General features: G+C 40.4%; 7 protein-coding genes across 15 annotated transcripts in view; 2 read left to right on the top strand and 5 right to left on the bottom strand.

Annotated features, from left to right (window-relative positions):
- LOC111947424 (sarcoplasmic reticulum histidine-rich calcium-binding protein-like) overlaps positions 1–6612 on the bottom strand; it is a 7329-nt gene extending 717 nt beyond the window's left edge. Inside the window, exons 1-9 of the mRNA XM_023954663.1 lie at positions 6307–6612; positions 3782–3851; positions 3225–3311; positions 2878–2976; positions 2700–2807; positions 2525–2629; positions 2350–2454; positions 1982–2095; positions 1662–1727 (exon numbers count right to left, since the gene is read on the bottom strand). Coding sequence (XP_023810431.1) covers positions 1662–1727; positions 1982–2095; positions 2350–2454; positions 2525–2629; positions 2700–2807; positions 2878–2976; positions 3225–3311; positions 3782–3851; positions 6307–6384 — 832 coding nt within the window. The 5' untranslated portion in view covers positions 6385–6612. The remainder of the gene's footprint in view (positions 1–1661; positions 1728–1981; positions 2096–2349; positions 2455–2524; positions 2630–2699; positions 2808–2877; positions 2977–3224; positions 3312–3781; positions 3852–6306) is intronic.
- Positions 6613–15514: 8902 nt separating this feature from the next.
- LOC101174084 (cyclic AMP-dependent transcription factor ATF-1) lies at positions 15515–25963 on the top strand. 2 transcript variants are annotated; one of them, XM_020701471.2, is made up of 7 exons: positions 15515–15622; positions 17035–17157; positions 19384–19481; positions 19552–19685; positions 20982–21164; positions 24631–24784; positions 25153–25963. In XM_020701471.2, exons 2-7 carry the CDS (start codon positions 17035–17037, stop codon positions 25295–25297), a joined length of 837 nt encoding a protein of 278 aa, XP_020557130.1. In that variant the 5' UTR covers positions 15515–15622; the 3' UTR covers positions 25298–25963. The 2 variants fall into 2 exon arrangements, with proteins under 2 accessions (XP_020557130.1, XP_004086159.1); XM_004086111.4 differs by having other exon boundaries at positions 15524–15691.
- On the bottom strand, positions 25579–28002 carry LOC101162432 (methyltransferase-like protein 7A). The gene is made up of 2 exons (XM_004086149.4): positions 27004–28002; positions 25579–26328 (listed from the first exon to the last, which is right to left on the bottom strand). The coding sequence occupies exons 1-2, from the start codon at positions 27502–27504 to the stop codon at positions 26092–26094; spliced, it is 738 nt and encodes a 245-aa protein (XP_004086197.1). The 5' UTR covers positions 27505–28002; the 3' UTR covers positions 25579–26091.
- A 2316-nt stretch (positions 28003–30318) lies between these two features.
- LOC101174328 (methyltransferase-like protein 7A) lies at positions 30319–31873 on the bottom strand. The gene is made up of 2 exons (XM_011494580.3): positions 31230–31873; positions 30319–30572 (listed from the first exon to the last, which is right to left on the bottom strand). Exons 1-2 carry the CDS (start codon positions 31614–31616, stop codon positions 30339–30341), a joined length of 621 nt encoding a protein of 206 aa, XP_011492882.3. The 5' UTR covers positions 31617–31873; the 3' UTR covers positions 30319–30338.
- Positions 31874–36451: 4578 nt separating this feature from the next.
- LOC101174569 (methyltransferase-like protein 7A) lies at positions 36452–38941 on the bottom strand. Its single transcript, XM_011494581.3, has 2 exons — positions 38376–38941; positions 36452–36780 (listed from the first exon to the last, which is right to left on the bottom strand). The coding sequence occupies exons 1-2, from the start codon at positions 38868–38870 to the stop codon at positions 36547–36549; spliced, it is 729 nt and encodes a 242-aa protein (XP_011492883.1). The 5' UTR covers positions 38871–38941; the 3' UTR covers positions 36452–36546.
- A 10449-nt stretch (positions 38942–49390) lies between these two features.
- On the top strand, positions 49391–103003 carry LOC101174811 (sodium channel protein type 8 subunit alpha). 7 transcript variants are annotated; one of them, XM_023954701.1, is made up of 28 exons: positions 49391–49537; positions 51612–51949; positions 64702–64820; positions 65894–65983; positions 66064–66192; positions 68670–68761; positions 72557–72778; positions 72904–72967; positions 75793–75934; positions 76933–77139; positions 77213–77494; positions 78624–78980; positions 79892–80024; positions 80147–80385; positions 81797–81970; positions 82074–82430; positions 82521–82694; positions 82827–83120; positions 85243–85360; positions 85534–85688; positions 86123–86296; positions 90385–90507; positions 96276–96560; positions 96653–96706; positions 96793–96930; positions 97233–97337; positions 97433–97703; positions 99215–103003. In XM_023954701.1, the coding sequence occupies exons 2-28, from the start codon at positions 51668–51670 to the stop codon at positions 100378–100380; spliced, it is 5946 nt and encodes a 1981-aa protein (XP_023810469.1). In that variant the 5' UTR covers positions 49391–49537; positions 51612–51667; the 3' UTR covers positions 100381–103003. The 7 variants fall into 7 exon arrangements, with proteins under 7 accessions (XP_023810469.1, XP_023810471.1, XP_023810470.1 ...); XM_023954703.1 differs by lacking the exon at positions 68670–68761 and adding an exon at positions 68315–68406 and having other exon boundaries at positions 78624–78947; XM_023954702.1 differs by having other exon boundaries at positions 49392–49537; positions 78624–78947.
- Positions 103004–109674: 6671 nt separating this feature from the next.
- On the bottom strand, positions 109675–126653 carry LOC101162664 (fidgetin). 2 transcript variants are annotated; one of them, XM_011494583.3, is made up of 3 exons: positions 126454–126653; positions 125792–125999; positions 109675–113231 (listed from the first exon to the last, which is right to left on the bottom strand). In XM_011494583.3, the coding sequence occupies exons 2-3, from the start codon at positions 125814–125816 to the stop codon at positions 112090–112092; spliced, it is 1167 nt and encodes a 388-aa protein (XP_011492885.1). In that variant the 5' UTR covers positions 125817–125999; positions 126454–126653; the 3' UTR covers positions 109675–112089. The 2 variants fall into 2 exon arrangements, with proteins under 2 accessions (XP_011492885.1, XP_004086198.1); XM_004086150.4 differs by having other exon boundaries at positions 125792–125917.
- Positions 126654–130928: the final 4275 nt, after the last annotated feature.

The following is a 130928-nucleotide window of genomic DNA, read 5'->3' as shown; positions in this document are numbered from 1 at the left end:
CGTCACTCAACTGACCGTCGTTGACAATTACCTATGCCTGAATTGTTATACCCGACGTTTGATCTTGGAAATTCCAATCCTTGTGTTTGACTTCTGCCTGCCTGACGCTGACTTAGCTTCATGGATTTATAGCTGTGCTTGACTGTTGTAAAAACTTCCAGGTAATAATCCATTTGGATTCAGCGGACTGCCTGCCTGTTTGTAACACTGTCTACGGTGGTAGTTATGCTCCTGGACTTCTCGCATTAGGTGAAAAATCTGTAAAGTAGTGACATTATATAGAAAACATTTTTTAAAAATACTCTTAAAATACCTTCACCACATGCTTTGAGCACATTTAAACACACATTTAGAATAAGGTGTGATCGCAGCCTGGCTAAGCAGCTCTCCCTTTCTTCAGAAATAGAAGCTTTTCGGGCAGGCAGCACACCACAATGCATTGTTCCACCGCATATTTGCGTTTCAGTGTTCGCAGTTTCACGTATTAGCAAGTTCACAAAAAATATCAGACCATTTAAGACGCTTGTGTGAGACTGTTGTGTCCAAGGAAGGTACCGAGGGAATTTCTGTGGAATGGGGACGGAGATGAGGAGCACTCCGGCCCTTCGGCTTCCCCTCTGACTGCTAAAAAATACTTAATAGCGAGCACCAACTAGTTCCAATGGTTCCTAAGTCACTATAGCCGAAGTTTGTGACCCTGCATGGTGAAATGGCATCAGCTGACTCAGAAGCGGCCAGAAAATATTCTGATAGCTGAGGAAGAAAATCATGGAGAATAATTATCATCTGGATGAATAAATGGTGGATGAACCCGGCCTCTTCTGGAGGAAGCCACGCTCAGAAACACGCTGCTGTCAGACTGACGCGCCATGGCCAACGCTTAAATCTGCAGGACCTCTCGCACTTAACTGATGAAAGAGGAAACATGGTTCCTGGTTTTAAGGCACAGAATGACAGAGAGACAGTCCTAATGTGTGTTATAAATTACACTACGGTCTATTTCTGTGAATAAAATAAAAAACTCTTTATGTTCAGCAATATTCCAATGTTCTTTAATGAATGTTTCACAAAGCATTAAACATGTTTCAGAAGGTTTCTTGATGTGGAAGGATCGGTGACGGGCATTCTTCGGCCGCAGCAGGGGGTGGGGTTGGGGGGTGGTTCTCCGTATTCACGGGTGTGTCTGGTCCCTATGGTCCCTAACCCCAGCGAATATGGGGGGAATACTGGAAATAATTAAAGATCAGTACAGTATTCCCTCCATATTCATGGGAGTAAGGGACTGGAGACACCCAAGAATCCACAGAATCTGCAAATACAGGAAACCACCCCAACCCACTGCGGAAGATTGTCCGTCACCGATCCTTACTCATCAAAAATAGACTGTACCGTACTGTACTTTATAACGCACATTAGGAGAGTCAATCTGTCTCTCTGTGCCTTAATACCAGGAGTATGTTCTTCCTCCTTCATTAGTTAAGTGAGAGCTCTGCATCTCTTCGCCGCGAGGGTGTTCCACGTCCCGCTGTGCCACGGAGGAGAAGTGCTTTACTTCACGTGGGTGTGATCTGATGCACAGAAGTTTACATTCAAATGTATATAATGAATTTTTGTTCTCTCCTCCGAAGATCTTTTTTAAAAGTTAAGATCTCCAATCTTACCTCTTTTCTTTGAAATCAACTTTTTTTTCTTTTGTCCACCATAGCTTGAGACCTGCCCGCCTCCATCTGAGAGAGATGTAATTAATACAGGTCTTAAACTACAGTTAATAACTGAGGTTTTCAAAGCTTAACACACCATCATCATCATCATCGTCATCATCGTCATCGCCACCACGATGTTTCGGTGCATTCCTTTTGGTGTGTCCTTTTTTCTTTCGTCCACCATAGCTTGAGGCCTGCCCGTCTCCATCTAAGAGAAATGTAATTAATACAGGTCTTACTCTACAGTTAATAACTGAGGTTTTCAAAGCTTAACGCACCATCATCGTCATCAACGTCGTCATCATCATCGCCACCACGATATTTCGGTGCTTCCATTATGGTGTCTCCTTTCTTCTTTCGTCCACCAGAGCTTGAGGCCTGCCCGTCTCCATCTAAGAGAGATGTAATTAATACAGGTCTTACACTACAGTTAATAACTGAGGTTTTCAAAGCTTAACGCACCATCATCGTCATCAACGTCGTCATCATCATCGCCACCACGATGTTTCGGTGCTTCCATTATGGTGTCTCCTTTCTTCTTTCGTCCCCCAGAGCTTAAGGCCTGCCAGTCTCCATCTAAGAGAGATGTAATTAATACAGGTCTTAAACTACAGTTAATAACTGAGGTTTTCAAAGCTTAACGCACCATCATCGTCATCATCGTCATCGCCACCATGATGTTTCGGTGCTTCCATTTTGGTGTCTCCTTTTTTCTTTTGTCCACCAGAGCTTGAGACCTGCCCGTCTCCATCTAAGAGAGATGTAATTAATACAGGTCTTAAACTACAGTTAATAACTGAGGTTTTCAAAGCTTAACGCACCATCATCGTCATCATCGTCATCGCCACCATGATGTTTCGGTGCTTCCATTTTGGTGTCTCCTTTTTTCTTTTGTCCACCAGAGCTTGAGACCTGCCCGTCTCCATCTAAGAGAGATGTAATTAATACAGGTCTTAAACTACAGTTAATAACTGAGGTTTTCAAAGCTTAACGCACCATCATCGTCAACGTTATCATCATCGCCTCCACTCTGTTTCGGTGTGTCCCTTTTGGTGTCTCCTTTTTTCTTTCTTCCACCAGAGCTTGAGGCCTGCTCGTCTCCATCTAAGAGAGATGTAATTAATACAGGTCTTACACTACAGTTAATAACTGAGGTTTTACAAGCTTAATGCACCATCATCGCCATCATCATCGCCATCATCATCGCCACCATGATGTTTGAGTGCATCCTTTTTCTTTTTTTCAGCAGAGCTTGAGGCTTGCCTGTTTCCATCTAAGAGAGATGTAATTAATACAGGTCTTAAACTACAGTTAATAACTGAGGTTTTCAAAGCTTAACGCACCATCATCGTCAACGTTATCATCATCGCCTCCACTCTGTTTCGGTGTGTCCCTTTTGGTGTCTCCTTTTTTCTTTCTTCCACCAGAGCTTGAGGCCTGCTCGTCTCCATCTAAGAGAGATGTAATTAATACAGGTCTTACACTACAGTTGATAACTGAGGTTTTACAAGCTTAATGCACCATCATCGCCATAATCATCGCCACCATGATGTTTGAGTTCATCCTTTTTCTTTTTTTCACCAGAGCTTGAGGCTTGCCTGTTTCCATCTGAGAGAGATGTAATTAATACGTTAATACATTATGACCTGATGAGATATAAATCTTGTTTTAGTTCAAATCTTTGTAATATTTTAAAGGCCTAAACCATGCAAAATCTATTTTTAGAGCATTTGTGTTTTAAAATGTTAATTCCTCACTATAAAAAAAACCCAAAATGGTATTTTGATCCATTCACACATTTCCGAGTATTCCTCTAAAAACCTGAACTCTGACAATCAGCCCCTCCTAACCCACGTAAATAAGCGCGTTCTAGCGAACTGACATAGACCAGTGAGAACAGCCCCTTCTAGGCAGAATCTTCGCTGCCAGCACCCCCCTTTGTAGTCTAACACAGACCCACTTTTAGGCCCTTTAATGCTGCTGTATCATTACATGATGACCAGTGGTTATCTGCATCAAATCTACAGAAGGAAGTAAATGTAAAAAGCAAACAAAAAAAATCCAAACATCAGTCTTACCTGATGACATGCATTCTTCAGCTGCTGTATGGCATTCAGTTCGATCAAGATCTGCCATAGCAGCCTCCAACTGCAGGACAGAGAAAAAAAAGGCTAAATCAAATTGTTATTGGCAGCCTGAATTAATATAGGCTGCAAATAAAAAAATACACTTAAACCATGAACTTAATGAAGTGATGAACTTCTTTCAGTTCACCACTCTACTCCCCTCCTGAGGTTTATATTTGGTATATTTAACACATGAAAACAAAGTCAATAGCAGTACATAAAGGTGGACCTGTGGGCCATATGAATTCAGAGGATATCAAAGCTTCATTAGGTTGACAACTAAACAAATAACATAAAAATGTACATACACAAAAAATATTTTTCATCTGCTAAAAAACTGCTGCAAATTCAGTAAAACTAATATAAAATAAAGTGACATCAGGTAAAATTAAAGCCATAAGCGGCGTTGTATGGCCCGCAGATGCAACCCGCCTTCCGCGCCCAACTCTTCGCACCACTGCTGCCCTCACCGCCCTCACTTGCCACATTTGATCAAGTCTAGTCAAAACTGCTTACTCTAATTATTCTAACTATGCTATCTATGCTAATGTAGCTAAAAGTGCTAGCGTAGCTAAAAGTGCTAGCGTAGCAATCAGCGTCATCAACTCTCAGAAAAACACATTGCTCAAAATGCTAATGATGCTAAGTATGCTAGCTATGCTATTTTGGCTAAAGTGCTAGCATTATGATCAGCATCATCAACTCTCTCAGAAAAATATATTACCTAAAATGCTAATTATGCTAACAAGTCTAATGTGGCTACAAGTGCTAGCATAGCGATCGCCATACGTCATAAGATGGTAAAAAACCCACTTTTTTCAAAATGACTGCTTATCTGTTGATTTTATCTCCATAGCAACCATTTTGTGTTTTGGTCGCCTCGGGATGATGAACAGATCGACGTTAGTTTCAGACGAATCGGTAAAAGTAAACTTTTTGTTGTCCTTAGCAACAGTGGTTTTGTGCTAGACACGCCCAGATTCCTTATATGTCCATACCCAGTGTTTTTCAATGTATTCAGTTTCAGGCATGAATGCATGCATTCAAATTTTCACAGTATTCCATTGAGCAACATAAGAGTTATAACAGTGCGCCACTTTGCTAGCTCACCACGTGCACGCCGTTCAAAAACTACAACTTCTAATTCCAACAGCATGCCATTGAAAAGGTTTCAAGATGATCGATGAAAATTCCAACGACAAGTTTATGTTTGAATCCGGTGGTAAAGGTGTTTTTTATGGAAAATTCAAGATGGCGACCTTTTCCAGGGGTCAAAGGTTGAGGAAACTCCAGAGGTGATTGTAGACTTACGCTAGGGAGTTGCGAGTCAAATTTCCTAAAAAAAACAATCGCTTGAAAATAAGTTAATTTTTCCATATTGTGTAAAACGCAAAAATCTCAAAATGGCAGATTTTGGCACAAAATGGCCGCCAAATCATAGGTCATGTCGCCATCAAATAATTAGGCCTATTTGAAATAAAGATATAAATTATCATTCATTGTACATAAATTATGGGAGTCAAATCTACAACAGCTAAACCATGGGTCTGAAAAATCTAAAAAAAATTATTAAATATATAAAAATGAATGAATTTTCAATGTTCACAGTAATTAAACTATCAGAATATAATATTTTTCAATAGAATATATATCAATTTTGATATATTTTAATCTGACAGGAGCACATTCAAGTTCCTTTAAAAATAAAATTGTGTCAAAAAATATCCTACAGCAGTCCATTTATTGGCAGTTGTTATAATGCATTTCTCCCAATTAAGAACTTTTCTTCTAAACAGAAACTGCTGGTTCAACATACGATAAGAGTGTGTTCTTTAAACCTAATCTAAATATAAACAGTTTTGATAATAGATTTAATCATCGTTAATCATCTGACCTGTGCATTTTGGAAAATTGATAAAACCCATAAGGCCTCTTAATTTAGTGTCATGTCAGGTGTGGTTAAAAACAGATTTATTAAACTATTAAGAGATAACCAAAATAACTCTAATATGGTAACAACATGTAACTTACAAACCTATTATTTATGCTCAATAAGAAAAATATTAGGCTACTTAGAAGCTCCATGTAAAAGCTCCTGCTGAAATAAATCAAATAGAACAACTTAAATTCATGACTAAAACTCAAGAAAGATGATTGAGCACCCCCCCCCCCCTTCTCCCATGCACCTGGCTCTTAGCTGTTGCCGTGCAGACTTACTTCTCCTCCCCCACTGGATGAGCTTGTTTGAGCATTTTTGTGAGTTATAAAACTCTCAGTGGGAGAATAAAAAACAAAATAAAGATTCTCAGCTTAAAGAGTCAAATTTTTAACATAAATGAGCTGTTTAAAAGATTTAATAATCTGCATGCCCTGGTTTTCAATCATAGCTTGTTGGGTTTCACTTAAAAATAAAATATAAATTGACAAAAACAAACTATTTAAAAATACAAAAAACATTAAATAAATTGTTTTCTTACCTGTGCCTTTTCATGCCTTATTTCACACTCTCCATGCTGAGTCTGCAACTTCTTGATCCCCTTTTGAAAACGCTCCATCTTGTCACTAAGCAGCTCCCTGCAGGTGTGGACTTTTGCCCTCACTGCTCTCTGGCAAAGCGCTGTGATTGGCTGATTCTGATGGGCCCATTAATTGAGCGGTGGAGGAGGGGTGACACCCTGCTACTTCATGAAGCCTAAAACTCCTCACTGAGTTTCCAGATATTGTTGGCCGTTTTTTCTTTTCAAATTAAATAGATAGATCAGAGGTGCTCACACTTTTTTGGCGTGTGAGCTAATATATATATATATATAAATATATATATATATAAATATATATATATATATATATATATATATATATATATATATATATATATATATATATATATATATATATATATATATATATATATATATATATATATATATTTATTTTCAGAATAAAATACTGTTTAATTAATTAATTAATACTGTTTGCGGGGGTTATGTTTCAAAAAGAACCCATCATGGACAAAATCTGTGAAGTAGAAACCTTTTTTTTAACAATTATTATACAATTGAATACTCTATTATACATTGAAAAGAAAGAAAAAAACATTTTACAGGCTCAAGCATTTGTATCACAAATAAAAGTACTTTAGAAACTTTTTTCAACAAATAACTTCTGTACTGTACTGTCAAATAATAATTTTAATCATCGATGTGAACAGAAGGGTTCAAATTGCAGAGATTAGCACTGCCCACCGCGACCCGAGTAATTGGATTAAATGGGAGAAAATTTAAAATGATTTTGAAAAAAATACAAAGTACAGTGGGACAAAATAGTGACTCAGGTGTATTTCACTGCTCTTCAGACTGAGCCGCTACATCCTGACTCCGCTCTGTAGTGTTTTCTTCTTTTGCAGCCCGCGGTGCTGCAGGTGCTTTTGCTGGTCCACAGAGTTTTTTCGACATTATGGGTTCTGGAGAAACTCCAAATTGCAACAGTATTTGCACGTACGTAATGTAAATTTGGCAAGCTGTTTTACGTACATGTACATATTATACTGCAATTTTATTGACGCACAGATAGAGAAGAAGCGGAGTGACTTTTGAGCCAATCAGAATGCAGAACACCATGCGCAATGCAAATCCGTGAAATAGCAAAACCATGAAAAGTAAACCGCATGATAGCGAGGGATCACTGTATGTATATGTATATATGTATATATGTATATATATATATATATATATATATATATATATATATATATATATATATATATATATATATAGGCCTGGGAGCTTGAGGGTTCTGCGCAGTATTCTAGCTGTTCCTAGCACTGCACTTTTCTAGACTGAGAGGTCTGAGGTGTTTCCAGGTGTCTGTTGTAGCCACTCCTCCAGCTTGGGGGTTACTGTCCCCAGTGCTCCAATTACCACAGGCACCACTGTCACCTTCACTTTCCGTGCTTTCTCCAGTTCTTCTCTGAGTCCCTGGTATTTCTCCAGTTTTTCATGCTCCTTCTTCCTGATGTTCCCATTGCTTGGCACTGCCACATCCACCACAACGGTTTTCCTCTGTTCTTTATCCACCACTACAATGTCTGGTTGGTTCGCCATTACCATTCTATCAGTCTGGATCTGGAAGTCCCACTGGATCTTTGCCCTCTCATTCTCTACCACCTTCGGGGCTGTTTCCCATTTTGACCTTGGGGTTTCCAGTTCATATTCTGCACACATGTTCCTGTATATTATTCCAGCCACTAGATTGTGGCGCTCCATGTATGCTTTACCTGCCAGCATCTTACACCCTGCAGTTATGTGCTGGATTGTTTCAGGCGCCTCTTTGCACAGCCTACACCTTGGGTCTGGTCTGGTGTGGTAGATCTGAACCTCTATAGGTCTTACTTAGAAGCCAGCACAATGGCAAAAATAAGACCCAGGCAATAAACAGCTACGCACTGCCATTTATCAGATACCCTGCAGGAATAATAAGATGGCCAAAGGAAGAGATACAGACCACGGATGTTAAAACATGAAAGCTCCTCACCATGCATGGAGGGTTCCATCCCAAATCCAGCACCCTGAGACTGTATGCTAGCTGCAAGGAAGAAGACCGAAGACTAGTGAGCGTAGAAGCCACTATCCAGGATGAAACATCCAAGATGCATGAGTACATCAAGCTCAAGGCCCCAACTGACAGTGTGCTCAGTGAATGTCTCAGGCAATGGAGAGCATAGGATACAGTGCTGGAGGACAGATCCTCATGGGAGGACAAACCCCTGCATGGGATGTACCACCGGACAATAACTGAAGTAGCTGACATCAAGAAGTCCTCCCAATGGCAAGAAAGGGCTGGCCTACAGGACAGCACTGAAGCACTCATCCTGGCAGCTCAGGAAAAAGCTCTGAGCAGCAGAGCCATAGAGGCTCAGATCTACCACACCAGACAAGACCCAAGGTGTAGATCTACCACACCAGACCAGACCCACGGTGTAGGCTGTGCAAAGAGGCGCCTGAAGCAATCCAGCACATAACTTCAGGGTGTAAGATGTTGACTGGGAAAGCATACATGGAGCGCCACAATCAAGTGGCTGGAATAATATACAGGAACATGTGTGCAGAATATGGACTGGAAACCCCAAGGTCAAAATGGGAGAAACCTCCAAAGGTGATAGAGAATTAGAGGGCAAAGATCCAGTGGGACTTCCAGATCCAGACTGATAGGATGGTAATGGCGAACCAACCAGACATTGTAGTGGTGGATAAAGAACGGATGAAAGCCGTTGTGGTGGATGTGGCAGTGCCAAGCGATGGAAATATCAGGAAGAAGGAACATGAACATGCTGTAAACCGTGTTTTGGGGGGAGCATGGCATTTCTAAAGGACTGCTGGCACCGTTGGAAGCGTGTGCCGCGGAAAAAACTGCTTCCTCTGTGAGCTCAGGTCCATCAGGGGGGAACTGTGGAGCAGGCAGCAGGAGGAGACGTATGTGCAGTGACATATGTATCAGAGGTTGTTCGATTGGCTGTTCTGCATGTCAATCAAGTCCCATACTTCTTGGAGGATTTTGATTTTCTGACTGATTATTTAGAAATATATTTTTTATTTATCTTTGGTGGTCTGCGAGCTACCCTCATGTCCTTGAAGATAGACCCGTCGATCGCAATCGACGTAATGAGCAACCCTGAGATAGAGATAGACATACAGATATATGGTCAGATAGATAGATATATAGTCAGACAGACAGATAAATAGAGAGACAGACAGACAGACAGACATTAAAAAATGTAGGCCTAAGTAAGTAATAAATATATATAAAGAGTAAGGGTAAAGGGGCTGCTTCTGAGTCACTCTCAGTCCAATACTAGCTTGGGTTACACGTGCAAAATGTCTTTGATTGGATCTAAAATCGTATTACATATGAACATGAGCCTATGTACATGTAATGTACATGGGACCAGAAAAACTTTATCTGATAATAACAATCGTTTACCTATGCCACATTTTTGATCGGAATAAATCATTTTGACATGAGCAGAACTGTCAAATACCGTAATAATGTAAACGACTGTAGAAGAAGAAATTGGAGTTCCGTTGTAAACAAACAAAACTGCAGCATAGAGCAAGATGATCTTCTAAACATTCTTTTATTATTGTTGTGATTTTAATTAAGGGCCATTTTATTATGTGCAGCCAGTGCTTTATTCTTGGAAGCACAGACCCAGAAGAAGGGTTAGGATTAGGTTAGTACGTGCTAACAGCATTTAGCCTAGGATGTACTTAAAACCTATGCGGTCAATGCCACAATGTGCTTCTTGGCTGCACTTAAATATGTGGGAATAACATCAGCCATTATTTTGTCTGGACACGAATGGTAACACAAATCCACATGATTCTTTGCACGGTTTCTCAGGACTGTGCGTAGTGAAATTTCTTAATTCAAGTGCCACCTCCACCAGCTCACACACCATCTCAAAGCCGCTCCTCTGCTCTGAGACACAGTTCCCCTGGGAGACACAGTTTTCCTGAGTCCGGCAGCTCGATCATGCAGAGCATGACAGTGTGCAGTGCACACGGTAACAAAGCACTTTTCCCTGCTCACACATAAGAAGCTATGAGTCTGTCTGCTCTGCTCAGAGACATGGTTAGCAAACTCAGAGCAGCCAGTCGGTCCTCTTTGCGCTCCAAAGCCTCCTCTGGAGCGCCACACCGTCTTTGCACGACGTAAAAGCCAGTGCAGAAGTGAACCACAATAGTAATTAATTGTTTGTATGCAATTGGCATAACCCACCTATCTCAAGGAAATTTTTATCCGAATGAGTCTGATCGGGTCAGAGTATTTGGCGTGTTTACATGACGCATTTTTATTCTTATCAGGCGTTGATTCCAATTTCTTTTGTCCATGTAAACACAGCTACAGTTCCTTCATTCACTATCTAATGTGGGTTAATGGAATACAATTTTACTCTTTATTTTGTGCATGTTAAACAGCTATTGATAGGGAAAGAAGCTACTGTACGTAATTAAGTCACTTTTTTTACTGTAAAGTTTTAATGTGATGATCTTGGAAAATATCATGAGATTCATGAGATTTCAGCATTCTTGAATTAGCAGATCAACCTGCTGGGCCAAACCCCTCTCCACCATTCAATTAATTGCTATCTATTTATCGGTCGATAGATAGATGTGGTCCATCTTCTCTCTAAACGTTGTTCTCTCCAGTTTGTGGCAAACTACTTGAACTCCTGACCTCACTGTGTGCCGCAGCACTCTGATTGGCTGATTTTTGGTCGACCATTAATTGAATGGTGGGGGAGGGGGAGGCTCAGCAGGTATTTCTCAGAAGTCATCAAACCTAAAACTCCTTATCAAGTCTCCAGATATTTTCGAAGGGGATTTATAATTATTTTTCTGGCAAATTTAAACTCTATACAAAGGAACAATGAGTTGTTGTGCAAACTGTTAGACTAAAATATACATTTGTATCTCTAAGGCACTTGCTTTTTTGCGTTTTATAGGTTATTTACTATCTTAGACACAATTTAATAAAGGGTTGAAACAATTCAGGTCCTGCAGTTTTTGACTGGACCTGGTCGTAGATGGTCTGAGTGTGAAAAATGTGATAAATAAATAATGTTGAATAAAGGAGGCACTATATTCCTAGGACTGGGACATCCGCGTCAGGACTCTGATCAGAGAGCACAGGACAGATGAGCGGTTTAAACTTTTATCTTCAGTTTTCTTCAGTTTTTACAGAGCTCACAGCCTTGCCACATGTAGCCTGCCTGCTCCCCTCCCTCCCTCTGTTTTTTCCTTAGGACCTTGCTCGTCCAGATACACGCCTGAACAGAATGTACTAAACAGAGAGTAATTCACAGCAGTGCCTGAACAAATTATACTTAGCAGGTGGAAATTTACAACAACAACCCTATTTTACATTTTCACAAGTCAAATAAAAGGTTTCAGAAATCAGTTTGAAAATGTAGGGGGTGGGTTTAAAAAAAATAAACATTTGTTTTTGTACAACCTTACAAAGGGCAAATATGTTGATTATCTATTAAATTTGCTACCATATCAAACATGTTTTTGACAAGTTCAAGAAATACAACCACAATAAGTATAACAGGGTATTATGGTCTTGATCCTGTGGACAAGATCAGCTGCACCTTTAAGAAGCCTGCCATGGATCATCAAGGGGGCGGAGCTTAAAAGACCAGATGACCAGAAACAGGAAGCCTGGGCAAATTAAAAATGTTTGGCTGAGATTGTTAGCAGTGTTTTAGGATTATGCTTGACGTCCCAGGGCCATTCCAATACAAGCTTTACACCACTGGATTACGTTTTTGTAGTTCTCTCTGTGAATGGGTTATTGCATTTTTTTTCCTTCACTTTTTTCCTTCCCATTGGATACAAAATTCACAGACTTGGAAAGAAGATGGTGAGATCAAGTCTGTTTATTTTGTTTATTTATGAGCGGTATTTCCAAATTTACAAAGTGAATGGTGGTGTATATATGGAGGAGTATATTTTGCTTAATGAACTGCTTGAGGGGTGGAGGGTGGGGTTATTATTGTTGATACATTTGAGACAGCTGATTTGTTTTTGACCATTATGTTTACATTTTTTACTCGCACATTTAATCAACTTAGTATTTAATTGCTTATCTGTGTTTTTCTGCGGGAGTGCAGAGGGAATTGTTACAATTTCCATTTGCTTATATACTTTATTTTATTTACTTTTTAATAATCAAAAGTTGAAAACATTTTGACACATTTTGCACCACTATAATAGGGTGCCCCTTAAACATCTCCATATTCTTAACTATAGTTCAGTTGCAGATATTACTGACCTTGTTTGGGGAGACCCAGGTTCAAACCCCACCTCAGGGTATTTTACATGATGGCTCATGCCAGTCTTCATACACTTTATGAACTTATTTCGTACTACAATAATCACAACCTTAATCTTCTAAACATTAATGCCCCCCTTAAAACTAGAACTGTCTCTTTCAATGTAACTGCCCCCTGGTTTACTTCCACCCTCAGGAAACTAAAATCAAGTGGACGCCAACTGGAAAGACTCTAAAAGCGGCCTCTATACCCATAAAGACACGTACTCCTTCTCCTCTGCAAAGACTCAATTCCCAATGCCAAATCTACATATTACTCCAGCTTAATAAACTCAAGTGAAGGAAACTCCAAAACCCATGTCTCTATACTCTCAAAGATAACAGAACCTCCAAATTTACTTCCTCCTCACCTGTTCAGCTCGGATTTCTGCAACACCATCGCAACCTTTTTCACTTATTTTATTTATTTCAATAAAACCCTGGTTCACATCCAATTTCCCCAAACTAAACAGCAGTAAAAAGAACTTTTACTTGTAGGCACCAAGTCCAGTCTAAGTAAAATAAATAACATAATCCCTTTTGACAACTCCCTCATCTTCCCCTCCCCTTCAAGTTAAGTGCCTGAGTGTCATCATGGACAGTCCTCTTTGCTTCACTTTTCACATTAACGTCACTCAGACAGCTCAATTCTACTTCTGGAACACCGACTGTCGTCGCCCTACCCTCAGCCCTCATTCCACTGCTATACTGGCTCACAGCTTCATTACATTTCGTCTGGATTGTTGTAATTCACTTAGGTAAAGACTCCCGCAAAAAACTCCCCACAAACTTCAACTAGTTCAAAACTATGCTGCCTGCATCATCATACAGTGCTCCCCGATCCATCATATCACACCCATACTCAAGCAGCTTCACTGGCTACATGTCCCCCACTGGATCACCTACAAAATCCTCCTTCTAATCTACAAAACCATTCATACCCCCCCCCCCCCCAAACTCTCAGATCTCCCTCAAGTTTTAACTCCCACCCACTCCCTTGGGTCGTCATCCTCCCCTCAACTTGTTATCCAAAGTGCTCACCTTGTGGAGAAATGGGCATTTAGTTGCTCTGCCCCACAACTCTGGAACCCCTCCTCCCCGACCTCCGGATTATGGACTCACTCCCTCTCTTCATCTCCAGCCTCAAAACTCACCTTTTCAGACTAGTCTACTCTTCCTGACTGGACTGCATATTCTTTTTAAACTTTAAACTTAACGTCTTTTAAATCTGTGCTTTTATCCCTTTTCGGCGACCTTGAGTTCGAAAAAAGGCACCTGATTAATAAAATGAATTATTATTATTAAAAAATTATGCATTTATCATGCATTTATTAATACTTCATACTTATAATTGTTAAAAGTGTCCAGAGTTATTGGTCAGTGGTCAATTCAGATTAAAAAAAATGGAAAAATTATTTTTAATTCCTAATAGAAAATGATTTGCTTCAGTAATTTGATATATTCTAACAGTTTATTGCTCTGAACAGAAAGGATCTCTTGTAGACTTGTGGAGACTCTTCTGGTCGGGTCTGAAGGAAACACTGATCCCCATCGCAGGAAATCTGTTGAAGCTTCTGACTGATGACACTGTTTCTAAACCACTAATTTGTAAAGATAATGCTCTGTTAAGGATTATCTCCCTATTATGGTGTATCTATCCTCTTTCCCACAATGAGCTCTAATAATGAAAATAGTTGTAAACGTTAATCAGTTCACATCAACCAATTTATGAATCAATGCTATGTATTTACTGAGGAACTAAATCAAAATATGTGAAATGGTTTTGATATGATCAAAAAGCACTCTTGAAGAATATGACAACAGATATTTACAACAAATGACCTGTTTTAGAAGTCTCAACCAATTTGACCACTGGCTTCTTTTAGCACTGGCTGGGCCACTAAGTCTTTTTTGTCAATAGTGCAAAATGCAGTCCTGTACCTCCTCTTCTAATATACAATGTCTAAAAGATTCTTACAAAATTTCTTAAATTTTACAGTATAAATACCAATAATAATAATAATAATAATAATGTATGTGAAACCCCATGCAAGAAGTGTAAAGAGGATACATTACATTAGCGATTTAATTAAAAAATTAGCGATATTTAATAAATCTTTAGATTTTAATTTTAAAACTGAGTCACATTAGGTATATTTTTAAAAAATATATATTTTTATATATATATATATATTATATATATATTATTTTTAAACTATTAAATATTAAGCAAAGCATGCTTTTCTAGAGATGCCATTTTCGGTTAATGGACCATCTTGATGTAATTCCCGATTAGACCTGTAGTTGGCCCCAAAGTACGCTTTTACAACAGCAGTGCCTAAAAAAACTGTAGGGGGAGATCATGAGCAAAGTCTGTGTGAAAATTCAGGTGAAAAAAATGCACTTTTGGCCAAAAGTGGGGACTTCTGGGAAAATGAGAGGGAAGCATCTATGGGCAAAGTAGAGCAGTTTTCAATCAAAAAAAAAGTGAGAACCGGCAAATGTCCTCACTTCCAGAAATTGACCTCACTTTGTTGGTTAAAAACTCTCGCTGGTCCTCAGTAAGCAGTAAGTGCAAGAACACACACACACACCCACACACACACACACACACACACACACACACACCCACACACACACTTGGGGGGGGGGGGTCTAAAAAGGTAGGCCTAACTAGACTTGGCTTGGTTTAAATAGTAGTTTTTATCCTGGAAGTGGTCTGAAAGAGCATTTCTTGCTTTTTCAACGCACTAGTTAGTTGCGCCAAGTCGTCAGCCAATCAGAACAGCCACAGAAAGTATTACGTAATGCCGTCTTTGCTCAACAGCCCCGCCCGTTTCCTTTCAGGGGAAAGTCAGCTATTTTTTTAGATGACATCCATGTGTTTTTAGCTGTTAGCCGTTGCTGCTTTGTAACTTTCAGGTAACTTTTTCGTGTGAAAGTGTGTGAACTTCAGGCGGCGGACAGGAACAATTATCGCGCCGTTGAAAGGTAAATTTGGACTGGCTGAGCAGCGGCGGCTCCGCTGTCGTCGTAATGGCGGCCGTCGCGTCGTCAGCTCCTCGCCGTTTTACGAAAAGGGAAGGTGTCGTTAGCTTAATGGCTCTTCGTATCGCTGACGTCTTTTGACGCGATAACTTGCGTGTCAGTGACAGAGTTTCATATATTTGCCCACGGAGACTTTAGCTTGTCCATCCGCTGAATCACAAAGAAAGTAGTGAAGCTTGTTACTTTTGAAGAAATGGTTTTAAAGCTTTAAAATGAACAACATCCGCTTCTTCACTGGTTAGCTACCGTTAACTTAGCTGCAGTCTTAGTAAGCTGGAAGCTTCCAGAATAGCGGCTCTCTCTCCCAACTGTTGCCGTTACTTTAGGGAAAAATCAAAAAGTTAGTCGGTGAAAATAACTGATTAAACGGCATTTACGTTACCGTTTTAGAATCTTGTAAAAGTCGCCCGCTAAAAGATTTAATAGTTTGTAGTAGTCATAAAAGTTCACTTTAGTTATTTTTCCCTCTGGATGACGCACCATCATCATCAAATCGGTTGAATACATTATATCTTGAGACAACTTTCAATAGTTTTGGAGAGTTTGGAATCGAAGTGACGACCAAAAGCTTGAACCATCACAACACTGACTGAGGCAGCGAGGCTGCAGTTCGCTGTTATGCAACACAGAACGACCAGAAAACGACAGTGTGGATTCACGTCTTCTCAGTTATTATGGAAGAAGTGCAGCAGCACTGACTGTCTGACATGTTGCAGCCATGCCCGCTTCCATCACAACAAGTCAGTTCCCACAGATACTAGCCACGACAAGCAAGCAGAGGATCTCAGGCTCCTCTGGAGGTCCGGGTCACAGTCGCCCTCAAATCGAAAATACAAAAGTCTTAGTATGACTCGGAGTTCTTACATGAGGTCTGAACATATATGGCAACCTGCAACAGATGTTGCGCAGCAGCATGTTATCATGGTGAATCCTGCAGCTCTCATGTGGGTCCAAACAAAGCGTGGCACTTTGTCAAGATACTATTGAAATAAAATTTATTTGGAAGTACATTTAGAAGCTAAGATATTAGGACATTTGTCATCGGAGAAATGTCTATTTTCCTCTGAAGCCGTTCAAGTGCATTATTATCCATTTGTAGCGAATAAGAGATTTCTATTTTAAAATTGTGTAGTAGTTGAGTCATGACATCTTGAATGAAATTCTTCAAATCTTGATTGTTTCTTTCAAATCTTAAAAGTCCAGATGCCATGACTCCACGTCAGGACATCAATTTGGATTAATGAGAACCTTCATCGACTTAAAATCCTATATATGTCATTTTCTAGATGTCACTGGGTGGTTCTTCTGTGGCTGTTGTGCAACTGCAAGGGGGTCAGTTACAGGTTCAAGGAGTAATCCAATCGGCACAGTCGTCAGTCATTCAGTCCCCACAGCAGCAAATTGTACAGGTGAGATCGGATGGAGTTGATGTTGATTCACAGGATCTTTGTGTTCGTTTGTGGTGCCCATCAGCTTCACTGCTAAAGCTGTTCCAGTGTTGATTCAGGGCTGTTGCTGGACGAGTTTTAAATTGGTTCTGAAACACCACCAGAAAAACCACAAACGGACACGTTTGGCCCGCTTAAAGTGAACCAAAGTTTGTTTTCCCTGATAATCCGGAACAAATTTTCCGCCTGAAAACACCCAAGCAGACCATGGTCCTGGACCCGAGACCATCTTTGGAGGTGGTCTCGGTTCGTTTCCAATTGGACTGAGCTTCGATTTGCTCTGAGATTCTTCAGTCTGAATGCAATCCGTCCTTGCAGCGAACCAGGGGAACCAAAACGGCCACCATAGTCGACGTCAACAGAGTAGGAATGAAGCAACACATGAGACACGGACAAATATAAAGCAACGATTGTCGTGTTATCAGACAGGAAAAAAAGAGTTTAACTGTTTTTTGTTAGAAAGTTTATTTTAACACCACTGAAAACGCCTCTTACATGCTTTTCTGTGTCTCGTTATACAGCACGTGCTGTTGTGACGTCATCCTAAAAGCTACATTATAGTTTCCATAACAGAATTCTCCTTAAACAATGTTATAACACCACAACGATAAGACACAGCAACTCATTGAAATGTGGTCGGATGAATTCAGGCTCATTAAAACAACATTTAACGTGACACACATTGGCTCTCTGTCTATATGTCATAGACACTTATCCGCGTATCGTCATACCCAATGTCTCCTCAGCACTGCAGCTGCTAGCATCCTTTGAGTTAAAGCATTGAACTATGCTTTTTTTTGTAATCTTTGTGTGTAAAATGAAATAGAAAATTCCTCTTTGGAGTGTAAGAAAGCTCATAAACACTTAATGAAAAATAATGTTCATGTTTATGCTTGGGGGGCCACTGTGCTATTGTGCTGCCAGATTACAGCCATTGTCGAATCTCCAGGTTTTCCTGCAGCGCAACAAACACAGAAAGTAGGTCTGACCTGAGATTGAAGCACATGTCTCCAGTTTTTTCTGGCTCACAGTAACCAGACGTTTGCACAGCTGCGGCAGCTGGCCTTCACCTTCTCCATGGGGGAAACCTTAACTGCTGATGCTGCAAAGAGTGATGCACAACAACGTTGTGTGTTTGTATTATTACGTAGGAACTAACAGCCAACATGAGCTGATGTCATTGCTGTAAACTGAGGATTTTCTACCTCTTGTTGTATGTTGCACTAAAGCTGAACACGTTTGTTGTCAGTGGGATATTTCTGACCCGGGGGGGGGGTTGCATGCATCAGCAACAACCATGGATAAGGGGTTTGAGTTAGCTTTTGTTGCGTAACAGTTTCATGAACCTAAAATAATAGTCAGTCAAGCAACATTCTTGGTGTGGAGTCCAGATTTTGACAGTATTGATATTGAAATATGGTTGCAATTTATATTTTACCTTAAACTTACGCAGGAAATAAAGGTTTATTTGATTACAGGTTAAATAAAAATCTGGCAAAAATAAATGTTTAGGATTCAGTTTAAAACAGGTGAATAAGCTAAGGTGCTAATCTGTTTTTGACATGTTCTTCAAAAGAAATATGTTATTGTGGGTTATGTAGCTATTTTTGATGTTTTTTAGATGCCACTATTGTAAAAAAAAAAGGAAAGGAAAGGTTTTGTTTTTTAACAGGGCTGAAAATGAATGAAATTCTAGCAATGAGGAAGTCAGATCTCTAAACTCTGACCTGTTTGATGCAAACCAGCATTTTCTCTGAACTACATCTGTCTAACAAATGGAAAGCAGCAGCGGTAGAAATGTCAATTTAGGCTGATAGATTTGCTGTTAAAAACGCTAAAAAATAGTTGTTCAGCAACAGAAAGCATCTTAAGAAGCCAGAGTGAGTGACTGACAGTTTGGTGAACTGCATAGCAGAATTTACTGGGATTGGGTATTATTATAAAATGATTATGTGGTGTATCTAAAAGTGTAAATGGTTTAGTGGAATCCCTAATACTGTCATTTGATACCCAGTTGAGAAGCAGATTCTTTGCAGTTATTTTTAAGTATGTATCAAACAACATTAAGTCCAGTTTTTACTTGTGTTAAGTGATATATTTTACAAATAAGTTGGAGATAAAGGCATCTATAGCTGTAGTATACAAACAAATTTTTCATTTGGCGTTATTTTACCGTCCACTGTTAAGGTCCAGGGTACAGATAGTGAAGACTCTCAGGACTCATCAGACAGCGGAGTAACAACCCAAAAGACCAGAGAAATACTTGCAAGAAGACCATCGTACAGGTAAATGAAAAAAAATGGATTGTTTTGTTTGATAGGTGATCCAGAACAGCTGATCCTTCTCACATTGCAGGAAAATCCTGAATGAGCTTTCCTCTGAGGAGGTTGCACACATCGAAGCAAAGGACAGCAGTCCCGCATCTACAGGAGGGACAGGTGTTACAGTACCAACCACACAAATCTATCAAACCAACAGCGGCCAATACAGTAAGAACTTCTTTTTCATCTACAGCTATCCCAAGTTTACAGTTTTTAGTAGTATGCCGGTCTGCTTTAAAGTTTCATTCCAATCATCCTTTGATCTGTTGTGAAAGTGATATCATATGATTAGGAAGATGCTGTTTTTAGGCAAAATCCAAAAACCGGAGTCATGTTCTAGAATGTAGTTTCTGCAGAGCAGCAGCAGTTTATCAGAAATTCACCTCTGAGTTGTGGGCAGGACTGCTGGCATGGAGTAAGCCTTCCCTTACTTCCCATGATCCCTTTGTTTACACTCTCTCCTGCTAGCTTACAGCCCCTCACAACCCCAACCTAACATTAGCAGTGCAACAAAAATGGTGAGCAGTATTGGAGCTATTCAGCCGTACAGCTTAGAAACAGATTCCAGCTCAGACGAGGTAAACAAAAACGAACATGGATCTATATGTCTGACAGTGAATGATCAGAATGGAGCAGAGCACTGTAGCAGCTGTGTCACATCTACAGGCTGTTTTTGTTGTTGTTGTTATTAAAATGTTCTCATGATGGAGGAGAAGAATTTAAGATTTAAACTGTATGTCTGAGTATTTCTATATTCAAATCATGTTGGATGAAAATAGATGAAAATCAGCGGTTTGACCAAATCAGGTTTGTGACGCATCAACCACCATGGGGGGGGTCAAAGTCTCCCTGCTCTGCTCCATTCTGATGCATCCACAGGAAAAACTGTACGCCTAGACAGCTCTGATGTTGCTCGCCTTTTTTTGCACTGCTAATGTTAGGTTGGGGTTGTGAGGGGCTGTAAGCTAGCAGGAGAGAGTGTAAACAAAGGGATCATGGGAAGTGAGGGAAGGCTTACTCCATGCCAGCAGTCCTGCCCACAACTCAGAGGTGAATTTCTGAAAAACTACTGCTGCTCTGCAGAAACTACATTCTAGAACATGACTCCGGTTTTTGGATTTTGCCTAAAAACTGCATCTTCCTAATCATATGTGTAATATGCTAGTGGGAGAGAGTGTAAACAAAGGGGTGATGGGAAATCAGCAAAATGCTAACTTCTGTGCGAACAGTTAACTCAGAGGTGAATTTTAAATGAATTCTTGCTGCTCTGCAGAAACTATGTCTTAATAAAACGATTTTGGCAAGAAAAAACGGCATTATCATAATTAAAAGGCCAATTTGAACACTTTAAAATAGAGAAAAATATAGCTGGAATGGGACTTAAACAATATAAAGAAAAGCTAAAAATCCACTGACAAAAAAAGCAGCTAGTGTGACTCTCTTGTCATCTGCTGTATCTTCTAGTTACCATCGCTCCAAATGGGGCAATCCAGCTGGCATCTCCAGGCTGTGAAGGCATTCAGGGACTGCAGACTGTCGCTATGGCCAACTCTGGAGGGGGACAGCAGGGCACCACCATCCTTCAGTATGCTCAGACGCCTGACGGCCAGCAAATACTTGTGCCTAGCAATCAAGTCGTTGTACAAGGTAAGCAATGAACTGGTAGTAGAATTTTAAAATCACTCATCAGGAAAAATGTTGTTTTGTAAATAGACTGGAGCCAGAGATGTACTGCTATATTCAAACCATGAATACTGTTTTAACCCTTGTGCTATTTTAGATGACCCCCCCCTTACTTTGACGTGTTCTCTCTACCATGACAAAGGTGGATAAAGTTGGAAAGATTTCATGTAATCCATGGACACCAGTGAAGATCACAAATCATTGAAGAAAAAAGGTTCAGAGCACTGTCTAGTGGGTCTAGATGACCCAACTCCCAATGTTAAAGTGCCTAGGATAGCACAAGGGTTACATACACACAGAAGTTCACAGATCAACAATCACCCTAATTATTGTGTACCAAGTGTGAAAATCTCCCATTCACCAATGAAATACCCAATAAATAAATAACCAAAGTGAAACATCAGTACAAAAAACACAGCAAGGACTAAACAAAAGTAAGACATTCAGTGTACACAGGTGTTGTAGTCAATTGCAGCTTGATGTTAATGTGCAGTTCACAGTTATGTCAAGGTGGATATGGTGACTGGAGAAGGTGTGGGGTGCAGTATATGCAGTCTGTTGAGATATGCAGCAATGCAATTCAGTTCACAATTTCCTCAGATGAGAAGGTTGGAGGGGGGTGGGCCGGTTGGTGGGTGGGGCTGTTCAGCAGCTGCACAGCCACAGTCTGGTTGTCCTGGCCTGGATGGACCTGTCCCTCCTTCCTGAGGGCAGCAGGTGGAAGAGGTGCTGCTCATGCTGGATGTTGTGGCCTCTCTTTGGACAGTGGGTGGTGTAGAGGCTACTCATCTCTGGGAGAGTTGTCCCGATGATTTTTGCTGCTGTTTTGAGCACCCGTTGGAGTCTCTGCTGATCAGCCTTTGTGCAGCTGTAGAACCACACGTCAGAACACTGCTGATGGCACTGTTGTAAAAGTTCACCATCAGCTGTCCGATGGTGAACTGATGATGATGGCATTTTTAATTATGATTATGCCTGATGTTTTTTTTACTACATCTACAATAATATTCTTGGTCTTTTTGATGTTTAATATCTAGTTATTGTGGCACCATGACACCAAGTGTTGCACTTCTTTCCTGTAGTTCCTTTCATTATTGTCATTGATAAGTCCAAGGACTGTAGTGTCATCTGTAAATTTAACAATGAGGTTAAACAGTCATGTGTGAACAGAGAGTAGAATGAAGGGCCCAGCACACACCCTTGGGGGGCCCCTGTATTGATTAAACGGTGGATGAAGTGCACTTTCCCACTCTAACACTCTGCAGTTGGTTAACAAAACTGCAATCCAATTGCATGGTGTGGTTTTAAGTCCAAGATGGTGTAGGCTTGAAGGGCTGAATAACGTTATAAGGCGGAACTGTAGTCAACAAGAATAAGCCGTGCATAGGTGTTCTAATGCTGTAGTAACCTATGGAGCACAATGGCATCCTCAGTTGACCTGAGGATGCATATGCATATTTTGGAATGCTGTTGGCTAGCATTCCAAAATAGTCCGAGCAAATTTAAAGAAAGAGTAGAATGTGAAAAATATAATATGAGAGAAAAGGTTAACAAACACAGGATGACCGCCAGATTTCAGCGGTCATTGATCCAGTGGTAACAGGTGTTTTGTGTCTTTAATCTTCTGTGTGAACCGAAGGTGCCAGTTCCTAATGCCATGCATAGGAGTTTACTAAGAAGAACTCTGGTCTGCTGAACATTTGAGTGAAACCACATGACTATCATTCTCCAAACAGTCCTCTCTGTGACATCATTTTCTGTTGGATAAGTGAGTTGGTTGTTGATGTTGACTCTTGTTTTTTCACTTTGTTTGGAAAGGGTATTTTGCGTCTTAGTGACCATCCCTCAATGACTAGTTAGCCCTTACAGCTGCTATGTTGTTCTGACCATAAGGAGCCATGTGGATGATTGGAGAAACACAGACATATTTTCAGACCAGGGCTGCACGATATGAAGAAAACTTGCGATATTACTGATCAATATTGCGATGACGATATAACTTGCGGTACATAAACAAATAGCAAAACTACCAAAAACATAAATTCCATTTCAGTGCAACAGCTTAAAAATTACACTCCAAATGACCCTCGTCTACATAAGAGGGAAACGTCTAACATAAAAGGGCTCCATCTGATTGCTCAAATGCATAAAGGGATTTATTTGATACGTTAAATACTTCAAGCTCCCATTAGATCGTTTTAGCACACTTAAGATAACCATTTATTGGCGTCTTTTGCGATATGCTTACTGCACAGATTGATATGGCGATAACGATACATTTGCGATTTATTGGGCAGGCCTATTTCTGACATGAGGCGGACCGCATTATAGGTCTCATTTAGTAAAAGAAAACAGTCACATGTGTGGTAAATCTACACTACCCACAATGTCTAGAGACCACGAGGCAGGAAATTGGTCTGAGTTGATGGGAAGTTTTGCTTTCATTTGTGCCGTTCTTCACGTTTGCCTCTGTTATCTGCAATAAACAGCTTTTATTGAGAGTCCACACAAAAAGTCCAACTTTATTTACAGTAACTTTCAACATTGTTCACTGTAAATCATAAAACACAAATAGCACTGACTTTTTCAAATGATGTCAAAGTATGTATTCGTCTGGGAGGCTCCTGACTACAGTACCCATAATGCTCCAACAATCCATCAAGCGCTGTGGCTTTGTGGTTTACCAAAGTCATACTAAAACATTTGGACAGATTTTTGAGCGCCGTGTACCACAGAACATCGGCTCACGTTCTGTAAGAACACAGGATGGGGCTGAAAACTGTGAGGAAGAAGAGAGAAAAATGCCAGTGAAATGATGCCAGTTGTCTTCCTTTTAATAAAGAGAATATGGAAACTGAAATTCACCACTCAACTTTTTAAAAAGTACCCCAGTCGGATTGAAGAGGTTTGGAAACCTGTAAAAGTGATGTTTGGTAACCAGGTTTTCCACAGTTTACCTGATTACAAGATTTCAGCTGTTTGTAGCTGGACTGACTGTGCCGTAGTGTTTTATTAGTCTACACACAAGTGACCTTCCATCCGCCTAGAACAGGTTGGCCTGTAGTCCAGGTCTGCTGCTATGATGATTCGAGGTCAGAACAGCCTTGGAGCAGTTTGTCGTCTAATTACTCCGCTAATGGTTTCTGCTGTTAACCCTTGTGCTATTTTAGATGACCCCCCCCCTACTTTGACGTGTTCTCCCTACCATGACAAAGGTGGATAAAGTTGGAAAGATTTCATGTAATCCATGGACACCAGTGAAGATCACACATCATTGAAGAAAAAAGGTTCAGAGCACTGTCTAGTGGGTCTAAATGACCCAACTCCCAACGTTAAAGTGCCTAGAATAGCACAAGGGTTACACTGCTGTGTTTCTCGCTTGGGGTTAATCCTGCTGAAAAAAAGAAAATCTTTTTTTCTTCTTTTTCAGGAGCGGGAGGAGAAGTCCAAACATATCAGATCCGCACAGCCCCCACATCTGCTTCTCTCTCTCAGACTGTTGTCATGACTTCTCCTGTTGGACTCTCCCAGACTAAAAGTGATGATCCAACACTCAAAAGAGAAATCAGGCTCGCTAAGAACAGGTAAACAGAAAGATTTTAGTTTTAGGGGCCAGAAAGCCCATCTAATCTTTTCCAGAGGAAAATGAGATTGACTTCTTATCATTTTCTTTAATGTTTTATTAGCAGGATGTTAATAATTGTATTTTAGCCACAAGGTCAAAGGATAAGGTGTGAATCTCAGATGAACCTGTCATGTAAATGAAGTTTTTATCAATGAAAGCTCTGACATTTTTCACCTGGTTTCAGTGTTTTACAATTCAAAAAAAGGAAATTTCGTATAGCAATCTCATAAAGAGAACCTTCTTATTTTGACTTTTCTACTTTGCAATGAGTCCCTTTTGTTTCCCCTTCATTGTAAAACTGTATTTTTTTCCCCGGATCTTTTGCAGAGAGGCAGCTCGAGAATGTCGGCGGAAGAAAAAGGAATATGTCAAATGCCTGGAAAACCGCGTAGCAGTGCTTGAGAACCAAAACAAGACTTTGATTGAAGAACTCAAAACCCTGAAGGATCTTTACTGTGTTAAAACAGGATAACGGGCTTCAGAAAGAGCCTTTTTGAGTGTGAACGTGGCACAGATCTACCATGTGGACGTGACAAGGTTTCTGGGAACACTTGGTTTCACTCAGATCATGTTTTTTTATCTACTCGGTTTGATATAAAAGTGACTTAAGGCAGTAAGAATTAAATGTGCAAATAAACCAATTGGCCATTTTTCCAACTGCTGTTTTATACAGAGAAATGCTAGTGCTATGTCTGATTTTTAGTTGTGTATATTGGGAGGTTTGAAATTGTGAGCTTTAACTTTTCAGTCCAAGTTTTCATTTGCATCCCTTGTCCTGTTTTATTTTTTTGTCCATATTGTTTCCATGTTGCTGTAGCCTCTGCAGAATTCTGACTGTATGATTCTCAATGACATCATTTCTCTTCTGTTATGTCAGCCAACAATTCCCCCAGTTTACCATTTCGATGTTACAGCTGCCATTCCTTAACTGTGTGCAATGGATCATTAAGGGGAAGGGGAAAGATGATGGGACGGGTGATTTGTTGGGGTTTTACTTGGCAGTTACTTAGACAATCAGGGAAAAAGCACAGTGTCCAGGTAATATTTATTCTGTTCATCTCGGGATGAGTGGAAAAGAAGAACAAAAGTGTATGAAAAGTTTCTGATTCTGTGAGTAAATAAATCTATTTTCGCTCAGTAGACTGTGGATGATGTCATGCTGTAGCTATTTAGTGACACAGCAGCTTTATTGATTTCATTTTGAGCTCATTAACGATTCAACACTTTTATAAAGTTGAACACTGTGATGGTCGTTCATTGAAATCCTTACTTTATCGAGTATCCCACGATGTGTGGTCTTATCATTTGAGATACCTCTAAAACATCAACATGTCTGATGTAAAGTTCAGAAAATCCAGCAGTCTCCAGGTCCTTCCACGTTGCCTTGGTAACCTTGCATCCATCTCCCAGGTAGTACCACAGAGGCTCAAAGATGTATTGACAGCCATAAATCCACCAGGACGAGTCTGATATTACGTGTTCCAGAAAATAAAATGCTCCTCCCTGCAAGTCAGATGTCAGAAATGTTCCGAATTTAGTCGTTATTTCATTTCTCATAGAAACTAACTGAAACGTCATCTGGTTGATCTGAATGGGGCAGAGTTAAAAAAAATGGAATCCCCATTTAAAAAAGCAGCATTGATTCATGTCATTTATGGCTGGATTTTATTGAAACCACATAAGTCTCTTAAAAAAACAAAAGTATCAATTTGTTTTTAATGTAAGTTTAGTAATTTATGAAAGTTTTAATTTTTTTCATAATTGCAAAGACAGCTTTTATGATCAAACAACATATTAGGGATTTAGAGACCATGTTTTAAAATGGAACTTAGATCAATGTATTCATGGTTAGTCAAATATTAAATGTGAAGTTGTAAATTGGGATTTAATACTTTTAGTGAAATTTACTTGGTTTTCCTAATAGAATTTCCTCTCTTTTTTTTTTTAAAGTAGGTACGTCAACAGTGTTAACTTTTAGGTCTGAGTTACTAGACTACACATACTTTAATACTACATACATCACAGTAATACTGCATAAAGTAAGTATGTATTATACATTTTCAGATGATTTTGTTTAGATGATCACTTCAATCGTCTCATAACCTTTTGTTTGAACGTTAACGACCAAAGCTGTTGGACAGCGACTGACATGCGCACTCGGGGCCTGAACTAACCCACCTTTCTGAGCACGCGCTGGGCCTCCTGCAGGACTTTCTGCACGTTCTTGACGGAACACAGAACCAGCGTGCAGACCACCACATCCACAGATTCGTCCTGGATGCCCCTCAGGTCCTCCCCAGAGACGACCAAGAAGCCCTCATAGGTCACGTGCTTGTTCGCGTCCATGTTCCTGCGCAGGTAGCGCTCGAAACCCGGATTGGGGTCAGTGCAGGTCACCGTGCATCCGTTGGGGTAAAACCTGAAGTTTGCCCCGCTCCCACAGCCGATCTCCAGCAAGCGAAGGGTCCCAAATGAATCCGCGAACCTGGCCATGTTCCGGAAGAGTTCCCGCTTCAGTCTATGGACTTTGTCGTTGTAAGAAAAGGTGATGGTGAAGGCGAGGAGCGGAAACAGACGTCGGTGGTACACGTCACAAAAACCCGCCATCTCCATCACACTCAATGGTAAAGTCATGACCACCACCAAGAGTCTGCACAGTCTGAGAAAACAAGCCCGCATTGTCCCACCTGCAGAACCACGACGGTTCTTCAGAAGATCAAGAGATTAAAGCGCTGGGGGGGGGGGGGTGCAGGGTCTGATTCAGACCGCAAGGCGGCGCCGCTGAGCAGCTGCGGGCTTTCTATGTGGACGGACCATGCTGATGCTGATATCCACTATTTTAAAATCACTGCTTTATGGCGTTTCCACAGAGAATGTTTTTATCCTGATGGCATATGTATGTTCTGTAAAACAACTCATTAGACAAAGATAATTATTTTATTTTGCTTTTTGAAACTGTTTTATGCTTTATTACACACTTTGGTGTGAGATTGTCAATTTTCTGATTTAAAAAAACCTGTTAGATATTCCATTGAAGTTTTAAGTGATCTTACAAATCCTAGCATGTTGGCCAACTACAGACCGATATCAAACCTGTCCTTTATTTCTAAAATCCTAGAAAGAGTTGTAGTTAAGCAGCTTTACTGCCACCTACAGGACAACAGCCACTTTGAAGACTTTCAGTCGGCGTTTAGACCTCACCACAGTATGGAAACTGCTCTAGTTAGAGTCTCTAATGACTTGTTATTGTCCTCAGAAAAGGGACTACTTTCTATTCTGGTCCTGTTGGACCTCAGTGCAGCCTTTGACACTATCGACCACAGTATTTTACTCCATAGATTAGAGCAGGACATAGGGATCAGAGGATCTGCTCTCCAGTGGTTTAAATCCTATCTGTCCGATAGGTATCAGTTTGTTAATGTAAATGGCCATTCCTCTCAGTGCACTCGAGTCAACTATGGAGTCCCACAGGGCTCAGTCTTAAGACCGATCCTGTTCACGCTTTATATGTTACCCCTAGGAAACATAATCAGGAAACACAGCATTAATTTTCATTGTTATGCCGATGATACGCAGTTGTATTTATCCATGAAACCTGACCAGAATGACGATATAGAGAAACTGAACGCCTGCATCAGAGACATCAAGACCTGGATGACAATTAATTACCTCCTCTTGAACCCAGAAAAAACTGAGGTCATTATATTTGGTCCTAAAAACCTCAGAGATACTCTGATTGATCGGATAGTCTTCCTGGATGGCATAAGTATAGCCTCAAATTCCACAGTTAGAAACCTTGGGGTTTTACTTGACCAGGATTTATCATTTAAGGCTCACATATCTCAGGCGTGTAGAACTGCCTTTTTTCACCTTCGGAATATTGCTAAGATCAGAAATCTACTTTCTAAGAGTGATGCTGAAAAACTCATCCATGCATTTGTTACGTCGAGGCTGGATTACTGTAACTCCTTGTTAGCAGCGTGTCCTAAGAGTTCCTTAAGAAGTCTCCAGCTTGTTCAGAACGTAGCAGCTAGATTGTTAGCTGGAACTAGCAGAAGAGATCACATCACTCCTGTGTTGGTTTCACTTCACTGGATCCCAGTTGATTCTAGAATCAAGTTAAAATTCTCCTGCTTACCTATAAGGCCTTACATGGAATGGCCCCATCCTACATTAAAGACCTCATAGTCCCTTACCATCCAAACAGAACACTTCGCTCGCAAAATGCAGGACTGCTTGTGGTTCCTAGAATTAGTAAAAGTACGGTTGGAGGTAGAGCGTTTAGCCACCAAGCCCCTGTCTTATGGAATAAACTCCCAGCTCATGGAAGAGAGGGCGACTCAGTTTCTACATTCAAAGCTAGACTGAAAACATTCCTCTTTGGACAGGCTTATTGTCAGACTAGTTAGTAATCAGAGATTATTTAACTTAATGTTAATGTGTTTAACCCTTATGCTATCTTAGGTGACCCCCCCCTTCCATTGACGTGTTCTCCCTACCATGACAAAGGTGGATAAAGGTGGAAAGATTTCATGTAATCCATGGACACCAGTGAAGATCACAAATCATTGAAGAAAAAAGGTTCAGAGCACTAGTGGGTCTAGATGACCCCACTCCCAATGTTAAAGTGCCTAGGATAGCACAATGTAAGTTTAATGTAACACAAGGGTTAAATTAAACTTAATAACAATAACAATTAGTTGTCAGTAGGCTGCTAGACGTTGAAGCTGGGGTAACTATGGTGCACTGGGGTTCTGTCCTCTAGTCTCATCTACTTCTACTCTCCGTCTCTTCTCTGTTATTGAACGTTTATTCATCATTTAGTTCTCCATGCCTCTGTTTGGTGCAGTGATTCATGTATTGTCCCTCTATCCCTCTCCTCTCCTGGGGAGTGGGAGTGCTTCCAGATTCCAGTTGGCTCATCCGTGCTCCTGTATTAGACCGTGTACCTCGTCTCTGGCTCGCTTCTGCTCCTGCTCCTACACCTGGCTCTGGATCCCGTCTACGGGTCGACTCGCCCCCCCCGACTGTCCCCCCAGCCCCGTTTGGATGAAGCTCGTCTGCTGGACTTTAAATATGTAGTTGTAGATTTAGATAAGTTAATTCTTCTCTAAGAGTTCTGGTAAATCGCCTGTCCATCCTGGGGGAGGATCCCTCCTTCATGTGGACACCCCTGAGGTTTCTTCGTTTTTTCCGGAATCCGTTTTTTTTAGGAGTTTTTCCTTACCGCGAAGGAGGGTCTAAGGGCAGGGATGCCAGTATAGCTTAGTCAGTTTGTTAGTTCTGTTTAGTATTTTCCTATTGAATTCTATGTATTGATGATCCTTTTGAGTTCATGTTTCACTTTTTCAATTAGCGATACGAAGCCCATCGAGACAACTGTTGTTGTGAATTTGGGCTAATAAAATTGAATTGAAAAACCATTCTGCAGCATGTCACTTTTTTCGTTATATGTCTGATATTCAAGTGAAAGCAGATCATAGAAGGAAGAAGTTTTTCTAAAATGTAAGAACCTATTTAATGCCGTAGCCCACAACATGCTGTTTGACGATTCGGGCGATTGGGGCCTCAATGTGTCTCAGTTTGAGGTCAGAGAATCCCGCTTCGTCCAGGTACTTCCAAGTTTCCCGCGTGACGGCACATCCATCCCCAAAGTAATACCACAGAGGCTGGATGACGTGCTGGAAGAAGTACGTCCAGGTGGAGGGATCTGCAACCACGTGCTCCAGGAAGAAGAAGGCCCCCCCCTGTCAGGCAGACACAAAGGCATGCACATTTAGTATTTAATACTGCATTAGATATAAAGGCTTAAACAAGACACACACACAAAGCTTCATTGTGAAAATGTTGTAAATGTGTTTGCCTCAGTGCTTCTACATTATTCTAGTGATTGTTTTGTTAATAATTAACTCTGTTATCTGCGTTAGTCTCTTATCTACTTCATCTGCACTGTAAAAATCCCCACAAATACATATTTTAATTACTGCTGGGTTATAGGGAGTAATGCTAATAGCATTTGGAGCTCCTGTAAAAGTTTTTATTAAACCCTCACTGATATGTCTGGATCAAATCAACCCAGAGAAATGCCTTACATTGGGAAAATTCAATAAATGATAAGGTTACTCAAAATAATAAAAATAACAAAGAAAAGAGAGAGAGGATCCAGACAAACTTTACATATTTTATTAGTCATAAATATTGCTTATTTGTCCAAACATTGAAAAAAGTAAACGATTAAACCACATCACACCCCTCCCCTTCAACATTTTAGTTTTTAGAGGATAATGATTGTTTTTTCAATAAGTGACAAAGACATGAAACTAAAAGTATCCTGGATCTTTGAAAAATCCACCTGAAGGAGCAGAAACAAGGCTGAACATGAAACTTTACGCAGGACAGCTTACCGGCCGCAGGACTCGGATGGCCTCCCGCAGAGTGGCTGTGACGTCACGGACGGAGCAGAGCACCAGCGTGCAGACCACCGCGTCCACGGACTCGTCCTCAAACGACCCCAGGTCCTCCCCAGAGGCCACCACGAACTGCTCGTAGGTCAGGTGGTCGTTCTTCTCGATGTTGGTCTTCAGGTACTTCTGGAAGTGGGGGTTTGGATCCGTGCACAGCACTCTGGAACCGGCTGGATAGAACTCAAAGTTTGCTCCAGTCCCGCAGCCCACCTCCAGGATAGTGAGCGGTCCGCGGGACGGAGCGAACTCCGACAGGCTGCGGAACAGCTCCTTCTTCTCCTCCTTCATGATCTTGTTGTACGCCTCCGTGAAGCGACTCAGCCACATAGGTCAGGAAAGATGACGCGTTTGTATCCTTCATACAGACCCAGCGCTTTGATCAGATGCAGAGGCAAACACAGCACATTGACCACGGCGGTCCAAAACTTCATCACACTCATCTTCAGCTCGTGGGTGGGCGCGCGTGCTCTCTCCTTCTCTCTGCGCGACTCATTCGTTCTTCCGTGTTATTTTTTTACGGTTGTTGAATGACCCTTGTCTCGTTACTGCCGCCAACAGGCTGTACCGACTGAAAGTGGGCGTGGATCCGCGTCGCCCCCCTTTGGTGGACTCCTGGATCCCGCTTCCAGCTGTGACTCACGCCTCCACCACCAGGGGGCGCAGCGGAGCGTGTTTGTCAGATCGCCTTGAATGTTGGAGACAACAGTAAACACAAACACCAGTTAAACCATGTAGTTATTCAACTTTATAAAAATAATCACCAATCTAACACAAACCAAACAACAAACACACAAAAACAACAGTATAACACCGATAACACACATTGCAAGTTAAAAAAACACCCCCCCCCCGAAATACAGCCTTAATTCATTGTAATTTACCAAAACACTATTGCTCATAAGTTTTGTTTTCTAAGGAACACAGACGTTTTTAATAAAACAGTTTTCAGACACTTTTTTTCTTTTTTCACAGTCAAGACAAAATGCTGTGTTTACACCTTGTTGTTAAATGTCATTGTAAAAAACTATTTAAAAAGGGAATAATTAGTTTAATCTTTAGCCAACACAATCCTGTTTACAAGATGAGAATCCTGTCAGGATTCCGGCTCTTCACTTGGCCCTTCAGGCTTTCCGTCCATTGATTATCCTCATGCAGATTTTGTTTGTTTGTTTTGAGAAATAACAAAGCTTACAAAAAATGTTGCAAAGGTATAAAATATTCAACAAATGAGACTCAGAACAGACAGGGAAATGTATACAACAATGGTAAAGGTTCATTACAGAGTTCATTATCATCATAGAGCACTGCCAAGGAGACCCACAGAGCTGTGCACATGGAGAACATAAAAGAATAAAACCAATTTAAAAGAGATTAGAATCTGCGTAATAACAGGGCTAGTCTAGCTCACAATAAGAAAAGTGAATGCATCACTTGTGCTCTTACTGTTCGCCTGCACGAGTCTACCTCTATTCCTCCTCCTTAAAGGGTCTTCTGCACACTTCTGACTTTGAGTTTTCACCCGTTTGACCACCGTTCTGCCGTGCACCAAGCCTTTACCTCCGTTGACAGGGCCGGCTGTGGGGCAGAGGTAGACCTCTGATCAAAAGGTCTCATGTTCGGTTTCTGAACGCTCTTGGATCTCTGTGGATTGTTCATCACAGATCCTTTCCTGCCTGCAAAACCAACAGGAACAGAAAGTCCCAAAGAAACTGTATTTTAAGCAACTTATTTTTTATTTTTATAAATTGAACAATTGACCCTGCTATCTTAAGGTTAAGCTATAGGTTGTTATGCTATTATATTTTGAGTCATTCCTTCCTGTAGTCTGATGACTTCAGTTAGAGTTGGTTTAAAATTGTATTGGATACACCGTGTGAAAAATAGAACAGTCCTCCCTTTCCAACCATTCTATATAAAACTCTCAGCGCCTGTTTGACTGCAGGTTCCTCTTGAACACTGCAGGCTCGCCACCTTCTGGACACAGGAAGTTCTCCAGACTTGCATACGTGTCAGTCCAAGTTTCTGTGCAGAAGGGCTCAGTAAAACACATTTCTCTCCAGATAATCTTCTTTGTTATCATTTTTCCTTTTTATCTCGGTTTGAGGTGCTTTTCTGTCCAGAGCTTACATTTATCAGCCCACAGCGTGGATCAAATTGTAGTCAACATTATCATTACAGGTACAGGGGTACCAATTTAAAAGTTGTGAAAGGTCACAAGTTTTTCAAAAATATTTACATTTTTAGCTACAAACATAAAACTTGGCACACATTCTGTCGGTTAGATGTGAGCAGTCAGTTTACCTGACCTTTGACCTTGAAAAGTGGTTCCATCTTGTAAAAATGCTGACAATTTAAAAGGCTCTTTGCCTGCAGCTCTGAGCCTCCATTAGCCTTTGTTGTTTTGTTAAAGTGTTCAGACTAAATTTCCCTCAAGCGCTGATTGGAGAAGAGTGAGACTGCAGTGAAGCCTCAGCTGGACTGAATGAAATGATGTCACAAGTCATGTGACCATTTCAGTAACGCCGGCACTTTCTTACAGGTCAGGTTGCCGTGGAAAGTCTTTGAAAGTCAACATTTCAATTTCAGGTTTTGAACATTTGTAATAGCATACCAATAAAGATAAGCTCGGGTGCAAATACAATTAAAACACCGAGTTAAGCTTTATCCATTTATTATTACAGACAGAGAAAAACAAACAGAAACAAGGTTAAAATAAACACTAACTAGAAAAGTATCTTTATAGTAATAATTTTTTCAAAACATAATATTTAGAGTTAAACTAGATTCTGTAATCTGCTTTTACTCCAAACGTGTATCAGTGATGTAAAAATGGAAAACAGGCCATCTGGTCATGTTTCAGTTCCAAACACCTGACCCGATAAACAGCGATCACACGGATGCTAAACTGCATCCAGGCACACAGACAACAGTAGCTTCTGTAAAAAACACCATCTAATTTAAAGGCTCTATATCATGCTTTTCTTGAGCCTTTTATAGTAAACTATATCCATATATATGAACATATTCGCTGGCACACTAAAGAGCAATGTTTTTATGAAATTAGTTATTTTCACAGTTCATTTTCCTACCAAAATACAGCTTTGGGTTAATAGTGAGGAATGAACATAAAAATACACTTTAGCCCTTGTGCTATCCTAGGTACTTTAACATTGGGAGTGGGGTCATCTAGATCAGTGTTTTTCAACCTTTTCTGAGCCACGGCACACTTTAACCTTAAAAAAAATCCCGCGGCACACCAGCATCCAAAAATTTAAAAAAAAAAAAAAAAAAAAACGGAGAAACTCATAGTCTGTATTGATCTACAGCCCCTCCACAATCTCACATGCATTTTTGAGATAATTGTTGCAGAAAAAGCTGGAAACTGCAGCTGTTTTTTTTCTAAAAGATGTAATAAAAGTTAAGTTAGAAGATGTAAAAACAGTTTGATGTGTGTTCGTTGATTTCAAGACGTTTAAAAACAGATCTCCTTGAGCGCTGTCACTCTCACAACCCAATGCATCATGGGAGATCTAGTGCATTAAACGGCCGGCGGAGATCGCGTCTCTGATCTTCCTTGTTTTGTTCACTTGTTCCACGGTCTGATACCGGATTCTGTGGGAAGCTACACCGCTAAAGACGAGCTTTAGCTGGTATTTTTGTTAGAACTGAGAGACTTTACGAGCTAAATCGGGACAAGGAAGTGAAGACTTTAACCAGTTCTGATTGGTCAGACTGATGACATGTGATTAAGCTCCCCAAGAATGATTGGTGGAGACAGTTAAAGGGGCGGGACTTTTCCAAAATACAGCCGGAGTTGCAGCTGAATCGCGGTACGTCATTCTTATCAAAATGTCTTTAATAGAATCAAATAAACGCAAAGAAAAAGTATTTTACGATCTTTTATATTCCTAACTCCTCAGTGTTTTATCAGGACCTGTTTGGATGAACACAGAGCTGATATCCTGGAGATGGGAAATGTTTTTAGATCAGTTAATGAGGGCAATTTCCCACGGCACACTTGACCATCTCCCACGGCACACTAGTGTGCCGTGGGAGATGGTTGAAAAACACTGCCCTAGATCAGTGTTTTTCAACCAGTGTGCCGTGGGAAATGATCCATTCACTGATCTAAAAACATTTCCCATCTCCAGGATATCAGCTCTCTGTTCATCAAAATAGGCCCTGATAAAACACTGAGGAGTTAGGAATATAAAAGATCGTAAAATACTTTTTCTTTGCGTTTATTTGATTCTATTAAAGACATTTTGATAAGAATGGCGGTACCGCGATTTAGCCGTAGCTTCAGCTCTGTTTTCTGGAAAGTCCTGCCCCTTTAACTGTCTCCACCAATCATTCTTGGAGGCTTAATCACACGTCATCAGTCTGACCAATCAGAAGTGGTTAAAGTCTTCACTTCCTTGTTCCGATTTAGCTCATAAAGTCTCTCAGTTCCAACAAAAATACCAGCTAAAGCTCGTCTTTAGCGGTGTAGCTTTCCACAGAATCCGGTGTCAGACCGTGGAACAAGAGAACAAAACAATGAAGGTCAGAGAAGAGAGTCTGTCTGCGGTCGGCTGATTTTTGCACTACATCTCCCATGATGCATTGGGTTAAAGTGACAGCGTCTCAGCGCACAATGAGTTTCTCCTCTTAATGTCTTGAAACAACAGCGAACACACATCAAACAGTTTTGTAAATCTTCTAGCTTAACTTTAATTACATCTTTTAGGAAAAACAGCTGCAACTTCCAGCTTTTTCTGCCAAAATTATCACAAAAATGCACGTGAGATCGTGGAGGGGCTGTAGATCAATACAGACAATAAGTTTCTCCGTTTTTTAATTTTTGGATGCTGGTGTGCCGTGGGATTTTTGTCGAGGTTAAAGTGTGCCATGGCTCACAAAAGGTTGAAAAACACTGATCTAGACCCACTAGACAGTGCTCTGAACCTTTTTTCTTCAATGATTTGTGATCTTCACTGGTGTCCATGGATTACATGAAATCTTTCCACCTTTATCCACCTTTGTCGTGGTAGGGGGGACACGTCAATGGAAGGGGGGGGTCATCTAAGATAGCATAAGGGTCAAAGCTAAATGAAGTTGATTCAGCATGATATAGGTCCTTTATCTTAAAGTCAAAACTTTGCAAAAAACTTTTGCAGTTCTTTTTTTTTTTGATCTTTCACATCTCTTAGAATGAGAAGACAAAGTTAAATAAACACCTCCACGCAGGCTGCAAAGACAGCTCACAAGACTGAAGTCATTTGACGCCATAGCCAACAATGTGTGGTCTGATGATGAAGGCAAGCGGGGCCTCAATGTGCCTCAGCTTGAGGTCAGAGAATCCCACTTCCTCCAGGTTCTTCCATGACTCCCGCGTGACGGCACATCCATCCCCAAAGTAATACCACAGAGGCTGGATGACGTGCTGGAAGAAGTGCGTCCAGGTGGAGGGATCTGCAACCACGTGCTCCAGGAAGAAGAAGGCCCCCCCCTGTCAGGCAGACACATGGTACAGTCCAAATGAAATCATGAACACTAACGCAAGAATTTCTGTAGTTGAAAAGACTCAAGACGACATTTGATCAGGTTTAAGGAGAAGAACGAAACCTGACAAAGAAAGTCAGCACAAAAGAACGTTTCTACTCCAAACCTGACCTGAATCTGCTGAGTCATCCTACATGTACACCTTTCACTGACACGCCAACAGCTGCAGCCAAATCCTCCTGACCTCTGTGAGCAAAAACTACATTTTAAGAATCCACCTTTTCCTTTGGGAAACTAAAACCTGTAATAACAAATAACATTTATGAGATTGTTTTGGAGAACTCAAATGATTGAAGAAAGCAGATTATTTGACCAGATTTCATTCAGACAAAAAAACTGTTTTTTTTGTTTCACAGTCAAATTTCAGTTTTGTTTTCTAAAAGGAGTTTGGACACGGAAGTTTCAAGAAGAAAAAAACATTTTATTTTCTGTCAACATAGCAAAACGATTCCCCTGGTAATTTCTTCTAATGTAGTGAAGCACAGACTGACTCTGAAATGTCACTTCAGGTTTGTTCCAGTTCCTTTGAACATACAATAAAAGGTGGGATAACCTTAGTTCAATGTTGGGATCAAATGCATTTTTATTTTGTGTGCATTCTTGCCAAGTTGAAGAATTGTTATGTCTTCAGACAACTTATCAACGACAAATCTGGAAGTTATGCCAATAATGTGAAAATCTTTTCCCCCACAGCTGCTGCAGTCTACTCCTTGATCTGGCTCAGACAAGCAAAAGCAAACCTTTCTTTAAGACTTGTGTGTCTGGCTTTTGCGACAGTAGAAGAGGAAGTCTGTCATAACATTATTATTTCTGTGACCCAGATGGTTCTGCTGCTCAACAGGGATAACACACAGTGGGCCAAAAGTCCTCAGGGGTCCATCTGGGGCTTCTTGCAGAGTTTTCTTCATGTTGGATCGACAGGAAACCCATGAACAACAAATACTCTTCTCCTCTAGCATTGTTAAAGGTATTTCCCTGCAGACATCTGGGACCAAGAGCACTTAAGCAGAGGTCTGGGGTTCCACACACTGACAGGAAGCAGTGGTTATTATAAAGCATGCGTCCTGTCCAGCAGCTGAGCAAACAAATACAAGCTGAGAGCATCCGGGGTCAGGAAACCAGGAGCGCACATGAGTCCAGCACAGGTGTGCGAGTGCTGGTTTATGAAAAACTCTGGATGAAAAGTTGTGACGCGATATTGCACACTTAAGATTTTGGGAGGAAAATCCTTTTTTTTTTAAATTAAAGCGTCAGAAAATGTCAGAGAAGCAAGCTCCGTTGGTTGCTGCAGCGGGTCAACCGCGGCTGCAGCAGGTCAAGGTTGTCAAGTTGTTAAGATCTGACATTTAGTTGCATTTCCTTCTTCAGTTCAAATGAAAGTCCGTGTTGAATAATCAACACCACTGATTATTTTGTTTTAAGCAGAAGTGTGGTCCTCATTGAGAACCAGCCCGGAAATCTTGTGTGCACCCCTGACTATGAATAAGTAATCATTTGCTCTCTTTTTTTTGTTGATTCTTTGGTGATCCGCTGGTGACTTACCGGCCGCAGGACTCGGATGGCCTCCCGCAGAGTGGCTGTGACGTCACGGACGGAGCAGAGCACCAGCGTGCAGACCACCGCGTCCACGGACTCGTCCTCAAACGACCCCAGGTCCTCCCCAGAGGCCACCACGAACTGCTCGTAGGTCAGGTGGTCGTTCTTCTCGATGTTGGTCTTCAGGTACTTCTGGAAGTGGGGGTTTGGATCCGTGCACAGCACTCTGGAACCGGCTGGATAGAACTCAAAGTTTGCTCCAGTCCCGCAGCCCACCTCCAGGATAGTGAGCGGTCCGCGGGACGGAGCGAACTCCGACAGGCTGCGGAACAGCTCCTTCTTCTGGTCGTGCATTTTCTTGTTGTACTTTCCTGTCATTAGGTTGCAGCAGAAAGGAAAGATGCGTTTGTATCCTTCATACAAACCCACTGCTTTAATTAAATGAAGAGGGCAGCATAATATATTGACCACTGAGGCCCAAAATGTGATAAAAACACTCATTCTGGACGGAGGAAAGGTGCGCGCGCCACTAACCAACGAAAGAAAAAAAAATCCCCCTGCGCATGCGCATCAACAAACTAACCCGCTACCGCCCCTAGGAGGTGAGCTGTGGAATTACTATATGATATAAAACTTTAAACCATAAAAAACAACACATTAAAGCTTCTCATGTTCTCCATTACAATTAAAATGCTGTCTAATTCACCTTTTTCATTATTAATGAATTTCTGCCGTTAAACTCTAAATTCAAATATAATTCTTTTGTTTCCAGCCTCTGGAGTTCATTCCAACTACGTAAATGTCTTCAGCTCAGAGCCTAACAAAAGGGTATAGACTTATTTCATGCACATTTTTCTTTGACACAAATAATTTTTATGTTTACTTTTTTATAGCATTCCTAATATCTCTCTTATTTAAAAGTGTTATACTTTTCTTGTTTGGGAATATTTAATTTACCTGTTTTGTTTTAAAGTTATGGAATGCATACCATAAATTCTCTGCATGCAAATGTCACAAAAATCTTATATCTTGGCAGGTATCTGCAGGAAATGCGGCAGTAAAAACGATCAGAATGTCAATCTGCATAGACAATTTTGTATGGATCTTGATCTAAATCTGATTGTGAGTAAACTGCTATGAAAACTGAATACATTTGATTATACTGTTTATGGAAAGTGGACAAGCAAGAATGGTACTAAAACACTTCTTTCTTGAATACCACCAACCTTTTTTTTAGCCAGAGATCTTTTATGTGTCCTAACCTTTTTTTTCACTTGAAATGGCAAATATACCTTTGTATTAATTGTATTACTACAGTAAAAATCACAACAATGTTTGAGAAGGTAAAGTTTTTGCGTCACTTCCAGTATTAAGGGTATTCCCTTTACGTTTGGCAGCTGCTCGCTTTTGTTCATTTTAACTCCGTCTGCTGCTGTCGTGTTTTGCTCTTTCCGGCCAGCTGCGTCATTTGTAACGTTGCTTTTTGTGATTTGGCATTTGGTAATTTTCACCCGGATTTGCTGTTGTGTTTCAGTATTTGTTCATTTGTACCGGGTTTTGCAGTTGTGTCTTAAATGTAAACGTGTCTTACACCACTTGGCCACCTTACATTATAGAGGACATATAAAAAAGGATTTAAGATTAAAACTGCGTTTCTGAGTATTTCTTTTTTTAAATTACGATGATTCAGGAGGAGATTAAAAACCTGTATGTTGAAAAAGCTCCCAGCTCCCAGTTGTGAAACTGGCATGGGTCTCACTGGCATCCTCCGTCAGACAAACAGATCCATGTACAAAATCCATGGAGTTGGGAGGGGCTGTAAGCTAGTGGGTGAGAGTCTATACAAAGGCTTACTTACACGCCATCAGTCCCACCCACAACTTTCTAATGACTTTCTGCCAGAAAATGTGACACAGGTTTTTTGACTTTGGCTAAAAACTTCATTAGAAGACAGCTATACATGTATAGGTGGATACATGCTCCTGTGTTTCAGACTCTGGATAAGAAGAGACTTTACTCTGTTCTTTAGAACAAATCCAATAACTAAATTAAACAAATAACTTCTGATAATCACATTATTAAATTCATTTTTTAGGAAATGTTTTACTTTTGTGCTGTTCTATACTAAACTAAACATCAAAGTGTAGCACTGAGTTGAATAAAGATGTAAACTTTGCCGCCTCCTGCTGGTTGAGGTGGTGAATTCCAGTTCTGCAGCTGAGAGGGGCCCATCAGACTGCCAAACGCTACTTTTCTTCTTATGTGGATTCTGTTAATTCATTTTAACACGTTCCTCTTGCTCCTTGTCATTTCTTTTTACAATTGTCTTAAGATTTCCCCCTTTCTCTTTTCTGTTTAATGTCAGCATTCTTTTCTTCCAAGTTTCTGTTCGATGCCCACTGCGTGTAAAGAGACACATTTTAATGATTCATTTGATGAGGTTTGTCACATGATGGCTGTTAACAGTCTTGACCCCCCCCCCCCCCCCCAGCTCCATTCAATGAACTGATGAAAATTATTTCTGCAATGGTTCCCTATTTGATTCATAACAACTCTGTTATGCAGCGGTTATGTTATGCTCTGTTATCCCCCCCCCCCCCCCCAAGATTGCAGTTGTTGTTCTTTAAACAGTGTTTATTTTTACTCAATGAGGGGGCACAGTTATATGATTGACACATGATGACCGCTGTGAATTCTGGCTTTAGCTTGTTTCATCCTTGTTAGCTTTAGCATCTATGCTATATTTTGGTTTGTCTCTACTGCTGTTGGGCTGTAAACTGTTCTAACACGCTCTCTGGGAGTTCTCTGTTATCTTTTCTACCGGTAACTTACATGTAAAACTGTTATGTCTTGCTGCTGCTGCTCACCTGGCAGGTGTAGCCAATGATCTCGATAAGCACCTGCCACCAGTTTAAATCAGGGCAGGCCTCATCAAAGGCAGGCCTGCAGAGAGAGCGGAGCTGGGGGGTATTCCAGAAAGCATGTTTAAACTACCCTGACTTTAACCCTGAACTCTGTCCTGAATAGAATAGAATAGAATGGCTTTATTGTCATTGTGCATAGGACAATGAGATTTAAGCATCACCATCAGTGCAAGAACAGTAAGGAAGGGAAAGTAGTAAAAAAAACATCGTAATATACTAAAATCAAACAAGAAAACAAACAGTATATACAAGTGTGCAAAAATAAACTGTAAACTGTAATGAAGAGTGCCGAGATAATTGTGCAAAATTACTTATGAAAACTGTGCGTAGACATGTCAAAGTGCAAGAGGTGGCAATGAGGTAGATAGTTGACACTGTGGACAGAAGTGAACAGGAATATGGTTTTTTATCTGTGCATCTGGGAATTGAGGATTGTTATTGCCTTTGGAAAGAAGCTGTTTTTTAGTCTGTTCGTGTTGCTTTTGATGCCTCTGTAGCGCATCAAAAGGGCATCAAGAGGGCATCAGGCTGAACAGGTCTGAGCCGGGGTGTGAACTGTCCTTTATGATGTTTTGGGCCCTGGTGAGACAGCGCGCGGAGTAGATGTCCGTCAGGGTGGTGAGAGGGCGCCCAATGATTTTCTGAGCCGTCTCTACGACTCTTTGCAGTCTCTTCTTATCCGCGGCTGTGCAGCTGCCGAACCAAACAGTTGTGCAGTAAGTGAGCAGGCTCTGGATGGATGATGGTAAAAGGTCAGCAGCAGGTTGGTTTTAATTTTGTTCTTCCTGAGGACCCTCAGGAAGTGCAGACGCTGCTGAGCCTTCTTGATGATGGCGGTGGTGTTGGCTGTCCAGGAAAGGTCTGCAGAAATGATGATGCCGAGGAACTTGAAAGTGTGGACCCTCTCCACATGCTCCCCATTAATAAGGAGGGGGGCTGGGTCCGCGCCATGTTTCCTGAAGTCGACTATGATCTCCCTGGTTTTGTTGGTGTTCAGGGTGAGGTTGTTCTCTGAGGACCAGGTTGTCAACTTCAGGACTTCCTCTCTGTAGGCAGACTCATCCTCCCTGGGAATGAGTCCAACCACCGTGGTGTCGTCGGCAAACTTGATGATGCAGTTGTTGTTGTGGGCTGGACTGCAGTCGTAAGTGTGGAGGCAGTACAGCAGGGGGCTTAGCACACAGCCCTGTGGGGCCCCAATGTTCAGTGTGCGGGTGGAGGAGTGGTGGGGGCCAAGTCTCACAGTTTGTGTTCGGTTTGTGAGAAAGTTGTTAATCCAGTTGCATGTGAGGGGTGGGAGGCCGAGAGTGAGCAGTTTATTGCAGGGTTAAAAGGTTAAACCCCTTTTTGTTGTATTATTTTTTATTTATTTGTTACATTTACTGTGTGTGAGGAGGGAGAGTGGAAGAATGTGAGAGGGGAGGGGGTAGAAGGGAGTAAAGGGAAGAGAAGTGAGAAAGTGGGGAATATACAAGTAATGATTTCAATAAGTTATTATTTGTAGCTGTAACAATTATACCAGATCTGCTGGAAAGACAAATATTACATCAAAGGTGAAATTCTGACACGAAGATGAGCGGAAGACATCTGTCCATCAATATACTTTGGGTTAGGAGGAGGGATGAAGCAGACAGGGAGCATTGTGCACGTGCACGTGGGGGTGGAGATACACACATGCTGCCGAAGTGAACCATGTGTTCATAAGGGGGACCAGATCCTCGCCAGCCCGACCAGCCAGACCAGCCAGACTAGGAGGGAAAGAGAGACCCCCAGGCCAGGAGCCCCCCCGGCATCTGGACCCAGGCAGCCCGGGAGGGGGGGAGGAGGGGATCGCCCACCCACCCAGCCAGGCGCAGAGAAGGCCCCCCTTCGGGGGCCCCCCCGGCGCCCAAAGGCATAGGCGAACCCGGCGTCCAAGCCCCCAGGCCACAGGACAGAAGCGCTTAGCCGTACCAGGCGGCAGCCATGGGGGCCACCGGGCGCCGGACACCGAGACAAGGGCCAAGGACGACGCCAGGGCCCCGAGTACCCATGGGCCGCCAACCACCCAACCGGAGCCCCATAACCCTGCCCTCTACAACCCTCCTCTCCCGCCATATTATCTGACCCCTCCTCCCAAACCCCCCCAATGCCCTACCCACTCTGTGACGGGGAGGGAGAGCCCCAGAGGATCCACGCGTGCCACCCATGCACACATACTTACAATCTTCTGGTTGCCCCCTACCCCCGTCGCCACGCAGTAACCCCCTCCGGCCGACTGACCCCCTAGCAACGCACGCCCGACCACCACCGCAGCCGACAGGATACTTACAAGCCCGGCCGCCCTGAGGGGACCAGGCGGGAGAAGACCGGCCGCCCCTCCCCGACGCCACCCAGTCTCCAGTGTGGGGGGCCCCACCGCTGCCAAGTCGCAGAGCCCCCCCACTCCGGGGTCCCTCTGTGTGTGTGCTGCTGACATGCAGTGTGTGTGTCTAAAGTGGAAGTTAAAATTGTGGGGGGGACCAGTGAAAGATGAGCACGGATGTTTCACCGTGCCCCCCTCCACCAGACCCTCCCCACAAGGCCCTAGATCAGTGTTTTTCAACCTTTTTTGAGCCACGGCACACTTTAACCTTGACAAAAATCCCGCGGCACACAAGCATCCCAAAAAAATAAATAAAAAAGCAGAAACTCATAGTCTGTTTTGATCTACAGCCCCCCCGCAATCTGACGCGCATTTTTGTGATAATTGTGGCAGAAAAAGCAGGAAGTTGCAGATGTTTTTTCTAAAAGATGTAATAAAAGTTTAGTTACATACAAACTGTATGTTCGTTGTGGTTTCAAGACGTGTAATAAGGACGACTCATTGTACCCTGAGGCACTGTCCCTTTAAGCCAATGCATCATGGGAGATGTAGTGTGAATAATGCAATAAAACGGCAGAAAGACTGGCGTCTCTGAGCTTCATTGTTTTGTTCACTTGTTCCACGGTCTGATACCGGATTCTGTGGAAAGCTACACCGCTAAAGACGAGCTTTAGCTGGTATTTTTGTTGGAACTGAGAGACTTTATGAGCTAAATTGGAACAAGGAAGTGAAGACTTTAAACACTTCTGATTGGTCAGACGTATGACATGTGATTAAGCCTTCAAGAATGATTGGTGGAGTCATGGAGACAGTAAAAGCTGCGGGACTTTTCAGAAAACAGTTATAGTTGCAGCTAAATCGTGTTACCGTCATTCTTATCAAAATGTATTTTATAGAATCAAATAAACACAAAGAAAAAAGTATTTTATGATCTTTCATAATTCCTAACTCAGTGTTTTATCAGGGCCTGTTTGGATGAACAAAGAGCTGATTTCCTGGAGATAGGAAATGTTTTTAGATAAGTTAATGAGGGCAACTTCCCACGGCACACTTGACCATCTGCACACTGGCTGAAAAACACTGCCCTAGATAAATTGGGGTGTCTGATATGCAAGTAAAAGCGGGATGGAGGGCGGGCGCTGACGCGACCCCAGTGAGCCCCACCAGCATGTCCCACCCATCAAGTTCCCGGAGCCCTATGTGCCTGTGTGCAACATTTATTCGGGTGGGAGCGGGAAGGAGCAGGCGGATGGGCGCAACCGGGGGAAGAAATTAAGTTGAATAAATTTACCTCAACTACTTACAATTGAAGTAATTCATTTAACCCCTGGGCTATCTTAGATGACCCCCCCCCCCCCCTTCCATTGACGTGTTCTCCCTACCATGACAAAGGTGGATAAAGGTGGAAAGATTTCATGTAATCCATGGACACCAGTGAAGATCACAAATCATTGAAGAAAAAAGGTTCAGAGCACTGTCTAGTGGGTCTAGATGACCCAACTCCCAATGTTAAAGTGCTTAGGATAGAATAAGGGTTATGTTTGATAAGTATATATATATATATACTTATCATTTTTACTTATTTTCATTGTGACGCATATACATATGCATCACAATGAAAATAGAAATGACATTAGAAACTCGAGCGTTTACTTTGTCTGTTCTTCTACAACAATCAGAAACTCTTTCTTTTGGTGATGCAGCCGTGTTACTTTTTTGATGGACGTATAATCTTCATACGCCGTCTTTAATCTCAGACTCCATCACACTGAAGTACAGAGCTCTCTTTTTTTGTTTTCTTTATGTACCTGCCGTGCACGTGCATTAACCCAGGGTTACCAAGTCGAGTGTAATTACGCAAACTCATATCCGGTCCTTTGGAACCGACATACCTAGAGTAAGCAAGTTCAGGCGGATTTCAGCCAGAGTTCAGGCTTAAAGTCAGGGTAGTTTAAACATGCTTCCTGGAATACCCCCCTGAACTGTGGTTTTACCAAACAATGCATTTGGCGCTTCATAAGTCATTAACAACATGATCTGCGCTAGTTTACACAAGCCCTGAAACATTGTCCCGAACCACTCTGCGTCACATAATACTTTATATTATGATTTTTAATATTAAAAACTTTTACATTCTATAAGTGTTTTCATTTATTTGCTTTTATCAAGGTAACATATTAGGACAGGATTCAGAAATGCTACAGTGACACCAGAATATCTTCATGTAAAGTGACTGAGGATACACAGGAGATCCACATTTATAAAATAAAACTATGAAGACATAGAGTAAACTCTCAGGCTTCTCTAACTGAAACATTTTATTTAATTCAAACATTTAATTTGTCACAAAGTTGTACTTGTTTAGTTTTTTGTATTTTTTAATTTTACAGATTTGTTTTGTCTGTCTCTAGGTCTGCATCCTGTTGTGGTGAGTGGACTTATAAACCAAGACAATCCAACATTTCAAACAAACTTCCATATTTCTGATGCTCGACAGATGCAGATAATCCAAACTGTATTTGGATATATTGGAGTTATAAGTTAGAAGGGGCTTTTTGTAAAAAAACGTGATAAGGGAAAACATGTTTTTATTGTTATCTAATGTCACTAGCACTGTTGTACTTTAAAAGCTATACATATAGAATGTAAAACACCAAGTACTTACCGATAAAGGTTCATGATGTAAAAATTAGTCCCCCATTGAGTTGCCTTGTTGGAGTCTTTAGCTAAAGCGGTTAGCGTTAGCATGGCGGATCAGCATGAAGCGTTGGCGTGGACAAAAACAAAAGGGAAAAAGAAAATTCATTCGGCCCTGCCACTTCTTTCCATATTTGGAATGACCGGCTTAGGCAGAGTTGACTCTATCCAACATGGCTGCAAAGAGCTGCATGAGCTGAAAATTTAGGCTTCAAGTAGGGGATTATGGAAGTCACTGAGTGAAGTCAGAGATGCTCTGTCCAGTAATAAATGTGTCTATGGGTCCAACCTGAACCTGCTATATTTCTAAAAAAGAAACCTGATTTGAAATGTGAATTTGTATTTTGGCAAACTCATTTGGAGTATACACTCACTGGCCACTTTATTAGGTACACCTCTCCAACAGCCCGTTAACGCAACCTTCTAATCAGCCAAACACATTGCAGCAACTTAATACATTTAGACATGTAGACAAGACGATCTGCTGTAGTTCAGACTGAGAATCAAAACCGGGAAGAAAATTGACTGAAGTGACTTTGAACGTGACATGGTTGTTGGTGCCAGACAGGCTGGTCTCAGGTTTTCAGAAACTGCTCATTTACTGGGATTTTCACCCACAACCATCTCCAGGCTTTACAGAGAATGGTCTGAAAAAGAGAGGCAGTTCTGTGTGGGGAAATGCCTTGTTGATGCTAGAGGTCAGAGGAGAAGGACCAGACTGGTTCCATCTGAAAGAAAGACAACAGGAACTCAAAGAACCACTGGTTACAACCGAGGTCTGCAGAAGAGCATCTCTGAACACTCAACACATCCGACCTGGAGGCAGATGGGCTACAGCAGCAGAAGACCACAGTCCCACTCCTGTCAGCTAAGAACAGGAAACAGTCTCCATTTCTGCTGCCACATTCGGATGGCAGGGACACAATTTGGCATCAACAACATGAGAGCATGGATCCATCTGCCTTTGTATCAATGGTTCTGGCTGGTGGTGGTGGTGTCATGGTGTGGGGGATATCTCTTTGGAACACTTTGGGCCCAATGTCATAAGGCTGGATCATCTCAGACTGGTTTCTTGAACATGACAATGAGTTCACTTGGACCCCAATGGCCTCCACAGTCACCAGATCTCCACCCAATAGAGCACCTTTGGGATAAGGTGGAACAGGAGATTGGCATCATGGATGTGCAGCTGATAAATCTGCATGCTGATGTTGTCATGACAATGTGGACCAAACCCTCTGAGGAATGTTTCTGGGTACCTTGTTAAATCCATGCCACCAAGGAAAAAGTTAGTTCTGAAGGCAAAAGTGAGTCCAACCCGGTACTAGGAAGGCAAATAGATGAGTTTGGATTTGTAATATATTTGTAAAAAAAAAAAAAAAAAAACTCATCACACATTACTGCTGCAAGGATGTGGAAGGAAGTCCAAAACCCATGAAAGTTCATTAAAAATCAACTCAGAGCTGGACTGTTGGGGCAGTAGTAAGCATCTCTTTATTTCCCACAATCCTTTTGTTTACAGTCTCTCCCACTAGCTTACAGCCCCTCACAACTACAACCAACAAAAATGGTGCGTAATATTGGAGCTATCCAGCCATACAGTTTAGATCCAGATTCCAGCTCAGACGAGGAAAAAATAATAATACATGGATCTGCAGGTGCATGCATCAAAATGAAGCGGAGCAGGGAGACTTTGGACCCTCCAACTGCGGATGCTGCATCACAAACCAGAGCTTTTTCCTCTGCTCCTGGTCCATCACGATTTGAATAAAGAAATTCTCAGAAATACCGTCTTAATCTTAAATTATTTTATGTTTATCCTTTATCGTGGAAAAAATGCTACAAGAACATGTTAAAAAAACACCAAAAAACACAATTTTCATTGGAGTGGGTCTTTAAGTGTCTAATTTAACTCTTCTGATTTTGTTGTGTGAATAACAATGCAGGATAGTATTTTTTTCCCGATAGACAATATGGATTTTGATGATCAGAAAAACAACAATTTAGACACTCAACTCATTTTGGTGGGCTGCACAGTGGTGTGCCTCACATCAAGAAGCAGCAGGTTCAAATGCAGCGGGTGCCTCTGTGTGTCGTGTTTGCATGTACTCCACGTGCATGCTTGGGTTTTCTGACCCTTTGGCTTCACAGTCTAAAAACATGCTTCATAGGTGGATTGATTGATCTAAATTGTGCATGTGAGTTTGTCTAAGTTTGCTTGAGCCTGTGACCGGCCGGCGACCTGTCCAGGGTGTGCCCCGCCTTTGCCCAACAGTAGCCAGGTTGGCCCTCCGACCTCAAAAAGGAATTTACACATTAAGAAAACGGGTGGATGGAAAATACTTGGGTAACTTCTTCAACCCAATTTTTGGGTCATTCTTGCTGGTATTTATTGTATTTTGGGTTACTTTTAGGAGAAATACTAAATATGTTAGGTCATAGTGGTTTCATTTTGATCCAATTTAGGTTTTTTTCCCAGAGTTAAAATAAACTAATGAAATGTAACTAGTTGGGTTAAAAACAACCTAAGTGAGGTTATTTTTAACTCCTGCGTTTTTAGTGTGTTAAAAAAGAACAAGAAAACATACATGCATTTAATTCATTTTTTGCAAGAAGTTATGGACAAAACACACACGGAAACTTTATTTTCTTACTTTTATAACAAAAGAGCACTTTCAGAGACTTTGAATAGCCTATAGTGCAAAAAGGTTTTTCAGGATGACTTAAAAGAATATAGAATTGCAATGGTTGACAAAGTATATTTTTTATTTTGTATATCATAAAAACTTTAAAGCATTAGAGAGTAAAATATTATGTATAAACGAGAAGCTGGACGGTAAACCACAGCAAATACTGTTGGTTTTCACAAGTTTCTATGAGTTAACATGGCCTGCGCGTTTCCAGAATGAAACGTTAGGCTCCAGTTGCAGTTCCAGCAGCAGCGGAGACCACACCATCATGAAAGGTGAACGGCGCCGTTTCTGCTTACGCTGCTGCGGTCTCTGTCCGCGCTGGAGACTGGAGGCATTTACAGACACTCCCTAACAATTTGCTGAGAGTCATCAATTATGCAGGGCAGCGGCACGCACTGGGAAGGAAGATAGCAGCAACAATATGGCGACAGCCGCAGTTACTCTCCACTCTTTGCAGCACTCTCTGCAGATCCGCGACAGCTGCCGGGATTTCTGTTAATGCGGGACAAAGTGAGTAGACTCTCTGTTCTGTGCTTTGTGGGCTATTTTCGCGGGTGGGAAGGATCTCAGTCGCACTTTGTCGACTGACTGCATCCCAGTGCCGCAGAGCGGCGGTTCCTCTCAGCATCCTCTCCTCCAGCATCCGCGGAGGGCTCCTTGCCAGTTCATGACCATAAGCTGCGCGCAGGACATCAGGAGGAGGTAGAAAATCTGCACCTTTAGACGCAGGAAACCGAATTTTGGACGCGACGCAGCGGAAAATAGTGAGGGAGGGGGTGCAGCGGCTATTTCATTTTTTGGGGAGTTGGCCTGCAGCTGGAATGGAATGACAATTGTGTGAATGGGAAACATGCGCATGTGGGGACGCTGAAGGGACACCGCGCCAAACTTCTGCGCGCACATGGATAACGCAGAGAAAAACCCGAGCCGCTGGTTTCCAAGCGTTAGGATTTTGTAACTGGCATAGTTTTAACACCCCCACAGTCATCCTCTGTGCACCCCCCCCCCCCCTCAGACTGGCTGTTTCATGAAGAGGTAGGTGCGTTTTTAGTTTGACTCTCCTCAGGAGACCGCGGAAGGCGTTTCTGCTCTGATCCTGCAAACATTCTTTGAATATTTTCATTTGATTGTTGTCGCTGCTTCGCAGAGGTGCGGTTCAACCCCCCCCCCCCCCTTTCTCTTAAAATCGGTTGACTTTCTAAATTCTAAATAAATCCAGGTCTTTCTGTGACTCAACTCCTGGGGGGCGCTATCAGGGCACAGTTGTGAGGATTCAGCTGATCCAGGACTTAGAGCCTTTCGTAGCAATAAACCACACTGCAGTATTTTAGGCTCTGGCCCTACAGAACAGCGGCGCGCCCGGGTAGAGAGCAAAGCTCTTCACTGGATGGAGCACAGATAAACCTGTCAACGGAATAAAACACAGGAGGAACCTCTCCAAGGAAAAGAAGGCTTCATTTGACAGAGCTCCAGCTGGAGAATCGAAACCCATTCACATTGCCGGGATGGTTTCATAGAGGCTAACCGCTGATGCACAGCCAGTTTCATGTGAAACGATATACAGCAGGCAAAAGTGAGCGCCGCTGCGGAGGATGAACTTCAGCAGTACTCCACATGATTACGGTTTCCTGTAGGCTACACATCTTTTATGCCGACTCCTGCGTGTGCGTAAAGCCCACAGGGAGCTGGCTGATCTTCAGAGGGCAGGAGAACGCAGCGCGGCTGCGGTTCGTGCGCAAACGGGACGCAGCTGTCCACCTTTCCTCTGCAGAAGGGCCCCGCGCCCCGCGCCCTGGTCACAGGGCTTCAAAGTTCCACTTCATTCATCATTTCTTGAAGTGGATTGAAGGGAGCCCAGCGTTGCGGGGTAAATGCGTCTGACAGGAGGTACTTGAGGGTAAAACCATCAGGAATTTTCTGATCGGTGATCGGGATCTGATTGATGTCGTTTAAGCTCCGTTACAAAGTGAAAATGGAGCCTTGAGCCGCAAAAACTCCACTTCCTCCACCGTTCCAGCCTTTCAGGCAGGTGTGCGTCTGTTTGATTCACCTTGACGGATCAATTGATGGTGAAAGGAGAATTGGAGGGTGCGTGGCTCATACCGGGAGGACGGGGGGGTTATACCTCTCTCGGCCCATGCATTCTCTGACTCTTTTATTTTTCTTTTCTATATTTTTTTGTTAAAGATAGGCAATATAATTAATTACCTCAACATCGCCCCACGTGCATAAACTACATTTAAATACTTTTAGTAAATTCAAAACTCTGTGAATCTTTCTTGAGGTTAAGGTGTTAGCCTCCTCTTTTCGAACTGAACACAAATGTCTTTATTTTCTTTGTCATTATTATTAATTCTGTACAACAATGAACAGCAATTCTGTGACTCTCAGCAAAAACATTCAACTGAAACTAAAAGACATAGTAGCAGTGAAGCATTCTCGAACTTCCTGTTTGCAGAACATTGAGAAACTGAACCGTGAGTTTCCAAATAAAAACATTTAGTATTTCATTTGACACATTGCAGTAGATAAGTTAGAGGTCTTTTCCTCATGTAACCAGTCTGCCTCCCTCTCTTTTCCTCAGAGCTGGTTGTCAGGAATTGAAAACAAATAAAAAGGAAATAGCTGCAGGATGAAAACATGGCCGCACCCCTTTTTGCACCCCCAGGACCTGACAGCTTCAAGTATTTCACCCCGGAGTCACTTGCCAACATCGAGAAGCGCATCAAGGAAGAGAAGAACAAGAAGCCTCCCAAACCCAGATCGGACAGTAGTCACCGTGACACGTCTGATGACAATGAGCCCCACCCCAACAGTGACCTGGAGGCTGGGAGGAGCCTGCCCTTCATCTACGGCGACATTCCTAGAGGAATGGTGGCCACACCACTGGAGGATTTGGACCCATTCTATCAGAACAAGAAAGTGAGTTCCCACACTGCAGAGCCATTTTCATTGACACACCACCAGGCTGACAGACCGTCAGTCTTCTTCCATGCGGGTGTCATGTCAAAGCGCCTCCACTGCAAAACAAAAACCTTTCCAATGGTTTGATTCAGAACAGAACACTATGTTTTGAGATGGGGCTATTCTGCAGGTAAAAATGACCTTGAATCCTTTCTCAGCTTTACATGCTCCTCCTTTAGCAGCATTTGAGGCTGTTCCTGCATTATGCACTGGACTGCATCACTGCTGTTTTACTGTGGCGTGCAGTTCTGGGTGAGTACGTGTCCCCGTGGCGAGTTAATGTACAGTGAGGTACAGGATCAGAGTAGGGCGGACAAAGTGTCTGAAAAAAATGGACATTACCTTGATTGTAGCTGAAGGAGAACCTTACTCTCATCTGATTGTGTCTATAAAGTTTGACTTATACATTTGACAGTAAACCAGATATTCAATAATACGAATTTTGCCAAAAATGAAGGCAAATATTAGGTAGAGAAGAGCTGCCCTTCCTCTAACTCTGCAGCTCTAAAAGCAGAGCAAAGAGTTAAATCAGTCAAAGGCAGGATGGGATGGGATGGAAGTGCAGGAATAAACTTCAGTACCCTTCAGCTGAATGCAGGTGTGGAGAAAGAAGCCTGTCTCCTTTATGGTGGCAGTGATAATGTGAAAGAGAATCTGTGGCCTCTGAAACAAGAAGGCCAGTCAGCAAGACTGGCAATCTCAGCAGGCTGCTCTCCCTTGTAGGTGGTGGTGGTGGTGGTGGTGGTGGTGGGGGGTGGGGGGGGGTAGAAAGTGCATGTGCCTTTTGTCATCTATTGATCCACAGCCATAGTTCAGTGGTTTCTACAGGAAGGGTTACATTATTTTTTTGTTTTTTTTCAGCTACTGAAGCGGCCGAACTCTAGTTACAGCAAAAAACTGAATGTTATTTCAAATTGGTAATTAAGTTAGTAAGTAAATCTTTATTTATAAAGCGCTTTTCTCAGAGCACGACTCACAAAGTGCTTAACAATAATAAAATGATATAAAATCAGAAAAAAGAACACAGAATGGCACAGGTGGTCTAAAGCAGGTCATTTTAAATAAAAAAGCTGCTTGCTTTTGGTTACAGACAAGAGTTATAAGTGGATGTTTGTCATTTTAGTGTGAAAAAATGAGTTTTAACTTGTATAAATGTTACTGAAGTTTAATTTCAGTTTTAGTGCAAACCCATATGCTTTGTAATTTGTTAAGGGAACTTCATACAATGAGTATTTCATAATACAATGTTCTGTGGAAAACCTTAATCAAACTACAACCTGCATCTGTTATTGCGTTTTATCTGTTATCATTTGTTGCTTTTAAGCTCTTATACACACCAAATACACACCCACCACATTTCCGCCAAACTTAAGGCCGTGTCACACAGCCACTACGAACATTTTGCACATTTTCCACGTATCAAATTTTGGTCTTTCGTGATACATGCCTTATGTACATAATTCATGAGTGTTGCATCTGTCATTCGTGGATGTATGCAGACGTCCGTCGAGGGTTTGGCCGACGGGTCTTTATATGAATTCGATTTTGAGCTGTTTAACATTTTTGGTAGGTTGAGAGTTACACAGTTTATGTGCAGTTTATGCATATTTTACGTAGTTTATACACAATTATTACATACATCTTACACAATTGTGTGTGATTTTTGTGAGATGCATACGCAAATTCCATTCCATGGATGTCTAACGGACTTTTCATACACGTACCACCGATGTACAGCTTTTATATCACATATACGACACACATATCACGTTCAAAGTGTATAATTGATGCACGAATGATTAATGAATTGCACATGAACCACGCACGGTTCATGTTCTACGTTGATTTACCTGTTCTTTGCGTGGTTCATTCATGGTTTTCATGTGGTTCCTTTGTGACACATCTGTGAATATTTCACGCAAAGACAACAACTTTCTCACTTTTTCTACGCATATTTACGTCTGACCAATTTTCACCCGTGCAATATGCACAAAATGTACGTAGTGACTGCGTAACACGGCCTTTACCTTAATGTAGCACCTTCATGAATGCAAAACACATGGCCTTTCTTTAGAGCTATGGCAATAAATCACATCATTTTCCCCTTTCTGGGATCAAAGTGCTGTTACCGTTCTTCATATTATATATCTGATAACTTTAGGTCACATTTTAAACAATAACTTTGGAGAAAAGGGCTACACAAGTAATTCCAGCTGATTTAGGTGTGCACATTAGAATGCTTTCTCCCTTCACATGAACTGTTATCAAGTCCCTTCATAATTGTATTTTGTGGTGAAATAATTATTTCAATTGCTGGATTTCTAATTTAGCTGAAGGGTTTTCCTGGAGCTTGATCAAACTCACATTACTGACATGTTGGCAGCCACAGGCCTTTTTCCATCCAGCCTGTGATTTGTTTTATCCACTCATACAGCTGTTGTATACGTCCCACTGAAAGCAGTGCTTCTCAGTATTCCTGTTTGCTGTTCATTCCTCCTGAAGGCCGAGCGTCTCCTCTGCGATGGCCGTCCAATCGTTTGCTGTATGTCAATGAGTGAGTCTAAGTTTGCGTATCTATGGGTCCCTATCAGCTGCAGGAAACCTGATCACAGCACTCATGCATAAAGGAGATGAGGAGAGGGCAGTGTTGAGGAGTAGAAATGCAGACTTGAAGTTCTTTTTTTCCGCTGTGATGACTGGCTGGGCTTTTCAAATGTCTGATGTGTTTAAGCAATTCTAAAGCTGCTGTAGTCACACAGGAGAAGGGAAAGATGGAGTGTTTTTACTTTTTGCTGCACAACGGCATAAATGCAGTCATGTGGGGAAAACAAGTACACCCTCTTTCAGTTCCTTTGCACTTTATATTAAAAAAACAATCTGCCAATTCTGAGGATTTTCCAAGCTAAAACCATCAGCACATCAGATGTTACAACGTCACCGTGGATGGCGATAAAGATATTAGCTAAAATGTCAAGAACCTGTGCGATATAAAGCGTTCTATCTGAGCGTTAAAAAGAAGGACTGCATTGCTTAGAAGGTTAAGATTTGATCGTATTTGTTATGCATGAATCTCTGAATGTTGCCCCACAGGGTTCAGCTCATTTTTGGAGCCGTTACTCTCTTGCTTAAACTGACTGCAGCTGTTTTCGGGAATGCATCACTTCTCATTGTAAAACGCTTTGTCACGTTATAGAACCATTCTGTTCAAATCAGTCAGGATTGTTAGAGTCTAGACTTTTGTGACAGAAAGACATTTCTAAGCACTTTAAAATACATTTAGTGCTTTAAGCTACAAACACAGTAACATCCTCATCCCTTGTTTTTTGCTGGAACAATAAAAGAGCTCTCACTGACGCTTAAACATGAAACATGAATGAAAAGAAAGGTAGAAGATCTGGCCTTTGATAGCAAAGCGTACGAGTGGTTTGTCATCAGAGGTCCAATCGAGTTAAATGCTTGAAGCAGTAAAATCTTTGCAAAAGTTGCTTTCATAAATTGTTTTACTGTTTAAACGACCTCCTGGAATCTAAGATGTAGTGACAGCAAAACAATCCCAGATCATCCTCTCTCCATCTCTGTGCATCATTGTTTTATTTTGTTTTTTTTATGTTTGGGACAAAGCTTTCCTCGTGGATGTTGTTTTTCTAAAAAGATTCCTGCTAATGTCCCGTGAAGATCTCAGATTTGACTCTGCTGCTCTAATTTTTGCTGCTATGTTTCCAGAATAAGAAATTGCTCCTACATTTGTCAGCCCTTCAGATTTAAAATGTTCTATCGGCTTACCTAAGAATCACAAAGTAAAAGAAAGAGTGTGCCTTTTTCAAGTTCTACTCTTGCATTTCAGTTTTTTTTGTCAAATACTTGAAATAATGCTGTGAGGCGATTTGATGTGCTGCTGTTTGTTTTGGACTAATTCATGTTTATGCTCTATAAGGAGCTTGCAGTTTTTATATATCTAATTTTTACTCAGTGTTCTTAATCTGCATCTTAGTGTATTTTAAAATACACAAAATATAGCCTTTTAACAACACAAAGACTTATTTGTCTCCACAAGTTTGGTTTCAAAGATTGTTAGAGCAGTGTACAGCAAACCTGTTATTTCTGCACAATCCTGTTCCCCCCAGCAGCCACAAGTGGGCGCACAGGAGTGCTCACTGCAACACTTTTTGAGACTGGGTATGAAAGCCATTACATTATGTCCTACTGGCTCCCTCTCTGAGTGCATCTCCGTCCATTACTCTGCTTTTTCCTCTCCCTTCCGCTGCCGCGTATCTGGCGGCCTTCCTTCAGCGTGTAGTAAATTAGAAAAAGGGCCAGGCTTTAGTGCTCTGAGTCCTGAGTCTCTGATGACACAGCATCCTTCTGTGCTGGGCTGAGGGAAAAAGCGATGGGCGGGGGCCTGAGTGTGCTGTCACTGCTTTTCAGGCTGGCAGAGAATAAAGGCAGTGAGCACAGGGGACTTTTTTTTGCAGTGAACCACGTCAATAAAGAAATGTGGTGAGCTTTGTAATATCTCTGCAATATAATATATAAGTATATACATGTAATATATCTCCATCTGCCAGGTTTTTTTTCTTATAGGACGTAACTTATGTGTTAAGTTTATGGTACATTTTTGTGTGAACTTATAGGCTATAAGTCACTTCAACCAAACATCCTTGAGCCTCCTAATTATTGACATATGTCCAGATAGAATTTATTCTAGAGTTGTTGCTGTGCTCATCTTTGGCATCGCGTAAAAGAGCCAAAATGTGAATACTTCAAACACTCAATAGGCTTAAAGTATAATAGAATAAAGTGCATTCATAGGTCCTATTAATAAAACAATCATAATTTAATATGACAAAGGGTTTTATTTACTCGAGATGCTACAGTAGGAAACAAAGAAAATTATTTGTTTAGTTAATGGATTTCTTTCTTTGTACAGAGATGTAAAGCTGAACTTCATTTGGCTCTTTTTAGTAGCACAAAGGTTATGTTATTGTTTGTTAAGTCCCATCAGATCATATTTTGATCTATTTTCAAAGTGTTCCCAGTGGTCTTTTGATTAGGATGCTACTGCTTTAGCCTAAATCAAAATACCCGTGTCATTTTCTAGGACATAGTTTCTGTGGAGCGGCAGGAGTTTAGTAGAAATTCACCTCCAACTTGTGGCACGGTGGTATTTCCCATGATCCCTTTGTTTACACTCTCTAGTCCTAGCTTAATGCCCCCCCGTAACCCCAACCCAACGTTAGCGGTTCAACAAAAATGGTGATCAGAGCTATCCAGCTGTACACTTCTGATCCAGACTTCAGCTCAGACGAGGAAAACGTGCAGTACATGGATGATCAGAATGGAGCGGAGAAGCAAGCTTGTGGCTCCGCCCATTGCAGTTTCTACGGTGCTACTCAGAGCTTTTTCACATTACATTTTTTCATCTGCTCCTGATTCACTATGATTTGAATTAAATAAATACTCAGAAACACAGTTTTCATCTTAAATTTGTTTATATATGTCCTCTATTATGAGACAAGAACATTTATCAAAAACACAATAGTCATTGGAGTGGGTCTTTAAAATGGACTAGAAGCAGCATCTGCTGCTTCTAACATGTGCGGAAAATACTTTTCAAGTCACATGACCATGTAGAAGTGACGGTATTCAAAATAAAGCAGGAGGTTAAGCTTGAGCCGGTTATATGGATACAAACAGGTATGTACGGTCATTTTCACAGCACATTTTCTTTTCTTAATCTTTTATATAAAACCTTCACACACCCCCTCTAGAATATTATGCCGGCCCCAACGTGGTTCATTTTTTACTTCTCCCTACTTATACCTAGTGGGCTTCTAGCTGACTTCTGTAAGTCTTGTCCTCCACGGCTTTATTTTTATTATTTTCTGTCTTTACTGCACGCCTTTTTCTTCTGCTGTCTACTCATCTATCTGGGCTTTGGCTCTGCTCTCGCTGCAGCTCTGCATGGCTCCTCCACAGTCTCCTCCTCTCCTGCTGGATTTTCGTCGTCCTTTACCTCTGCAAGTCTCTCTCGGTCCCCTTGTTCCTTCATCTCACCTCCTCATTCAGTCACACAAACACACATTTGTGTCTGTGCAGCTGCATTTCTGCATCCGGATTCCTAAATGGCTTTCTTTTTATTAAAACGTTTTTGAAGCTTTGCAATAAAACCAAATGTAGCCAATGTTTGAAGGACAGTAAAGCCAAACCTTAATCACTTTGTTTGGTGAATATAATTATTCCTTATATGTTTAGTCAAATCAGGGATAAGAAGGAAACATTTATTCCATTTTTTCCTGTTTCGTAGAATATATCTAAGGGGTTTATTAGTCTCTCCTTGATCTTTTTTATTTTGAAATGTAGAAAACCTTTATTTTCATGTTTAGCCCAACAATAAAACCCAAACATTAATATAAGGGCGCACATAGTACGGTTGAGCAAAGATAACCAACGTATTAATAATGTTTAAAATTACATTTAGATTTTTTTTATTTTAGTTTGATTTGATTTGAAATGGTTTATTTCAAGCAATCAATTAAGAATACAAAAAAACATTACAATCATCAGTTATACATTCATACAATGACGTATAAAATTTAGGATAATTAAACATAAAATTAAATTATGCTTGAAAGGGAGTGGAAGGAAGCGAATTATATAATCCCACCCTTGTTCTACCGGAACCATTTTATTACATGATTTATCATTATCCGGTTCATAACTTTTATCAGACAGGATTAAGAATTATTAGGTATCAATAAAGCACATGACAAAGATTAATTACTTAAATTATTATGTAAAACTATTTTAGAATTTAACATGCCAAATGCATGAAAATAAAATATATGCAGATGATGTTACTTATAAAAGTCATGTATATGATTAATTAAATACTATATCAGTTAAATAGACATAACACTGTTTCAGAAATCTTCATAGCAAAAATTGATCAAGTATCAAAAATTAAAAATATGTGCAAATTATGTTTCATTAGGAAAAATCAACTGGAGCAAGTGAAGTAATATAATTAAAAATCAGTCAATTAAACCATCTTCGATAATTGATTAAGCCGTATTTTATTATTATAATAAGGTAATGCTATGAAATGCAATAAAAAAGGGTCCATAATCTGTCCAATGTCCAAGGTTGGTTTTCCTTCTTCTGCTGATTAACAGCCGTTCTTCTGGGTTTAAACAGAGTTTATAGTTCTCTTCGCTGTTATGTCTGCAGACATTAGATTCAGGTCCACATCCTAATTCACAAATTTTAACCATAAAACAAAAGTAAGTTCAGTCAAAAAGATCATTTGGACTAAACACTTGCACCCCTGCCTTGTTATAAAATACTATTTAACTTATTATGAAGTAACAGTTAATTAAATAATTTTATCACATTATTTTGTATTAATCATACACTTAGTGCTTTTGTTTATATATCTGAGATCATTAGCTAAAGTTGACAAGATGGAAAAAAAAAACCTGTCTGACTTTTTGATAGCATTAAATATTTTACCTAAAGAATCTGAACAATAGATTTCTTTTAACCTGCACAAGTAATAAATTCACACATACTAAATGCTCACACTTTGTAAATTCACACACTTGATGCATTCACACACACGGTACATTGTTTTCCTCACATACATTCACACAGACGGTACATAAAAGACATGGTACATTCACAAACATTCACACACATGGTAAATTCACACATGTGGTTAATTACCCTAATACATATTGTACATTCAAACATATGGTAAATTTAAAATCATGGTACATTCAAACAAATTCATGGATATTGTAAATTAACACAGATTGTAAATTAAAAAATATCGTATATTCAAACTCATTTACGGACATGGTAAATTCACACGTTACATTCATACACATGGTAAACTAACACACAAGGTATATATACACACGTTAAATTCACCCACATTCACACACGGTAAATTCACACAAATGTTAAACTCACACAAACGTTTATGTTGTGCTTCAACGCACATGTGAAAGAGAATAAAAACATTAACATTACCTTTTTTAACTCAATTATGTCTGCAAACGGCTGAGCTCCATCTTTGGCTGGGATTATTGTTGGGAAACTGAGAAACTTTATTAGCCATGTCTGCCGGTCAGAAAAAAGCACACAATTAATCTTTCGTTTTGCTTTCCAAGCCTGATCCACGACTTTCTGACCTAATCTTACGATTTGTAATGTGTAAAAATAGCTAATTACAGCAAAACTGCAATGAGAAAAATGACTCATTTGGGATTTGAAAGGTTCAATGAGTTATTGATAATTGATTAATGTAGCTGATTGTCAATCAAGGAAATTACCTGACATTGTCTTCTTGTACTGTAATCATGCCACCAAGCCGCCAAGGTTTCATCAGCAGCTCTTTATTTTTACTTTTCTGGCTGACTCATATCATTTAGAAACTAAAGCCTCTCTCTGTCTGAATTTGGCCCTTTGCTCTAAACCCTTGTGCTATCCTAGGCACTTTACCATTGGGAGTTGGGTCATCTAGACCCACTAGACAGTGCTCTGAACCTTTTTTCTTCAATGATTTGTGATCTTCACTGGTGTCCATGGAATTACATGAAATCTTTCCACCTTTATCCACCTTTGTCATGGTAGGGAGAACACATCAATGGTCATCTTGACCCCATAGGATAGCACAAGGGATAACTATACATTTTCAGAATATATACATAGACATACAAGAGACCTAATTTTTAGCTTTGATCACAAATGCAAAAGTATTTCTGATGTGTCTGATAAATTAGATTATCCTAACACATTTTTTGGTGTAAATCTAGGTTCCGTTTGTTCAATTTTTCATTTTGATTTTTTGCTACAAAATGTTAGTATCAGGTTAATGGTGATTCAGATGGTTAGTTTGTTGTTTAAGGTAAAAGGCTTCGCCTGGACTCAATGCTGCATCTTTAGCCTCCTTTCCACTGAGCGGTCCGGTCCGGTCCGGTCCGGTAAGGTCCAGCTAATTCTGCTGAGTGTTTCCACTCAGTTAAGCCTCGCTTCTACTAAGCGGCTGGTTTTCACGGTGCATGCGTGGTGTAAATGCGTCATTGTAGTGCTTTGCTTTTTGGTGCTTTACTTCTGCTGGGCCTTGTTGTTGTTTGCAGGGATTTTCAATATAGGCTTGTGACCAAAAGAGTAAACAGGAAACCGTAAAAACGTTGGAAACCTTGGCTTAAATGAGTGCTACATTGGCGCTGTCTGATGTCCTCATCACTTTCTGCCTATCAAGAGGTGGCTACAGGGGCTCAGCCCCAAACGTTCCGTTCCACTTTTCAATGGACCTACAACTGATGAGGGTACGGTTGGGTATTGTTTAATGAGTTCATTTGACAATGGAAATGCTCAAAATACCGGACTAGACCAGAACGTACCGGACCACTCAGTACAAACGAGGCTTATGAACAGTTTCAATGACAGTTTTACTTTCGATCTTTGGAAAAAAACTTAGGCAGCATTTTCAGTTCTCTCCTGTAACCTCAAGTGTTTGTGTCAGGCATTTAAAGAATATTAACACCCATAAACTTAAGGTGATATTTATTTTATGTGCCATTTGGTTCTGGGTTGCAATCGCACTGCTCTGGACTGGAAGCAAGGCTTGGTCTTAGAGTCTGCTTTCATCAGCAGGTCATCCAGCTAATAACCTCTGCCAAATCCTCTGTAATGGAGAGAAACCAAAAGACAGAGTTATTAATGATAGAGAGGAGGTGATGCTGACACTACAAGCTGCGCCCGTGTCTCCTGAGGGCCCCATCAGAGGGCTGTACTGACAGACGCTGACATTGAGTTGGAATGACCAGCAGGGAGCTGCAGACAGGGTTTCTGCTGCTGCTGAAACCCAGACTTCCTGTACAATTTGCCTCCTAGCCTGTAAACTTTGAAGTAACGTTTGTGCTTCAGAGTAAACTAAATATTGCACAAGTAATTGATGAAATCTCTATTTTTCTGAGGCCATATTTAAAACGGTTGTGATGCTGGACACTGACTGAATGGGGCTTAAAGATGCATCGAGTTTTAACAAAAAGTCCTTTCGGTACTCATTCATTCAGTAAAAGTTGTCAGCTCCCTTCATGGTTCTGACTGATTCTGCTTTGGGATGACGTTTCTTGACACAAGCCTCTGCATTTACCTGGACTTGGGAATGGCACACCATACCCCAGGATTTTGCTCCCTTGCGTTACGCAATCAGTATAATTGTGGAACAGATTTTCTGTGGGCATTCTGGCTTCTTCTGAATGCGATAATGAATCTAATGTGAATGTGAGTGTGGGTCTATGTCTGATGGAGAAGCAAACTGTCCAGGGTGTCCCCTCCTTCACTAGAGAGGGGAGGCTCCAGCATCGGTTTGAACAAGAATAGGCAGGTTTAAACACTTGTGACAGAATATTCACTGTTGTGTAGTTTATGCCTGTTGTTGTGTTGGGTGGCAGCCATGTTGACTCTGACAATCAATTGTTTATAAAACAGTTTTTTTCCTTTTTGAAATGATTGCTAAATACAATAACCTTTAGTAAACTCATGGTATCAAACTCTTTAATATGAATAAACCTTTTTGCTACGATAAGCAGCGCTGCACCAGATCAGCATCATGTTTGACAGACAACACATACAGTCAGTGTAAACTCAGTCAGTTATAATCCAATTGAGAATATAAATGTAGACCATGATCAGATCAGGAAAATGAATTGTCTTCTCATCCTGCTTTAAATGGTTTGAAACATTTGGAAAGAACAACTCTGTGTGCACTCCAAATGAAGGTGTTGATAGATGGGCATTCTCTTAACCAGCCCCACTGTGCTCGGTGCTGGTTCTAACAAGCTGCTGTCAGGTTTACGTGGGTCTGGATTTAGGAGTTTAGGACATCAAACTGTTTTCTCACCATGGGGTTCCAGTGCAACGAAGGCTTTGTGTGGATTTACCAGTTGATGAAACAATAGCACATTTTAAATGACAAAAATGTGTTTTAACCATATTCACATTTTAGGTTTTTTTATTAAACAATGATAGCACTTTAAAAAAGTATCAATTCATATATGTAAACTAACAGAAATTTTTTTTTTTTTTTTCCTAGCAATAATTTGAAAATGTTATATAGCAAAATGTAACTGATAAGATCAGGTCATTATGCAGCTTTTTAAGAACTAAGCCATAGTGATGTCAGTACAGAAAAGCTCCTGCACAGTTTGGTATGTTTAGGTCCAATGGGACATTTTAGACTTCATTTATAGCCATTAGCTCTATGCACTGGCAAGCAAATCAGTATGTAGTTTGTCTGTAAACTAACCCGCTGAGATGTTGATTGCTTTCTTTTTACCTTATAAACTAAAATTAAGAAAGTCCTCTCTTTAATGAAAGGAATTTATCTGGATTTCTCTTTTTGAATCTCAAAGAATGCTAAGGTGGTACAAAGTCTTGGGTTGTTTCAGAATTTCCTCACTACTCCTTAAAGACCTGCTCCAAGGAAAACATCGTTTTGGGTGTTTTTAACAAGTCCTTTTTTCATTTTTCTCATGGAGGACATATATAAGGAAAATTAAGATCAAATCTCTTTATTTCTTTATTCAAATCTAAGTGAATCAGGAGCAATCGGCATGCCCCGCTCCATTCTGATGCATCCACATGCAGACAAATAGATCCATGAACGTCTTTGTTTTCCTCAGATCCAAACTGTACAGCTGTATACCTCCAATAGCGCTCGCCATTTCTGTTAATGTTAGGTTGGCGGTGTGAGGGGTTGTAAGCTAGCGGGAGGGAGTGTAAACACATGGATGATGGGAAAATGCGGTTTTGTCTGCGCCAATAGTTCTGCCCATGACTCAAAGGTGAATTTCCCATGAACTCCTGCTGCTCTACAGAAACTAGAAAAAAAACACAGGTTTTTAGATTTTGGCTAAATAATCAGAATTAAAAGACCACTTTGACGGATTTAAAGACAATTGCAAAGTAAATGTTTCTCATCTAATGTAGCTAAGCAATAGCAGGTACTGGTGCATATTTCTCTTAACACAAACTGATAGCCCTGCTGTCACTGGCGTCCAAAATGCAGCATGCCTCAATAGGATGTTTTGCTAATATTCTCCAACAATTCATTTTGACTTCAACTTTCTTTTTCTAACAATTTGTTCAAACAAACACTGAGCCAACATAAATGCACAGAAGCAGACTCTCCACTTGACTCAGTGCTGGTTAGGAACAGGGTGGGGTTGTTGAGAGCCCTGAGTCAGCACATCTGCTCTGATCGATGACAGCATTTGTGGTTCTTTCCAGTAAAGCTTTAAACTTGGGACTAAGACTCCTCTGGTCATGGAGAAGAGGAAGCTTTCTATGTGCTTTTATTATAGAAAGAAGTATACCGCTGGCTTTTTGGTGACTGCTCACAAAAGACTGTCAGAAGTAAACAGTGGGATTTCTGTTTCTTCAGTCTATAATCACCCCTCTATATGTAAATGTATTATGTTTTTTTTTTACTATATTGTATCTTATGAAGCAAACTTTTGATTGTATAAACTCACTTTAATACTAGAATCATTCATCTTTAAGTGAGCACTCTTCAAGCGTCCTTGTTCGAATGCATTTCACGTCTTTGTGGATCTTCAGAGCTCCTTGCAGCACAATGCTAACGTTAGCACCATGTGACAATTTTCCTAACTGTCTCTGTGTTTCTTCTCCCCCCACAGACATTTATAGTTCTAAACAAAGGAAAAACAATCTTCCGCTTCAGCGCAACGCCCTCCTTGTACATCATAAGCCCTTTTAACCTATTCAGGAGAATAGCTATAAAGATTTTGATACATTCATATCCTTTCAAGCAGTCATTTGTGTTTTTTGTAAACATATATTATGTTGACACTTCAGAGAAAGCAATTGTTTGTTCGTTGTCTATGTGGCGGCTACATTTAGTCCACTGGAAATGTTGGGGCTTGTTGTCCAGAAAGTTTAGAAACGTAACAGCGGCTCACTTACATGTAAAACTATGTGAATTGATCAGAATAAGCAACTTCTTTAAGCAGGTTTCATTTATAAAAATGAAAAAAGAACCTTGTTCTCTTAGGTTGTTTACTGATTATCAAAGATAAGATTCTCTCCTAAAAGGATTTGCAGAATTTTCAAAACTTAAGAATTTATTAAGGAAAGGTTTACTGATATTTTGGGGATTTTTGTCATACTTATGTAATATGTAATTAATATTACTATTAGCTTAAAATGTTGTAACTTTGTATTATTAATAATCAAAATGTGTTTTACTATTTGAATTCCCCCCTTTTTTAGATCAGACGTCTCTGTTGAAATGTTTCGTAAAGATATTTTTTGTTGACACTGACTCAGTGGTGTGTAAGATGTAAAAAAACAAAAATACTAGACGGCAGTGATGTGAAAAATTAACTAGTTGGACAAATTGGAAAAAAGAAATAAAAGAACTTTGAATAGAATAGCAAAGATTGTAAAATGACAAAATTTAACCACAAGGAGATGAAGACACACAATATTAATCATTAGAAACGACTAAACCGAACATACTGGATTTAGAAACGTTAGTAGACAAAAAGATATAAACATAGAAGAAATGGAGAATTTAACAGTTAGTTAAGCCTCTGTATGTTTTTTGAAAAACAAAACTTCAAAAAAAGGTAATGCACTACGATTACTAGATTTGTATACATTTCATTTGTACGTTAAGACATGTAGGGTATTTCGGACAGTGATTGTGTCTTATGTATGTATTATTTGGGGCTTTTGGGCATGTCCACACAACGTAAAGAGAAAAAATAAAAAACAATCATTTTTTAAATTTGTCCCTGATGATAGTTTTAGTTCCTGGAGTATGATGTGTCCCAATGCCTGAACTTTCCTTAACTGATCTGCCTTCACATTATTCAGCATGATCATCATGTGTACCATTTTGACCAACTGTATATTCATGACATTTAGTGATCCACCAGAATGGTCCAAACAAGTGGAGTAAGTACACATCCACACAACCTTACAGCATCTTTACCTGCATCCAGTACAGCTCTTTACTCATTGCTGTCTTCTTTAAGATATACCTTCACAGGTATCTACACATTTGAGTCCCTCACAAAAATTGTTGCCAGAGGATTTGCTATTGATGACTTCACCTTTCTAAGAGACCCATGGAACTGGCTTGACTTCATGGTCATTTCAATGGCGTAAGTACCAACATTTTCTAAAGATCACATCCAAAGATTTTAGATTACCGTTGTATCAGCAGTGACAGACTCCAGGCTTCTAGGACCTACCTCCATGCCTTGTCTACTGGTAATTACCCGGATCAGGTCTGTTTTCTTAATAAGAAGCTACAACCGCAGGTTAGCTGGAAAACATGGAGGACACTGGTCCTTAAGGGCTGGAGTTTGACAAGTATGATCTGTACAGTGTAGGAAGTAAGTATTTGATCTCTTGCTGATTTAACAGGGTTGCCTACTTAAAAATAAACTGGCAGTCTGTCATCCTAATGGTCAGATCATTTGAACAGTGAGAGATAGAAAATCAAGAAATCCACTTGAATGAATTGATATACATGTAAATGCATTTCATTGAAGGAAACCAAGTGTTTGATCCCCTAGAAACCATTAGGAGTTCTGCTTCTCATAGACCAGTTAGACTCCCTTAATCAATCTGTCACCTGAGTTGAAGACACCTGTTTGAACTGATCACCTGCAGAAAAGACACCTGTCCACAGGATCAGTCCATCAGACTCCAAACTCTCCAACACGGGAAAGAATAAAGAGCTTTCTGTGGATTTAAGGGAGAAGGTTGTGGACCTGCACAAGACCGGAATGGACTACAAACCCATAAGCAAGAAGCTGGGGGTTAAGGTGACAACTGTTGCTGCAACATCACCATCAATCCACCTTTAGGTCTGGGGCTCCAAAGCAGATCTGACCTGCTGAGGCTTCCATGATCATGAGGACAGAGAGAAATCTGCCTATAACAACACGGCAGGACTTAATAATAATAATAATAATAATAATGGATTAGATTTATCTGCGCTTTTCCAGACGCTCAAAGCGCTTACATTGTGTCCATTATTCATTCACTCCTCATTCATAAACTACGGTTGTAGCCACAGCTGCCCTGGGGCAGACTGACAGAGGCGTGGCTGCCATTTCGCGCCTACGGCCCCTCTGACCATCACCGGGAGCATTCATCCACATTCACACACCAGTGGAGCCACACTGGAGGCAAGGAGGGTGAAGTGTCTTGCCCAAGGACACAACAACATTTTGGCTGCTGGGAGCGGGGAATCGAACTGCCAACTCTTCAATCATTGGACTACCCGCTCAACCACCTGAGCCACTGTCGCCCCTAATTGATGATCTCAAAGCAGCTGGAATCACAGCGCCAAGAAAATCATTGGCACACTTTGTGCTGAAATGGTTTAGGAATGACTGAAGAAGAAGCAGATCACGATCATGGAGTGGTCCACCCAATCTCTCGACCGCAATCCTATAGAAAACCTATGGAGGGAGCTGAAGCTCAGTGTTGCCAAGCAACAGCCACCAAATCTAAAGAAGAGTCGGCCAAAATTCCTCCTGATATGTGCAGAAATCTTCTCATGAACTGCAAGAAACACCTGACCGCTCTGATGCTAAAAGGGGTTTTGAAAGGTCTTTCAAATACTTATTTACAGACATGAAATGCAAATAAATGTACAGGTATATCAATTCTTTAAAGTTGATTTCTAGATTTTCCATCTGTCACTGTTCAAACGAACAGAGCATTAAGATGACAGACTGTCAGGTTTTTTTAAGAGGTTAAACCTACAAAATCAACAAGAGATCAAATACTTATTTCCTCCGCTGTATGAAGAAACAATGAATCAAAGTAAAAGCAAAAATCAAAGCTGTTTGCTATCAAAAAGTAAAGGCAGACCTTTAAAACATGTGATAACTCTGTAGTTTAAATACGTACAATATGGTGTTTGGTGGATCCAGGTGCAGGTGACCTCAAAATCAGCCTTATGGTCTTTAATTGACAAGGCCAGTTTTTACATTAAGAAGCTATCAGTGTGAAATGAAGTGACAGACACATTTCTGTCTGTAGAAACTGATGTGTATGTCTGGAAAGCGTCATAGAACTTTAATTTTTTAATTCAGGTAATGTTAATAATGTATGTTAATCTGTATGGATTTTTACCAAATCAATGTCTCTTGACCTTCTGTTTATATTGCTACATTGTAATAATGCTCAATGTAAAGAATCCATCTGTGTTCCTTTTTCCTTTGATAAGGATAACTGTTAAGTATCTTTGTGTGATCCACCTTGCAGGTATGTAACAGAGTTTGTAAACCTAGGCAATGTGTCAGCTCTGCGTACATTCAGAGTTCTGAGAGCTTTGAAAACAATTTCAGTAATCCCAGGTAAGAACAGGTGTCTGTGTCTGCAGACGGGCGGTCGGCGGGGTTGATGTTAGCTGTGGTTTTGTTTCTGTTCCTCTTCTTTCCCACTTCTCTCTTCCTCTCACTGGTCCAGCAGGTGTTTTTTCTCCTACGTGGTGTTGTCCCCCTTCTGGTCTTCTTTAGTGGTGCTGGTGTTGTGCTCTTGTGCTACTAAACGTGTGTTGTTTTTGTGTGTGTTGTGTGTCATGGAGTTCTGTTCTGTGTGTCACCCTACCTTGTTACAGATATGTAACTGAGTTTGTGGACCTTGGGAATGTTTCGGCGCTGAGAACATTCAGGGTTCTCCGAGCATTGAAAACTATTTCTGTCATTCCAGGTGAGACTCCCATTTAAACACTAAGGCTGAGTTTACAGACGCTTCTGGACTGAAGCTGCCTTGATTTGTTTGTTATTTTATCTAGAAGGCTGCTTTTCTGACCAATTTTCTTTGAACTTTGCTGAATGATAATCAAAAATGGTAGCCACCCATTTTTGATTAGCTTAGCAGGCTTTAACAGTTTCATATGGGGTCACTCATCCTGCATGCACAGCTGGATTTTTGCTTCTGCACGTTAAGGTAGCCAATACAGCAGATGTTCCTCTGTACATGTTCAACCCCCAGTGAAACAGACCACAGACACATTTTTAGACATTTAACAAGCAGCTGTTTTCAAATATAAATAAGCCACTTCCAACTGAAAAACCCAGATTTACCAAAACACCAGAAAACACACGAAAAGGAAGCATAAGAATAAAAAAAAAACAAAGGGGTAACTAAGAGATATATCATTTTAAATCCAGTGAACTTATGTCAAAAATATCAACAACAATTGAAAAAGAGAAAGATTTACCGCATCTAGTTGAGTTGGTATGGATCTCGAGCCTAATTTCTACTGAGCAGTCCGGTCCGATCCGGTCTGGACCGTCACGGCGTATGCAGGGTCAAGCTGACAACAGCAACAATGGAGGTCATCCAGCAGCTCATTTTTGTCCGCTTGGCTTTTGGTTCTTTGTATCTACGAAGCATTTAATGTTGTTTGGGAGAAAATTGCGGACGGCGAGGAATACAGCTGCGCTCTTGGCGCTTTCTTTTTATCCAAATGACCTTCAGCCAATCAACGGGTTTCAACAGTAGCTCCGCCCTTACAGGTCCATTCCATTTTTCTATGGACATACAACCAACACGTGGCCAAAAATGTGATGGTTCAGTCCGGCTTAACGGGTCCATTTTATAATGGAAAAGCTCAAAATACGTTCCGGACCGCTCAGTGGAAAAGAGGCTTTTTTAGTTTGATCTTTACCAATTTTTATTGCAAAAATAATCACAAATCAGTAAATATACAGATCAAAAAGGACCAAGTTGAAATAATTTTCTTCTAAAATGTATGGCTGAAATGATTTATGTCAACAGTTGAGAGAAATAGTCAAATTGGCTTCATTGCTTTTAAATTCAAAACATTTATCATGAAACGTTCATAAACTGAGTACAAATGAAGTTATCCAGCAGGATAAACCAGCCGGAATTCTTGAGTGAAAGTAGTACGACATAAGGTGTGATGTCTTTTAAAGTAAAGTTAACACTTTTATAGTTTTTGTAAAGGGCTGCCATCATTTCCTTCAGCCTTGGCGTTTAAATGACCTGCATGCCAATTCTCACTGATTCCCAAACTCTCTGCTCATTGGCCAGATATCCTCCTCTCCTCTTTTTCTCTTTTTAAGTTCTGACTGTGCACTGATGGCTGTTTGTTGTGATGCCTTTTCCATATGAACTGAAGTTAGTCAGGGATGTTTCAGTACTGTTAATACAAAGAAACCAATGGAACATGAATTCATGTACACTCAAGGCTGCTTCGCCTCAGAGAAGTAAAAGAAGATTCTTCTGATTCTTACAAACATACCAGCAGATCATGAGTGATGGAAACATCCCAGACAGCTTCAGGACTGAGTGTGTTGTTCTTTAACACCTAAATGTACTTTATTATCTACTCTCTATTACAAAGTTGACATTTGTTGAATTTAGGGATGGCAAACATGCAGTGTTTACTTAAATTAACGATCTATTTAATAAGTTAGAATAAGCGCTTTCTATTAAAAAATGTAAAAAGGAAGGACAAAAGTTTAGTTTTTGCTTTAAGATTTAGATTTAATGTTTAACTTTAGTATCTGTGGTCCAGTGACATGAAGTCCAACAGCCAACAGAGCAAATATTCTGACATTTCAAATGCAAACAGTAGTCTTAAAAAAACATAATGTCATCCATTCATCTTCTAAACCTGCAAACAGGGTCAAGGGGTCCTTGGGCCTATCCCAGCTACAGATGAGGGTACAGTCTGCCTGGACAGATCTCAAGTCTGTTGTAGGGCCACCTCTCTTAACACATTTAACATATAATAATTAAAATTATTTAATAGCACCTTTCATGAAATTCAAGGACAATGTATGAGAAAAAAGTTTCACAAGAAAAATATAACAATTCTGAAATACTTTACACCATTTCAAACAAGCCTGCCTCTGCCAGGTGAGACGAACCAACATGGTGACAAAGTACAGACAAAAAACCCCAAGCTGGTCCAGCTTTATTTCTAGACATTTTTACATTAAAGGGCCTAAATCATGCTTTTCTTAAGCCTTTCAGAGTAAACCATATCTATATATATTAGATAATATATTACCTTTGGCAAACTTAAAAACATTTTTTTATAAAAAATATGAATTATTTTCACAGCTCATTTTCCTACCAGGAAGTAAGACGACTTGATCTCTGAGGCACCGCCTTTCTCTCCGTGTGGGTGCCGCCCATTTCATTACGTCAACCTAGAGTCGCCCTTGGCAGCGTGTCTGCATTTCTCAAAAACAAAAACAAACATCTGAACTTTTGCAAACATGGACGTGCATGTTGTGCATATAAAAGGAAAGCTTTCTACTGACCACCGCAAGCTCCACAGAGAAAATGGGCGTGTGTGTTAGCCTGGGGGCGGAGCTGGCAGCACAGACTCTTCCTGGAAGGGGCTGTTCCTCACTTTGTGATGTCACAATGTGAGGACCCACTCGTTTTTGTGAAGTGGGACGGGCTGGTACTTAGAGAGCATGATTTCAGAGGAACACTCAGAAATGAGTGAATTGATCAAAATGCCATTTGGGGGTTGTTTATAGTGAGGAATAAACATTAGAGTACACTTAAAAGCTCAAAGATTTGACTTAGCATGATATAGGCCCATTAAAAAATGTCTTCCCAATACATGTTTGAACATGGATAAGACATTAGTGTTATATAACCACACTTATTTCAAATCAAATATTTATTTTTTTAATTTGAAATGGTTTATTTAAAGCAATCAAATAAGAATAGCACACCAAAACATTACAATCATCAGTTATACATTCATACAATGACATATCAAACTTGGGATAATTAGACATAAAATTAATTATTGCTTGAAAGGGAGTGGAAGGAAGTAATCCCATTACTGAACAGCCCCAAAGCTCCTACTAAAGATGCATATAGATAAAAGAAACACAACACCACTAAAAGAACACCAAATTAAAACAACTGCAATCTTCCATCCATGTTTCAATGATGGAAGATTTCAGTTTTCAAAGATTGAGAGCTTTATTTACCTCAATGAAATTCACACAAGAGAAATTAGACTTCTGCGCTTTTTTACCTAAATTGAATGGCCCCTCTTTCCTGAGTAGTTCTCTGTAGTCCCTGCAGAGTTGCTGTTCTGCCGTCGTGTGTTGCAAAGAAATATTGCTGCAGCAATTAACATCTGTAGGTTGGGTGAATCTGACCTCTCTGTGCAGCTTTTAAAGCATTCGGGCTAGTGTGCTTTAGAGCTGAACAGAGCAGCAAAAGGCTCAACAATGCTAAGATTAAAAACACATTAGTGTAGCAACTCGATGAGATGGTAAAAATGATCTAGTTTAGTAGAGTCTCAAAATGAGTCGCATGGAAATGCAGCACAAATGATCAACAGCACAAGGTTATTTCTATGAAATTCATAAAAAGTAACTCAAGGACTACATTTTAATAACAACAAACACAGGTGTGACACTGCATGTCAGTATACAGGTGAGTGACTATTTTCCTGTTTGTGTTCTCATTCCCTGTTGTGTGTGTTTGTTCCAACAGGCCTAAAGACCATTGTGGGCGCTTTGATCCAGTCTGTCAAGAAACTATCGGATGTGATGATCCTAACAGTCTTCTGTCTCAGCGTCTTTGCTCTGATTGGACTGCAGCTCTTCATGGGGAACCTCCGGAATAAATGTGTTATTTGGCCAATCAACATGACTGAGCAGTACCTGGAAAACGGCAGCAGGGGTTTCGACTGGAAATCATACATCATGAATGACTGTGATTAATGCTTTTGATTCAATGTTTCAACTAATACCTTGTTTAGGAATATTTTCTTGAACATTTCCATCATTTAATTGTTAGAGAAGCACTGACTCGTGTAAACGACTATCTTTCTACCTCAGCGAATTTCTACTTCCTTCCTGGCGCTCTGGATGCTCTGCTGTGTGGAAACAGTTCTGACTCGGGGTGAGCAACATAAAGGCTTGTGCCTTGTTAGAGTTAACACCACTGACTGTAAAGGAAAACTGGACTCAGTGACTCCTCCCCCCTGTTGTTCCAAACAGGAAGTACATGCTGGCTCCAAGAAGCCAAAATCCTATAGATTCTATAGAAAAACAAACATCTGTTACTCAGTCTTTCTATTGGTCAGAAGAACCGTTCTTTATATGATACCATTTTTTACTTTAGTGCAAGTTATTCAAGTTACAAACTGACCAATCAGACGCCTCAATAAAATAATGTGGTGCCTGCTGACCCACACCTCGAATGTTTAAAACTTTTCACTAATTTTGTAAAGCCCACTTTCAGTGGAAGGAGTGTGGACTTCCAACAAGCTCACATCTGATTGACCACAGTAGTTGCCATAGAAACGTTGACTCTGACCAATCACTGCTTACTGACGTCGTAAGGCTCAAAATGGTGGCGTCTGCAGAAAAATGGCGACTGAATTAACTTTGTTTGGTTGGAGCTGGAATAAACCATTTTGATCTAACACTGACTCAGTCCAGTTCTCTTATACAGCCAATGGTTGTGTTTGAATTTCTTCACTATTTGCCACTTAGTGCACTATATACAGGGCGGATGGCATTTTGTAGAGCTGTTCAGTTCTACTACCGTGACCTGACATGAGTAATTAAATAGTTCCCACGAATTAAGATTTCTTTACCACAAAAAAGTATTTAGTTCCCACAGAACAATGAAATCACTCCTACTGAAAAATAATTTGTTCCCTCAAAATATGAATGCGTTCGAACGAAGAAGTATTTAAAATAAAGAATATCCTAAAAGCTGACTTTTGTTCGCATGAACCAGAAGTAGTTACTTGTCGGATAGTCTCTTTTTTTGAGTAACATGAAGCAAATCTTCTCATCTACTTTGTTTAATTTGCCAAATTTCACTTTGCAAAATGTGTAATTACACTGTTTTCATTGAATCGTTTGTGCAAATAAACAAAAACCAACTCATATAACCACGGATGTGAGCAAAACTAGAATTTGCAGCAGATACACACAAATTTCTGTGTGTGTGTATACCTCATTACAATGCATGGGAGGCACGGATGATGTCGGATTTGTTTTTGTTTTTTTAAAAAGCTCTACAAAAGCACTGGTGATCACGCCTCCATGTCTGGGTTCATGAGCTCATTTTAGTATAGTGATCTCCCCTCCCGCCGTGAAAGCCGCTTTCCGTCGCCACTTCTGTCTCTCTGTGATCCACATTGGGTCACGAGAGGAAAAAAGCAAAACAAGAATCAAATCATGGGATCTATTTTCTATTTTCTTGATTAAAATAAGAACAATATCATAAGATTTAGGAGGTCTAAGATGGCTGCCCTCCCATTGTGCAGCGGGACTCTGCCTCCTGGCCAGCTATCCGCCTAGGTGCCGTCATAACAAGCAAACGAGCTTTGCTGTCCGGCATAGCGGGCTGCGCCGCTGGAGCTCACCCAGGGGCAGCCCGCTGTAGCGATCACCTCGATGTAGTCAATGGAAACATCAATGATGCAATGGTAAAATTGGTTTTATTTATATTTTTGCTTTAAACCAGTTATCTTATTAACAGTAAATATGCAACCGAAAGCATTTAAGTTTATTTCTGTTTAAAAATAAACAGTGTGTAAAAGTTCACAATTATTTCTAGAATTAAATGTTTTTTATTAGAATTTTTTTACCCATGTCAGGTCTTGGGCTCCATAACAATTCTAAAATCGAGTGCCATTAAAATTTCCCAGAAGTCTGAGAAAAACCAGTGTGCACCTATACTCCCTAGATTGGTGAATATAGACCACAATACATTGCATTTAAATAATTTCTGCACAAAAAAAGTGTTTGAATGTATTGTTTTAAGTAACCATCAACGTTTTCATCGTCAGAACACAGTGGATCCATAAAAAGTCATCTTATAATATTTGTTAGATTTCAACCTGTGAAATTGGTGACGTCATATCTGCTGTTAAAACAAAAGGTACTAAGTGGCTTTTAAGATCTAGGGCTCAAAATAATCCCGCACTATATAGATTTTTAGTAGTTTGGAAGTACAGGAGGGGATTCAGACATGGCCTACAGTTCTAAAATCAAGTGCTCTAGAAATTTCCCATAAGTCTGTGAAAAACATATAGAAAAAAAGATGTAGTCCTACATTTATTTTTTATAAATCATTCGAGTTTTTCTCATCAGAACACAGTTGATTCATAAATATTTGTCATAAAATGTTAATATCTATTTGGTTTTTCCTTTGGAAAATGGCTGATGTCATATTTACCGTTAAAAAAGTAATGCGCCCGTTTTGGTATTGCATTAAAATGTGGGCACTTGATATGTTAGGGTTTAGGGAGCAGTTACGGAAGTTGAGCCTGACACTTGGACATTTTTGAAAACATTTGTTACTGTGGATCACATGTGTCAAACTCAGGCCCGCGGGCCAAATGTGGCCTGCAGTGTAATTATATTATTGTGGCCCGAAGATGATATCAAATGTGCATTAGAGCTGACCCGCGGTTTATACCGAACAGCTAATATTCTGTGGAGCATCCTACAACGAGCAGGACTTCAACACTCTAGAGCTTGAAGAAAATCTCTCTGAAAAAGCACTGGTAACCTTAAAAATGTAAAATATTAAACAACATAGCCCTGAAATTACCAGAGCAGTAATAATTTTGTTGTGTTTTTTTCTCCGTCATAGTCAGCATAGCTAGTTTAGTGCAGTGAAGCGCTTTAGCGCAGCTGAAAGCTGAAAGCAGCATTTCAGTGGAAGCCCCCATTAAAGCTGCTGTTTCACTGTATTCTGTTCAGACGATGTCCAGAGGGCTACTCCTGCATGAAAGCTGGAAGAAACCCCAACTATGGTTACACCAGCTTTGACAGCTTTGGATGGGCATTCCTCACCCTCTTCCGCCTCATGACACAGGACTTCTGGGAGAACCTCTACATGCTGGTAAAGCTTTCTGATTTTCTTGAGTTCTTGGTCCTAGTGGTCAGGAGAGGTGGTGAAGGGTGGTGTTTTCACCCTCACCGCTGTGCAGAACAGGCGGACGAGCTGATTTAAGTGTGTTCTCCTGTATGAGAGCATCAATAGTACTCTGCAGCTACACATGTGGGCCAAGAGCAGCGCCAGGAATGAGTCAGGTTTGCATCAGGACAGGTCAGCACAAATCCATCTAGAAGCAGGTCTCAGTTCATTAACTCAACAAAAAGAAAACCTACTTACAGTATTGCCCTATGTAGTGGTGTTAATAAAAAAAAAGAATATTCTCAAAATGACCATTTTCGGCCCCTCCCTTTACATTTCTTCTCCTTTCTGTCCCTTTTCTTATCCTTGACTTTTTTATCTTCTTGATTCTGTTTTTTTTCCTGTTTCGTCTTCTTGTACTTTTGGAAGATTGGCAACACATTTCTTTCTCTCTCTTTGCCTTTTCCTTTTTTATCGCCACTCCAATAATAACTACGCTTCATCTTACCACTCTTTTTAAAATTGATTTCTTTAAACAGTCTCTTTCTGCTGCTAACTTGTGTTGACGGAATAGTCCATTGCTGCAGAGGGACGACGAAACACTTTCACTGAAGCATTCTAATGCCGTTTAAGTCATTGGTTTTTTTTATGACAGAGTTAAATAATAAAGAGTTTAGAAATTATGAGTAAGTGTTCAGTTTGGGGCCTCCAAAGTGTTGGGGTTCCAGTCAATTACCAACCTTTGCCTAATAGTAAAGTTTCTTTCAGACTGGATACATTTGGTTCGATTTAAGTGAACAAGAGTTCATTTTTCCCGACAATCCAGTACAAATTTTTTGTCTGAATACACCCTAGTCCACCCATGGCTGCAAGCCTTAACTGGGAAAGTAAAAAAAAAAAAAAATACAGAAAAGATTTTAATTACTGTTTGTCAGTTTGTCTTATTTCCCAAATCCCTCTAATTTCTTTTGTTCTTCTTTCAGACTCTTCGAGCAGCTGGGAAGACCTACATGGTTTTCTTTGTGCTGGTCATCTTTGTGGGCTCTTTCTACCTGGTGAACCTCATCTTGGCTGTGGTGGCCATGGCTTATGAAGAGCAGAACCAGGCCACAATGGAGGAGGCTGAACAAAAAGAGGCCGAATTTAAGGCAATGCTGGAACAGCTCAAACGGCAGCAAGAGGAGACACAGGTCAGTACCAGACTTTTACAAATTATAATGTCCTCCATCAAAGTGTTGATGTCAGGAAGGGTTTCCTTCTCAGGCTGCCGCTGCTGCCATATCTGCATGTACGGTGTCAGAAGCTGCGTTAGACGATGAAGGAGGAGGGCACCTGTCACGCAGTTCCTCTGAAGTCTCCAAGCTGAGCTCCAAAAGTGCCAAAGAGCGTCGCAACCGCAAGAAAAAATGGAGACAGAAGGAACAAGAGAAAGAGAAAGGAGACAGCGAGAAGGTAGTTAAATCGGAGTCGGACGACGGAAGCAAGAAAAGCACCATTCGCTTCCCAGGAACCCGACTTGGCAGGAAGACCTCTATTATAAACCAGGTGAATACAAACAGGATTCTGTCTGTGGAAAAACGGGTTAAGCTCTTTTTCAAGACTCTGCTTACTGTAATGGTTGGCTGTGGCAGTTCTGCCTACCTGATTCCACCTTTCCCAGGACCCCCGTCAATATGACAAACGGCAGCTCACTGAACAGAACATTTCGATTAAATCATGGAATTCATTTTCTGGTTACTTCTTTGCTTCTCAGCTGCTCCCCTTAGGGGGCGCCACTGCAAATCATTTGCCTCCATCTAACCTCATGTGCTGCATCTTCCTCAAGCCCACCAACCACCCTCATGTCCTCCTTCATTACAACCATAAGCTATCTCTTTGGTCTTCCTCTGGGCCTCTTTTATAGTAATCTCTGCTGCCTCCAGCTCTGCTTCCTGTCTCTAAAGCAGGTGTGTCCAAACTCCAGGCCTCAAAGGCCGGTGTCCGACATGTTTTCTAACCATTCAAGCTTTCAAGCAAATTTAACTTTTTACTTTTGACAGAAGAACATACAGGATCCTTTCAAAATAAAATACAGCCTGTGTCAGATCAGATCCTCCTGTAGCAGTAGATTTACCACCATGAGAAATGCACAAAAGTCAAAGATGACATATTCTATCTTCATGACTGTGGTGCACATTCATTCTATTTCTCCTTTCACTATTGAATGTAAAAATGGTGTGGAATTGAATTAAATAAATGTAAATACAATGAAATGCCTAATGACTGCCTGTGTTGATATGTCATGGTGACAGGAGAGCAGGATGTCCTTTAAACTGACTCTAATGATAAGCACTCTGACAGTAGGTTTTCAACTTTTACCATCCTTTTGTTCAGTGATCTGACACGATAAAACAAATCTCAACATAAAACCAGATCAACTAAAACAAATGAATCAAAACTACAAACCCAATATTAATTCAAATCATTGGTGTTTTTCATCAAAGCCAACAAACTTTTCTAGAGGGATAAAAGTGGCTCCAGAACTTCAGGTTCATAGTGTCCTTTGGATTTTTGGTTTTCCATCTGTTCTCTGACCTTTTAAAACAATTGTTTAGTTAATTTTTAGTGAATAGATCCTGTTATATTTAGAAAGCTCCATAATTTTGCCCCTCTTCATTTGTCTCTCTGAATCCAGTCGCTCCTCAGCATCCCTGGCTCGCCTTTTATGTCCCGTCACAACAGCCGCAGCAGCATCTTCAGCTTTAAAGGCAGATCCAAGGACATGGGCTCAGAGAATGAGTTTGCAGATGACGAGCACAGCACAGTAGAGGAGAGTGAAGACCGCAGAGGCTCCTTGTTCATACCTTACCGCCGCAATAGCTACAGCGGCTACAGCCAAGGCTCATCGCGGGTCCATCCACTGGCACCGCATTCGGGAGGGAAAAGGAACAGCACTGTGGACTGCAACGGTGTGGTGTCTCTCATCGGCCCTGGGCCCGGCAGACGGCTTCTGCCTGAGGTGAAAATAGATAAGGCAGCCACTGATGACAGTGTAAGGACGTCCATGGGACACCAATACAGTTTAGGCATGATGATATTGGTGGTGGCCCTGGCCTCTGCAGCTCCACCTGACCACCACCTCCCTGTGGCCCTTGTTTCATTTACCTAGAGCTAAAGAGCTTTTTTCCCCCCGAATGTAGTTTCTGTTTGAAAATCCCACTGAAACCTAACAGAATGCCTTTTTATTGTTTGTGTCTTGAATGGCTTTTAAAGGCACATCATAGCTGTAACACTCCCAAAAGCTGTTTTCTTTCATTTCTTTTTTGGTATTACCTTCTTGATAGTTGTAATCAGACTTTTGTCTCAAAGTTAACAAGAATTCTGACCATCTGGAAACTTAAAAGAAATTTACAGAAATGTATTATCACTTCAGTTGCCTGTGTTTTTAATTACGTATCTGACTTTTACTCGACTGGATTCATTTCCTCTTCATCTACTCATAGGTCTTTCTGTTTATAGTTATGTAGTTTTATAGTTTATAGTTTTCAAATCTCTTACTTGGTTGGTTTAGCTCTTCCTCTTTTGTTCTTTTACATTATACTTCTTTAAATAGATGATGGGCTGACAAGCCTGAACACCTTTTCCCCTTAATACCTCATCATATCTCCTACGGTTTGCCTTTTTTTGAGCCAGTCCCATGCATTGTGTTCTTTTCTTTCCTAAGGTGTGGCATGGGGTTGCAAAAAAAAACTAGAACTTCCGTCTATTCACAGAAAATGCATGACTGCATGTGTGTACATGTTGCATAAATAATTTAAAAGACAAACAGTATAACTGTTTTTTAAGTAAAAAAGTGAAAGTAAAGTTGCAGGAAGGTTGAAATTTTATTTAGAAAGCTGTTCCTGTCATTGCCTTTTGTCTTTTGAGGTTTCTGATCGGCATCTTGTCTTTTCATGAGTACAGATCACAGATTTGGAAATTAAGAAGAAACACTCAGGCTCTCTTATGGTTTCTGTGGATCAGCTCAACTCCTCGTTCAAAGGGAAGGAGCATGCCAACAGCCAAATGAGTGTGGTCACCAACACACTGCTGGAAGGTGCAAATCACTCTGCCACATGTAGTATCAGTTACACTCAGACATTTGAATTTGGATGTGAGGTAAATGCAGAATTGTACTCACATTGTGAGTTTGCTGTACTTTTTCATGTGACCTTACAGAGTTGGAGGAATCTCAAAGGAAGTGTCCTCCCTGCTGGTACAAGTTTGCCAACACCTTCCTTATCTGGGAGTGTTGTCCCATCTGGCTGAAAATCAAGCACATAGTGTACTTGATTGTAATGGACCCTTTTGTTGACCTGGCCATCACCATCTGCATTGTTCTCAACACGCTTTTCATGGCAATGGAGCACTACCCCATGACTGAAGATTTTGAGGGGGTCCTATCTGTTGGAAACCTGGTGGGAATCTATTTTTTCTCTATCTTTTTTGGAACAATTTGGTGACAACTGAACTTTTAGTGTCTCTCCTAGGAGCTGCAGAGGCTTTGCAGATTTAATTAATGCCCCCTAAATAACTTTAAACAAGCTCATGAATGAATAATTTAATGTCTGCACTTAAAAGCCCACACCTTTGACCATATGCAGCAATCAAATGGGATCTCATGAAAAATTGATTTCCATTTTAATGTAGCCAGATTGGCTGCTCCCCAGTCTCTTATCATCCTCACTTAGATCCCTCATCCTTTGTCTTTTGCAGCCCATTTAAAGAAACTCTGCCCTGTTAGCTTCTGCTGCTGCAGCACTTCAGGATAGCATGAACGTTTTGATGCGTCTGCTCTGGCCTTGCTTTTAGATGTTGCTGCACAGTTGGCTGTGTCAGCACCAAGTCAGGAAATGATGTCATAGGCTTTGGTGCTGTGTTCAGGGAACAGGAACTCAACTTGCTTAAAGAGTTTATCACCGGCTGTCCTCTGCAGCCCTGACTGAACCCTGAAAGAAGCTCATGTTAGGGAGACAAATCATTTCACACACATTCAAAAAGACAAGTCAAAGTTAAATCCCTAAAAAGATAGTTGTTCCTGGGCTCTTCAATGTTATTAAAATAAACTTCAAATGTACTACTCAGAACTTTTGCTAAGGGTTACCATTACATCAGTATGTTGATACTATACCAGCAGGCTAGTTTATCCCTTGTGTTATCCTAGGCACTTTAACATTAGGAGTTGGGTCATCTAGACCCACTAGACAGTGCTCTGAACCTTTTTTCTTCAATGATTTGTGATCTTCACTGGTGTCCATGGATTACATGAAATCTTTCCACCTTTATCCACCTTTGTCATGGTAGGGAGAACATGTCAATGTAAGGGTGGGGTCATAGGATAGCACAAGGGTTAACTAGTCAAAAGAGCAGACAGACAAAACTGGTTCTACAGGTTTTTGCTTAAGTTAAATTATCTGTAAATTGATTAGTTTTGTCTACAACCCTAAGTAAGCCTCAGGACTAAGGGTTGGAATCAGAGAAAAGACAGGATAAAATCAAAAGATCTGTTGGGAAATGTAATAATCAAATGTTTGACTAAAAAATCAAATAAAGGTTCAAATTCAGCAGCAAACCATAAATGTGGACAAGCTGAGATAAAGATAATAAAGATGGGTAGGCTTATATAAAGAAGCCATTTCTGTCCAGAATGGGTTTTGTTGTTTTCTGTTTGCACATTTTAGAATGGTTTTATTTTGTTGCTTTTATATGTTCATATTTGACGTTTTTCTCAAAAATTGTCTATATTTCTAAATGCTTTTGTGTAATTTCACAGCTTTTTTTAAACATCCTGTTTCAAACCTTCAGTGAGTTTCTCTGTTGGGTGTTCAGGTTTTCACAGGCATCTTTGCTGGGGAGATGTTTGCAAAGCTGGTTGCCATGGACCCCTACTACTACTTTCAAGAAGGCTGGAACTGTTTTGATGGCTTCATTGTAACTTTGAGTTTAGTTGAGCTGGGACTTTCAGATGTGGAGGGTCTTTCAGTGCTCAGGTCTTTCAGATTGGTGAGTGAAAAACAACATCAGTCCGATGATAGTTTTATGTGTATATATTTTCATGATCATTACCACAAATCATCAATTATCCTATTTTCTCTTCTTCTTCTAGCTAAGAGTGTTCAAATTAGCCAAGTCATGGCCCACCCTAAACATGCTGATCAAAATCATCGGAAATTCGGTTGGAGCTCTGGGAAATTTAACGCTGGTGTTGGCCATTATCGTCTTCATCTTTGCCGTGGTGGGCATGCAGCTGTTTGGGAAAAGCTACAAGGACTGCGTTTGTAAAATTGCTTTGAGCTGCGAGCTGCCACGCTGGCACATGCACGACTTCTTCCACTCCTTCCTGATTGTATTCAGAGTGTTGTGTGGGGAGTGGATTGAGACAATGTGGGATTGTATGGAGGTTGCAGGACAGTCAATGTGCCTGATCGTCTTCATGATGGTCATGGTCATCGGAAATCTGGTGGTAAGAAAAACAAAACGCTGCGTAAACCATGAAGCTGCCCAGTTTAGCTGAGAGTGCGGTGGTTGTGATGCTTGCTCTGATCTTTCTAAGGTTCTGAACTTGTTCTTGGCTTTACTGCTGAGCTCATTCAGTGCAGACAACCTTGCAGCCACAGATGATGATGGAGAACCCAACAACCTCCAACTTGCTGTTGCTCGCATCAAGTTTGGGATTGCCTGGTTCAAAGTAAACATGAGGGTCTTTGTGGCAACGGTCCTCAAGAAGGTACTTTTAAAGCACATCCCAAAACAGCTGCTGCGGTTCACTGTGAAATGTTGTGTTCAATGATATGTGGAACTAATCTGTTCTTACGGCGATCATATCAGCCTTGTTTTTCCTTTGCTTCTCCAACAGCAGCCTATAGAAGATGAACAGAAGCCTTTGGATGAAATGTATGAGAAAAAGCTCAACTGCATAGCAAACCACACTGTGGACATTAACCGGGAACTTGACTACCCGAAAAATGGGAATGGCACCACCAGCGGCATTGGGAGCAGTGTAGGAAAGTACATGATCGATGAAGATTACATGTCCTTCATCCACAACCCAAACCTCACCGTGTGCGTTCCCATCGCTGTCGGCGAGTCAGACTTTGAAAACCTCAACACGGAAGACTTCAGTAGTGAATCAGATGTTGAGAACAGTAAAGATGTGAGTACAAGACAAGAACAAAACCACCTAAAAATTGATCCCACTGCCTGTTACAAATACACTAAATTGTCTGATGAAGAATTCTTTTTTTAATTTACTTTGCAAGTGAACCATACAATGCTCAAACTTGTAGAGAGTTACATTATGTAGGTCACCTTGACCTGAATTATTGTAGAAACAATAGTGGTACAGCTGGTCCACTGGCTGCACCAGGCTGACACGGCTTACCCGTTCCTCCTGCATACAAGCAAACAACAATCCTCTGTGGAATACACTCAGCCAACAGGAAACACAGCGAGATGAAAACATACAACGTGCAGCACGAAGCCAGTCAGAAATGCTTAGATCTGTCTGGCTGTTTGAAAAAAGGCAGAGGGCACTTTATTTGCTGACATTTTAAATTCATAAAAGGCCTTGTCACTCTCCTGTGAACAGCTTGGCTGTTTGTCACATGCAAAGTTTAACCGCATATCTGCTTTTTTTTATTCAAATACCACACTTAAAAAAATGCAACTGGGTTTTATGAAATATAGCTATAAATGAAAAACAAGAATTCACTCTTTTAATAAAAATACCTTTTGGATGTGAAGGTCACAAATCGTTTTAAGATATTGAAATAAAAACATCCGTTGCTGCTCAAGGTGAAGTAGATTTCAAAAAAACAAAACAGTTGTTAAAGAGAATTTTTATTACTTATAACTGAACAAAAAGCATAAAAACATGGACTATATTTGTGTTTAATCACAAAAGTGAGAAAAAAACATGAAGAATAAGATTTGAGTAGTGACCTATGGATGCTTTGTTTAGATAATTCATTCATGTTCTGTCTTTTCCATCTGTTAGAGGTATCATAATCACAAGGTTACACTAAAATGTAATTGAAGAAGGAAGCAGAAAAGATCAAAAGATGGTGACCCCTGACTGTTTGCCTTATGATGTAATGTGTTATACAGGGCTGTGGAAGTGCAGAGCATTTAAAACTGATGTGGCAGAAACCAAACAAATACAACCTTTCACATGACTGAAAGAACTAAACTAGAAAGTAAAAATGCTGTAAAAAAATGTAACTGAAACACATTATGATGGCATTCAAGGCAGAGGAGCTGAACAGCAACTGAAGCATTAACTGGAGAGGAGCTAATGAGCGTGAAGGAGATCAAATCATTTAGGAAAATGGTAAAAACATTGAAAACAATTCAGACTACAGTTTACTAAGCATTTTGAATAAACAAAGAAAGACTATCTAAAATCCCACATCCTTAAAAGTTCTCCTTTTAGGCTTTTATCTACATTTGAGGTGTGAGCAATGCTCAAGTTTCTATCGTGACGATTTGAATAAATGCGTTTAAAAAGATCAAAAGACAATGTGTCATAACTGCCCCCCCCCCAAAATGAGCAATTCCCCTCTCAATAAAAAGTCAAGTCTGGTTAGCACACTTGCCCAAGAAGTAAACTAACATCAGCTGTGTTTCCATTGACTATGAACTTGTGTAAATTGGATTTGCGATAGTAAATTTGCCTACTGGAAACAAGACAATTTGGAAAAACTTGCATTTTATCTAAAAAAAGTTTGTGCGCCTGGAGGGGATGGTTTTTGAGGCTTATTGAAATGGACATATTTCGCAAAACGGCAATGGAAACCCTTTTTTCAATTGAAATGAGTCATGTGAATTGTTGGATCCACAGCTCCTTTGTGAAATCACCAACCATTATTTCCCAAAATGGCTCCATCTGTAAACCCCCCATGTAAGGAGCTTGCAGCTCCATGGCCTGAAAAAGTTTCAGACTTCTCCTTGATAGATGATGATGAGCACTAGTGCTGTGGCAGAAATTTCAATGTATCTGCTGTTAATCAGAGTATTGATCACATTCGTCGCCATGTTTTTGAATGACTTATCACACAAGTAGATTTGTGTTTGTACGCATAATTATGATGTAATAATAATAATAATAATAAATTTTATTCAGAATGCGCTTTACATTTTAGATAAAATCTCAAAGCGCTAAGCGATGTAATGGAAATTTGGATACATTTCTAGAATCTAAAAAGATTGTAGTGTTCTGTGTGGATGTTTTCATTCAGAGAGTCATTCAGAGCTTTCATGGTCTGTTTTGGTCTCAGCTGGATGATACCAGTTCATCTGAGGGAAGCACAATAGACATCAAGCCTGATGTGGAGGAGGTGGCTGTGGTGGAAGTTGTGGAGGAGTATATTGACCCAGAAGCCTGCTGGACAGATGGTACGTTCTATGATCACACTTTTACTTTTTTTGAATACATTTGAAGGCACCTACTTTTTTTTTTTTAACCAATGTAATCGTTTTATACCAATGTTGATAGTTGTAAAAATACTATTTGCTTCCCTTCCTGATTGGTCTGTTATTGGTGTTTTATTACTCTTTACCTGTCACAGAATGTATTGCAAAATACAAGTGCTGCGACGTTCCCATCACTCACGGCTGGGGAAAATATTGGTGGTTCCTAAGGAAGACGTGCTACCTGATAGTTGAACACAACTGGTTTGAAACTCTAATCATCTTTATGATCCTGCTGAGCAGCGGCGCCCTGGTAAACAGACAAACACGTCACATACACAATAAAACAAAACAGGTATCCATGGAAAGTTAGAACAGTTTTTGGTGCAACTGCCCGTGCATGATTGTGACTGATGGAACGCAAAGGGCTACAATAGAGCATCCTGCTGTACGTGAAAGCATTCAGTTGGGTTGGTACCTTTCTGAAGGAAAGAAACACAGACCAAATCATCAAAATCTAAGAAGAAATGTCTACAGCACTGACTTCCCCGTCAACCTTAACTGATTTAACAATTAACTGACTTGCTCTAAAGGTTGTCCTGTCAAAAGTTTTATTTTGAAACACATTATAGTTTGGTAAAATACATTTGAAAGTTTATTATCAAATGTGCCATTTGTAACTCTAGTGACTATTGTAACTCATGTGGTTTACTGGCGAGTTTATTGTGTGTTTTTGTTGCTCCTTAGGCCTTTGAAGATGTGTACATTGAGCAGAGGAAGACAGTCAAAATCATTTTGGAGTATGCAGACCGAGTTTTCACTTACATCTTCATCCTGGAGATGTTGCTAAAATGGGTGGCTTATGGCTTTGTCAAATACTTCACAAACGCGTGGTGTTGGTTAGACTTCTTCATCGTGGATGTAAGTTTGACCTTTGGTTATTTCCTAAAAAATGTTTAAGTCTCAGTTGATGTATTTTAAAATTGCAGCGTCAAAGATGGTGAGTTGTATACATTTTGAGGGAAATCCTAAGAAGTTGCTTTGTGCAGAATTATCTTGGAACATTTTAGAAGTAAAAAAGGTGAGAAATATTTCAGTAATATTATGACTTAAAGAACCTTATATTATTATGTGACAGCCTACTTTTGGCAATGCTTTTCCACAGCACACTTCCAACATAGACTGTTTCTAAGCTGATGTCTCTCAGACAGAAGTCACTCACTGAATGATGTTTTTTTATTTTCACTTGTATACCTTTTGTGCTTTTGTTTGAAAATAGGATGAGCTTTAATTGCACTATTTCCTGTGCAACATCAGGCTTTTTGTGTAGATCATGTTTTTGGAAAAACTCTTACAGTATTGATGTAAAGCCTTCGTCACAACTGCCCTTACGGGGGTGGATACGGGCTTCCTGCAGGTGTAAATGGTGCAACCTGCACGCCGTGTCCAGGTTTGACCATTTTCACCCGCAGATCGAAACATTTCATGTACATTTTTTCCTAAGGGTGCCATGTCGTAGCAAACACTCATACAACACATCAGGGTGAGTGAGGGGAAAGTAGGTGAGCCGCAGCAACGTACGTTTTTTAATTGCCCTGGACTGCGCAAAAGGAGCCCGTTAGGGCTGTTCATGTGATACGTGCACGCTCCTTTCGTGCAACCTGGCCGTAAGGAACAAGGAAATTAGACAATCAGAGTGTAGTTTGTGTGGACATCATACAGGCGTCCTATGAGCATATACGTCTCACGTGCACCTTAAAAAACAGCTAGTGTGGTGTAACGGCATCACCGGTATGTCATAAGTGCGTGTAACATACGTTTCACGATACACCTACCGCACCCATGACAATGGTACGTTCCATTTTCATGACATCCCTTGAGTTGGCCATACGAGCCTAAAGGGTACTGCAAGACACACCTATGCTCCCCCTAAGATGCAGCCGCTCCTCTGTACGATCCTCCACGACCCCTGACATTCCCAAAAACCTGCAGCCCCCGTATGAGTGCATGTGACTGAAGCTTTAGTCTGTTCAAAATTAAGCACAAGAATGAAGAAATGAGCCTTGGGGACTGTCAGAAAAGCTTTGAGCATAGCAACTATAATTTTACTATACTTAAGCATTTCTTGAGACATGATAGCAGTCCTCTTTGAAAATGCCTTGTAAATGACCCACACAGTACTAGGATTTTTCAACTCTTTTTTAACTTACTTCCTTAGTTCCTTTATTGTAATTTCTTTCACGTTTTGGTCTTTTATTGTAGAGGTATCTTTTATTTTGTTGAACTAAAGTTTTATAACCGAGGTAGAGGTACAGAAAGTGGAAGTCCTCCCACTTTGACCTGCTTTAAATCCTGTTAATGCAACTTCGAATGGCTCTCGGTGGTCCATATGCAGTAACCCCCTTCTGACCTGTAGCTTTGTGAATTGTGTAGCTTTACAAACGCTTAGTTAATAAGGTCCCACTAGTAAACTTAAAGTACATGAAATGTATTCATTTCAGGTACCCTGCATCAAATGTATTAGGTTTTGTGAGTCCCTTTCTGTGCACACTTCGTTGACCACCTTTACTTTCATAAGTATGTTCAAACCACAAATCACTGATGTGAGGATGCAGGACGAGGAGATCCAGTGCTTCCTGCTGTTGCATAATTGCATAGTAGCAAAAGAATCATTCTCCCCTTTATTTTATTTGCATATATGAAAGTTGCTCATGCAGGCTGGCTTGCTTTTAGTTTTTACTTGATGTACACTAAAACAATCAAAAAGAGCCTAAGTCACAATCAAATGAAAACATTTCCAGCTAACTGACTTGCTCAAATTTGATTTTTTTTTTTTTGATGGGGATAAATGTTGGACTTCAAAACTGGTCAGCTGGTGCTTTCATGCCCCTCCTTTTCCAGAAAAACGGATTCATGTGTCCATAAACATTTTATTTATGTAGACTCCTCAAATCCCCATGTATGAAAACACCCCAAAGAGAACTTTTTGAACCTTTGGAACAGTGGTGTTGGTCATTGAGATGGAGATCTTGAGTGGACACCAAGTGCCTCACTGTCACACCTTAGTGCCTGCTGGCACCACAAGTCAGAGATTTTCTCATCACTTCTTATAGAAATCTGGATGCCTCCATTAAAGAGCTTCTTCTTTCTGCCAAGCCCAGATAGTGTGATCACTGTCCCTCTTTTTTTCAACATAAAATCTGATACACCAGAATGACGAGAAGTTAGGAACATTTTTTTCACTTTTATGTTTCTTCAAGTTCAAGTGTATTATTTTAGACGGTGCTTAAAGGGCCTATTATCATGCTTTTCTTAAATCTTTCAGAGTAAACTACATCCATATGTATGATAATAGATTACCTTTGGCACACTAAAGAACCATATAAGTTATTTTCACAGCTCATTTTCCTACCAGGAAGTAAGACGATTCGATCTCTGAGGCCCCGCCTTCCTCTCCTTTTGGGTGCCCCCTCATTTGATTATGTCAACCTGGAGCCAGCCTCGGCAGCGTGTCTGTGTTTCACCCACAAAAACAAACAACATCCAAACTTTTCGAAAGATGGATGTGCGTGACGTGCATATAAAGGAAAGTGTTTAGCTGATCACAGCTAGCTCCACAGAGAAAATGGGTGTGTGTGTTAGCCTGGGGTCGGGGCTGGCAGTGCAGACTCTTTTTGGAAGGGGCTGTTCCACACTTTGAAACGTCTTAATGTGAGAACCCGCTCGCTTTTGTGGTTTGGGAGGGGCTGGTGCTCAGCGCAGGTTTTTGGAGGAATTCTCAGACATGCGTAAACGGATCAAAATACAGCTTTGGGGTTGTTTTTGTGAGAAATTAACATTATGTTACACTTATATGCTTAAAATGTTTATTTAGCATGATATAGGCCCTTTAAAATGACTCGTCATGGTGCAGTACATTGAAAGCTTAAAAACTTCAAGCTCAAAACTTTTCAAGTCAACAATCTACTTTTCAAACATTTCAAAAATGCAACAACACAGAATGATTTTAACCCTCGAAGAGGCTGTGAATGTATCGGTTTGTAAATCCTTTACAGCGCCCATGTGAGACCTCTCAGATTTATTCTTTTTAAACTCAAGTAGACAAGTAAAGTGCTGAATTATGAATCATGTCTTTATTTAACTGTTGAAATTGTTTAAACTGTATTTTGCTAAATTTTTCAATGACTGATTTTCCTAATGTAGTCAGCCCTGAAGAGTTCCAAGTTCTCCCTGACAATCCTTCAGAGAGAAGGTCATTTAAATATTCTGTGGAGAAATTCGTTCCTCCAGCCTAATACTACTTGTCCTCTCTCTTACAGCAGGTTCCTATAAATGTGTCTCTTTAATTTAAGAGAGACATTGTACAGCTGTGGAGAGGGACTGAGGTCGGTGTTTGGGGGTCCAGGGTAAGGTTTGTGTGCTTTGGTGGGGCTCCTACTTTCACAGGTTATCCTCTCTTCTAACCCTGAAAGTTGTCCTCAACCTCCTGCGTTTTCTCCTTCCTCTTTAAGTATAATGCCCTCTGGTGTGGAAATCGTACTGTTTCGTACTGTGTACTGTGTGTATATTATTGTGTCACATTGATTTAGTGTTTGTGAACACATCTCTCCTCTAATTTATCCCTTTGTTTGACTATCTTCTCTTCCTTTCACTGTGTCAACCATAAGTTTCTTTCCAGGTGTGCTCACTGTGCTGTTAAGCTGGTTATCAAGATAGACTGGCTTGCCAAACTAAACCAAACACGAACAAACACATAAAAGAAAAAAAAAACCTTTGAGTGAACTTTGTTGATCTCTGTATGCTGTAATAAGCCCTATTATTGTTTACTTTCATGTCAAGAAAACCTTCTTACATATAAAGAAACTACTTCTGTTCACATATGTCTATATCCGTTCAGCTGTTTTCAGCTGATATAGGGTCCCCGTTTCTCTCTATTTCCCATCTAACTGTGTGGGTCCTCTCTTCCTTTGCTTCTGTCTTTCATTCTCCTTCTGTCTCTATCTGTGTAGGTGTCTATAGTCACCCTTATAGCTAATGCTTTGGGTTACTCCGATCTAGGCCCCATTAAATCACTCAGGACACTGAGGGCCTTGAGACCCCTCAGGGCCCTGTCACGTTTTGAAGGCATGAGGGTAAGACCCCAGACACCAGGCAGCTGGTCCTTTTGCATGACAACAACAAAAAAAGATCAACGCATGTTAGAGTTGGAAAAATGAAAAATCCAAATCTTTCTGAGAAGTTTCAACTAACTCGCTGAAAGCAGGAAATACTTTTTTCTTTTTGCATGGATGCAGATCATTTCAGATGGTCGAGATGCATCTGATTTGACTGATCACATTTCATTTCATATATTATAAGACTATTATATATTACAGTTTCTAGCACTGACAAATGACAAAAAAAAGAACCCCTATCTTGGCAAAATTTTTCAGGAAAAGATGCACCACATTACAAAAAAAACTTGGCGCTTTTGTTTGCTAGCTAAAAACAACAGAGAGGCTGGTGTGAACTTTCACTCTAAACATGCATCCTGTAGAGGCTCTCCTTTAATATCCCAAAAACATCTATGAGGCATCCTGTGGACCAAAAACAAAAAGCTTTGTTAGTTCTCACTGTACTTTGCATTGTTCTTGCAGTAGGTATTAGTTCAGCTTTAACGGCTCTAGAACCAGTTGACTTCCACTCAAACGCGTGATGGTTTGGATCAGCCTCTTGTTGTTGCAACACAAAGGAAAAACAAATCCGACTTGCCTGTCTGTAGGCTTAGCATTTTCAGACTTATGCTCTGCCTCGACTACCCCTGATCCTATCGGTTTGGCTTTGGCATTGTCACACTGGAAGACCAACAAACTTCTGGTTGCATACTCCCTTCCCCTTGCCATCCTTGCTCATCGTTCCTTGGTGATTCTCATCACCATGATATCATGATCACTGTTTTGCAAAAATATAAAGTTATCATGTAGATGCATTGTGGCAGTATTGCATTTTAAACAGAACACCACAATATAATAAGGAATTTTGATGTGTAATGCTTGTCTATATAACTTTAATTAATTTTTGTTTCCATGGTGCTTGTGTGGAAAAATGCACATTTATTTTATTTGAAGGGTGTATTTCTATAGTAAAAAAACATAAATTACTTCACATGGTATATGCCTGCTGTGACAGACATATTTGTACAATCAGTAACAGTGTCTGGATGAGTTTAATAGGAGTGTAACAATATTTTAAAAGTGGAACACATTTGTAATTGTTCATTTGAACGGAGAAAATTTTACAATACAACTGATAACATGCAAATACAACTGAGTAAATATCTACTTGAAACAGCAATCTCGCCCGTCTAAACTAAATAAATTAAAATGTCAACATTTCATTGCTAAATTATAAAGTTACAATTTAAAACAGAAGCCGCAAGCAGAGCTGTATGGCACCGCAGGTGCTGCCCCCCCTCACCGACCCCCTTTGACCTGCCCGCGCTGACTAAATGCCCTTTAGTCTCCCCTTCTGTCTCTGCCACCCTGCTCACACAGCTGGACCACTTCATAACAAAACACTTTGTTCAAAATGGTGACTTTGCTTTTGGTTTCATCTCCATAGCAACCCTTTTGTTTTTCGGTTGCCCAGAGGTGACAAACAAATTTATGTAACGTTTAGAAGAATTGGCAAAAGTACATTTTTATAATTCCCTGGCAACTTAGTTTTTGTTACCTACATTCATTATAAGTTCATATCCTACGCCATCTTGTTTTGTTCAACAATATTCAGATAAAACAGTGTGAGCAACAAGGAAACGCTTTTGAAATCTCACCACGCTAAAGCCGTTTAAAATTTATAAATGTAAAAACCCAGGCAGTAAAAAAACCCTGGTCTGGAAAACTCAAGATGGCAGCATCTTCCCAAGGTCAAAGGTCAACAAAACTTCGGTTGTGGTTGTGGACTTATGTGTGAAATCTTTGTAAAGCTTTTTGAAGAAAAGTTTTCTTTTCCCTTGTGCAAAAAATGAAAATCACCAAATTTCACACTTTGCCAAAAAGTGGCTAGCAAGCCTTTAGGTCTCGCAGCCATCCCATAATGATTTCAAAACTTCCTTTAGATATCTCAGCCAAGTTTCATTTGTGGATTTTTTTTTATTTTAATTTAGCTCCAGAAGAGAAATTAATCTAGCCACAGGGGTTGCAAGCCAGTTGCCTCTGTGCCGGTCCCAAGCCCGGATAAATAGAGAGGGTTGCGTCAGGAAGGGCATCCGGCGTAAAAATTGCCAAAATAACCATGCGAATCATCCACAACACTTTAGACATACCGGATCGGTCGAGGCCCGGGTTAACAACGACCGCCACCGATGCTGTTAACCTACAGGGTGTCGGTGGAAATTTGACTACTGTTGGTGGAAGAAAGAGGGGAGGCAGAAGGGTCCGTGGCCAGAGAGAGAAGGGAAAAGGCAGGAACATAGGTTTGAGAATAGGGACTCTTAACGTTGGCACAATGACAGGGAAAGGCAGAGAGCTGGCAGACATGATGGAGAGAAGGAAGGTAGATGTACTGTGTGTGCAGGAGACAAGGTGGAAGGGCAGCAAGGCACGTAGTATTGGAGGAGGATACAAACTGTTCTATCATGGTGCTGATAGGAAGAGAAACGGGGTAGGTGTGATTCTGAAGGGGGAGTTTGTAAACAGTGTTCTAGAGGTGAAAAGAGTCTCAGACAGGATGATGAGCTTAAAGTTAGAAATCGAAGGGGTGATGGTGAATGTAGTCAGTGGGTATGCGCCACAGGTTGGCTGTGAGTTAGAAGTGAAGGAGAGATTCTGGAGTGAGTTGGATGAGGTCATAGAGAGTTTTCCCAGAGGAGAGAGAGTTGTTATTGGAGCAGACTTTAATGGGCATGTTGGTGAGGGCAACAGAGGTGATGAGGAGGTGATGGGCAGGTTTGGTGTGAAGGAAAGGAATCTGGAGGGACAGATGGTGGTGGACTTTGCGAAGAGGATGGAAATGGCTGTAGTCAACACTTACTTCCAGAAGAGAGAGGAACATAGAGTGACATACAGAAGTGGAGGTAGGAGTACTCAGGTGGACTACATCCTATGTAGACGAGGTCATTTGAGAGAGGTTAATGACTGCAAAGTGGTGGTAGGAGAGAGTGTAGCCAGACAGCACCGCATGGTGGTGTGTAAGATAACTCTGGAGGTCAGGAAGAAAAAGAGAGGGAAAACAGAAAAGAAGACCAAGTGGTGGAAGCTACAGAATGAAGAAACTTGTGAGGAATTTAGGCAGAAGTTGAGGCAGGTCCTGGGTGGTCAGGATGAGCTTCCAGAGGACTGGGAAACTACAGCAGAGATTATCAGGGAAACAGGTAGGAAGGTGCTAGGTGTGTCATCTGGAAAGAGGAAAGACGGTAAAGAGACTTGGTGGTGGAATGAGGAAGTACAGGAATGCGTCCAGAGGAAGAGGTTGGCTAAAAGGAAGTGGGATGTAGAAAGGACTGAGGAAGGTAGACAGGAGTACAAGGAAGCGCAGCGTAGAGTGAAGAGAGAGGTGGCAAAGGCCAAACAGAAAGCTTACGATGAGCTATATGACAGGTTAGACACAAAGGAAGGAGAGAAGGACTTGTACAGGCTAGCCAGACAGAGAGACAGAGATGGGAAGGACGTGCAACAGATAAGGGTGATTAAGGACAGAGATGGAAAGGTGCTAACAACCCAGGAGAGTGTACAGAAAAGATGGAAGGAGTATTTTGAGGAGCTGATGAACGAGGAAAATGACAGGGAAAGAAGGGAGGAAGATGTGGTTGTTGTGGAGCAGGAAGTAGCAGAGATTGGAAAGGATGAGGTTAGGAAGGCTCTGAAAAGGATGAAGAGCGGAAAGGCCGTTGGTCCTGATGACGTACCTGTGGAGGTATGGAAGTGCTTAGGAGAGACAGCAGTGGAATTTCTAACGAGGTTGTTCAATAGGATTTTAGAGAGTGAGAAGATGCCTGAGGAATGGAGGAGAAGCGTTCTGGTCCCAATCTTTAAGAACAAGGGTGACACGCAGAACTGCAGCAACTATAGAGGAATAAAGTTGATGAGCCACACAATGAAGCTGTGGGAAAGAGTAGTGGAAGCCAGGCTTAGGAAGAAGGTGGAGATTTGTGAGCAGCAGTATGGTTTCATGCCCCGTAAGAGCACCACTGATGCCATTTTTGCTTTGAGAATGTTGATGGAAAAGTACAGAGAAGGTCAGAAGGAGCTGCATTGTGTGTTCGTAGATTTAGAGAAGGCGTATGACAGGGTGCCGAGGGAGGAGCTGTGGTACTGTATGAGGTCGTCTGGAGTGGCAGAAAAGTATGTCAGAGTAGTTCAGGACATGTATGAGAGAAATATGACGGTGGTGAGATGTGCTGTAGGTCAGACAGAGGAGTTCAAGGTGGAGGTGGGACTACACCAAGGATCAGCTTTGAGTCCTTTTTTGTTTGCTATGCTGATGGACAGGCTGACAGACGAGGTAAGACAGGAATCTCCCTGGACAATGATGTTTGCGGATGACATTGTAATTTGCAGTGAGAGTAGAGAGCAGGTGGAGGAACAGCTAGAGAGGTGGAGGTTTGCTCTGGAAAGAAGAGGTATGAAGGTCAGTCGTAGTAAGACAGAATACATGTGTCTGAACGAGAGGGATCAAGGTAGAAGCGTTAGGTTACAGGGGACTGAGGTGAAGAAGGTGCAGGAGTTTAAGTACTTGGGGTCAATAGTTCAGTGTGATGGGGATTGTGGAAAAGAGGTGAAGAGGCGAGTGCAGGCAGGTTGGAGCGGTTGGAGGAAAGTGTCAGGAGTGTTGTGTGACAGAAGAGTGCCAGCAAGACTCAAAGGAAAGGTGTACAAGACAGTGGTGAGACCAGCTCTGCTCTATGGGTTAGAGACGGTAGCAGTGAGACAGAGACAAGAGGCTGAGATGGAGGTAGCGGAGATGAAGATGTTGAGGTTCTCCTTAGGAGTGACCAGGTTAGACAGGATAAGGAACGAGTACATCAGAGGGACGGCTCATGTTGCCTGTGTCAGCGACAAAGTCAGAGAAGCCAGACTGAGATGGTTTGGACATGTTCAGAGGAGGGATAGTGGATATATTGGTAGAAGGATGTTGGAGATGGAGCTGCCTGGCAGGAGGGCAAGAGGACGGCCAAAGAGGAGATACATGGATGTCTTAACAGAGGACATGAAGTTGGCTAATGTTAGGGTAGAAGATGTCCATGATAGAGTGAGGTGGAAAAGGATGATTCGCTGTGGCGACCCCTGATGGGAAAAGCCGAAAGAGAAAGAAGAAGAGCTCCAGAAGAGAAATTAGACCCACTGTTTTTTTGATGGTTTCTCCCACTGTGATGTTTCCTTTTTTTTTATGTGGCGGAGGTTCACTATGTCCAAAACTCATTTTTACTATGTACCAGCTGTGTGCCACCCCCCCCCCCACCCCCCCACTGTGAGTTTTACAGTATATGGGGGGGGGTGTAACATTTTTGCTCCAAGACTGCCTAATGCAAACATTAAGGATAGCAGTGTCTGATCTACAAATCCTCCACTGTGTGTCTCACATATCAGATAGTTCAAATCTCATTACTCGCATACAGAAAAGACAAAACTCTATTGTCGTGGTTGCTGATTCCAACCAAACAAATCTAATGAAAGAAATTCCTAAACTCCTTAAACAAATCTCAGTTGAAGTTTGTAATGTTGTTTGTTATTTAGCTGCTGAGGGTTGTTACACTCTTATAGACTTTATTTAAATCAAATTAATGACGTTCAAAAAAGAAAAACCTGATGAAAAAAATGTGCATTTCCACGTGAGTGTGTGTTGATGTTCTCACCTGTGAACAGCGCTGTGCAGCAGGTGTAGGACTGCAAAATGACTGTTGTTTCCTGGCTGCTCTCCTCAGGTGGTGGTGAACGCCTTGGTGGGGGCCATTCCCTCCATTATGAATGTGCTGCTGGTGTGCCTCATCTTCTGGCTCATCTTCAGCATCATGGGTGTCAACCTGTTTGCTGGAAAGTACTATTACTGTTTCAATGAGACAGCTGAGGAGTTGTTTCAACCGGAAGTAGTGAACAACAAAACGCAGTGTCTTGCACTCATAAACGATAATTTCACTGAAGTCCGATGGAAAAATGTCAAGATAAACTTTGACAATGTGGGAGCAGGATACCTGGCATTGCTACAAGTGGTAAGATGCTTTCATCTGTGGTTCAGACATTAAATATTTGTTGAAAAAGAAAGATTTTGAACACTTTGCCTCATACTGTGACCTGTTAACAGGCAACTTTTAAGGGCTGGATGGACATTATGTATGCAGCTATAGATTCTAGAAACGTAGGTGCCTACGTCTGATTTCTGGCAATTTTGGACTCCTTTTTGTTACGTGTTGCAAACTACTTTTATTGTCGGCATTTTTTCAGGTTGAAGATCAGCCCATCTATGAGGACAACTTGTACATGTACATCTATTTCGTCATATTCATCATCTTTGGCTCATTCTTCACCCTGAACCTCTTCATTGGTGTCATCATTGATAACTTCAATCAACAGAAGAAAAAGATAAGAATTGTGGTGCTTTGTAGTGGGCTCCAGATGAGAACGAGTGACACTTGAGTTATACCCTGATTAAGCAGTTGGGTTTAGAGCATAAAGTCATTTCAGTTGGGACTAAATGTTTAGAGACTTTTTCCTGGATAACTGACACTTGGGAATGTCCTAAAATGAACAGTATATAATGATCCTTATAAATAAGAAACATTAGACTTTTATATATTTACAAATGTAGAAATGTTTTTAATCAATGTTCCTTCAGCATACAATGCTGTGGACAGATTGTAACCAAACTGTATTTCTCACTTTACTTTGGAGGTCAGGACATCTTCATGACTGAAGAACAAAAGAAATACTACAACGCAATGAAAAAACTGGGGTCGAAGAAACCTCAAAAACCGATACCCAGGCCACAAGTAAACCCCGTTGCTTTCTGTACCAGTACACAAAAATTGTTGTTTTTTGAGGGCGACATAACAGTCAACAATCTGTGACTTGATTTTCTCCTCAGAACAAAATCCAGGGCATGGTGTTCGACTTTGTGACCCAGCAGGTGTTTGATATTTCCATCATGATGCTCATCTGCCTCAACATGGTCACCATGATGGTGGAGACAGACGACCAGTCAGATGAAACCGAGGTTGTGCTGTACTGGATCAACTTCATCTTCATCGTGGTCTTCACCTGCGAGTTTGTGCTAAAGCTCTTCGCGCTCCGTCACTACTACTTCACCAACGGCTGGAACATCTTTGACGTGGTGGTGGTCATCCTGTCAATCGTGGGTAGGTCTTATTAGTCCAAAGAATAGAGGGGGAGGGCTGATCTGGGCTTTAGTAAACACAATATAGAGCATTATCTGCACCAGGTGGTACTTTAACAAAGGAAGCCCCACAAAACTCACCGGTAAGCAACACTTCAAAGCAGCTTTTCACTGCTTACACTTTATATATAATTTAAATAATTACATTTAACAAAACGGAAAAATTAATGAGCTTAGACTCTAAAGTAAACATAAACAAAATCTGACATTTGACTTTGTTTCACAGAGGATTATTATCAAAACAAAACACAATATCAGAAAAATGAGTAAACTGAATTATGAAGCAGGGATCACCAATCTTTTGGAGGATGAGGGCTGAGCAGTCTGAGCAGTTCAAAGGGTTACGCTGGACCTCTCTACTGCAAATTTACCCCCAAAAAACCACAGACTAATATAGTAATAGCTATTATATTAATAACAATAACTAGCAGTAATTATTTTAACACTATGAATTGATGGCTCACATATCAATTGTAAATATTTTCCATAATTCAAATTAATGATTTACACAACAGTAACGACAAGCAAAACCCGTATAAACATGAAACATGGATTTCTTTCTGTTTATCTGCTCAAACATTTGAAAGTCAGGAGGGACACTAGTTAAATTGGTGGTAAAAAAAATCACTTCTAACATTTTTTAAGCCAAGGAAATCATGAATCTTCTTGTCAGAACAAGTTTTTGAGTTTTTTTAACACCTAGTGAATGAAAATTAAGCATTATGTGCAACATATTTAGCTTAATGCTGTTAGTTTAATAACTAGTCTCTGCTATTTGTCTGATCCTTTACTATGTAGGTGGGAGGCCTTGTGAAAAAAGTCTGCAATGCACTGATACTTTGCATCTTGAAGAAAAAAAACAAAATTATATTTGAACAAAGTTAGAGAATCAGGGAATGACAGAATTTACTACTTTACATTCTTTCACTGTGTCCCCTGCTGCTATTAAGCTCCTCCCACTGGTTACAGAGGAGCAGCGGCTAAATAAATGTGATCTCTCATCATCCATGTCCTCCATGATAAAGTAGAGAAAAGCTTTTGACAGAAGCTCCTCCCACACAGATTCAGATTAACTCACTTCTGGACAAACGTCAAGCAGCAACTTTGACGCATGTTAAAATGAAGACGGTGAGCTGGAATTTGACTCACGCAGTGGGTTCGGTGTGAACGGACAATTGGTTTAAACGAAGCATGCGGCAGGTGTGCATTAGCGGGAAGTGCGCTTCATTCCCCATTTGTTCCAAACATGACTGAAACTGTAAAAAATTATATTGAACTCCATTGTAATCTGTGATTTTTTTAAAGCAAGCCTTTTGGGGGTTTTAAGTGGTCCTCGTAGGCAACCAAGCGTCGGTGACCCCTGCTATCAAGATTAAACCAAGATTGTGTAGAAAACTGCTGATTTTTGGAATTCTGGACATTTCCTGTGTCTTAACTCAACACTTTTTCTCTTTTGTGTCTTCCTAACTTCAGGGATGTTTCTGGCCGACCTGATAGAGAAATACTTTGTGTCGCCGACTCTCTTCAGGGTGATCCGTCTGGCCCGAATCGGCAGAATCCTCCGTCTCATCAAGGGGGCCAAAGGAATCAGAACTCTGCTGTTTGCCCTCATGATGTCACTTCCTGCCTTGTTCAACATCGGCCTTCTGCTGTTCCTAGTCATGTTCATTTTCTCCATTTTTGGCATGTCCAACTTTGGCTATGTAAAACACGGGGCTGGAATAGACGACATGTATAATTTTGAGACCTTTGGCAACAGCATGATCATCCTGTTCATGATCACCACGTCCGCTGGCTGGGACGGCCTGCTCCTGCCCATTCTTAACTACCCTCCTGACTGCGATCCTCTTTTGGAGAACGCTGGCACCCCTGCCACTGGAGACTGTGGCAACCCCTCAGTGGGCATTTTCTTCTTTGTAATGTACATCATAATATCATTCCTCATTGTGGTCAACATGTATATTGCCATCATCTTGGAGAACTTCAGTGTGGCCACAGAGGAGAGCGCTGACCCGCTCAGTGAGGATGACTTTGAGACCTTTTATGAAATTTGGGAGAAGTTTGACCCTGATGCGTCCCAGTTCATCACCTATTCCAAGCTGTCTGACTTTGCTGATGCACTTGAACACCCGCTCCGCGTCCCCAAACCAAACACCATTGAGCTGATCGCCATGGACATGCCCATGGTGAGTGGAGACCGCATCCACTGCCTGGACATCTTGTTCGCTTTCACCAAGCGTGTGCTGGGTGACAGCGGGGAGTTGGACATGCTAAGGCAACAAATGGAGGAACGCTTTGTTGCAGCGAATCCTTCCAAGGTCTCCTATGAGCCAATTACTACCACCCTGAGGCGGAAGCAGGAGGATATGTCAGCCAGGATCATCCAGAGGGCGTACCGCTCCTACTTGGCCCGACGTGGGTTTGTCTGTAAGCGCAAACCAGTCAGTAACACCATGGAGAATGGCGGTAACAATCAGGAACAAGACAAGAAGGAGGGCACTCCTTCAACAGCCTCGCTGCCCTCTTATGAAAGCGTAACCAAACCTGACAAGGAAAAACAGGACGACAACAACGAGGGCAAAGAAGGGAGGAAAGAGAAAGGAAGAAACCAAAAAGACATAAGGGAATCTAAATGTTAGACAACCGCAGTAACAACAGCAAAGGTTATTGAATTGTAATCTCATGCAAAGCGGGAGGAATATCACTCACACAGATGTACAGATTATTTCATTGCAAGTCTGAAAAAATAGTCTCCAATAATTTTGTTTACAGACTTTATCAATGCAGAAGGAAGCAGCGTGGTCTGTAAAAGCACGAGAACCCAGGACTTTTGGTCAAACCAAATATAATCAGCATACTGTGTTACATTCTTCTAGCTAGACTGCTGATCTTGCAAAAAGGAAACAGACCAGGAAAAGGTGCTTTCCTTCCATCCGTCTACAGATAAGGAAAAGTGACTCTATCTAAAGAGATGGTAAGAAAAGAAATCAGTGCCCGGATGAAAAGGAACATATTCCCGTGGAAGAAAGTGTTGTTAAAGTAAAACACGTGAGCTGCTTCATGTTAAAAAAATGTCTCTCAAAGCAGCTGGCGAGTTTTTGTGTCACTGAGCACTGCAATGTACAGATGTGCAAGTGGCGTCCTCTGTGGGCAAACACAGTGTCCACTGGTGAGTCAAAGACAGAAAGTGTTTCAACTTTTTTTTATTTAATGCTAGAAAATGTTTATTTTAGCAGCAGAAATGCAATTGATAAATAAGAAAAAGAAAAAAACTGTATCCAACAGTCACTTAACTCCTCCACTGATTTGTAACCTACACATCGAAACGTTTATTTGTTTGTCTATTTATTGATCCTTATGTTTCTTTATGTTTCACACCAACAAAAAAGGTCTGTTTATTTTGGAGTCAACTTGGGCCAAGGGCTTACATTTACTCAGAAAGATTTCCAAACAAATACATAAATAATGTGCTTGTTCAATGCATAAAAATGACTTGCATGATGGCATGTTTTGATCAAAAATCTTGCATGCATAGTCCACAAGACACTAATACCAAGACCACGCTGGTGGCTCAACTGTACGACTGAGACTTTTTCACAGAATTTGGAAGATCATAGTTATTTGCTCAACTGAATTAGCAGCAGGTTGGCCGGATGAAGCCGATGACATAGTTGGTTCATCGCTTTGACACAAGTCATGGATGCGATTGTCCCTGCAGGCAGACAGAAGACGCATCGACTGCTTTCTTTGCTGGTGTTTTTTTATTGTGAGAAGTAAAGACAAAGCTGCCTGTTTCCATCCGAGACTTTGTTATTTTTAGGGGCACAGAACTTAAAAGCTTACATTTGTACTTTGAATCCACCTATGTAACTTTCCATACCATCTGCCTTGACTTTTCTTTGTGTGATTGGTCATGGGAGGAGTCGAGCTATCAGTGCTTTTGGTGGAGTTCACAGCTTTGGTAGACCATCCATTTTCTTAACGTTTCTGTGAGGGTGGATAGACCTTTTTGAAAGGGCTGAGAAGAGTTAAATTCTTTTTTCTGTTACTTCTTTGACCTGTTTTACCTGCAAGTAAACATATATATATATATTTATTTTCTATGTTACAAATTCAAGGATTTTCAGTTTTATCAGGTTGTAAGGGAAGTGGTCTTGTGGAAGTTGAATCAGATTTCACTGGTGTCCTGTTTTAGCAAGAAGTCATGAAATGGTTGATGAGAACATTGAATGTGGAGAAGCCAAAGAGATCTTCCTTGTTACCCCTTGTTGCCCTTTTGCCTATAAATTGGCGTGGCTGAAGTTCGCCCTGCCCATTCTACTTATTTAGTTTGTTTTCTTTTCTTTTCTATTGTTTGCTGTTGTTATCAGACAGAGACATTAAAAATGTATGCAATGCTTGAAAAATTCTCTTTTTCTCAGGAGATATTATAGATCAGCTCTGCAAGAAAATGCAAATGATTGTGATGCCAGTGTTTCTGAAGTCATGTTTTCCTTTTTTTAATGGGATTCAGGTAAACAGTGATCCTGGCTGGGTAAATGTGACAGTTACTGCTTTGAATTCCTGGACTCATAGGGCTGGAGGCGTCTCAGTGAAACACCAACACTGCTGATGGTCTTTGAGAGTAAGCAGTCACAGAAACAACAGCAATCACAGCGGAACTGGGATTTGTTGGGTTGAGCAAAGGCCCCAAATTTCAGAACTGAGCAAAAAACAAGCGCAATGAGCCTCTTCTGTACCATTCGTCCTCATGATGCTCCACTGCATTACAATTACCAAATACCCTACTGAGCACTGGATGTGTTTTATTGGTACTGTGAGCCTGAGCACCCCATTCGACCTTTTGCATCTCCTGTTGTGCAGTGATGTCACTTTTCCTGTTGATGAATAATGCCCTCAACCATTTTCAAGGTCCAGTTGCTGCATGAGATGTTCAGAGTCAGTGTGGGTTTGAACTTGAACCAAATAAAACTGATTGATGAGAAGCTAAAATCCACCACCATTCCTTCTCTCCCAGATTTCTGTACACCATTGGTGTGACATGTAAAAAAAATCCTATTTTAAAAATGAATTTGTCATTCATTTGGTTAAAAGAATAAGTGAACGCAAGGCACAAGTTGCAAAAGCTAAGACTGGACTTTTTAAGAAACTATAAATATTGTATTATATTGTTTTAACAGCATGTGTAGTTTTTTATAATTATGGATTACCTTAAAAACTACAGCTAATAATGTAACACTTAATAAACCTAAATAGAATGGCTTCCAGCTGATGTCCCTTGTCACACTTGTTAGGCTGTGATGCGCTGTTAAGAGGGGGGGTAGATTTCTTTTCTTGGGGGGTCACTTTTCTCAAAACATCACAGTAAGCTAAACATTTCTTTATTTAAAAAATGGAAAAGTATTTAGAAACTTTATGAATCAACCCGCACATATACAGAACTATGTTCCACATATATATATATATATATATATATATATATATATATTCCTCCACACACACAAACATGTATATATATATATATATATATATATATATATATATATATATATATATATATATATATATATATATATATATATATATATATATATATATATATATATATATATATATATATATATATATTATATATATATATATATATATATATATAATATATGTATATAAATATATGTATTTCTTTTAGAATAATGTATGTAACTCTCCTGTCCACTCCGTGCATCGAGGTGAAGGTAAACTTGTGTTCTTTCTTTGGGTGGTACGTTAGGAGAAAAACCAAAACCAAGCCTGCTCGGCACTTTGGCATCCTGGGTTTGAGCGTACAGTGCATGGAGTTGTACTGGCTGCTTGCTGTGGACTGTGGAGTCTGCCTTGGTGAGAGGATTGCACAACCAGCATACCTTTCTGTACCTGTGTGAAGTTGTCTGGCTTGTAATTTCCTCTGTTGCAAACGAAAAGACAGACGTGATGCTGCTGGTTCCCAGGTGTTGCCTGTGGACCTCAAACCACTTTGTGTGATGAAGCTTTGCTTGCTGCAGCTGAAACCCTCTGTCTCCCAAAGGAGGAAATGATCTTTGATTTCACAGTCACTTTTAATAGTATATGTCAAATGATTTAAGGTTAAGTTGTTTTAAAGTGTCTGTGTGTTTGTTAACTGTGCAATATCTCTTAACGGCACGTGCCTTTTTAGCTTTCTATTTAGTGGAATCAGCAGTGATGACCTCATCACCCACAGAGCGAATCAAAACAGAGCACGACGAAAAGGATGAAGAAGAATGACCTCCGACTAAAAACTCATAGCATAGTGTTAGCAGACTAACACCGTGTAAAGTCATGTTAGTACGTGCTCTCAATGTGTTTCCTTGTTGCTGGCTAATGGGCTAACAGAGAAACAGCTTGCCTTTTGTTTTATACCCTTTTATTGATTTCCAGATGTTAGTTCACTTTTTTCTTTTGACGCATGACTGATTTGATTTTTATATCTAAAAATAAGTTGATGGAACGATCTTTTGACTGTCACTATTCTTTTGCCACTAACAAAGTCAGAAAGAAGACACATGTTGCACAACCACATGGGACAAATTAAAGACAACCAGTGAACGAATGTCTTCATTTGAGCACGAACCTATTTCCAACCAATAAAGCAGCCTTCCAGTTGTCTTCCTGGCTGATGTCGTTTTTGGGGTTGTTTTAACCCAACTCTGAGGTTCAAAGGGACAAACTTTTTCTGTTATTTTAACTCAAGAAAAAACATTAATTGGGTTAAAATATATAACCCAAAAATTAATATTGCCTGAAACATGAATAACCCAATAATTATGCAGAAGAAGTAACCCAAGTGTTTTAAGAGTGATAAATGCTCTGTCTCTGTTTGTTGTTCCGTTTTTGCAGTTTTAGCCTTTTAAAAATTCAAGTTTGCTTTTTTTTTTCCAACTTAAAGCAGCAAAATTATTTCAACTCAAACAAACAAAAAAATAAACGTCTAAGATAATTTCTGGTTTTGGGCGTGCCTTGGTCCAACATCACTAAGATGGCAGGTGTGTGCGTGAGTGCACCCCCCCCCCTCTCTCTCTCCCTTGCTGTGTGTGTGTGTGGCACGCTGTGGATGAATGTGAGGGGGTAAGCAGAGACAGCACTGCAGTGCAGATAGATGAATGCAGTGGCCTGGGCTGAGTCAGCAGTGTGTTCCCAGCAGGCTCACATTGTACAGTGCACTGTAAAGCGCCTCCTCACCAACAGCAAGCCAAGCAGAGGGACTGTGTGTCTCTTCAGGAGGAGAGAAAAGGAGGCTGGAGAGCAGAAAGGCAAATATTTGTCCTTCAAGTGTTCGATTACTTTTAGTCTACGGCTTGATTTAGCATCACAATCCAAGTGCTACACTACTATTTAATATTCCTCTGCCTGCACCTGGTTCTGAAAACATTTACAGGCCCTGCAAACCACACGGATTTTCTGTACATGGATTTTTATGCCACTGAGTCTTTTTCACTCTTGTGGCAAACATGCTGTACTGCAGTGGTCAGCCATGGATAAAGTGGGACGTTAGTGAGATTGACTTTTGGGTTTTTGGAAATGGGAGCAGTTCCTAATACTGTGTGTGTTTGTTTGTGTGTGTGTGTGTTTGTGGGACAAATGAAAGGAGGGAATTTTTTTCAATAAATCTGTGTAAATTGCATAGCAGGAACTGAAGTCTTATTTTTGTTGTTATCAAATATCCCAAAGAGGTCCAGCACTCTTGGATTCTAGAGGTTTCTTCACTGATACTCTTTACAGAATGTACACAGTGTGTACATTGATTAAACTGGTCAAGATAAATATAACATTTTCTAGAACTGGATGTCCCAGCGAATGTCTAACACTGTCAAAACATAGCAAAGCCAAGAGCTACATTTTATAACCAATTCCTTGAAGAAATAAACAATTAAAGGGACGCTAAACAGTTAGTTTAGAGCAGGGGTGCTCAATATGTCAAAGTGTGGGTAGATCGCAAGACCTCAAAGATAAATAACCAAAACACGTATGTATTTAGCCCTTGTGCTATCCTAGGCACATTAACATTGGGAGTTGGGTCATCTAGACCCACTAGACAGAGCTCTGAACCTTTTTTCTTCAATGATTTGTGATCTTCACTGGTGTCCATGGATTACATGAAATCTTTCCACCTTTATCCACCTTTGTCATGGTAGGGAGAACACGTCAATGGAAGGGAGGGGGGTCATCTATGATAGCACAAGGGTTAAAAAAAACATCTGTCAGTGAATCCTCATCGTCACGGTGAAATACGTCCCTTGATTGACAGGCAGAACGGCCAATCGAATATCCTCTTATAGATACGTCACTGCACATGCGCGCGGAAATCCACTGAGCGCAAAGTCTTTCTGCCATCTAAGGCCAGCTAGCGGCTCAGGTCGGCACGGGCCCTAGATTGGAAGCAGGCAGCAGTGTCGCTGAAGCACGCGCTGCCCATGGAGCCCCCCCCCCCCCCCGCTCCCATTATACAGTTTACAACAGATCATGAAACGTGATCATCTCTGCTTTCTGTTTGCATCCTAAAATGCCTTATCTGCTGTAGTTATGCATTAGTACAAACATTATAGTGATGCACACAACAACGCTACCTCCTCACAAAGATTTGGGTACTCTTACTGTGCAGTTTTTGAATTATTACAGTAGTACATAAACGTAGTATTTTAGACTTTAAATACTCTATTATGTTTTAAAAGAAAATTACTTCAGTTTTTGTAAATGATAAAATCTGATAAACTATGGTTGAACTTTTTTTTTTTTTTTGCCAAAATGTTCAATTATGTCTCTACCAGACTTTTGTGTTTTTTTTAGGTTAGGGGAAGATTTGTTACAGACATCTACCACCCTCTGGTGGGGCTCCAAAGTATTTATTATTTCTAATTACAAGATGAGCTTAATGACAGAAAACCAAAACAGAAATGCTCAGTGAGGCCTGCTGGCTGCTACTGGGTTAGACAACTGCTTCTAAAAAACAATGTTTCATTTTTTGTTGTAATGGATAAGAAGGCGGTTTGTCTTTCAGCAGCTTGTTCAGACCTCTTAGATCCCACCAGGGAGGTCTTTGTTTCTTTTCAAAGGGAAACTATCAAGACCAGACTGGATATTTTTGTCAGCGACACATCCCAACATGTACAATCAATATCTAATTGTCAATGTTGGATTTTAAAGAAATGGATGAATTAAAGGATTAAAATAACAAAAAATAACAAAGAACGTGTTCCGGTCAATCTCAGAAGGATTTCATGGCAGTTAAATGTCAGGATGTTTACAGATGTTTAGCCACACCTTTGCCAGCTCAGGTTAATCATAAAGATAACTAATGATATAAAAATGACTAATTTAACTATAAGCAAAGACGGAATCACGATTGAATAAAACAATGCACAGTTACAAACATTCCCACCAAAATGTACTTGAAGAAGTTCATTTGCTGAGAATCTCATACCAGAATCACAATCACAGATAATATTGTAAAGATGCATTTTACCAAAAAGGTTAAAAAAAACGGCGCTGTTGTTAATCATTTCATGTGTGTGTGTGTGTGGGGGGGGGGGGGGGGGTCCAAACGTTTTGCAAAGAGGCTCAGATTTGGTTGAGGTGAAAATGTTTCATGTTTCACAGTCTTTGAACTATTTTGACAACATAAAAAAGAAATGAACTGTTTACTGAACATGTATTGCAATTACATTTTTTTGATTTTTTTACATAGAGCATAAATAGTTTTAAAAACGTTTTAACCTAAATTTTTTGCACTCTTCATTCCCAGTTACATTGTTAGCATGTCTCGTCTGGTAGTTTCTCTTACATTAAACTCCTTCATAACAGGCTCAGTCTGTTGGCATGTTAGGCACACACATTTAAATGAAAAAGTCTATAAATTTCCACTTTTTCTGGAAGCGGTAACCTTCACTGTAATTTTTTCTTTTTGATTTACTGTCAACATTTGAGAAAGGAGCTCGAAAGTGTCACAGAAGGGTCGTATGACAGTGTTTATGATGGAATTTAGCCAACCACAATCAAAAAATCAAACAGTTTTTAGAAATTGCTGAGTGCCACATTTAAAGGATTTCATGACAGGAGCCTGCGGGACTGCAAAAATTTGAATGTGGGCCAGACTTTGGACATGCCTGGTTTAAAGAGTAAACTCATAAAAGTACGCAGCTTTATGGACAATGGTTTGGATTAATGCATTACTCCTAGTGGGAGGATGCATTGAAACAGTGAAACCAGCAACTTTAACGTTGGAATGAAACAACCCTTTTGCTGTGAAAAAAAGAAAAACTCTTAAAACTATGACATTTTTCTGCCACAAATATTTAAATTTAAATATACTGTTTGTTTGAGATAACGATGAACTCTGACTAATTTACTGAAATTCACAGCAAAGCAAAAAGGATCCCGTATGTTGGCCAATAGAGTGTGCTATCTGCAGGTTAATGTCTCTCTTTTCCCTTCACTGTCTGCTGCTTGTTCCATCAAACACTAAAGGTTTGGTGATTTTCAGTGCCAACAAATTCAAAGGAATTTAGTTATTTTTTTGTAGGCATTAGTATTATCACATAGTGTACAACAAAACTGTACGTTGTTTGTTAAAACCAAGCGCAGACTGTCGTTAACCTCTGTGGTCATTGCTGTTCTCTGTTGATTCATTCATCTGTTCAGTAAATATGTATTCATCTTGTTACTTTTCATAAATAGGTTTTTGAAAAATATAAACTTTTTCTTGATTTGTAGATGTTTTTAACTTTTTAACCCCTCCCTAACAAATTCATAGACTTTTATTTTTTACTAAGTGAATTTTATTTATATGGCGCCTTTCTAGACACCCAAGGTGGCCTTACAGATAGAAAACAATAAAATACAATGCTAACACAAAGAAATACAATTCTAAAACACTAACACCAAATTTCGATCAGAACTTTGATAACAGCGTCTCTCCTAAAAAGGGGGCTGGCTGATTAATTCCACAAGGAAGTCACAACAAAAGCTTTAAGATGTGAACAAAAGAATCTAACTGTCTGAGTTATTTATTTATTAACTGGTTTACTTGTTGTGGGTCAAGTGTTTACATTTACATTGAGTACATTATATATTTTTTTGCTAAAGTTACTATCGGTAATTTATACATATTTAAATTCTTTAATCTTTCCAAATGAGTCTTTCTCCTGTGCCAAAGAGGTTGATAACACACAAATGTATTAAGCATGGAGGGAGGAGATTAATGATGTGGTTCTGTTGCCATGGATACTAAAATCATTGATCAACAAACACAGATAGTGCTGCAACACAAAGATCCTAAACAAATCAGCATGTCACACTAACATTAATTTTTTTTCGTATAACTGTTTGCAGGTTAAGGCTCCAGCCTGATAAAGGCAGCAGAGGGTTCATAAGAGAACTGAAAAGACTTCATTAGATTGACTTAATGTTCAAAAATACCATAAAAGATTTATAACACGTTTAATTTTTCACCAAGTGAAAAATGAAGCAAAATAGTTTGTTAAAAGTTCAGTCTACAGGCCACTGAATCACAATAATATAGTATTTCCAACAGACTTTTACTTTTTGGTCTTTCTGATGATTTTATGTCACATCACTGGAAGATTTAAAATGTCATCCAAGATTGTATTTGATTAATGCTTAAATGTGTTTCCTTCTTCCTCTGTGGCCCTTTTTTCACTTCTCTTACCTGGTTAAATAAAGGTCAGATATACATTTTTTACGAACATAAATTTAAAAAAATGGAGAAAGTTTTGCTTTTAAATTAAGGCAAACAAATAAATATAAATAGAAAAGCTTGGTGGATTCTGTTGAAAGATATCACTTCGGCTGTAGGATTTGCCACAGAAGAAAATTGAGTGATTTAAAACATTTCCCAATGTCTGATTAAAAGAACAGTGTCGTGTTGCAGTTCTCAATTTTATTAAAACAAAAAGACAAAGTCAAAGATGCTTCTTCTTGGTAGATCTTCATTAATTGCAATGACACAACAGTGAGGTAGAATATTACAGGCCGAGAATGGCAGACATTGCTCTTTCAGCTGCATGTAAAAATGACAGGAAATAAATACTTCCACATTTCAGGTCTTTAAAATGAGGTAGAAATGGTTACAGAGAATGTGTGACACAACAAATGTTTAACCCAACTACAAAGATTGCATCAAAAATAGTATTTGATCCAAAATCCTTCACAGAATCTCACTTGCAGGGTTTAAATGAATGTGTTCATTTTTCTGATTGGCCTTGAAAAGCGTTCCTGTCATGTTGTCAAGCCCTAAAAAGTTCAGAAAAATATAGGTTTGGCTTAAAAATGTTACGTCTTTGGGATACTTAAAGCTTTGCTACAGAAGAGTTTATTCCAAAATACTTCTGTTCTATATAAGCAACTTTTTCTTTATAGATGCCACATTCTCTTCATTCGCTTCCAGTAAAGAGTTTGGTTTTGCTTCTCCTTAAAGTTCAAGTAGAAAAAGCAAAAAGGTTAGGGCATGTTTTGTGATGGGACGGACAACATGGCATTAGTAAACAATGATGGGTCAAAAGAAGGCCTTTTGCCACATTTGTGTCTGAACTCATTGAAGTAACACATATACCAGACTAGTTATGTAAAAATACTGACATGGGAAGAGAATTAAGACATTTCACAAACTTTGTGATCTTCTGGTGATAAAATGTGTCATCAGGAGTGTTTTTGTTTTGTTTTTATCCCCAGCACTAACTAGACTAACACTTTACACGGGAATTCATTACCCCACCAAAACCTGCAGGAGAATTACATCTTTACATGAAAAAAATATTTATCATATATCTAAAAACATCACTGATGGACACTGCTGCACGTAATGTCTATAAACAACAACAAATAAACTGAATCACATTCATCATCTGAGGCCTGGCGGCAAAACTAGCGTTTCTCCGAGCACGTTTGCAGGAGCGGCTTTGCTCCATGCCATAGGAGGTCAACAGCTTCCCTGAAGTTTCAGCCATGGTTCCAAATTTGCTCCATAAAGCTCTCTACCAACATTACATGGTCATTTAATACATTCATATTTTATCATTGAGAGGTAACAATGTTCTTCCTGAGTATTTAATAAAATGACTATAAATCACTCTTCTGAGAAGAAAAAGTAAAAGAAAGAATACCTAAAAATTGCAGATAAGCAAACACAAGAACAATAAGTAGAGGCTCTCTCTCTGAATCTCATTAAACATAAAGTCCCATTAGCTGTCACACACCTGGTTCTGTTTTCTTTGCATTTGACCCATCCACTGGGGGAAGCGATGAGCTGCCATCCCACTCTGGGACCAAATCCACCCCCTTACTGCTGAGTGTCAAGCAGGAAGGCACTGGGTCCCATTTTTAGAGTCTTTTGGTATGACCCAGCTGTAGATTTGAACTCACAACCTCAGTTTCAGAGCAGACACTCACTTAAGTGTATATTTTTCATTTAGGCAAGGCTTAGTCTGAGCCTGGTTACATGATTTTATGTAAAGAAACATTAGGAGATGTGGTGATGCAAAGACAAGATGATTTGCATAAACCCACATAAGGTCATTTTGTAAATGCTAAACTTTAGTTTTCAAAACAAAAGATAAAATCTAATTTCTCTCCTTTACATTACAATGAGAAGAATTTGAACTGAAAGGATGACTTTGTGTACACTTCCATGCAACAAGCAGCTTGATATGTAGAAAAACAATCAGAGGAAAACCTGAGCAGAGAGGGATAGAAATCATTCAAGAATGAAACAAAGAAAAGAATATTAAAAAAAGAGAAGAAAACATTCACCTTCACCTGTCAAGGCAAAGTTATGCATCAAGCCTTGCAGCCATGTACCAGTGATTGTACTGAAACAGCGTGGCAGTCTTGCCATTTCAGTTATTGCTCTATTTACTTTTTGGTCAGTTAGGATTTTTTCTCTCATCTGGGCAGAGAATATTGCAGTCAAAGGCCTTCTTACGTATATTATGGCCGCAAATAATTAATATCAAAAAGTCAGGAGCAACTGCCACAGTAGCAGAAAGGAAATAAATAGGATCCTGAGAGAAACGCACACTTATACTCTTAATTTCTTTCTGATCTTTATGAAGAAAATACCTGAATTCTAAGACTTAACTCAGTCTGGAGGCCAAAATGCTCCATGAATCTTTGGAAAAGTATGAGAGGGGTTAATGTGTTAATCATGGATACAGAAATACCAGTCAGGTGCCCTCTAGTGTTTGTCAAGTAAACTACACTTTTCAAATCCATTGCTGTTCCCAAGTCCACTAGGCCAAAGAACTGCAGTTGTTTTAGGGGAGCATGGTCAAACGGAGCTGTCAACGTCCACCAGGAGGATCCTCAGCTTGAGAGTGAGCAACAGGTAATTTCATAGACATTCTCTGCTGTTGAGAAAAGGTGTGTTCCCCTGACACACTCTCACCTGCCAGGCCGGGTGGTGGGCTGTAGTCTCCTATGCTGCCATACGGGGGTGATATGAGGGGCTTTACAGATTTGTAGGGCTCTGGGTCTGAAGCTGAGCTGCTGTTGCCATGACCGTTACCTTTGCTCTGGCTGTTTCCATGACTACTGCCATACTTTCTGTAACGTGACACCTCCATTTTTGGGTTTTCTCTTTCCCCCTCTGTCATCTCAAAAGCCTTGCGTTTCAGTGGTACCCCAGCATCAGCGCTACCTCCAAGGTTATTGGATGAGTAGCTGTAATTTCCTCCTACCACTGTTGGCCTTGGGGCCAAAGGAGCACTGATTCCAGTGGGTAGATAAGAGGCACTAGGGTGGTTGTACGCGGAGGACAGGCTGGTTTGAGGGTAGCAGCCTGGTGGGTAGTTGTAGGCAGGAGTGCTGGTGCTGTACGTTGGCACTAAGGCGGTTGAGACCTGCAGAGAGTGAAGAGGGGCAGGTGGAAGTGCTGCACTTGGCTGAGGGCAGTATCCTGAAGACAGGTAGGTGCTGTTGTACGCAGGAGGGTATTCCTGAGTTGGTGGGACATTGCAGGAGCCAGGGGCTGTATATCCTGGCTCAGAAGACAAGTTGCTGCTGACTACTGTTACACTTCCCGTGGCAGGGATTCCCACAGAGCCAGACCCCACCTTGGTGCCACTTGGTGCCTCCAGTCCAGGATAACACTCCATGCCCTGACCAACAGACCAAGGCTCAGTTTCAGTCTTTAAGAAAGTTCCAGAATCTGCATAGCCCCCTGTGACAGGGCGTTCGTAGGACAGCTCCAGTCCTGAGTACTTTTCAGCATAACGTTTCAGCAGAGATGAAGCCGTGAGTGCAGATATGTCATCGCTGGCCCAAGGATACCCTGAAGACGTGTATGTGCAGCGAGAGGCGTTAGTGTAGGGGTCGTGTTTGTAGACAGACGGGGGTGAGGTGGTAGAGGTGACATCTAGGTGCTGCTCAGGCCACTGAGGTAAAGGGACAGCGTGCTCAGGGGACCAGTGCATCTTTAACAGACCTAAAAGACACAACACAGCAGGAGTTAGCTCAAGCAATGGAAAATCAGAGATTTTAATGGTCTGACAAAACCACGTCCACCTGAAACAGAATTAGTCGTTACTAGCGTAACCCATAGTGATAAGTCTCTATCACCCTCTATTTTTGCTTCTTACATTGAAGCCTTTGTTGTTTCACCATAAATCTCTTGGACTGCACCCCCCTCAAAAGGTCTGCTGCTGGACAGGGGAATGGGGGGGCTTCTGTTGTCCTCCCTATTTAGGACACAAGAACTGCTCCAGCGTTTTGAAGAAAAACTGTGTGTTGATTTAGCAACCTGGGGGGTCAGGGGGTTTGGTTGGGTTGTGTGCCATAAATAATGAATGAAGAAATGATTTGATCAAAAGTCAGAAATAATTGTTTGCAGGAGGGCTACATTTGTGTACAACCACACAAAAACACAAACATTTAAACAGACACATACAAACAAGCACAAATATATTCTTTAAACCTTAATCTCCAAAGCACTTTACACTCACAAGACCCATTCACACACACAAACCACACACCCACAGCTTGATGATGGTCTGAACCAGGGGTTCGACGACAATGTCTTAAAGATCTACCTATTTACATCTATCTATCTATCTATCTATCTATCTATCTATCTATCTATCTATCTATCTATCTATCTATCTATCTATCTATCTATCTATCTATCTATCTATCTATCTATCTATCTATCTATCTATCTATCTATCTATCTATCTATCTATCTATCTATCTATCTATCTATCTATCTATCTATCTATCTATCTATCTATCTATCTATCTATCTATCTATCTATCTATCTATCTATCTATCTATCTATCTATCTATCTATCTATCTATCTATCTATCTATCTATCTATCTATCTATCTATCTGTGTCTGTGTGTGTGTGTGTGTGTGTATAATTTGTGGTTCCACTTCCTCAAGACCGTTGAAAAGGACACACCATACCCTGACATCTAACTGACACAAACTTACCTGGAACTTAACCTGATCCAGAGAAAGTCCTGTTGAGACGGTAAGTTGCTAGGATTTCTTACATAACTCGAAAGACATTTTTGTTTTTAAAACTGAGAGTTGAGGTTATCTACTCACTAACCCTCAGACCCATCTGTGTTTGTCACATAGCCTGCTTTCTGGAACAGCTGCTCACTCCTGCACAAACAATGTAGTTGTATGGGTGCAGTAATGATATAGGCTTGACATGTGTCTGCTTTTATGCGCACATGTGTGTGAGTAGTTGTTCTGTATTTGCAGCATGTTTTTGTTGGTCTATATCACAGGTGGGCAAACTATGGCCCGGCATATTTTCAGTTTTTCTCAGTCGCTTTAGTACAATTCTCAGATCAGAATTGAAGTTTGCAAATACGTGTGTGCATTTCTCAAAACAATTTGTACAAACAGCAAAACACTACAGATTTCTTGCAAAAGCCTGTAACTTGCTCAAAATCTTTGGTTCATCTCTCAAAACTAAGTCTTTGTGTCATTGAACATGTCAGTGCCATCAGAATGTAAAGTCCTTGTGTCATTGTCTACGAACAAGACAGTCAAATGACTTAGTCATGTTGTCAATATAAGTGTGTACTTTAGAGGGAGGTTCTGATGTAAACTATGGCTAAAGTTTGGATGACAGTTATTGTAAAATGTAAGTTACACCTTTTTTGTTTGATTGCAAGAGACTGGACAAGATTCACATTTAAACTTTTATTGTTCATTCATCTTCTTCACCGTTTATTCCCTTTCAGGGTCATGGGGTTGCCGGAGCCTATCCCAGCTACTTGGGCGTAGGCAAGGGATACCCTGGACTTGTTGCCAGTCTGGTGCAGGGTAGAATATCCTCAATCACACATCCATTCACTCTCACACTCACACCTAGGGACAATTTAGAGTTGCCAATCAACCTATGTAGCATGTTTCTGGATGGTGGGAGGAAGCCGGAGAAAACCCACGCATGCACGGGGAGAACATGCAAACTCCACACAGAAAGGTCCCCCATTGATGCTGTGTTTTTCATGTCCCACAGCCGGGACTTGAACCGGGGGCCTTCTTGCTGTGAGGCAAGAGCGCTAACCACTGCGCCACCATACAGCCTTTTATTTATACTTTTATTGTTCATATTGTAATTTGTTGACAGACCATGTCATACCAACATAGAAAAAAGCCACTGCAAACAGTAACACAAAGGGAAAAAAAGATAGGACAATATTCTGTACATTAGTACAGGCAGTGCAGTAGGAATTGGTGTGGTCTTCCTACACCTCTTGTCGTTCCTGTATGTTAGGCCACAAATTCTCATCCACATCCCAGCGAATATCCTCTCTTGCAATGTAGCGAAACATGTTTGTCACATTTTGACAACTTGGTCAACCATTTTGCAGTTAATGACATACCATGAACCAATGACTAGGTGTTTTGAGGAGTAAGACTATTGCACAGTGAACTATATAATACATTTTGATCAACATGACATAAACAATTGATAATGTAGCAAAGAGCAGAGAATTGTACATAATCATTTGCATTGATGTACCAAAGCAATTGCAACTTGTTCAAAGAAGTGAGAAACTGCTTATATGATGTGCACAAGTGACATCATGATGTGAATATTGAACAAATAGTTTTGGGAATTTCATTCTGATCTGAGAATTGTACTAAAGCGACTAAGAAAAAATGTAATCTGGTGTACCACACTGCAATAATTTATTCTTGATCATCCGTACTATTTTTACATTTTTCCTGTAATTCTAGTGTCACCCCATAGATGGCGCTCTATAAATACATTGACCTTTGTGTGGGTGCAGCAGGTATTCTCCATTCATGTGGTGTTGGACGATTTTGCTGTTTTTCTGACGTTCATGTGTGTTTTTCAAGCTGGACAGTCATTTTTCCAATCTTTCCAACCCCACATGAATGCAGCATTTCTCTAAGTGTCTCTTGTGTTTTCCCTGAGGGACAGCAACCCATTGGTGCAACTGACTCTAAATGAGAACAAAAGTCACAGTATTGATGGAACCCTGGGGAAGGTACAACTGCAAAGGAACCAAATCCCCATTGTGTGCCCTGGGCCTGCCCATACACCGTAATGAAATTTCATGAGTGAAAGTGGAGATTTAACTATTTGAGGAACACCAGAGGGGCCACTAAAATGTCCTCTTGTAATGCCCTGTAATTCTAATTATTCCTCATGCTAATAATCCCTTTCATTCAATTCAGAGTTTGCCGTGCTTTTGACCGGAACAAGCTCCACCTCATATCTGAGAAACCCCTATGCTTCAGGGAATCCTGGCTGCCCATGGAAACACTGGAGCTCTGTCCTCCCACTGAAGCAAAAGCATTTAGGGTGAATACAGTAATCCAGATGAGAAACTAAATGAATGCGTGCACATGTCTGGCACCATGGATCATGTCAAGCTTTATCCCCCGAACAGTCATGCATAAAATTACACAGAACAGCATTGATAGAAATAAAAAAGGTAAAAATAATGTGCAAGAAGCAAGGACACCTTTGAGGTCCACACTGTGGAAGGCACAGTAACGCACATCTAAATGATGTGTTTTGAGCAAACTGCCTTACAGACCCACTCCAATGAAAAGTGTTTTTAGTGTGTTTTTAAGATGTTCTTGTGGCATTTTTCTGATGATAAAGGAAACATATAAATAAAAGATGAAAATTGCATTTCTAAGTGTTTATTTATTAAAATCATTGTGAATCAGGAGCAGACGAAAAATTAAGTTTCAGAAAGATGTTATTTGTGACATCAAAATACGCTGGGCGGGCCACAAGCTCCCTGCAGACAAATAGATTCATGTACGCTTCTGTTTTCCACGTCTGAGCTGGAATCTGGATCTAAACTGTACAGCTGGATAGCTCTGATATTGCTCGTCATTTTTGTTGAACCGCTAATGTTAGGTCGGGGTTATGAGGGGCTGTAAGCTAGCGAAAGCGTGTAAACAAAGGGACGACAGAGGGGAATTTCTTCCTGCTGCTCTGCAGAAACTTTATCCTAGAAAAGGACACAGGTTTTTGAATTAGGCTAAAAACGGCACTATCATAATTAAAAGACCACTTGGAACAATTTGACAAAAGATCAGAAGATGATTGGAGTGGGACTTTAAAGATTTACTGGGCCATCATCTGACTGAAAGACAAACCCTTAGAAAAATTGAGGTTGACACATTGCTGCCAGCATGAAGAACTCTTTGACCCAAAATCTTAAAAGCATTTAGATGTTCTAAAAACTCTATAAAATACCGTCAGCATTGTGTTTTTCTTTTAACTTTTAACTACTGTTTTATTCTTGTAACTGTGTTTTATGATTGTTTTTTTTACCTGTAAGGCAGCCTTAGGTGCCCAAAAAGGCACCATATAAATAAAATTCATTATTATTATTATTATCTAGCCCCACGTAGCTCTACAGTTGTCACTCAGCTTCAAGTAGAGAATTCAAACTTTAAAATTTTCAAATCTCCATTCCTGGAATACAGTTTTTTTAATGCACCATCAGTTTTTTGTCAGTCAGACAATAATGATTTAATTAACTAGTAAAAGTGCCACAGGATATATATTTAGGGGAGAAATCTAGGTGGGTGTTTATCAAACATCCCCACATCAGACAACCCCTTTCGGTTTGTTCTTTTAAAAGGACAGTGGATTATCCAGTTTACATGGTAAATGGCATAGACTTATATAGCGTTTTTCTACCTTTCTTTGAAGGCCCAAAGTGCTTTTACAATCACACACACATTCACACACTGGTGGCGGCTCCGCTGCCAAACACTGACGCCAACCTTCCACCAGAGGCAAGGTGGGGTTCAGTGTCTTGCCCATAGACACTTCGACACATGGGCGGGGAGGCGGGAATTGAACCTCCGATCAGAGGTCGAATGCCCTACCACTGCAACACAGCCGACCAATTGCTCTGTATTTTTCAAAACTCCTCCTTAAATGTACATGAATGTTACGAACTGTGATGTACAAGAAAGGTTTATCACCTCTGTTGTTTGTGTGGTTTGTCTGGTTTTGCCTAAAAGTTAAAATGTTCACTGCATCCATTTATCTTACATCAAATGTTGTTTATTACCACCAATTTAACCCTTGTGCTATTCTAGGCACTTTAACATTGGGAGTGGGGTCATCTAGACCCACTAGACAGTGCTCTGAACCTTTTTTCTTCAATGATTTGTGATCTTCACTGGTGTCCATGGATTACATGAAATCTTTCCACCTTTATCCACTTTTGTCATGGTAGGGAGAACACGTCAATAGTCATCTTGACCCCATAGGATAGCACAAGGGATAAGAATATATGTCAGGACTTTGTTTAGGACTGCTTGGAATAGCACTGCCTGAAACAAGCACAGGAATTATAAAGACATGAAGAACCAGGACTGACAAATGCATAAATTACAGCCACATTCTTGACATTACTGGACTGAAAATGACAAACTCCAAAAGATCAAATGCTATCTTTAACATAGGTTTATAGGGTTGATAATATAACACCATCATATCAGAAACCAGAACTGCCTCTGACTTTGGGAAAAGGTTTGGTTTAAAGGAAATTGAAAACATACACTACAATCCAACTATTTTCCTTTCTTCCCATTTGGAGTCAATGGGTTGCTGGAGCCTATCCAGCCCCTGTGGGTGGAAGCAGGACCACACACTCACATTAACAACTACAAGGGGCAATTTAGAGTCAACAACAGTGGCGGTTTCTGATTATAGGGGGCCGCATTGACCGTGCCCGCAGTGTCACATTCAAGGAAATATTTAAGTCAAACAGGAGGCTTTCAGCTTTTATTTTGACATGCCTGCTACAGCCGGCACTTTGCGCTTTTATTTTGACATATCTGACACTGAACATCGCACCAATGTCTTTATCCTTTCCCCTCTCCACACTTCTGGTGCAAAAAAAAAGAAAAAAAAAGGATGAAATAACTAAGAGTGAAACAACATAAAACAGTCACATGAAAAGGAATTAGGCAGTAGAAAAACCAGTGCTCAACCCAATTTCAACCAGAGCAGACAATGGGGATTATTTCCTACAATTCCCCGCTCCCACACAGAATACCCAACGTGCACGTGACCACCGCCCTCTCCTGCAAGACACTTGTGCCCACAACTCTTTGAGGTAGTCTTTGGAACATAACAAGTCAAAAAATTCGAGAGGGGGGCGCAACTGGTGGCTGGGTGAATCACACTAACAGGTGATTGGGAGTCTTTTTCAGTCTAACAATCATTTCTAGGCCGCCGCTGCGTGCTCCTGTCATAGAGACGGAGCTGCATATGTCAGAAGGAATCATGGATCATGGCGTGGTGTTGGATCACTCAGCAGCTCAGGTTAATAGTGTCATTATTTACCAAATATTGTAGATATTTTTATTACTTGTCTTTTCTGTGGTTTAGTTGGTGTTATAACCCATTTGACATAAAGACAGCAGGTAATGCAGGAAAACAGCTGCACTTTATGAGATCATAAATAAACTATAGATCATTTTTTATGAAAGTATTGAGGTTTTTTGGAGGATTTCTAATGTTGGTGATGCACAAAATTAGGGAAATGCCAAATATTTTAGGAGGAATCCCACTGATAAGTTCTATGATTTAGTTTTTAATGTTTTATAAGACCTAAAAATTATATTCACAAGAAGTTGTTTTTTTATCCAATCCCTCTGATATGTTTCACAAAGACACACTCAGGACGTCACACACCAAGAAATTATTGCTAAAATGATGCAGGAGTCCAAAGAAAACGGAATTATTTGATTTGTAATTTCTTATTAATATTTTCAGGCTTTGTTTGTTTTGTTCTGCAGCATGTTCATATTTGTATAATTTCTACAGAATTTATTTTTATGGATAGCAAAATATTATTCGTTATTTAAGGTTTAACTTGAGTTATTCTGGATTAATGTTCCTGTTTTATTCATATTTATGTTCAAAAAGTTCAGTTTTAAAGGTTTAAAGTGTTTAAAAGTTTAGCTTTAGTGTGTTCAGTAAATGTTTATGTTGTTCGGCCCAAAACCTAAAGTGTGTTTTTAATTTGGGCCCCCTGTGTGCGGGGGGGTTGTGGGGTTACTCGCCCAGGGAGTAAGTTAGTGTAGAACTGCCACTGGTCACCAATGAACCTATGAAGCATGTTTTTGGACGGCAGAAGGAAACCCGAGTGCCTGGAGAAAACCCACAAACACACAGTGAGGACATACAACCACAACACAGAAAGGACCCAGCTGGGATTTGAACCAGGGTATACTCAATGAGATAAGAGTGCTAACCGCTACACCACCAGGCTGCCCCCCACGCACAGAAAAAAATTAAAAATATGGGGGGGGGGACTTTCATGGAAAGTTTCATAGTGAGTTTCTTTATACATCAATTTTCATAGAAGCCTGTGTGTGTGAATCATGTAGGAAATGGAAACAGACCACTGACTGTTTGGATAATGTGATGTTAAGTCTAATCAACTTTGTTAAAATTCTATTCAGTCTGTATTTATTTTGGTCTGTTTTAAGTTGTTGTTTTTCTGGTCAGTTTGGGTCATTTTCCCATTTGTGATGTTCTGTAATAACACCATTAAACCACAAATAAACGGTGAGATCATGCTCACAGAAAACATACAGATTATTTTTTTTCTTTCTGATTTTATAAAAGAGACCTCTGAATAGATATCAGTGTTATTTTTAATGATTTGTTTATATCTTCGGTCATACTTTTCTATAAAAGACCACAATTATGACAATTATAGCAACATGAACATATTAAAAATGACAAATATTATAATTATTTAGCTACATGCCTGCTTCCTTTGATACTTCTGGAAAACAAAAAAGCAAACTTGGGGTTGCTTTCAGACCTCTGAATAACTTTGTTTGATTGTTTGGTTAGAAGACATTTTTCTTAGCCTGGTTCAGCTCTGTCCTTTAAACTGTCCTCTTTGAAGCAAATTAAAACAAAATATCCTAAAAAAGATAGCCAGCAAGTAGATTACTCTTCATTTTTTTCCAACGAGTGCCTTTCCTCATTACTTATTATTTGTCAATACTTAAGACAGCTTAAACTGTCTGTAGATATTTTACTGAAGATTTAAATTCACACAAAAAATTTGCGAAAACTGTTTAACAGCAGAATTATTATTTTTTTCATAGATTACCATCTTTTATTCTATTGAGAAACATTGGGACTGCAGAGTTCAGGCTCTTATTGACACTGTAGGGAAAGAAGATTTAGAAAAACTACTTCTGGTTTGTGAAAACTTGCTACAGGAGCATTTACAAATGTTCCTTTCAAATAAACATAACTCTGTTGCGAAAATTTATCACCTCTCCAGTAAAATTAAATACATATTGAGTCAAGATTTGTTTCAAAAAATGTGATCAGTTAAAACACTAGTGATGAACTATAAGGGTGAACAGAAAGCTAGATTGAAAGTTTTGATTGTACATTTCTGTTATTTAAATGTGGAAATCTTTGTTATCAAATCAGATCACACATACCAAAAAGGATCCTTAAACTTATTACTTTTGATAGTTTAGAAATTAAGTTAGGCGACATATACAGGGGCCAAGCAAAGACTTTGAGGGACTCAAGATTTCATTAAAAAACATTGCTTTCATTATTTTTCCAAAAAAGCTTGTATTGATGAGTTTTAGTAGTTTTGACTTTGCCGATGATGATACCATTGACAGTAAATGAGAACTGGACTGAGCAACCCACTTGCATTTCCTTGATAAGTAAGTGTGTCAACTTTTGGGTTGATTTAATAAAACTTTTAAATGCTTTGTCCCACCCAATCAGCCATTTTGGGAATAGGCAGAGTTAAGACACGTCAGGTTGGATTCCACCGTTCAGCATCCTCTGGGATTCGTGTATATGCTGTATATGGAATGTATGTATACATGTTTATGGTTGTTACTCGAGGAGCCTTGGTCATGCAAACTGACAACTAAATCAAACGAAGGTTTGAATAGTTTATATGCTCAGGCAAACCCAATCTGCCAACGCTTATAACTATATGGGCTAAACGTGCCATTAAGGCCGTGTCACACAGCCACTAAGTACATTTTGCGCATTTTCCACGGATGAAATTTTTGTCTTTATTGATACATGGGTGATGTATTTCAGTGTTTCTCGCATTCGTCTTTGTTGATGTGCTCAGATGTTCGTTGAGGGTTCCGGCCGACGGGTCTTTATGTGAATTTGGTTTTGAGCTGTTTAACATTTTTGGTAGGCTGACAATTACACAGTTTATGCGTAAATATGCAATTATATGGCCACAACTTTTTTCACTTTTTGCATGTAACGTTTGATTAATTTTCTTCCGCGCGAAATGCGCAAAATGTAGTCCTGTAGCGTAACGTAGTGGTTGTGTGACACTGCCTTTCGTTTTTGATACAAAACAAAGACTTGACTTTTAGAAAAAAATCTTTATGAATGCTGGACTGTGCTGGAGTTCACCATATATCAAATTCAGACATGAAGATAAAACATTGGCGAGCATTCATTTTCCACGTAAACAGGGTACCTTTGCTTAAGCCTGACAATATTTATTCAATGATCCAAACTGCTCACGGATTTAGATTTCCTTTGTCCGGAATGCGAGGATGTGTAATTTATTCACATGTTTAGCATCAGTGAAAGCTACTTTGACTCCACGTCTGCTGCATGGTCGGTATGAGTAGTTAGCGAGTTAATAAGCTGGAAGTACATGAGGGGGAAGGGGCTGCTGAGATGGGATTTGGGGGTTGTGAAGTATCAGAGATGGCCGGTGGGTTTGTTGGGGAGTGGAAACCAAAAAAAAATCACCCTTCTGTAGCTGAAGGGTCTCTGTGTGCGCTTTACTCCACTCACAATAAACAAAGAGATCCCCTGAAGACGGACAGACAATCGGAAATACGCACACACAAGTGGCAGTGAAGTACACTCCCACACTGGTTTTCATGCAGTGTTCAGCTTCGGCCGGCCAAGAGGCAAAAGGACTTTTGGTCATTTGTCAAACAAGTCAAGCTGCTGGAATGCCAGGAATCCAACCTGAGATCTATTTCAAAGCATATTTCCTCTCCATATACTCAACACGGTCCACTTCCAACTTCAAGGAAAAGAAGGAGAAAGATTAGATTGTTGACTAATGGTGTTTATGGACGATCTCTGTTTGTGTTGGGTGATTAGTTTTTGGGAAAAGTGTATTTACAAGATCAATACAGAGAAAGAAGAACATTAAAAAGAAAATTAGACAAACATCAAACATCCCCCTACTATCTGTTGTTTTTGCTGGCGGGATGAATATGGGTGGACTGGTTCTGATGGCAGTAGCCTTAAAGACGGCACAACAATCTCTACTTTCTCTTCTTTCTGATACGTGCGGCTCCTTCCACAGTCAGGCCAACCAAATAGCATTCAACATCGGGTTCAGTTAATGATCTTCAGAAATGTAACCCTAAATACAAGCCAGCGTTGAAATCCTACTCATTCGGAGCCACGCTTTCCCTGCTTTCTTTTCTCTGCCTCTCTGCTTCTCTGTCCTCGAGCCTACAGCTTTCCCATCCCTCCTTTGCTGTGTGGTAAAGACATGACTGTGTATCCCAGCCTGTGTGGTCAGTCGGACCATCCCCCACTCCTTCAGCTCACATGTGGCGGAGGCTGGCTCACTCTTTGCTTATTGTGTCCACTTGTATATCAAGCTGCAGCTGACCATTCCCTCGTCACGTCTTCTCCATCTGTCCTCTGCTGAGCTCTTTCTCTGTCATCCCAACCACAGCCTTAATGAAGACTGAAGGCGGGCTGCAATTTGCTAAACAAGCTTTACTTTGTGGAAGTAATGTGTGAGGAAAAGGGCCATCGTGTATGTGGCACGTTGTTTAAGACTAATGAGAGGTTGTTGACACCAAGTTACTAACAGTCTGGCTTTCATTCAGAGCTACATTATCCCTAAAGGCTGAAACAGTTCATCAATCTCGTCACGTTATTTTCACTAGGGCCGCGTCACGCAGCACACTCAGCACACGCAGCACATTATGTGTTATGCAGTTGTCTTTACATGAAATTTCACAGATGTATCACAAATGAACCATGTTAAAACCACTGAGGAAGTACAAATAAACCACGCACAGAACAAGTACAACGTAAAAGCCAAATCTCGCCCAAAATCTGTGTGTCGATTACGTAATTTCAGCGTGATAGGAGCGACGCACATGCGATATAAAAGGGATGCATTGGTGGTACATGCTAGAAAAAAGTCCATTAGAGATATGTGGAACGGTAATGGAAAAGCATGGAAAGCCACAAATTTGAGTATGCATCTCGCAAAAATCACACACAATTGTGTAAGATTCACATAAAAATTGTATATAAACTACGTAAAATGCGTCATTCTTAACAGACCAAAGCTTTTGAACAGCTAAAAATCGAATTTACATGGAGACCCATCGACTGAAACCCTTGACGTGCGCAAGAAACACTTATGGATTATGTATATCACGCATGTTTCACAAAACCCCGAAATTTAATACGTTGAAAATGCAACAAATGTCCATAGTGGCTGTGTGACACGGCCTTTACATGCAGAGCCTCTGGATAAAGCCTCACTATTAGGTGAACTACCTAATTGTTCAAAGTTTCACCGACAATAGATTCATTAACAGGTTTAATTGTGAAAATAAATAGAAGCCGGTTTGTTGGTGTGACAAGTGAAGCTGGATAAAAGCTAGAATAGTGCTGTGGTGAGGAATGTGACTGATGCACACCAGTAAAACTTGTATCTGCTCAGACAGCTCCCTCATTCTTCCTTCAAGGCTTCAAACTAAATGAGTGTCTGTGTGTATCTGCCCTAAAATACAAGAAATACCTTGAAGAAAAATTTCCCCTTTGCAGAATACCCAATTTGATTAGTGTTGTAATCTTGTTAAAGCTTGGCCTAATCAATAACCCAGCAGGTCAATATGAGCATATTCACAAGATGAGATGGAAACCTCTCATGGTTAGCACATGCAGTAAATTAAAGGGGAATAGTTGTCACCAGCCATATAGCATTTACTTCAATTTTTCTGCTTTTACACAGAAAAAAGTAATTCACCATTCATGTAGTTTAATACTCAGATTTTGGCCTCACAAATAGCAAAGTGAGACTTTTACCATTTTCAATAAAAACCTTGCCCCATACTTTTTGGTTTGCTTAAGAAGCCAACACAACTTTTTTTTATAGGTAACCTTAATTGTTTTGAATGTTGTCTGTGCAAATGTCACCTCAGAGAAGTGTTTTCACATGTGAGGAATGGAAAAAAATACTGTGTGAAATTCTCCAAAGCAAAACCTTGAGACTCAGCTGGTAAATCCATTAGCATATGTGCCTTCTCAAAATGACTTCTCAGAGAACCCCCCCATCGGCAGCTTGCTTCCCTCTACATAACCGCAGGAGACGGACAAAAGAGGTCCCAGATGAAAAATGTGCATGGGAAAATGGACTAAAGCTGAGCTGACTCAATGACATACAATGGTGACAGGGCAGTGAGCGTGCACACAAATGAAATACTCACTGTATGGGGTGACAAGACTGAGCATTCTGCAGCCCCAGAGAAGAGGAAAGGACCGGCTCCACTTAGTGAGGGCTCAGCTGCATGCTGTGGGGCCTTCCTGGGTGGCTGCTGCTTTCCTGCTGTAGACTGGATGGACACAGGCTTTATTTGTGACTTTCCTGATGTAGAGCTCCATGTTTCCTCCTACACCACCACAACATGCTGCAACCTGCGGAGAGCAAACACTGGTGTGGCTGCATGCATCTCCAGAAAAAGGTTGTCATTAAAACCACAAGTCATTTTTAATGACTTAATCTAATGACTTCATCTGTTCTAACTAAAGAAATAATTGTATAAAAATGAGGGTTAACCTCAAGGAAAGCTCTTTTTTCTTTGAGTTGAACATTTTTTCCAGTGTTTCCACACTCCAACTATAAACCACAGCAGCAAATGGACTTTTGCACCCTGAGAGAGTGACTCTGCTGACCAACATGCTTGATAATTAGGACTGAGAGCAGACAGACGAGTTTAGATTAATAGAAAAAGGGAGAACAGCATTAGGTGCATGCACAAGAGTAGTGTTAGCAGGATAAAAAACACCAAAAAATCAACTCTGACTTACAACTTCAGTTTTTAAAACAGGAAAAATGTGTATTTTGTTGAGTGAGTAGTGTGTTACTGACCTGATCATGTCTGCACGTGTTCGGTAAGTACTTGGAAAACAGGAAAATAATCCACTATCCCACAAAGTACAACATTAGGGGGTCCTGAAGTGAGCCTGTTAGTGGTTATGTGCGTTTGAAGGGGTCTCGTTTTCTCCTCTGGAACCTTATCCTTTTCTCCTACACTCCCTCTGACTCGCTGTTCCCTCCCCCTTTCAACTAGCCTGGTGACAACAGAGCACATGCACTAACATACACACACATGCATGCACAAGCACGCACACATCCCCTCCCCCAACCAACACACCCTCCCCACCTCTCTCTCCCCTTTTGTTCAAACTATTCAGCAGGAAGGTAGAGAGAAGAGGGAAAAAGTGACCAATCGGGCTGTTCACACAAGAATCTGTGTCCCTCTGCTGTATCTGTGCATTTCTGCATGGCTGCATTGGTGTGTGATCCTGTTTGCATGATTGCAACTCTGCAGCATAATCAGTAGACACACTGGGACACATGTGAGTGGAATATTTTGAATTTTCTCCTTCACTGATCACATGAGAATCTCAGTAATGGTCAATGACTTCTATTGATTTGCTGCATTGATCTAAGTTGGGTTGGAAAGCTGAAACAACCATGTTGATATTACTCAATTTCTGTGCTGCACCATCCCCCTCATACCCCACCACTCACACACACATCCATGCGGCATAAGATGACTTACACATTTCCCTCAAACTGTTGACTTTAACCCTTGTCCTATCCTAGGCATTTTACCGTTGGGAGTTGGGTCATCTAGACCCACCAGACAGTGCTCTGAACCTTTTTCTTCAATGATTTGTGATCTTCACTGGTGTCCATGGATTACATGAAATCTTTCCACCTTTATCCACCTTTGTCATGGTAGGAAGAACACGTCAATGTAAGGGGGGGGTCATAGGATAGCACAAGGGATAAAGATGGCTTATCTCATCCATCTACACTAAATTATTATTAAAACAAATGAAAGGCCTTAAAAGTGTGTAGGTTTTATAAATTATGGTACTTCAGCTGACCAGTGACCTACCGGTAAAGTGTCTGCCTCAAGATTTTGAGGTTTTAGATCTCAATCCACTGTTGGACTAAAAGACTAAAATGGGAGCCAATGCCACACTACTTGAGACTCAGCATCCAATAAAATTGTGTTTTAACAGCATCTTGTAGCATCTTTCTTTATGATGGCTTATATGTATGAAGAAAATTAAGACTACATCTGTATTGCTGATTATTTTAATTATTCAAAGTATGATTATTCAGGAGCAGAGGCAAAAAATGCAGTTTGAAAGAGCTTGTAGTTGTTGCTTACAAACCACAATTGGCGGGACAAAGTCTTCCTGTTCCAGTCCATTCTGATGCATCCACTTGCAGAAAAATAGATCCATGAACGTCTTTGTTCTCCTCGTCTGAGCTGGAATCTGGATCCAAACTGTATGGATGGATAGCTACCATACTGCTCACCATTTTTGTTGCACCACCAATGTTATGTTGGGGATTTAAGGGGCTGTAGGCTAGTGGGAGAGAGTGTAAACAAAGGGATGATGGGAAATAATGGGCTTTGCTCTGCACCAACAGTCCTGCCCACATCTCCGAGGTGAATTTCTAATGAACTCCAGCTGCTCTTCGGAAACTATGTAACTTTAGAAACTTTTATTTTGGTTAAAAATTGCATAATCATACTTAAAAGACGAATGGGAAAACTAACTTTGAAAACAGATCAAAAGATGATTGGAGGGGGACTTTTAAGAGGTTGAAGTTGGGGGCTTAAACCACCAAATGGTTCCTGAGTGTGGCTGTCACTATAGCTCTTTACTCCCCAGGGATGAGTCGAATACAAAGAGCAAATATTACACACCCAGGTGTGTGATAATTAACTAGTGGAATTTCAGCTTAACTTTATGACTCATGGACTCAGCCACATGTGTGACATGTCTGCAAAAACGTGTCTGTTTAATGTTTGCTGACAGAACAAAATGATGGCATTATTTTACAAACATCTGAATAATGGCAAACAGTTCTCATCATCACAAATAAACAGCCCAAGTCAAGTTCTAATGAGAAATATCTCAACCTGTCCAGACATAAAGAACATTTAGAGGGATTTAGAACAGAAAATCCCCAATGATTATCATAAAACATAAATGTGTAGTTATTGACAGTTTGAAGAAAAAGATTACGACTTGGTTTCCAGTAGAATCGACCTCAGAAATGCAACAAATTTCCCCTTGAAATGTTTTTTCTGCACTATCAGTTGTTTGTCATTCAGCAGTCAGAGTGGAGTCCAGGTAACTCTAACCCTGTGCTGCTTTGGTCCTGGGGGGGATAGGTCATATGATGTGACACCTCACAGAAGCTCAGCTGTTAGCCACTCTAATTCTGTCTGAAGCAGCTGAGCTCTGACCCACCTCTCCTCTCCACTCCACTGCACTCCACCTCCCTGTAAAGATCTCACTATGTGGCAACTTCTGCTTGATGTTGTTGCAGAAGATAATTTGGTTAAAAATGACACATAAAACGTTAAAAAAATATTTGAAAAATTGGGTTTGAGGTTTTTCCCTCAGAGTGGAACAAAGAAAATGAACTTGAACAAACAGTTTAATTGACACTGACATGAGGGGCCAAGGAAAAGGCAGAAAAGGCAACAAGCCAAGAAAAAAAGGGCAAAACAGCAACAGCAAACCTTCCTAGGAAAAGGTAGGGAGTGGGTGTGTCCAGAAGCAGATTCTGCAAATTCATGAAAGCAAATAAAAGTCAATTACCATTTTCTATATAATTTTGTGTGAACTGTTGTTGTAAAAGATAAACACCTTTTCATTTCCTTGTTTTTATGCGTCAGAATATGATATTAGTGGACTAATAATCCTGCCTCTAAATTCTAATTAGCATGGACACATGACATGGCCCAGCTGAAAAAGAAAATGAGCCACACTGCTGAACCATGACGATTCTAGTTTTTGTGCATTCTAAGTATTTCCCATCACTGTGAAGGACTTTTGGTCAAACTTGTTCCATTCGCTTTCAGCGGAGCTTGTTTTAGGTTGCTCTAAAGCCTTTCAGACACTTTGGGATCTGGACTTTGGCTTGGCCAGGTCTTGCCTTGCTCTTGCTTTTCATGGTCACAGTGGAGTTCACTTGCTGTGGAAACTGAGGTCATGCAATTGGACGTTGCATGACACACTTTTGTGCGGCTGGACAGATGGCCTCACATTTAGCATCCAGGAGGAATTCATTGGTGACCTAATGACCCAGGGGTGGCCAAGATATTTGACTCAGAAAAAAGATGGAATAATTACACTTGATCCAGTTACTATAGGACAGTTTTGGGAGAAAACATCATGTGACCTGAATTCTATGAAGACACTAGTTTGACCAGCACAGCCAACATCCTCCATTATTTTGTGTTGTCAAGCCACTCACCGAGTTCAAAAAGACAACAGAAACGAGTCCGTCTGGAAAAGCAAATGAGAAAAAAAGGCCTTTGACTTATATTGTTTTAAAATCGGATTAGAAAAAGTAGAAACACACAAACACACAGCACAAGACTCACAGTGAGTGCACATATGCAGCACAAAGCACAATGTGTGAGTAGCTCATTGTTCTGGCACTCAGGGCATACAATATCTACGCTTGCTAATAGAGGTTAGATTAATTGCTGACAAATCTGTATTCAGCAGTTCCCTTTCTCACTGCTTGGCAGAATTATGACAATGATTGATGGAGAGGAGGGACGAGCTGAGAGGCGCTTCTGTTTGCTTGAAAAGAGGACAACTGCTTAGTGAGTCACAGTGAAGGGAGGAGAAAAGAAACAAGGAAAAAAGAGAAACAGGAATGTTTTGTTGGATTCTACGCATTTTTACGGCTAAATTCAAATATAACATTGAATAATTTAGCCTGAAGCTTTCTAAGAGTAAAATTTCGGAAATGTATAAATACATACAGAACCTTTCCAAAAAAAATTAGCATGTCAAGGAAAAGTGTGTTCATCATAATTCCTTTCATATAGTGTGTATATGGATTTAGGCTGCGCTGTTTAATTGATTTAAAGTATTTGTTTGTCTATTTTTACGTAAATTAGGGTTTCAGTTCATGAAACCCAAGAAAACAGGATTTCACAAAGCAAGAATCCTGTGGAGAAATTTACACAAATCTTGCTGCACATGAATGTTTTAACTGACTTTAGCTAACCAACAATCATCTACTGAACTCAAAGCATCTGCACAAGTTCGCCAGATGTTATCAAATTGACGTCCAGAAAAAGTGGAATGAGATGAAGGGACAGCTTCAAAACATTCAGACACATTCAGGAGACAGGCTACATCTACAACCGGGTCAAACCACTTCTGAGCCCGGACCACTGGAGGAAACGTCTCAACTGGACCAAGGAGAAGAAGGACTGGACCGTTGGCCAGTGGTCCAAGGTCCTGTTTTCTGATGAAAGGAAAGTGTGTCTTTCTTCTGGGAATCAA

This window comes from Oryzias latipes, chromosome 5 (assembly GCF_002234675.1).
Source record: "Oryzias latipes chromosome 5, ASM223467v1".
Taxonomy (NCBI): Eukaryota; Metazoa; Chordata; class Actinopteri; order Beloniformes; family Adrianichthyidae; genus Oryzias; species Oryzias latipes.
The sequence above is the reverse complement of the archived record's forward strand: the minus strand, read 5'-3'. Positions and strand labels throughout refer to the sequence as shown.

Coding starts and splice junctions, on each gene's coding strand:
- LOC101162664 (XM_011494583.3), bottom strand. CDS start 125,816: ATGCTCAGTCTTGTCACCCCATACA. Junction 113,232..125,791: donor CAGTCTTGTCACCCCATACA/GTGAGTATTTCA, acceptor TGTGTCTTTTAG/GTCTGTTAAAGATGCACTGG.
- LOC101174328 (XM_011494580.3), bottom strand. CDS start 31,616: ATGTGGCTGAGTCGCTTCACGGAGGCGTACAACAAGATCATGAAGGAG. Junction 30,573..31,229: donor CCATCCGAGTCCTGCGGCCG/GTAAGCTGTCCT, acceptor TCTGCCTGACAG/GGGGGGGCCTTCTTCTTCCT.
- LOC101174084 (XM_020701471.2), top strand. CDS start 17,035: ATGTCACTGGGTGGTTCTTCTGTGGCTGTTGTGCAACTGCAAGGGGGT. Junction 21,165..24,630: donor CAATCAAGTCGTTGTACAAG/GTAAGCAATGAA, acceptor CTTCTTTTTCAG/GAGCGGGAGGAGAAGTCCAA. Junction 24,785..25,152: donor ATCAGGCTCGCTAAGAACAG/GTAAACAGAAAG, acceptor GATCTTTTGCAG/AGAGGCAGCTCGAGAATGTC.
- LOC101162432 (XM_004086149.4), bottom strand. CDS start 27,504: ATGCGGGCTTGTTTTCTCAGACTGTGCAGACTCTTGGTGGTGGTCATG. Junction 26,329..27,003: donor CCCAGCGCGTGCTCAGAAAG/GTGGGTTAGTTC, acceptor TCTGACTTGCAG/GGAGGAGCATTTTATTTTCT.
- LOC101174811 (XM_011494582.3), top strand. CDS start 51,668: ATGGCCGCACCCCTTTTTGCACCCCCAGGACCTGACAGCTTCAAGTAT. Junction 51,950..64,701: donor CATTCTATCAGAACAAGAAA/GTGAGTTCCCAC, acceptor CTCCCCCCACAG/ACATTTATAGTTCTAAACAA. Junction 66,193..68,669: donor TTCATGGTCATTTCAATGGC/GTAAGTACCAAC, acceptor ACCTTGTTACAG/ATATGTAACTGAGTTTGTGG.
- LOC101174569 (XM_011494581.3), bottom strand. CDS start 38,870: ATGAGTGTTTTTATCACATTTTGGGCCTCAGTGGTCAATATATTATGC. Junction 36,781..38,375: donor CCATCCGAGTCCTGCGGCCG/GTAAGTCACCAG, acceptor TCTGCCTGACAG/GGGGGGGCCTTCTTCTTCCT.